Below are 144179 nucleotides of genomic sequence, written 5' to 3' on the forward strand. Positions count from 1 at the left end.
GTAGCTAGAGAACCATGCAACAGTATCAGAGGAGAAGTTGAGGTTATGTAGTTTATGCAGCAGAAGAGAGTGTGAGACAGTGTTGAAAGCTTTTGAGAGGTCCAAGAATAGGCAGGAAATAAGTTTATTTTCATCCATGGCTATAGAGACTGTGTTGAGGAAGGATAATAGAGCTGTAGTGGTGCTATGTTTGGGTCTGAAGCCATGTTGAGAGGGTGTACGCAGATTTTCCTGTATTAGATACTGCATAACTTGTTTATGAATACATTTTTCTAGTACTTTAAAGAGAGGGGAGAGGATAGTGATAGGTCTAAAGTTGGAAATATCAGAGGAGTTACCTCCTTTGTGTATAGGTAGTGTGTAGCATTGTTTCCAGATGGAAGGGACTTTAGATTTAGAGATAGAGTGATTAATTAGGATAGATACAGGGAGAGCAAGAGAGTCAGCTGCTAGTAGAAGAAAAGTGGAAGGAATATTGTCAGCTGATGCTGAGCATGGTTTTAATTTAGGGAGTAGATTTTTGATGTAGCTAGTAGGTACAGGTTTGAGGGAGAAGGTATTTGAGGAGATAGTATTAGGAGTAGGTTCAGAAAAGTTGGAAATGTTAATAGTAGAGGAGTTTGGGTTAGGGTTCAGTAGCTTAGATATTGGATCAATAAAATAGGTATTGAATAAAGTGGCAGTTTCTTCAGATGTCTTGTCTGGGCATGGATTGGGGGAGCTAAGATTATCGGGATGTAATATTTGGTTAATAGAGTTCCAGAATTTTTTACAGTTAGATTTTAGAGCTGTGGGAGGTTTGTTATAGAAGTCCTTTTTATCTTTGTTTATGCGTTTTTTTGTCAGATTTCTGAGTTCTTTATATTTTTGTAAGTCTGCAGAGAGCTTAGTTTATGACCATTTTTTCCATAATTTGTCTCTAGTTATCATATGGGTATGAGTGGCTTTTGAAAGCCACGGAGATATGGTGGACTTAATTCGGACTTTGCAATGGGGTGCAAGTGAGTCTAAGATGCTAAGGAAGGTAGAGTTGAAAGCTAGGACTGCTTCTTCTAGTGGGAGTTGGGTAAGGAATTTCCAGTTTACTTTAGAGAGGAGGGCATTAAAGGTTTCTGGATGGAAGTTAGAGAGTTTATGACAAGTGATAAATTTAGGTTTTGAGAAGTGGGGAGTGAACCTAAGCACTTTTATAGGGCAGTGATCGCTCAGGGTGTTTGTTATGGTTTCAGGGTTATGATATTTGGAAGGATTAGATACAAGTACCCAATCAATTAGAGTACTAGATGTGTGAGAGTTGTTTGTATGGGTAGGTTGGGAGATTAGCTGTGTAAAGCCATATAAATTAATATGAGTATTAGAGTCTGGATTACTGAGAGCTAACCAGTTAATGTTGACATCTCCAAGGAGGATAGTTTCACTGGGGATGTGTTGTGAAAAGTATGAAAGAATATTTTTCAGCAGAGGAATGTTATCTCCTGGAGCAATATAGATGGCTACTACTGTGACAGTGGTGTGGTCATTTATTTTAAGGTTAGCTGTAAGTAGTTCAGCAGGAGAAAAGTATGGGATAGGTTTCATAATACTTGCAATGGTGAGGTGGCTGGAGTAGAGGATGGCAATGCCACCACTTTTTTATTTTGGCAATCTATGCAGAGTATATTATAACCAGGGGGGAGAATGTCTTTATCAGAGGTTTGGGATTTTACTCAAGTCTCTGTTAGGGTGATGACATTAGGGGTGTGGAAGGCTATCCAGGCATGGATTTCACTAACTTTGTTTAGAATACTATGGGGCATTCACAGAGTAAAAGGAAATATGTTTGTTTGGAGAGGATGAGTTTATTAAGTTGGGAGAGGTAGAGTTATGCATGGTGGGTGATGGATAGGCCCAGGATTTGGATGTATGTCTCCTGATAGAAGCAGGGCATAAAGTTGATAAAGTTTGAAATTAAATGGGTTGTAAGTCAAATACTTAGTCTTGGTTTTAGATGCTAGAGAGTGAGGAGGAGGAAGTTTGATTTTAGGCAGAGGGATGTTCATGGAAAAGATAGAGGAGGAGATTGCAATAGAGTACTGCAAAGATTAGAAGCAGTTAGTATGGAGATTAGTGGGATCTCTATGGACAGGTGGTCATGGAGTAGTACAAGATGTAAAAATGAGAAGGAGAAGTAATGGAGGCAAGAGGAAATGGAGAGGTTTGCAAAATCCATGGCCTAAGGTGGGGAAGTAGGATTGGGATGGAGTAAGGAGTGGATACGGGACTAGGAAAAGTAAGTTGTTGGACATGTTAGAGAGTTGAAGTAAAAGTTAAGTGAAACAACCTGTAGGGGACTAGGAGATATATAGAAAGAAGGAGGATTTGCAGCAGACTAAACTATGAAGTGATAAGTGGGGGAGGGTAAGGTGTTTAGAATGTTATAGCAGACATGAAGGGGTGGAGTTAGGGGAGGAAGGGATTAGGTGGTTAGTTATAAAGGAAATGATATGGGGTGGGTGGGAATGGGGGTGGGAAGAGAGCGAAGTGAGCCCAAGCATAGTGAGGGTGAATGGGGCAGGCTTGGCCAAGAAGAGTCACCACAAGTAACAATCAGCAGGGCAGGAGGGAAAGAATAAGGACCACACAGTAAGAGTCAGCAGGTAAGTAGAAAAGGTGGGAAGGTTTAGACAGAGAAGGAAGAGATGTAATAGTGAGGTATACACAGATATTTACAGTAAGATAAAACAGTTAAAAGGAAACCACAAACAGAAAAACAAAAACAGTATTGCTAACTAAGAGAGAGTTGATACTAAGGCAGTGACTAACTTATAGATGGCAGACACAACTTATGGAGAGAGACAGAGGCAAGGTTTATAAACAGGTGAGTATGGGGGGCTCTCAGTGGTATGCAGGTACCCTGTACAGTAAACAAGGTAAGACTATTTTGTGGTTTGAGCTTAGAACAGACTTTTAGTGCAAACTGGCTATACAATAGAGCACAGGTGTAATTCCAGGAGTTGGAGCAGTATCAGTAAAAGTAGATGTAGTCTTGAGGGAATACACATTGCTTTAAAACCTAGGGAAAACAGGAGGGGAGAGAGTGTGTCGAATATAAAAGCTTAGGGAAAAAATAAAAACAACAGAGGTACTATATACGCAACTACTGATAACAGCTAGAGAGGACTTAGTTGAGATAAAATATGAAAAATACAGAAAAAAAATAAAATAAAGTACATATAATATTAACTTTACAGATTTGAGCAGTAACAATGTGAGATAAAAGTTCAGTAACTTACCTCTGCTATAACACTTTCACATAAACAATGATAAAAAAATATTAGCCATGATGTCTTAGTGTAAAAACAACTGACAATAAAAATGTCTGCTGTAGTTCATGTAGTAAAATATGTGCCATTTTGTAGTTGAAATAATCAAACTAACTGAGATATGAGAATATAGCTAAACAAAAGTTCTATACTTTAACTCTTGAATTCTACAAGCCAGGTTAAGGAGTTAAAACAATTGGCAGTCTCACAGCAATAGAACTTAGAACTAAACAAAGAAAGCTATACTTCACATCCATAAGACTGCAACTAAAAGTACTTGACATAGAGGACATGCCACAAAGCAGTCATTGTACAAGTTAAATGCCCAATAATGCAATACCTAGATTCTACAAATCAACTGTCACCAGTTAACACTGCTAAAGAAATTCAAACTGCACTCTACAGATATATGGCAGAAGTGTATAAAAAAGCAATTGCTACACAAGTAGAAATATATCCAAAAGCAGATAAAAACAACATGTATCCATTTATGTACAGCCTTTCACTTGTGTGACATGAGACAATAACTCAGCCAAGCCATGACTTCACAAATATTTGAAAAGGTGCTTACCAAAGTCCCACAAATAAGTTGCAACAGTATACAAAGCTCTTCCGGGTGAAATAAATGCAGTCTACATGCTGAGTACAAGTGAAAAGCTGTCTCTATGTCCAAAGACAAATAGAACATGCACAGACTCATTCTCTGAGAGATAGTTCTTAAATTACTATCGAACATTTCTGCTGGGTTATCTCAGATTGCATCATTCTTGTCACCTCTGCATTTAGTTCCCAGGCTAACAGGAAATTAAAATATAACACCTCTGTGTTAAAATAGTTATGTTTTAGAAGTTTTGCCTAAAACTGGAAGTCATAAAACTGTTAAACACTTTTACCTTGAAAATATGTAATTATTTCCATTTCCAGACAATAGAAAAAATTTCTAGTTGCAGACATTATGTCTCCAAGCTGAGATAGACACCATCATAAACAATTCAACTTATTTTATTAGAGTTTTGTTCTTTTCCAGTAGGGTGCACTGTGGTTACATTTTTGAAGCTCAGCACATAACATACAGTTTACTTACATTTGTGAGACAAGCATACAAATCATGTTGCTATTCACAAATAACATAGACTTATTTACAAAATTCCAGCTAGCTGGGCTGGCAGCCTTCACATTAGCCATCAGTGGTTAGCCAACCATTTGTCAGAAATTTACAAGTTTGTGTGAAAATGACCAAGACTTTGGGCAAGCATCTTGACAGTTCGCAAATATCTGTATAGATGAGAGGTATGATGCCTACAGGAAACATATACTACAGCAGGTTTGCATTGTTGTCTGTCATTGTGGAACACTGGTGTGGCTGGACTGTCCTGATATAGTCATTGCAACAGCACACTGCTATTTGTCTGACAGTGGCTGTATACCATATTAGTGGGAGTTTGCCCATAGGGGACTCACCACAGTAGACTGCAGTGATGGGTATAGGACTATACAGCAGATTCTGTCACAGCATACAGGGACATACCCCAGTATTGTTACTACCTTGGTGATAACCACACATGTAGTGTGTTGCCAGACTGTGATATATGATGTGTGAGGGAGCAGTGGATAGTGCAGGCCATTATGGGTGTGCTGGATATGTACATAGTGTATATCCATGTATCTGGTCCTGTTATGTGTTTCCCTCTTGTTGTCTTTCAGGAACCATGCACCACAGGAGACACACACCCTACTCAACTGCAGAGAATAATATTATAGTAGATGGACTGAGACACCGCCATCAGATTTTGCTGTCCAGGGGTAGGCACAATCAGGAACAGCAGACAGCACTGTGGGTAGACCATGTGTGGGCTGTCATTCAGAATGGCCAACTGGACAGGACCTTTGAGCAGGTCTGACACTGGGCCGCAGAGATGATGTATGCTGCCTGATAAAGGACACCTGCTATTGGCAGGGATCATGCCACCACCAGTGAAGAGCCTGTGATGGAACAACTACTCTTGGCCACAGCGGAATTCCTGGCAAACCTAGAAACAACCAACAGCTTCCAGGCATCCATCACACCATTCATCATGGAGGTGGGTGTCACAGTGCCCACAGGACAGGAGCTTACTGTGTTCACCAGTGTAATACTGTATCACTCATTGTGGGAGGCTGTACATACCAGTACATGGATGTCAGGTCTATCTGCATTTGGGGTGGGGTTGTGTTTGATGCTCAGCTGTGCTCACATACTCAAAATGTCAGCGATATAGCCATTATCACAGTAGTTACTGTACATGTGGATATATGCACAAATTACCTTGTTGTGCTGCAACAGTTGGTGGTGCTGACAATACCTCTCTCTCACCTTTTCATAGGTCTGTCATGTGTGGCCCATGTCCATGGTCCTGTACCTAGCAAGTGCGATACTGTTGTTTTAAGGATCATATATTCCCTAAGAAAGTTAAGGGCTGCCATTTTACCCTATGCACAACTGTTGTGCTTAGCCAGAGTAGGATATTTGTATGTTCCATTCTGGAACAGTTAACTACAATGCATAGAGTGGGTAATCACAGGTGTGCAATTGTACAAACAATAACATGTTTGCACTTATAGTTATGAGCAACTATGTAGCCTGCTATACATGGGGCAAGTACTCCAAGATGCCTCTTCAAACAGAACAGGGAGATGGTACATACCCAAGGCAGTGATACTACTACTACTGGCATATCATTCGCAATATAGGTGTACTGGGTTTTATGTTTAGTTCTATCACATACACTGTCATATTGCATACCTTACAGTTGTATGATACTGGCAACGTTAACTGGATATAGCTGGGGTGCGTGTTATAACAGGCCTGACTTGTCTGTGTATGTTACTGTGAGTTTGTTGTACATCACATAGGAGCAGAAATGTGAAGGTGTGGGATTTGTAATGCACTTTTGGATCCTCATCTGTATGAGTCTGTGTGGATTATCATACATAATAGTTAAGGTAGTAATGTACTGCTGTTGTTTTCCTTCTCACAGGTGACTGGGGGGGGTTGGAGCCTGTCCCACTCACAACCTGATGTCAGTGTGTCATCGGATGCTGATGCTGATGATGATGATGGTGGTCATAGTGAGGCACAGGCAGGGTTGTCGGTGGCTGAATCTGTCCCAGAGGTTGACATCCCTCTTCTGCCCCCACTGTCACTGCACACAGTAAGTATGCTCACACATATCAGTCCCCATAGGCCACAAATATTGGACAGTCAGAGGGTAGCTACATTGAACAGGGCAGTGTGACAACTATGGCATAAGTGGGTGTAGACACTGGAAATAGCAAGAGAGCTGGTGAGGTCCCAAACTGGCAGATTGACAGGGGTGCTCATAAGGGGACTGCTGTCCACCCACCACCTGTTGCAGGTGTCACTTTACAGGTCACTTGCCACATGTTTTGGACCATCATGGAAGCACAGGCATGTTTTGAATGCAATACCAGATGGATGCTTTGGGTTATGAGTGTAGCACAGTCTGACATGTGTGACTGCCTCCACCACATTGAGCACACCTGGGATCTGTGCACTGCTTTAGTGGATAGATGGTGGGCTGAGACAGTGTCTGTTGTTGACTGCACAAAGTCTGTGCTAGAATATCTGGTTGGACATATAGATGAAGGTTAGCAACACCACCTGCAGGGAGTCCACTTGGCCGTGCACAGTCAAACTCCCATACTGGCAGTACCTACAGCATTACAGAGGGAAGTATACTGCCTACACCATGATGGAACAGGCTATGGACACATGGTCCTTGGCATTCCCAAGGGGGACACAGCCCCAGCATTTTGCAGTCATTGTCAGGTACAAGCACAGCATCTGACCTTGGGCATGGTGGTGCCAGTGCTACTTCTGGCAGAGCAAGTTCACATGTTTGGGGCTGGAGATGGTGAGCTGTCCACTCTACCATGTACAGTCCATAGCTGTTCAACATACACACATGTAGGGCTACCATTGGGCTTGACTATGTACATGCACACACTCAAACAGCACCGTCACATGCAGGTCACCAACAGACACACATGGCACACCTCCATGGCCCATCTAACCCACACCTCTTCCTGACTCACACACATGCCGTCATCTGTTTAGCACAGCCTATGCCTCTGGCACCCCCACACCACACTCTGTGCATGTGATGATACCTGTGCCACATCCCTGCCATCTGTTCCATCGATGCAGGGAAATGCAAATATGTCTGTGATGCACTGGGTGGCTATATTACTTTACATCTACTTGTGTAGTGCAATATTGTTTTGCCATGGCACTTGTGGGCCACTACAGGTATTGTATGCTGGCATGTGTCATGACTACACATCAAACTTTGTGTATCTTTGTTGCATGATGTTAGACTGGCAGTAGTGTTGCAGAATGACAGGTGTGTCATGCACCTGTGTATGTGTCTGTTCCAGGAGTCTGAGGGGTTAAACAATTAACATATGGTGGCAATGCAGTGCCACATATGATGTCAGCAAGGTAAGGCAGTATATGTGCATGACTCCCTAGGTGTATACATGTATAACAGTGCATCAGGGACAATGGGGGCAGTGAGCGTAATCATGTATTCATACTTTGTGACAAGGTCTGCTACCCTCGATCCGTGTCACCTGGGTTTACTGAACATACAAATCTAGAAGATGGTGGACATCAGTTATGCTTATGTGGAGGAAAGCAATTTAGAGGCCAGCAGCTAGTCACATTCTGATAAATGCATAACCATTACATGGAGATAACTCATATGGGCATGTCTGTAGAGCTGTAAGTGGATATATTTATACACACACACAATGTTGGCCGATGTGAGATTACATCCTCTACCTATCTACAATTACACACTACAGCTTGCAGTATTGTTGCATGCACCACAGAGTTTATTTAATCTTAGACTGTCAGCCAGAACTCTTAAGGTGGATGACAACAACAGGCCTTGCAAAGGAGGCCAATGCAGAAGCCAGCTGCTAGTCACAGGGCCTTAAAATAAATAAACATTGCACAGAGATAGGCCAGGTGGGCATGTCTGCAGTGCTGCAAGGGGATACACACACACACACACACACACACACACACACACACACACACACACGTGGCTGATGTGAGATTAGAACCACTACCGATCTACGATTACACACTACAGCTCACAGTACTTATAGCACACACCACGTTATGTCTGTTGTATATGTGGATGCAGGCACAGTACTTGTGGAGTATGCAAAGTGGCCATGTGTTAGACACCATGTGTGTCCTGCAGCGTGATACTACCTGGTACTGTTATTGTATCAAGTATCCTAGGAGTGGGATACCTGGTAATATCCCTGCTATGTGTGTACAGTTACCGGTATGGCTATATGTGGCTGTTTTCAGTTTGATAGGTGGACATGTGGCCAGGGACAATGTGGCCTGTCCAAGGCATGCATTGCAACCATTGTACATTACACCACTTGCTCAACTGTGTCTGTCTACAGGGTGACATTCCGCAGGCACAGGGGTCTGTGGTTGAGTGGATTATGTACTGCTGCGGACTGGTCTGGTTCCATTGGACAACTGTTGTGATGTGCAAATGCAGAGAACCCCTGCATTCCAGGGTATGTGGGGATATTCATACATCCCCACACATATCTATATAAATATGTATAACAGGGATGTTTCCTTTACTGTTGTGTGTGCACGTTATGTAAATGTGCTCTGTAGATATATGTTGAGAGTCTATGTATCACTGTACTTTAGATAAGTATATATATATATATATATATATATATATATATATATATATATATATATATATATATATATATATATCTTGTTATCATATATATAGGTTCATAGGTAGATACTAGACTATCAGCCCTAGGGCCTATACAAGCCTAGCCAAAAAGGTATCCTGGCTTTCACCACCCAAGAAAATTATTTTCCTGTGCCCCTGCCAAGCAGTGCCACAGAGGTGATCCCCAGGGTGAATTTCCTATTTCCCAGCCAATCATCAAGATTTTTCTTGAAGAGTGTTAATGAGGAACTTTGTTTGATATAGATAGGTAGTTTGTTCCAGAGTATTTGAAGTCCCTGGGACAGGAATCTATCCCTCCAGCATGTTCTGTTTATTGTGGTGACAAGGTTTAGGTCCCTAGAGCATGTAGTTCAGAGGGATTGGGATTTTTTTAAGTGGAGCATGTCCAACAGCTCTGGGTTTGACATAGCTTTGTATGTTAGGCAGGGATCACCTCTGAGTAGACGATATGCGATGGAGTAAAGCTGGAGTTTTTTGAGATGTTCTGCGTAGGGCATCTGTTTGAGCCCAGTAATCTTCTTTGTGAGGTATTTCTGTGGCCTTTCCAATTGTTGTAGATGTCTTGTGAGGTAAATACCAAAAGGGGCGTTGTACTCTATAATGGGTCTAATGAGTGACGAGTAGATGGGAACAATGACCTCTTTTTTCCTGGATGAGAAACCTTTTGTGATGAGGTGTGCCATGTAGAAGAATTTCCTGACTACTGTGGCAATGTGATTATCAAAGGAGAGACTACTGTCCACGTGTGTCCCAAGGTCTCTTGTCGCACTTTCGGTGTTAAGTAGACTACCATCTATGTGGTAGCTCATGGGTGCAGAGTTTTTACCAAAAGGGATGACAATGCACTTTTTGGCATTGAGCTTGAGGCCATGGCTTTGACACCAGGCATCTGTCTCAGTGAGGCCCTTTTGTAGGATGTCCACATTGTTAGGAGTTTTAATTATGGCTCCTAGTTTGCAATCATCTGCAAACTTCATTAGACAAAGACCTTCTCTGTTAGCCTGTACTTCAGAAAAGCAAATACCAAACAGGAGAGGACCCATGACTGAACCCTGTGGTACTCCACTTGTCACTGGTCTGAAGTCGGATTTGGAGTCTGCTACTTTCGCAGTGTGGGTTCTGTCAGTGAACCAGTTGGCAACCCATCTTGTGACATAGGGATTTACACCTAGCTTAGTAAGTTTATTTATAATTCCGGAGTGGGGGATGGTGTCAAAAGCCTTGATGAGATCTAGGCAGGCTGTGTGAACTACCTTACCCTTGTCTACAGCTTCGGTGACTGCTTCAAAGAAGTCAATCAGATTTAAGAGACATGATCTGCCTTTTACAAACCCAAACTGGTAGGTTCCAGAGTTTGGAGATTACAAATGTCTTTCTTTATAAGTTCCATGATGATATGTTCCATGGCCTTACAGACCAGGCTCGTTAGGTTAATGGGATGGTAGTTCCTGGGGTTCATTGTGGCTCCTCCTTTGTGGAGTGGGATAACTGTTGCTGTGTGCCATTTAGTGGGCACAAAGCCTGAGGTGAGGGTATGACTGAACATGGTGCTTAGGTGGGGTGCCAGTTCATTCTGTAGTTCATGTAGAATGCAGCCTTGGATATTGTCAGGTCCCATGGATGTTGTGTTCTTGACTTTGGGGAGTGTGGTTTTTACCTGTGCAGCTGTGATTACAGGAACTTTGCAATCTTCTGGTATAGAGATGGACCCTTTAGGAGGTGAGGGAGGTAAAGTTAGCACTGAACCTATCGGTAAGGATGTTGGCAATATCAGTTGGTTCTGTATATTTAGTGCCATTGTGCTGTAACTCAGAGCAGATCTGAGTGTTGCCATTGAGATTCTTGACATAGCTATAGAATGCTTTGTGGTTGTCATTAGAATCAGTGGCGATTTTGTTTTCATAACCAGCTTTGGAGGATTTTATGAGAGATCTCAGCTTCTTACTGAGGCTGACCAGGGAGTTCTTCCAGTCATGGGATTTTACTCTTTTTTGCAACAGTTTCTTTCTTCTGTTGTAGAGTTTGTTTATGGCAGGGGACCACCAGATTGGCTTCCTTTTTTGGAGGATAGCATCTTGGTTCTGTTAGGGATAGCATGATCCATGCACTCGTATAAGTGCTTATAAAGTGCATTTGTGTAGGATTCAGCAGTCGTACCTCTATTGTCCATCTGCATGGGTGTTGTGAAGTTTGCCACTTCTGTCTTAAGAAGTGTGAAGTTGGCTTTGGAGAATTTTTTTTATGGTGGTTTCCCTAATGGGGGTGGGGTGGGATGTGGATGCCTAGGCTGATTAGCTTGTGGAAATTAGTGGAAAAGCATTGAAGATTGTTGTAAATAAATAATGACAGACATTTTGAGTTTCAGACTTCATACACATCAGAAGATTTCTGCTAATGCCAAGATTTGTTATTCTATCAACTTTCTACTTTTGTAAGAGCAATATGTAAAATGTGTCCCTATTTGTGAGCCTTTGTCCCACTTTCATTCATGGATTTAGCCAGATTTTTTGCTCTAAGAGGTTGAGAGGTATGATGTGACTGGGGTACATGATGTAACACAACACACATGGTGACAGTCTACATACCTCTCCCTGTACATGTTTTGCAGAATGTCCAGCATTTCCCTCCTTATGTCTGCTCTGTTCCTTATACATTTGTGGTTTTCTGGAACTATACTGTAAAATGCAGTCAATGAATTGTTGTAACTACTGAGACATTTAACTAATGGCCTTTACATCCTGCAGCTAATCTGACCTTTTGCAAGCTGCTGTTATACTAGCCACCTTTAGGTTACTCAGAGCATGTATAATGTCTGTTTGTAGGTTTGCCCTTTTTCCTCCCATTCACTCTGGCTTTGTCCAACTTTCTTGCATTAGCAGACTAAGGGGTCATGACATTCTGTGGGAATACCACCATACGACTACCTCAAATGCAAAAGATGTGTCTACTGGCAGATTCAAACCATCAGCACCATCACTCATGCTAATGTCCCTAGCTTACTGAGCCACACAGGCTGCCAGACAGGGATGTGTCATTCATCACACAATCAACAGCATACAGACATACATTGTCACCTCTTGGTTACATGCGACATAGGATGTGTGGCCAGGTTCTATATCACAGTCCTGGAATTGGGTAGTCTGCTGATATATCATTGCAGATATACTGCTACAGCAGTTGTATGGGTACTTAACTGATGAGTTGGGAAGGGGGAAGACCTGCCCATGATCTGCTAACATACACAGTCATGCAACTGTTCTGTGATCCCACTCTTGGCATCTCTCTTGAGTAACGTAGTGGGGTTTCCAGCCATGTGGCCTAGTGAATATTATGGGGCACATACTATTGGACAGAGTACCTGTTGTCCCAAGTGGCTGCTAGATCTCTGCAAGTAGCCCAGTAGCCCACTATATTCCATTGCATACATGTGGCAGGTCGATACATATGCTACCATATTCTAGTACCCCTTACAAGTGGTGATTAGCTGTGTGACTTACCTTGCGAATGCAGCAGTTGACAGACCTGTCATTCAGGGTTGAATCTGTCTGATGCATGCAGTCTACAGCCAATACATGGTGAGGTACAGGTTGTGTGGGCTGGCTGGCATCATTTTTACTAACATGTATGTGAGTCAGAGTAAGGCGTCAATCTCAGGTCCCTAGGTTGTCAGTGCATGTGCTATGAATTGTCTCTTGGCCAAGGCCAGGGCATACTGTGCACTCCTATGTCTGCCTACAGGGACAACCTCAGGGTTTTCCTCCTCAGATTCCCCCTGTGGGTGTGGCTGTGGGGACCTAAGCACTAGTGGGAGGGCTATGTATCCCTTCCCTTTGTTGATCCTGCTGCAGCTGTTTCCACAGGATCATATTATGTAGCATGGCACATACTGTGAACATATATGCACATGTGGCTGAAGAGCACTGCAGGATTCTACCAGATATATCAAGGCACCAGAACCATGATTTCAGTAGCCCAAACACATGCTGTATGATATTCTTAGTTTGTGCCTGTGCCTCATTATGGCATTCTTCGGTGGGTGGATGGGTGTGCATTTGTGATGGGTGTCATCATTCATGGTTCCAGTGGGTAGCCAACATCCCCCAGTAAATGGCCATGTGGGATGTCCCCCCTAGCAAACATCTGGTACAACTGTGATGCATACCCAATGTGGGAGTCATGATAAATGCCAGGGCTGCCAGCACACACATTCATGATTATGCCCTGGACATTGCACATGACCTGGCAGTTAATGGAGTGGTACCTCTTGCAGTTGACGTAGATTCTACCCTCCTCACTGGGTGGTTCCCTGATGTGTACATGAGTATAAACTATGGAACCCAGTACCACTGGGTAGTGTGCTACACAGTAGAAGTGTTGCATATTGCTGGCCTCACCTCAGGGATGTGGGGAAAATAAATGTGCTCACTGGCATGTAGTAGTATGGCGTCCAGGAACTGGAAGACTAGCCAGGATGTTGATGCCTATGAGAACCCCACTGACAAATAGGCACAGCTGTGATCCAATGAACTTAAAAGGATGTGGACACACCCCCTTTTGATGTCAGCTACCTCTTCTTTGGACACCAACATGGTTCTCTGCCTACACGGATGGGATCTGCGGACACGGATACCCATTTGTGCTCTTTAGTAACCCCAGCTCATTACATAGAGATCTGTGCATACAAACTGAGAAATACACAGTTGCAGGCCCTGCCTCATTAGCAAGCACATCAGTCTGCCATTGTATATACTCCACGCAGGGTCTTAATAATGCATTACTGTCACATACTACTAATATTTATTTTTGCACTTTTTACATTTTTTTTCTTAACAGCATGTTTGCTTTGCACACTGCAGTGCACCGGGCAAACATAATCTGATTATTAAAAAAAATAAATTTTACATTATTTTCCATTAGGTTTTGGACACACAGTGGATAGTTTTGCATATATCTGTGTCTGCTATGCTATTTCTTTCCTTATTCCTGCACTTTTACAGCCCCTGTTCTCTGTTTAACATCCTGTACACAGAATGTTCCCCTGTACATTTTGAACACCAACACAGGGTCTGCAGGACTGCTTATCTGCCTGCTGGATCACTTTACTACCCTCATTTGCATGCAGTTCACCTGCTTATGAGGCGATTTGCATGCCACAGACACTTCCGTGTTGATGCACTCATGCATGCCCCTCAGCTCTTTTCCTGGATCACAAACCTGCTTACTTTCATGTAAACAGTGTTCCACTATGCCTACATGGAAAATTAGTCCATGTAGGCTTTATTAAATTCCCCCCAGTATGTAAGAAATGACCATAGGAATAAAAAAAACAGAAATGATATTGAGGCATTTGACAGAGATTACATATACAATATATAGCCAAGGCATGATGATGAATAAATAAAACATTAAACAATATTTACAAAAATGCATACATTCTTAATGCTTAACTACACAATGTAAACTTCCTTATAAATGCATCATTGTATGTAAACATATTTCACAGCTCACAGCACTGTTACTACCAATGGAGTAGGAATCAATTTCTGATTGTGCATGGCTATACAAAAAGAAGGTTTTGGGGATAATTACATTTGCACCAATCTTATTGTCCTTCAGTAAAATCAAACAGACTATTGCATCCAAAATGCCAACATCACGTGCATGGGGTACCCATTAAAGTCTGCAGACATATTCCCATGTTATCCCTATAGTAAAGTTGCTGATACATCCTTAATAAAACAGTTATAATTTTTTTTTATAAAGAAGCAGACCACGTACATTAGAAATGCTGGAGAAAGAATTACATCATGGTGCTTAAGCCATCACATGTCACAAGAATGTACAAACATCAAGAATACCCTTTAACCAAGTAAATTCAGGAGGCATAACAACTGGTTTCACATGACCAAGGATGACTGTCTTGTTAAGAGACTTGGTGTTAGTCACACAATTTGCAAGTGGAAATTGAAGGAAGCAATCCCAGAAATATAGGATGAAGCTCTACGCAACTCACACTCTTAAAATACTGAGGTAACTGCCAGACAGGTCAGAGCAATATTATATCAAGGACTCCTTCTCTGTGACCTGGCCAAGACTTCACCTTTTAAGGACTGTGTGTGTGTGTGTGTGTGTGTGTGTGTGTGTGTGTGTGTGTGTGTGTGTGTGTGTGTGTGTGTGTGTGTGTGTGTGTGCGTGTGTGCGTGTGCGTGTGTGCGTGTGTGCGTGTGTGTGTGTGTGTAGATCAGTTATTTTATTAAAAATTGTATATGTAATGTAGTGTCTGAAGTGAGACTGATCACAGGAGCAAATCTCATATCTTAAAAACTAAACAGCTTTTACGTAATGCAGGCATTTCTTTTTGCTAGTTTTGAAAAATAGTGTTGCATGCTGTGCAGTACTGTACTTCATCAATGCAATATGTGTTTTAAAATAACATGTATATTACTTTTCAGATGGAAGTGTGTATGTGAGTATGGCATGGCACATTAAATACTAAATTGGAACTGTCATGGGACCTTATTCACACTTCTGGCAAATTACCCTAGGAGAAATCTTTTAGTGCCATTAGTTTAAACCTAGTAAACTGAAGATATCAATTCTATCAAGAGACCCAAAGTCTAAGCCTGACAACAGACTATAGCAGTGAGTTTTGAATTACCCAAGATGCTACATAGATAATAGGTCAGGAAAAGGAGCCATCTCCCACTGAGCTTGATAAACGTTCATATGCTACAGCATGTGGCAGAACATTAATGCTCATTAAATGAATCACGCTCATCTGCACGTGTCTGTCAAGTGAGGAAGCAGACAGTCATGTCATCGTCATAATTTCAGAATACTATTTTCTGTAAATCAGGAGAAATTTAACAATTTAATAGAAGTTAATAAAGGTATAGGGGTACTGTTTCATTTCTTGGCTCTAATAAAATGACATTGATTTGCTATTAAAAAGAGAGGCCTTTTATAGCCTTCCATTGTCAAAACACATTAGCAAACCCCACTATTAATATAAACACTAAAGACAAAATAAGACTTGTACTTTGTGATGTACATATTTAGCATATTACTGTATCTACTTTTCAAGGTAACATTTATACCCATCATAGCATTTTACAGTGTGGCACCACCACACTAACTGAACACATTAACAATAGCTTTAATTGAATAGTATAAAAGATACTGAACCAGATTATTGTTAGAGATAATGTTGCAAATCCATTGTGTCTAAAACAAGTGGTGTCTCTCTCAAAGTGCTTGGCCCTGACAGCCCAAAACTTTATTTTAAACAAAGATCGATGATCTAATACCTATACAGACACAACCTTTAATGCTCAAAAATGTCTAAATGCAATAAAAATTAACAGTAAAAAACATGAAGAGAATTTAGACATACATGCACGCATACATATATATAGAGATAAGCAGATAAATATATGCACACATACACATACAGATATATGTAACTAAATATTGCTTGTGTTTTACTGAATGTATGTTTCTCTGACAAGTGCAGGGGTGTGATTTAATGTCGACAGTACAGATGGCCGAATTGTAGATATGTCAGTGGTATGGAATGTCAATACATGTAAGTGGGGTTGGAGGGACACCATGTGCATGTGTGTGTCTGTGTGTGGGTGTGTGTGTGTGTGTGTGTGTGTGTGTGTGTGTGTGTGTGTGTGTGTGTGTGTGTGTGTGTGTGTGTGCATGTTAGTTAAGGCTGAGGATGAGTGAAGGATGGGTATTGTGTGTTTGTGTGAGAGTTTATATATTTTAGGGTAAGGATAAGGGTTAGATTAGGGGATAGATGTAGTGTTGTTTGTGTGGGTTTGTGAATGTTTGTGTGTCTGAGTCTGTCTTGTATAGTGGCAGTGTTATGAGAAGGTTTTAATGATGTTAAGGTGTAGGATTAGGGTTGGGGTAAGGGGCAGTGTTCTTTTACTGAGATACTGCGGGGGGGGTGGAGCCCCCTGCCCTCTTTAACAATGAGAGTTAACCCTTCTCCTAACACTCAGACTAGAAGCATCATAGAGCATGTGTTTGGCATACTGAACTCATGGTTCCACCATCTAAACACATCAGAGGGTGCCCTGCAGAATAACCCAGGTACCTGCACAGAAATTCTCACAGTCTGTGTCATGTTGAACAATATCATCATGAGGAAACAGCTGCAACAGGGACAGCAATGGCCAGGACTCCACATTCCTGGACCAAAGGCAGGGCCAGCACCACCAGCATATGCAGATGAGGATTCTGAGGGAGAACGTCTAGCTGCAGAGGTAACTGCAGACATAGGCATGCACAATATACCCTTGCCCTGGCTAAGAGTTAAAGGAAAGCATGCATATTCACAATCTAAGACCCAAAGGTTAGTGTACACACTCAGCAGCTAAGAGGAAATGATTGCACACACTTTCACCAGCAAAAGAATACATATAACAACCTAAACAAATACAAATATTAAAAGTGATGTCATTAGATGGCCGCAAATTTTACTAACCCATGTAATGTCTATGTACGGACAGCATTAGACAAAGACAACCTCAAAGCATATGATTGGTAACTGCAGTAATGTCAAGGCTAGTGTGGAACCTGTATTATACAAACAAATGTGTAAGAAGAAACTACCTACATACTGTTAGTCATAAATATACTCAATGAGAACCTGTGTGAGGTGTCAACCAATATCATTGTTGGCTTATAGAAATGATATCTGCAATATACAGATGTGCATTGTATACAATAACTGGCATCAGGTCAATCACTTACCCACTGTTCACAAAGCAGCCAACATGGCAATTATATTAACATTTTCACAAGTAGAGCTATAAGCAGGAATGCAATAGTATCAATGGTCTGAATGCATGAATTACAATATTAAATAAAAAAAGCCTTCTGAAATGAAAATTTACAGAAACAGCCACAATCCAATTATGTAATAAATATGCATATAATCAACATACTGAGAAAGACTCTCTCACCTATCCACTTTGTGCATAAGACATATATGCAACCCTAAGTCAATCCTAAGTGAATAAAGGGCATGGCACATCATCATGTGCACAGGGGCAGTAGGCCAAGGCTGACACCAAAGTAGTGAGTGCGTGTGAGTAAGAAACACAGAACATTCAGTAAAGTAGGAAATATATCAGGGCCACTAACAACAGATGCAGCCCAATCAACACTAAGGTTTTCTTATCTTGAATGTGTGGGTCAGTATGGGCAGTTTTTGTGAAATGTGTGTGTGTCTGCAATGAATACAATCAAGATCTGTGCTAGCACTATTTTCTGCCATGTTGGACAGGCAAGAGCTATGTATGGTAGAGTTGTCAGTTCAGTGTCTTCATTCCCAATTATGCAAACTGCCACTGTTATGAATTGTACTGCCACCTCCACATCCCCAGTTTGAGGTAGAGCTGCTAACTGAATGTGAGCAATTTCTGCTTAATGAGGTCTCTTCATGACTACATCCAGGATTATGATCCCATGTCCTCCCATGTCCAGATATGGGCATTGCAATCACTGAAAGAGAAGTGAAAGTAGCGCCACTTTGGGAGTGGGATTTGGCATGGTCACGTCAGTTGACACCAGATGGTGTTGTGGTTCTATGGACATTTCAATGCCAGCCCTCCCCAGCTGACATTCCATCATATACATTAACTGATCAGCATGTCACTCGTCCTATACAATAAGTCACCCACATGGTTGAGGCAGTCATGCATGTTAGAAGACACCACATTAAGGACTCACACAATGTCTTCTGAGGCCTTGGTGGAACATGCCTGTGCCTGCATGATGACCCAACACATATGTCTGGTGGCACATAATGATGCAACAGCACCAGGACAAAGGTGAACAGTGAGCCTCTTCCAAGCACCTCTAGCAACCTTCCTGTGTGGTGCCATGCACTCAAGATGGCTAGAGGCAGAATCAACCAGCTCTGCAACTGGAATAACCACACTACCCTGATCAACTATGTCAGCCTCAACCTGTCCTATAAATGAGGGCTCAGTGAAATGATTATGCGTAGGCATACTGACTGAGTCTGAAATAAGGCCAGTGGATGTGTGAGCCACAATCTCAGTGTCAGACTGAACCTCTGTACCCCCCCGACTGTGCATCTGTATCACCATCATCATCACAGGCTACCAATACTCTGACATCTGGTAGTATAAGGTCTACCTGCCACTGTCAGAATCAACTGTGCTAATAATAAATAAACACAAGAAGGAAAGAAATAGTAAGTGGAAATAATATAATCCAACATTTGTTCTACACACTCACATTAAACAAGTTCCGATGTCAAAGGAATAAAATACTTTTTACTCTCTCCTCAGAATTGCATCTAAGTAATGGTTATTACTAATCAAACAAATGTTGTGCTTACCATCTGCAGGTGGTCTTTCATATGATAATTCTGATGTCCCTGGCAATGAAAAAAGGCTAATAAGCATCACAATGTAAATGATACAAGGACTAGGGAATAATGCAATGCCTATCTTCCCCTTAAGAAATATCTCAGAATCAATCAAATTGACCATTCCCTCTCAACACAATCTCTGTTGTACTCTTCTCTTTTCTAAGGCACATGTCTCACTGTTTACAGATATAAAAGTAGTAATATCTCTATATATCTCTGATCTCTAGAATTGCATGAAATGCCTTATATATAGCATACCTGGAATTTCTTCTTGAGACTGGTGTCTACATCAGCACCAACTTCAAGGATTTTGTGTGAACTCTCTGATGAGCTGCCTGGATCTCTGGCAGTGGAGAAGAAATGCTCATTTTCTAGTGAGTGTTTGTGCCATAGCAGGACCCCCAATAGCCACGTGCTGCTGTAGCTGGCCTTCTGGGTACCGCTGTAATCATTTCAGTGACACAGTGCAGCACCTGATTATAGTTTCTGACATGGTCACCCATTGTATTTATGTCAGCGATCACCTGATGCCATATGTTTTTTTTTCTGGCAGACATATCACCTCTGTCAAGCATGAGGGATCCATGGAGATGTAAGGCTTCTGCATCATCGAATGGTGGTTTGCATGGAACACATGGTCTGGTTGACACAATCCTGTATGACATGAAGCAGAAAAAAAAACAGAAATTCCAACTGCCTAGACATTTTTCTTTGGTCTATTCAGTGATATGGAAGCTACCACAGGACATTTGAAAAGTCTAACACCTCCATTAGCTACACATGCACAACCCTTGAAGTTGACAATAAACACAATACAGTCATCTGCAGTAACTGGTGAAATTCCAAGAAGAAATGATAACACAGTACTGTGATATAACCATACTAACTTGTAAAGCACAGCAACAAAAACAAACAGCAGTGAATGAAAAAATGCATACATAGCACAATTCTTTTTTCTATTGCATATTGAAATACATTCAAAATATAAACATGTAAACAGTTTATGAAAAAGACAAACATACCTTTTGAAACAATGCAACAATTTGTAGAACAATCTCCTCCAAGAAACTAACAGTAATGGTCTGTCACTCTCCAATCAGTCTCCCTCCTTCCATTCCAAAGCTGCACTACTACCTTTATATAGTGTAGATTCATCCCTTCCCTCTGAGCACTGTGAATATGCAAATGAGGTGTGAAAATATTAGCATTCTTGAATACTAGAAAAATCATTTGGTGTTGGGGATGTAAACATGGTGTAGATAGCTACATGATCACATGCACATGACCTAGGAATGCAGGGAGGAGCAATGACAATTGTTAGCTGCTAATGGCTTGCAAGTGTTACTGATTGCTCTAACTACAACAAGCAGTACTGAACAGCCTCTTCTCTCTGAAGTGTGTGTATCATGCAGAGGGGACTTAAAATAAAAAGTGTAACCTTGACAGATATGAAAACAACCTTAACAGCACTGATATTCTTGTACTAAAAGCACACTCTCCATCCTCTGCTTAAAATCTGTCCAAAATAATGATCAACTGTATTACACATTGAAACAAAGATGTAAATAAATGCATATGACATTGCATTTCTGTAGTTAAGTTGTGAGGATGGGAAGATGCTCGGAAAATAAAGGAAAGAGATAGCAGTGTTGGTAACCTTACATTAATGTAGTGTGGGCTATTATTAGCTTAAAGTATTTATCACTATATCACATTGATCTAGACATGTTCAAGCAAATGAGAGAGGAACATTTTCTGACCCTGTGTTGGCGGCAAAGCGGGATAAGAAACACAACTGAGTATATGTTGTTATTGCACTGATTTTAGGGTTCAAATCCACTTAGTGTGCTGTCTGACAGAGTTAATGTGTATTTTCTGAGCATATGATCAGGTTGCAATACACACACAGATCTAGAGAACTTCACAATACTGCATTTTTGTTATTATTCCCTGATATTTGTTACTCCTGACAATTTTTTGTGTGTTTGTTCTGCATGTGTGTGTCTTGGCAAAGCACCCTTTGGTCTGGCACTGTTTTGAAGCAGTGAACAAGACTCCACTGCCCAAGGTACAAACTAAGAAATTTAATTTGGCATGCCATCAGTTGCACATTTTAGTGGCACAAATGTGCTTTGCTACAGCACTCTGAACAGCAGTAAGAGAAGAAATTATACACTGCATCTAAGTATAATTGTAGCACATGGGTTAAATGAAATGATTTTAAAGAAACAGGAAAGAGGATGCAGGGTTTAAGCCACATGCTGCTTGTTATGTTTGCAGCAGATGTGAAAATGCAGCTTGTGTTTTGTTGTGTGGAATATAAATTGTTATACATGGGATATTTTTGCTTGTCTAATTTCAGTACTGTTTAGCAGGGCACAAACAGTGCTCACAGTTGAAAGAAAGCGTGAACAATTTAATTTTTGTAATCTTCGTTAATGCAAATATTCTTGGCACCTCTGCATGGTATTACTAGTAAGTCAGTGATGTGCACATGATGTATACATATTTTTGTGGTAAAAGCTGTAAATTCAGTGACTTTGTACCCATAACAGAATTGCTCTCCAGTTCAAATCCATAGTGTGTGAAGAGGATGTGAAAATTATTACTCAAGATTTATGACTTACTTCCATTAGAACGTCATACATTTTTTTCTTGTCTTGTGCACTTGCTCACTGTGGAGCAGCAAGCAATCAAGCTTACCTGCTTAAAGAAAAGAGTGAATAATTTTGTTTGGGTAGCCAAATCAGATGTAGAAAAGGTGCTTCATTATACTGCTAATGCGATGCCACATCGAGCTCTGACATATGAAACTGAGACAGGAGACAGCGATGACAGTTCTGAGCATGAAGACTAGATTCACTATTCTCGGGATTGATGGGATTGATCATCTGATGCCCCCTACGTATCCCCAGTCATGGCATCCACTATCTTTTTGTGCCCACCTCTATTCTTGTCTGTTTTGTTTGTCCTGTATATCTGCACCTGCTTCTTCTCCTAATTTTCCTATCTGACCATCATATTCTTAAGCCCCTTCCCCAGCATTCTTCTCTCTTTGAAAGTAAAAAAAAATAAAAACTGGGTACCTCTCCTGCTAAAAAATATACACAGCTCTCCACTACACCTATGTGTCTTTTTGACACACTTGATTTGGTCCATTTCATGTTACAACATTAATCTGTTGTCACCTACCTTTGGTGTGGCAACAGTCCAAATCCAGCAAATTCTGTCTACACTTCCACATGTATATTGTGAGGAAGTGGATAAATATAGTTCTGTCCACTACCTTCCAACAAATTAATCTATTCCTTCCCCTGTGTCCTCCCCTCTGCTTGACCTCCCCTTTCCATTTCAGCACTTTCCTGTCAATCCAGTTTTCACACATTTAATCTGGTCAAAAAACAGAATCACATACAACACATATGGCCAGAAATGTTGTTAATATTAGTACCATTCATTAAGATTTACATACCATCATCATAACCTGATGATCCACAAATGATTCATTGTCCATTTTTGTTGCACAAGTGTGTGTGTCTCATCTACACAACAAAGGTACATCTCACTCTCAGTTCTGCAATATACATTAATGAAAGCATAGGTGACATAACTCAACAGTATGTATTTATTACTGATCATAGGATTGCACATGCTCCTTCATATCAACAGATATGGAGTTACACAAAACCTTCACATCACAGTATCTTCTCTGACATAGAATGAGAAGCTAATCCTACCTACACTGCACTGTCACAAAGTAAAAGCAGACTTCTGTGGTGGGTCTTGCATTATGTACTGTATACTGTAGGTTGTCTTAATAGAGAGGTAGGGGGTTCAACTCTCATAGCAGTCCACTTATGTGTGTGTCGAGAGTCATGTAAATATGACCTTAACTATTGCTGGCCTCAATAAAGTAGTAGCCTGGAATAAATTTTACACCACAGGGTGAGTCCACATCAATGTCATACCCTTCTCCTAACATAATTTTCTCTGCAACATAATGCTGATGTCATCCTCTATAAAGTGCACTCTCACACTGTAAAAGTCAGGCTTATGCAGTGATGCTTGCATTAAGTACTGTATCCTCCAGATTGTATAACTAGATAGGTAGGGGGTCCTAATCTCCCAACAATCAACTGCTAAGTGCAAAAGTTGTTTCATAGCATCACTGGGGGATTAATTCAATAGCTGTGCTCATTTTTACATTTACATCATCACATCAATTCCACATCCCCTTTTCACTCTGTCCATAAATACAACACATTGATGACATCATTATTTCAATAACACACTCTCACACCACTAAAGTCAGACCTCTTCTGTGATGCATACATATAATACACAGGTGTGTAGAGTATGTCAGTTGTTAGGTAGGGAGTTCAAATAAAACAGTGATGCTCTCCTGACTATGTCAGAATGTAAAAGGATGCAGGAATGTCTGACATCTCTTAGTATTTACAATTTCACATAGCTATAAAAGTCATTTTCCACACTCATCTCCTTTGCTTGACACATCTGATTTCCAAGATGCAATGTGGCTCACATGCAGTCAAACTTCTCTTGTGGCATGTGCATATAACACACTTGCGCATAGATTGTTTAAGTACATAGGTAGGTTGGTCAAATACAGGAATGACTGTCATCTGTGAGTGTGTGTTTCTTCCTCTTGCTGGGCAGAACAGGCTGAAAATACATATATGAGGTATATCTATACAGTGTGCTTGTGCTGTACAACCACTTTTTAGCTGTAACATGAAGGTAATACACAATGGTGATGTCATCCATTGAAATGTGCAGTGTCGCAGCTGTCAAATAAATCTGTAGTTGCGCTTGTGTTTCAGCAAACCATCAGTAGCCTGTGATGTTAGCTATTTAGTTCAAATTCCGATGTCCCTGCTTACAGTCAGTGTGCATGTTGTTAGCAGTGTTGTCACGCACATGTCCTACGTTCATGTGTAGAGGTTGTTTACATTTACAAGAGTTTATTCTACATTTCTTTTCAAAAAGCTGTATTGAAGACTGATGCTGTCATTTGAATAGATTGTCATTCCATGACAGTTGTAGTGAGACACCTCCTCAGGACTGAGGACATGAGACAACATAATGTATATTGTTGCCTAAGTAAGGCATGTGTTGCAATACAGGATTATATCCACATTGTACATAACTTCTGTTCTACCATCACAATAAAAACAGCAGGTGGCTACAGGTGTGTTTGGGTATACCTAGCATCAGGCAATGTCTAACACACAGCAAAATTCTTTCTAAGTAATTACAGGGATACCTATTCCTTGATTCATACATAATGTAATGCTTTCACATAACCACACTTATGACAATGAACGATGCACTTATACCATTGCACATTCATTGATCCCGCTATGGTGGATATATTTTCAACACTAAGACAAGTGTTCCAAACCAGCAGTGAGTGACTGTAAGCATTTGTATCCTTAAAGGGCAACTACAAAGTTTGCAAATGCCGAACGAAAAAAGATTTGAATGTGCAATGAGTGAATGCACAGTGACATTCGCTCATTGCACATTCGACATTGTAGGGTGGATTGCACTATAGTGGGGTTCAGAAAATGGTCCCTTTCCCCACTATAGTGTGATCTCGGAGTTAGAATATTACAGTAGGAGGGTGTAGGGGGGGTGCAAAAAAAATGAAAACTCCAGCAATGCTAGGGTCATTTGCATATATCCCATGTGCCTCTGATATAAGAGGTTTGGGAAGTCACTCAGTGGAAGTTCTAGCTTTGCTGGAGTTTTCATTTTGTTTTTACTGATTGATTTTTCAGTCACCTTCTCTCTTATTGTTTTAGTTTGTTGTTTGGGATATTTTTGCAGTTATAAAAGAAAAAATGGAAGGTACGGGAAACAATTCAAACAAAAACCAGTAAACAGTACTAAATTCCCCGATTACAGGAAACCGATGAAGGCAGTCTCACAATGTTGAAAGAACAATAAGTCTCAAAATGTCGGAAATAATCCTCTCGCAAGACTCTGCAGTCGGTAATAGAAAGAAATTTATTTAAATACACAAACACAGTGCAAGTCGATTAAGCGCTTTCATTTCCTGACTGGAAACTTCATCAGAATGAATGTTATTGCTACACAAGGGCTTTTATACATCTTCTTATTGGTTAATTCAATAATTGATAATTTAAAACAATTAATAACAAATAATGTTGCCTTAAAGTTTGAAGTTTAAAATAGGTTACAAAAGAGTTAAAAAAAGAGTTAAAATAACACATAAATACACTTGTATACTTTTGTTGGTGTATATATGTAACTCTAAGTATATATATATAGTTAACAATAAAAGTCATGTTAGTTTGTGAAGTGGTACAGTAAGTAGTTTTTTCATGAAAAAAATACATATATTTATATAGTTCATGAAAAAAATATATATATATATCCATAAGTTTAAACTATGTATTTCTTATATATACGTTGATTTGCGTGGTAAAGTTAAAAAAGCTTTACAAAAATTTTCATGTGTAATCTCATATAAAAATCTTATATAAAATCTCATATATAAATTCATGTAGAACCCATGTAAAATCTCATAGTATATCTCATGTAGAACATTTCATGAAACAGTGATAAATTAAAAATATGTATAATTATGTAAATATAATTGAATAACTGAATTGATGAAATAAAATATTGGAAAAATAAGTATGTAGTGTATACATAGTAGTAGTATTGTGTAATAAGGATATTATAAAAGTGTTTGTTTATACTTAGTATCTTGTTTTTAATTATTATTTATTTTATTTTTTATTTTTTATTTTTTGTTTTTACCCTGTTAGCCCTCAGTTTAAGGGCTGGTAATAATGACACATGGTCATTCATCCCTGGGGGTGTGTTAGAATCCAAACGGAGTTGCCAGATCAATTCTCTATAATGAAGTTGTGTTTCCCAATCTCCTCCTCTACTGTTCTTAGGTATCATTTCTAATATCCAAAACTTAAAGTTAGATCCCAAGCAAGTAAGTGTGTGTCTATATAGATCATTTGTTTCCCTTTTTCTGTTTATATCATACATGTGCTCTTATATTCTTTGTCTCAGATGTCTCTCTGTCTTACCTACATAGTATCCCCAACATGAGGTACAGTAGGCTAAATATACTACCCCACTAGTGTAACAAGTGAAGTGGTGTTTACTTTTAAATGTCGTAGGGATAGAAGGTAGCGTTAGTTCCTCTGTATTTGTAATAAATGTACATTGGGAGCATCTCCCACAATGAAAAATACCCTTTTTATTTTTATCTTTGTCCTGTTCATTCATTTCATACAAGTTTTTTAAGTTGGGACCTCTCCTAAAACTGTAAGTAATCTGTCTATTAAAAATTTCCAGTCTATTAGGCATAGTTTTAAAAATATCCCATGTCTTATTTATAAGTTTTCTTATTGAATATGTATTAACACTATAAGTCATGACAAAAAAAGGCATATTTTGATACGCTGTGGTGTTTGGGGTACTAGTCCCAATATTTTTGCAGTTACCCTAATGATAATGGACATCAGCTGGTATAACAGCCCTGTGTTTCTTATGCTTAGTCAAGCACTCTGCTTGTGCTGTGCTGATGAGATCATAACAAGGCCGAAATATGCATATCCACAGCTAGTGGGGTTTGGCTTTATTGGCCTGAAATTGTCCATTAAAATGACAAAACAAGTCATGGGCATTCAGAATCGCCAATTAGCTGAAACACCTGATGTTCATAACGGTCATTTGCATATATCCCATATGCCTCTGATACAAGATGTTTGGGAGGTCATTCAGTGGAATTTCTAGCTTTGCTGGAGTTTTCAAAGAAACCAGAGGTGGTATCAATATCCCCTCTGTCTCCCCCTGCCTTTTCCCATATGTTTCTGAATATTTCTGCTATGTAATTCCTTTTGGGATCCAGTAAAGGGATTGTTTGCGATTGGCTTTCCAATCTCTTGGCTCTCTTCTTTAAAGTGGTTTCTGAAAGAGAAGCTCCTTCATAAACATAAGAGGAAGTTTCATGCACTACATTATCAGAGTAAATGCCTTCATTATTATCAACTCTTCCAGTCTTTGCTGGCTTGGGATAAGCAATGTCAGTATCATATTCATTTTCATCTCTTATTGAATTTGATGCACTTACACTCCCTTCACATATCTTGTAATCCTCATCATACGTTACAAACAAGGCATCGTTAGCAATAGAATTAAGTACCTTTATTTCCTTGTTCAACTTAAAAAAGCTTCATTTTGTTGTTACCAATAATAAGTTCCATCATTTTGTAGCCTGCAAAATTAAAAATTTTGATCGGCTCCTTATAGAGAACCAAATTAGCTGTGAGGCTGTTGGGGTACATCCATATTCTTAAACCTTTGGGAGCCTGTCTTCTATGTATGCATTCATGAAGATAATAGTTCTATAGCTGTACATTTTTCATTTTGTGGAGTTTTTGTTCAAAAGTACTCAACTGGGATTTCAAAGTGCTAGATACCACACTGTTCTTGATAGTTGTTGTAAACAAATCAGTGGAGCTCAACCAATGATCTATATTAAAGGTTTCACCCTCTGAAGCCCGCAAATCACTCCCCCTAATGTTACATTGCTTGTCAGGCAAAGAAACAGATGACCTAACACCATTCTCAAGTAAAGCAGCATGCTCATTGTTAAAAATGCCAGTTCTACCAACCTGATTCGACCCCTTTTGTGTCAGTGTAATATATTTAGCCATCTGCTGAATTAAATAAGTCAATTCACCTGGTAGAATACAATCCTGGGTGAATTTGGTGTCAGCTGTATCAGCTGTGTGAGCTGTGTAAACTCAATAGAATATAATGCTGAGGGCCACAAACATCAAAAACTGAGAACCCAAAAAAACAACAAATACATGTATAAATAATACCGAAGGAAAAAAATACTAAAGGTCCTTGATCATACTGTTACCAAAGTTATATTTATTCCAAACACTAAGCACTTTCATTCCCTATTCAGGAACTTCATTACAGTAATCATTATTACTATCACACCAAATTTAAAAAAACAGTCAGCCAATCAGCAAATAAAATCTTCAATAATTAATCAGCTATTGAAAAAAATCGACAACATATCCACTATAAATATAAATAACCACTTCATAATACCTACAAAAACTATTAAATAACATAATGGCATTCAAACTTATCAAACCAGAAATCAATAAGTTAAGGCTCTCATCTTCAAAACACTTGTTATAGAAATAACATCATTCAAACCATGACTGTTGCTAGCATTTAATTGTAACTTCCAGGCCATTTCATTGTAGTTCAACAAATTATTGGTGTCACCCTGTTTTGTCTTTGTTGTTTATAATCAATAATAAACAACTCAAATTTCTTAAAGTTGGAACACATCGTTGAATGTCTAAATAATGCATTAGTATTTTTGCATTTTTTAATATCATACAGATGTTCACATATCCTGTCCTTAAGCTTGCTATTAGTTTTTCCAACATAGAAACCTGAGCAAGAAATGCATGTCACAATATATATAGCATTTTTTTAATCACAATTCAGGGACATGGAAAAGTTTTGTCAATGCCATTGACCTTAACATACGGTCGCTCATTAATAAAGTGTACATTTGTTATAGAACGTTTCTTTCAATGACTCATTAAATATTCATGATTTTATTTGCTGATTAGTTGATCATCTTTTTAAATTCATTGTGATGATAATATTGGATAGTCTGATGAAGTTCCTGAATAGAGAATGAAAGCATTTAGTGTCTGGAACAAATATAACTTCAGTGACAGTACAATCAAGGATCTTTGGTGCTTTTTTTTCCTTCAGTGTTATTTACACAGAAAAAAAGCAAGCATGCACACACATATTAATATTTCTGATTCCCCTACTTCAAAACTGATGCTATGTCACTGCCATTATTTGAAATGGTATATAAATACCCCAGTCAAGATAGGCTTAATCTGCAAATACATCATCAGCAAACAATAACATTTGAGAATCTGTCAGCTTTATTTTATAAACATTCATGTCATGTCTTGTAGCCAGCAAAGATAATATCTCAGGATACAATGCAAAAAGTACAGATGATATCAGGCAGCCTTGTAAAGTTCCTCGAAATACTTTCAAGTTTGCTGATATATCAGCATGTATTGTAACTATACCCTTTGTTTAAGAAATAACCTTTAGCACTTCAATTCTAATGTAAAACTTTATTCTAATAAAACCTTCCTTGAATAATACAATTTTACCTTATCAAATGTCTTTTCTGTATAAAGACTTACCACAACTAGTGGTTTACATGATGGCTATGTAATCCTCATCAGTAAAGCAGTCCTTAAAATATTATTGAACACCTGTTTTCCACTAACAAAGTGACATCAATCACTGCCTACCAATCTTCAACATTCATCTATTTTTTCATCCATCCATCATTCATCCATTTTTGCCAAAATTGTCATAAATAATTTGTAATCGTGATTTTACATTAATATTAACCTATGTATGCTGACAAACTAGGATTTATACCTTCCTTTGGTATCACTCTCATCACAGCCTCCTGCCATAATACAGGAATCGGTTTATCTTTAATATTACATTTTAAAGCTGCACTATTCTAGCTAATACCCTTGAAAATTCAAAAATTAATTTGGAAGACCATCACTTCCTGTTATCTAACTTATTTCCTGATTCTTAGACTTTTTTTAACTCCACTAGACTGATAGGTTATTTTATTACCCTAGGTTTCCTCTTTGTGAGTGTTGGGAATCTGAGATCTTATAAAAAGTCTGTTTTAGGTTCCCATTCACTCATATCATTGTCACTTTATACAACTGTACATAACAAAGCTGAAATGTTCTGTTACCCAACACACCTTCTAACTCTTGCTTTACTTTTATCATTTTACCCCACACATATGTACATAGGGTGGTGTGATCTCCCTGGTGGAGACTGTAGAAACCACCACTCATGTTGCAAAGGGATAGACATGGCCACTTAGAAGGAATGCCCCTTGCAGAAGTCCTGGGATGTCCTCCAAAGATGACAATGTTCTCACCTTTCCCTAGGACTTAACTAAGTGTACGTAACACAGGACTGGGAGAAAACAAGGAAAAATGCAAACCACTTTTGATGGCTATCTAACTGATAGCCCCTCTCATTTGACCTCCAGTCTGGTGATATGGAACAAATGGGCTAGTGGGTCATTTGGCTGGGAGGAATCTGATGATTGACAGAAAGTGTTGGTAAAGAGCCCCCCTAAAAAAACATACTACCCATAAAAAAAACATTTTCCCTGCCTGCCCCTAATTTATTTATAACTGTTCTAGAGTCACTTTTGAGTTGTATACCACCTTACCACTGTCTTACTTGTAATCTTTGTCCACATTCTGTTACTGACCTGTAAGACCAAGCATAGTCTTCACTAAGCCCTTACACTAATCAATAAATGCTTTTGTTTACAAAACAAGTAGGCAACTCCATTGTTTCTCCACATTGGAGGGCAGTACAGTTCACATGTTACATTCTAACAATGCATGCTCTAAAAACAAAACTAGGTGCACTTTGATTTCCTTAGCTAAAAATGCATTCAGTCATTATATGCATTTTACCTGTCTATGATCTTGGTACCTGAAAGAATAATATGTATATTGTACAGAGTATAACTTTATCTCAGAAAATGGTTTAAGCCCCATAACTTTAATATATAAACTTACATTCTCCACATCCAAGGAATAAATGACATTCTAGGACCTCCCCTCACCTTTTTCATTGCTACTACACCATTACAGTCTCTCATTTGGACTTAAACTGCCTTCCTGGAATGCTGTCATTGTCTTTATATCCCTCTATATTCTTTGTGTGGTCCCAGATGGCATCTAAACACTATATATTGTTATTATAGTAGAAGGGAAAACCCTTCACACCAACATGAAAACCATCACCATCAGCATCTGTTAACAGATTACCATGTGTAAGAGGGCAGTAATTTAAATATATATTCTTGCCCGTTTTCTTTGTTCTTCAAAAATAAAAGGATGCTGCTAATCCCTAGTATCTTCTAAATGTGCCCTGGGATTTGTTAACAATTATATAGACTTTGTACGAAGCTTGCGCAATTGAAGCAAATTAGTGCAATGAGCAGCAGCGCTCTTTGAATATGCATGCTGCTCATCATGCTCACTCAGTTCTGCACACCATTTCATGGCCGGCAACAATGTTGGTGGCCATAAAATGGTGCTGGAAGCATGGGCACACAATGTAAAGGAAAATACTTGGCTGAGGCAAACATATTATGCAAGCACGCATGGGCAGCTTACATGAAGTAAAGGCACATGACTTTTAAGCATGTAGATGCAGGGTCATGCTATTTGAATAATTTGCACAGAGTACAATGTGAACAGTGCAGGAATAATAATGGTGGGGGGGTAAATGGAAAAAATGTACTCAGTTAATGCATTACAACTTTTTACCCATGACCATAACTTAAAAATGGATATCCTAACAATGGATGTGAGAGGAACACAATGCAAAATTGTAAGAAAAGATATAAATGTGATATTAATGCTGGTAACATGCCAAGATGAGATAATAGCAAGAATAGTGGATGCATTATGGGCCATTTGTGTACAGTGCAATTATCAAATATGACATATAAATACAGGGAATGTATGTGTGACAACTAACTGTATTGCTGTATCTTCCACTTCATGTCATTTAAATAAGGCATGAGCTGTACAGCAGCTGTGTCATGCACAGCCGAAAGAGACACATTTTAACATTTGTCATTGGATAGCCATAGACAAGCATGAATTTTATATACATGTGCATCATAAACAGTAATATAATAGCAATTAAAATACACAAGTCACAAATGACAGCACATATCTGATGACAGTGTGCAGCACTTCAAGGTCTCCATTTGCAAATTAATCACATATAATACAGGACTAGACTGGGCATGGTCAGAAAGCATTACAGCAAACACTGCCATAACAGTATGAAAACAACACACATATATTATTTGCTTTAATAATGAATAAGAAAAAATTGAGAATAATAACTTCATGTAGTGCTGTTTGTGCAATGTCAATAGAAGTCATAGAATACTACCCTTGGCTGGAAATGTACAGCAAGCTAAGTAAATCCACCAACTACAGACATGTGTATGAATCCCATGTACCACAGTGAAAGTCTTAATAAAGCAGTGAGACTCCACCTACGTGAAGTCATAACATCACATGATCGTGTTGCAATGTGTATGAGATAAAAGAGCTGAGGGAGATTTCTCCCACTGTAATTGTACACATTATAACACTTGTGGATGTCATTCGTGCATAACAGCATTAAGACAGGCAATGTTTACAGTCAGCCTTTCTGAATTTTGAACACCTGACTGTGTGTCGACAGAAGCTACATGGTATTGGAAAGAATTAATGCACCACAGTGCTACTAGTTCTACAAGGGTGAGATATTTTGGTCTTTGAAGCCATGACATCATTTTACTGCTACAGGGGAAGATATTTACCTGTCATTTCTTTAAAATATGCATGTTTCTCACACAATTTTGCCTGCTGCTAGTTATACCCAGACACATGAAATGCATAATGCATTCATCACTGTGACAGGAGAATGGCAATCAGGAACAATCTGTGGATAATCCCAAATTTGAACACATGCCTTACTAAGGCACAAGCATGCAGAACAAGTCTCGTCCTAATGCTACAGGAAAAGCCTTAGTAGTTCTCATGGGAAAGATAAATGTTATCCCATGGCATCATTAGTATCAAAGAAAGCATATCTGTGTTAAAAAGGAGCAGAACACATTGTAATAGGAATCCCCACCCATACATATACACAGCAGATAGCTGGCTAAGAGCATTGTTACCTACCTGAACATTTACAAACATAGTGACACAGGTGAGTCTAAGGAGTAATATCTGGATTTGAACAGACTACCTAAAATCACAATGTACAAAGCACTGCCTGAATTGCACATGCCACATGAAATGTTCTTTTACAATTGTGACAGTGCCCATTTGAATGGATGACATTACCATTCTTTCTTAATGTATGAAGGCCATTGAAGTGCACAGTAACACTTCACAGCTACACATACTACATGTATTGCAAGCTTATTCTACACAGCATGCTAGACAAACACCCACAGACAATAGTCCATCATTGCTGGATTCAAACCTCCTTCCTATGTACTTACACAGTCTAGGGAGCACAATATCAACAGCCAGCTCCACAGGGTAACTCCTATGACCACTTTAATGAAGTTCTTTTTTGATAGCATGGTGTAAGCATTGTGTTTCCAAAATGTTTATTGCCTGGGTATCATACAAATCTAAAAACAACCAAAAAAAGTCAGATAAGCTAGTGAAGATAGCTCTAATAAAGACGTATATCAAACTAAGTAAAAAAAAAAAGGGCGATCACCACTATAAAATAAAAACAAAAATATTTTTAATGTGCACAAAACTCCAAAGGTAAGCGTTTTCACAATCAGAAGACTGCTTCTTGAGACCTAAAAACAAGTGCTTCACCCACATCAATTTAAAATCCTAAACAACCAAAGAGCTTCAAACATTATTGCCCAATCAAAAGTTAGTAAAACACATATTTAACATTTCGCACTAATAACAAAACAAGGTAACTATCCATAAACACAAAAACTAGTAATAAAATATATAAATATTTATATTTTCACAAAAATATATCAAAGAATACATATATATATATATATATATATATATATATATATATATATATATATATATATATATACATATATTAAAATTACACTTCAGTGTGGGAGTGGTTGAGCCTTCAATGTAGCTTTTAAAAAGACATGCTCATTAATGCCAGGAAACGTATCCCATTAAGATAAATAAACTAGCTATGTTCTCTCATTTTGGTCAAATTCCTGAAATCACCACCTCTAATATTCGGACTAAGAATCTCTATAGCAAAAAATTTAAAACTGTATCTCTGACCTAAATCAGAGGCATGTTGTGCTAAGGCATTATTTGCTTTCTTATTCCTAATGTCATTCACATATTCTAAAATTTTGTCTTTAAAAAGCCTGTTCGTTTTCCCTACATAGAACACAAAACACTCGATGCAAAAAGCAAAATAAATTAAATTCTTTTTAGTACAGTCAGCATAAAATTATGTCTCTATTAAAGTCTTGTGTTGGATATGTAAAAATGCATCCTGTATGGATAAACTTTCATGCTTTGCATCTCCTGCATGGGGAAAGTCCCTTCACACTGAGATGGTAGTGTATAATTCCTTCTCATATTTTCATAACAGAGTTGTCTCTTCAATGACATGTTATTCCTAAAACTAAAGTTAGGTCTATCATTAACCAGTTGATTTAATTTGGCATCTACACATAAAATTGCCCAGTTTTTCTTAATGATATCACAAATTGTAGTAACATTACTTTAATAAGTTAAGTTCAATCTAACAATCTTAACAATCCTATTAGTTAGCTTTGGTGTCACATTATCTGACCTTCTAGGGTCATCAGAAAAATATGGTCTCCCTACAGTCTGTCTTTCAGATCATAACTTAACAATATAATCATATAATTCTTTCTCATCATAGCCCCTATCAAGAAAATTACTCTTTATATCTTATAGTGCTTGCTCTAGGGCCATATCATCATTACGTAACCTCATGAACCTTAGCATTTGTCCCTTCACCACATTTCTAGGTATATGACAGGGGTGCATATTTGTCATATGTAACAACAAATTCTTTTTGCACTTCTTTTTAAACACTCCTATCCTAAAATTCCAGATCAAATCCTTCGTAATTGTCATATCTAAAAAGTCAATAGAGTCACTAGAGTGTACATAACTACATTTAAAAAAATACATTGTGGAATGCAAATACTCAATTAACCTTTGCAACAAATCAAACAATCCATTCCACAACATAAAGACATCATCCACAGGTTGCTTATAACAAATGATGCGTTCACAAAAAAATCATTATTCTGTAGTACACAATCAAATTCCCATTGTGCAAGTACTAGGTTGGCATAGCTGTTGGCACACGTTGTGCCCATCGCTACGCCAACCTTTTGCGGAAAGAACTCTTCATTAAATGTAAGGACATTGTTATCCAAGATGAAATCCAACAATGAACAAATTATCTCAATTCTACTACTGGGGATTATGTTACCTCTCAAGAAAAGTGATCTAACATTGTCAATGCCCCATTCATTGGGGATTACTGTAAAGGACGAGGCTATATCAAGAGTCACAAAAATTAAGTTCTCCTCTTTCTCCAGAGTATGAGTCACAAGAAACAACTCATTCAAAAACTCTTGGTATCTTTAACCACTGTCTCTACTGTATCTACAAATGGTCATATTTTTTTCTATATGAAGATTGATAGAGGTTCCATCACCCATCCCAGGCTTGAAACAATTGGACACATAGGCTATCACTGTGTACTTCAGGTAGTCTGTAGAGGCTAGGTCACAAAGGGTGTTCTACAGTAAAATACTTAAACAATTCATCAGTAATCATATTAGTCATAAGCATGTCATAAAGATAAAAAGCTAGTCTCTCTACAATACCAGAAACTTGTGTTCTTAAAAGGGGAACAAAAGTATCTGAATCACTCAGTTTTTATACATCCGAACTAAATAAAATATGTTATCTATTATGACAATGCCACCCCTTAATCTGATGGACAGATCTCAATTGATGACATCTCTTTCAATTGTTGTAACGCTAGTTGTTCACCCAGAGTTAAATTATAAAAAAGCTTTATTCTGTTTAGTATTCAGTGCTTGCCAGATCTCTTTCTCACATACTGCAGTAAACGTTTCTAAAAATGGATGAATATTAGGAACAAATTTACTTGGTTTCTGAAAAGTAATACATTCATTACTATGTTCTGAGAATTACAATTGTAAGGATACATTTCTTGCAAACAACTTCAAATCTGTAATAACATTAGCAAGGTCAGATTTCTGTGTGGGGATATAGGATCATCCTTTATTCAACAGCTTATATTGATCTAACATTAAAGGAACAGAGGATAAATTCACCACTAACTCAGTGAGGCTGTTGCAAGTAATTACCTTCAGCTGATTGTCTGTTGGTTGTTGTATCTGTTGGACCATCCTCTCCTTGACCGACTCCTCAATCTCCTTTGTCTGAAGTCCCTGGCTATGGGGAGCAGCTCCAATAAAGAAAAAGGAGACTGGTTCTCACCTGATGCAGCATTCAAAGTATCAGTGTACCATCAATCATCCTGCTCAATGTTGGTACTTTCTGTTATATACTTCCTGATGTAGCATCAACACTTAAAGTAACACTAACGCTTCTTACAGGAGCCTCGGCTGATTTCACATACCTATCTTGCTTCAGCCAAGATAAAACTTGGCCTTTGTTAAAGTCATTCAAGTCTCACTGCAGTTTTTTTTTTCAGTTGTACAGCCTACAGCCTTCTCTTGTAGTTTAACACATTTACAGCACATCAATCTTATCTTTAATAATGTCAGCTGTAAAGTTGCTATATATCAAAGCTTGCAAAGATTTGATATCCTCAAGGAGTGGATATTCTATTGGCATAAAATACTCTACCAACAGCTGCATGTAATCAAAACCAAGTTGCAAGTTCATAGCTTGTCAACACTTAAGTAAATTAGGACAGGTATCACCATAGGTCGACATTTTAAGAATAAGCAGACCTCTCTGAATTACTTTATGGTGGAGTGCTGCTTCTAAATGGAGCATCTGCCATTGTGCTTGCATAAATTTATACATCTTATTCTCCAAATATCTGACGTACATCTGAAAGTCTTTGTTTACGTCAATATCTTCCACATGAGTAGTAACCATATTCTCCGTAGAACAATCAAACAGTGGATTCACTTCTAATAGTAGGAGCAGTACAACCAATCTATTTTATTAACCCAAGAAAGATTATAATCTAATTCAAGAGCCATTCCTTCAGCCATGTCCAGCCAATGTAGACCACACAACAGTCTAAAAACAACTAAAAAGTCAGCAAGGTGATTTATTTATTTATTTAACATTTGTTGACCAGGAAAGTTCAACTAGGACAGAGCCTATTTTCAATGAAAGCCCAGTGAGAAATGCTCCAGACGCATGTCTTTGGAATTATCAGTCAAGCATTCTTGCCAGTTCATTCCAGGATGATTGCACACTTGTCTGTCTCATTCCTGCACAATGTGCATTGATGATACAAGCAGACACTTCCTTAATAGGACAGTGCACTGCAGAATAACTGATGGATTATGTGTGAATAAGTTAGCCAACATTGTAACAGAGCTGCAAGTGTAACCACTGGTGTGCAGACATACATTAACAGTCTGATTTAATTGAGTCAACATCGCTCTGAAATCCAGATAACTTGTCAAAATGCAATACAGACAAAAAATTACAACAAATAATTATTTGTTGTGATTTTTTACTCTCTGCCTGAGGCACAGCACTGCCAAGTTCAATTACACTGCTAAAGGCAAAGTATTAGTGCATGCATAATCATCTCTTGATTTGTTGAGCATGAATGGGAATTAGTAATAGTCTATGGTGCTCTGTTAAAACTTTCGCACAAAGAAGCATCATGCACATACAACATTGTGTGAATCTGGTGGAATAAAGAACATATATGTATTATGGTCATGTTTCAGTTGTCATAATTTACAGATTTGTCATGATGGTTGCAGTTAGTCAATCCTTATATGTATGCTCCAGGTGTATTATGAAACACATGAGAGCTCAAGCATGTTATTTCTGGTGGAAACATGGCTTATAAAAACAGCTGTGAATCAAACAGGTTTATTGGATGACACTTCAGTGGTGGAAAGTTGGTGACAGGAATTCACACTACAGGCATACTAACAGATTTGTTCATGTTTCTTTTCTGCACATATTTTTGTTGTTACTATTTGTTTTTAAGCATAATTCTTCATGCAAGATCTGTATAACAGAGGCTTCTATAGACAAAAACACATTAGTATAGCAGCAAGATAATGGTGTTTAAAAAAAATTACACTCACAGGAGTCATACAAAAGATTCAAAGACATTCTAGCATACAATTGAATTTGAACCTTGACATTATTGCAAGAAATGTCTGAGTATTGCCTAAACTTACCACATAGGGACTCCTACTTCACAAAGTTCCCATGTGACAACAGATTGCAGTAAAGGAGAATGTATGTATTGCTTTTCATTACCCTCATCAAAATTGTAAGTTGCACATTGAACTGTTCAGTTGGTTGCAAACTAGATTAACCTGACTAAACTTAGCTAAGCATAGAAGGATGAAGGGTACCACAGTAATGTGGCCAAAGGTAAAAACCAAAAGATCTTGCCAAAAGCTGTGTACTTTCATTTAGCTTCAGTTGCATTTGGTACTTGGTTCCAGAAATTGTACAACTGCAGCGGAGAAAGAAGAATGACATACAGGGAGAAGATACATAGGGTGAAAGGGAGACAGGGAGCACATAGCATATGACAGTAGAAAGAGAATGTTGGCTCAAAACAATATGTAGATAACAGCAATACATAAAAATGGTGTACTAAAAACAGTTAGTACTACTTAGGTGGATTAGAACCCTTGAAAGTATGCACAAATCTGTCTATAGATCTGAGCATCATCTCATCATAGCACAAAGGAATTCCAGAGCGCATCCTTTAAAATACAATTGAAGGACAGTGGAAAATCTACTGAAGCAGAAGGGATGGACAGAGAGAGACAGACAGACAGAGAGACAGACACAATGAGAGAGACAGATGGAGAGAGGAATAGCAACACTATTTTTGTGGGAAATGTAGGACCATCTGTATGGTGTGTTACTGTTAATGATTTCCTCATTATTAAACTGTCACACTCTGTAAATAATATGCTTATTACAGGGAACAAGTAGGTGTAGGTGAGGGCAGTCAACATTAAGACATAAGCAGGATAAGGGGGGTTTACTAAGTCTCCCTGTCAGGGCTACAATGTTTTTGCAGATTATATCTTACTGAAATATTCAAATGGTATATTTATGAAATTCTGTAAATGGAGAGACATACAAACATTTGCAGTTTATTATATGATAGGAATATAAAATATCATGAAATAATAATTTGACATACAGCCGTAATCAAACCCATGACACTATGCAGAAACATCAGTCTGCAGACATGGGAATTATGTCAACATGCCACATAGGAACTTCTAGTTCATTACATCCAGCAGCCTAAGAACTGCTACAGTAACTGTTTCACAGTAGTACAGTTATTTGCCTTTACCATGTATTCCCATGGAGCAAAGTATTTAAGCACATTTTCATGAAAGTAACTAGACTACTGTGGCTGAAATTAAAATCTTCAGCTTTTACCATAAGAAGAGGAAAAGCATTCACCATCATTCACCATTGTTGTGTGATGCCAGTCTTTGGGTAAATGCTGAGAAAAAAAGTGAAGGCTATTCCATAGGCCATTTCTGGCCATGTGTGTTGTATGTGTTTCTATTTTTTACCAGATTAAATGTGTGAAAAAGGGATAATACATCAGTGGTGGAGAATACAGGGATTAGCAGGAGGATGGTTGGAGAGCAACATAGTTATTCACTTCTTCAGAGTATAAATGGATTATTGTGTACACAATTTCATGACTTTGGAAACTTACCACACCAGGGATGTGTGACAACAACAGAATAATGTTGTACAGCCAATTAGATGAAATCAGGTGTGGCAAGATGATGGAATAAGTAGACTACTAAGTACAGGGAGTGATTTTTTTGTGGGACAGGTGTCCATTTTTATTTGTATTTATGTATGTATGTATTTATTTATTTATTTGTTTATTTATTTATGGAGAGCAAGGAATGTTGGGGAAGGTGTTCAGAAATGAGAGGGTCAGGTATGGAGGGGACATTAGGTAGCAGGCACTGACATACAGGGCATACAAAACAGACAGGGATGGTGATAGACAAAAAGTGTTGGGTGCCCCTAAGATTGGGGATTGGTAGGGAACCTTGGGGGCACATTCACATCCAGCCTGAGAACAGTGAGAATCTAGTCCTGACCCTCATAACTGCCATCGCCATCTTCTGTGTCAGTTGCCCGAGTGAGTGACAGATGTGGCATCATTTTAGCAATATATGATACAGGATCTTTTCAACCCTGCTGATTCAGGCACTGAGGCACCTCTCCATTATGCCCTCCACCAGCTCTGTCAACTCCTGTCAGGTAACAAAATCACCATCTCCACTACTACTGCTCTCAGAGGGTACCACCAGACCAGAAGCCAGGGCAGAATTACTTGATGTAGGTAGAGCAGGTATGGCAGGTGTTGTAGGGGCAATGCTGATATTTTTGTGACCCAGATGTGCTGAGTGTCTGTGTTGTCTGTGGTGGTGCTGCCACAGCCATCTGTGGAGGGATGGAGGATCAAACCATAGGGGTCAGTCAACCACCATGTGCAGATGATCAGTTTGTTTTCATCAGTAATGCTTAAAAAAGGAGAGAAGAAAATGGTGGGGAGACAAAACGTGAGAGAAAATTAGGTCAATAACATATCACATTACTTAATTATTTCTGTACAAAAAAAATATGAGAAATACATAACTACACCTTAGCCACATTCAGATATAATAGGAAGGCATGACTGTGTCCTAAAATCAATTTAGCATAATGATATGATTTGAGTAATAGAATCATGTATTGTACTATGCCATGTCAGATATCTGCTTTGTAACTGCATTTGCAAATATTAAATGAATGCCATACTGTACTGAAGTTAAAATATCTTATAAATATTATCCTGTAAAAAATCAAATATCTCTTTGTGAGCATTGAACCCACACACAATTAATATAATGTACTCAATGACTAGTGCGAGTGTGCTGAGCAGATGGAAAGAGTACTTTGAGGGGCTGATGAATGAAGAGAATGAGAGAAAGAGACGGTTGGATGATGTGGGGATAGTGAATCAGGAAGTGAAACAGATTAGCAAGGAGGAAATAAGGACAGCTATGAAGAGAATGAAGAATGGAAAGGGTGTTGGCCCAGATAACATACCAGTGGAAGCATGGAGGCGCTTAGGAGAAATGGCAGTGGAGTTTTTAACCAGATTGTTTAATGAAATCTTGGAAAGTCAGAGGATGTCTGAGGAGTGGAGAAAAAGTGTTTTGGTACCTTTTTTTAAGAATAAGGGTGATGTACAGAGCTGTAGTAACTACAGAGGGATAACAATTAAGCTGTAGTAACTACAGAGGGATAAAAATTGATCAGTCACAGATTGAAGTTATGGGAAAGAGTAGTGGAAGCTAAGTTAAGAAGAGAGGTGATGATTAGTGATCAGCAGTATGGTTTCATGCCGGGAAAGAGAACTACAGATGCGATGTTTGCTCTGAGAGTGTTGATGGAGAAATATAGAGAAGGTCAGAAGGAGTTGCATTATGTCTTTGTGGTCTTAGAGAAAGCATATCACAGAGTGCCTAGAGAGGAGTTGTGGTATTGTACGAGGACATCAGGAGTGGCAGAGAAGTATGTAAGAGTGGTACAGGATATGTACATGGGTAGTGTGACAGTGGTGAGGTCTGCAGTGGGAGTGATGGATGTGTTTAAGGTGGAGGTGGGATTACATCAAGGATCAGCTCTGAGCCCTTTCTTATTTGCAGTGGTGATGGACAGGTTGACAGACGAGATCAGACAGGAGTCCCTGTGGACTATGATGTTTGCAGATGACATTGTGACCTTTAGTGAGAGTAGAGACTAGGATGAGGAGACCCTGGAGAGGTGGAGATATGCTCTAGAGAAGAGAGAAATGAAGGTCAGTAGGACTAAGGCAGAATATATGTGTGTGAATGAGAGGGAGGATAGAGGAATGGTGAGGATGCAGGGAGTAGAGTTGGTGAAGGTGGATGAGTTTAAGTACTTGGGATCAACAATTCAGAGTAATGGTGAGTGTGGAAGAGAGGTGAAGAAGAGAGTACAGGCAGGGTGGAATGGGTGGAGAAGAATGTCAGGAGCAATTTGTGAAAAACGGGTACCAGTAAGAGTGAAAGGGAAGGTCTACAAGAGGATAGTGAGACCAACTATGTTAAATGGGTTGGAGACGGTGTCATTGACAAAAAAGCAAGAGTCAGAGCTGGATGTGGCAGAGTAAAAGATGTTAAGATTTGCACTGGGTGTGATGAGGATGGACAGGATTAGGAATCACTATATTAGAGGGTCATCTCAGGTTGGACGGTTTGGAGACAAAGCCAGAGAGGCATTATTGTGTTGGTTTGGACATGTGCTGAGGAGAGATGCTGGGTATATTGGGAAAAGGATGCTAAGGATGGAGCTGCCACGTAAGAGGAAAAGAGGAAGGCTTAAGATTAGGTTTATGGATGTGATGAGAGAGGACATGCAGGTGGTTGGTGTGACAGACCAAGATGCAGAGGGCAGGAAAAAATAGAAACAGATGATCTACTGTGATGACCCCTAACAGCAACAGCTGAAAGATAAGAAAAAGAAGACTCATTGACTACTGCAGTAAACCAAGAGCTATTGGATCAGGCATGTATGCTTGATATAAAAGTTAAGGTATGCCTGCTCAAGATGATATACAGTGGTGGACTAAAAAAATTGCTGTGCCTTGCAGTCAGAGCAGGGGCACACCTACTTCATGCCTCTCTGAGGTGAGTTAGTCTCTCTCAATGAGCATCATTATTTCAGTATATCTACACACCTGTAGGGTGTTTGTAGTCATAAAATCATCCACTTGTTGGCTAAGGAAGTCCCTCTTCTGATTCATCATGTCACTGTGGTGGTGACACATTGCTCCTCAGTGCATGGGATGTCAGTCACTCTGGAGACAGCCTCGGCCAAGACCTGGTATACTCCCCCTACAGTAGCCTTTGACAGTAGTGCTTCATGAGGAGTGCCAGAAAAATCCTTAATTCCTCAACACCATGCCTTTGTTTCCTAAATGGCACACCATCTCTACCTTCCCCAGCCAGGTTTGCATCAGTCAAGCCAGAAATATGAGCCTGAATTGGTACCCAATTCAGATTTCATGTGTAGCAGATAGCTTGTGTGCAAAGCTACACAGCCTTGCCAACTGCATTTGAGCTATCAGAAGCACAGCAATGACTTGCCAAACACATTGACACTGGGTATATCAAGAAGCACAGAAGGTGTTAAAAATGACATTGAAATTTGGCCATGACCAAAGCTCAAAATCCTGAGACATTTTACACTGTCAAACTCTGATACGGTATATGGTGCTGGTTATAATCATGGTTTGTTTGAGGGAAAATGTTATGACTTGTGACACATTGGCATGTTGAGAGTTAGACACTGGTAAGACTGAGTAGTACCACATGGGAATCAAACCCAAGAGGAAATAAAGGATAAAATGTTAAACTTTGCTGACTGTCAATGTCACAGGATAACTTACTTATTAACATGCTAATTACAGGTACACTAATTTAAGACTGTACACATAGGTTCATAGGTTCATAGGTTCATAGGTTCATACTAGGCTATCTGCCCAAGGGCATTTATAAGCCTAGCCCATAGTTATGTGGCTTTCGCCACCCCTTTAGTTTGAATAAAAACTATGCCTATCATTTTGCTGTGCCTCTGTCAAGCAGTGACGCTGAAGTAATCCCTGGGGTATATCTGCAATCTCCCATCCATTGGTCAAGATTCCTCTTGAACAAGACCAGAGAGGTGCTCTGCCTCACATGTACCGGGATTTTGTTCCACAGCATAGGGAGTCTCTGGGTGATGAATCTGTCCCTCCAGCACGTTCTATTTATAACCGTGTCAAGGTTTAAGTCTCCGCCCTTGTGGTTCTGAGGGATCTAGATTTTTTGAGGTGAAGCATATTCATCAAATCTGGGTTTGACATGGCCTTATATGTCAGGCACAGGTCACCTCTGAGCAAGCGGTATGAGACTGAATAGAGCTGGAGTTCTTTCAGTTGGGCAGCATAAGACATATTTTTGAGACCCTTTATCCTTTTGGTGAGGAACTTTTGGGGCCTTTCAAGCTGCAGCAGGTGTCTGGTCAGATACATTCGAACGGGCATTGTACTCAATCATAGGTCTAATAAGTGATGAGTACAGGGGACGATGACCTCCCTTGATCTAGATGTGAATCCCTTCATGATCAGGTGGGTGATATAGAAGGTTTTCCTAACTACTTTAGCAACATGAGTGTCAAACGAAGGCTACTGTCAACCTGGGTCCCCAGATCTCTGATGACTTTTTCTGTGCTCAGTGGATTGCCACCTATATGGTAGCTAGGGGTAGCCTTGTTTTTCCCAAAGGGTATGACTATGCATTTTTGGCGTTTAACTTCAGGCCATGGCTCTGGCACCAGTTATCCATTTCTGTGAGGCCCTTCTGGAGGATATCTGTGTCAGATGTGTTTTCGACTATGGCTTCAGTTTGCAGTCATCTGCAAACTTTGTCAGCCATAACCCTCCTGTGTTTGCTTGTACTTCAGAAAAGTAGATGCCGAACAAGAGTGGACCCAGGACTGAGCCCTGTGGGACACCACTTGTGACAGGCTTTGAGTCTGACATGGCTCCAGCAACTCTGACCCTGTGGGTTCTGTCACTTAGCCAGTTTGCAACCCATCTTGTGATGTATGGGTTTACATTCAAGCTGATGAGTTTTTCGATGATACCTGAGTGGGGTATTGTGTCGAAGGCCTTTGCCAGGTCGAGGTAGGCTGTATGGACTGCCTTTCCCTCATCAATGGCCTTGGTGACTGTCTCGAAAAAGTCAACCAAGTTTAAGAGGCAGGATCTGCCTTTGACAAAGCCAAACTGAGTTGGATCCAAAGTCTGCAAGTTCCCTATGTCTTTATTTATGAGTTCCATTATGATCCTCTCCATGGCTTTGCAGATAAGGCTTGTCAAGCTAATGGGGCGGTAATTTCCAGGGTCTGTGGAGGCACCGCCCTTATGAAGTGGGACCACAGTCGCCGTGCGCCACTCCTTGGGTACGTATCCTGAGGTGATTAAGAGATGCCTGTATGTCTGTGACTTGACTTAGTAATGGGACCGCATTTCTATGCAAAAGGTATTAATTGTAAATACATCTCGGAGGCATGCAGTTGCATAATCTAAGACAAGGCTGGTTAGATTACATACATACTTCATAACACATACTGTCATAAACACATAGTTATGATATGAGATAACTTAATAATCACAACAAAAATATTGTGCATATCATACCTCTGTATGCACATTCTACACTGAATATCATCAGTGTCATGTTTTACATAATTTATGCACATTATATTGGGCATCTATAGCAAGCAGTAATGACACATTACTTGAAAGAAACAATTTTTTGGTAATGATGTGCATTTACTGTGGCATTCCTGAGCATAATGTGGTGGCAAATTACTTTCTGATGCTCTCTGTAAACGTATCTGCCAACTGGAATCAAACCCTACATTAGCTGTCTGTGGTCTTTGTGATCACTGCATTTACACCTTCTGCCACAGGGAAAGTTATCTGACAGTTTGAATTTATTCATTGATTGCTATCCAGAGTGCCAATGGCCATGCATCACTGGCAGGTTTGTTTGCAATAAAGAAGGCAACCTAAACTAAATTTATCACTTTTTTCTCTAGGCAGTGAACTCTGTTTGCATGCTGCATAGTGGATAGCAAATGCAAAAGGCATTAGAGAGAAAAAAATAAAAAAATAAAAAATAAAAAATGACAGAGAAAATAAGCCAAAAGGAAAACTTAATTCAAGCATATAGTATACCTAGCAATGCCCAGAGGAAGAAGTGCATTACCATTACAGTGACACATTCATCCTTCTCAAATCTCCTTAACACCTCTGAACTTTAATTTCTGGAACACATTATCATGAATATGTTAAAGGGGATATACAAAAGCTCTCATGATGTTAGCAAGACTGGGAATACTTGATTTTCAAACAGTGGCACAATGATGCCACAACATGTGTGCAAATATGTATTCAGTCCCCTGCCTCTTTAAAATTATCACATTATTGTCTTTGAACCTGGCATCAATTGTTTTGTTTCTCTAAGATCACTGTACTTACCCATTGTGCCACAAGAAAAGTTACCTGACAGGTTGAATGTATTCACTGAGTGCTATCCAGCTGATGGCTGCACACTATCACCAAGCTTGTTTGCACTACAGAAGACATCTTAAATTAAATTTTCACTTTTTTCTTAGGCAGTGAACTGTGTTTGCATGCTGCCAAGTGGAGCACAAATGAAAAAGGCATTAGAAAAAAATATGACTGAGGAAAAAAAGCTGACAGTACAATGAATTCAATCAATGGGTATACCTAGCAATGACCAGAGGAAGAAGAGCATTCAGGTGATACATTCATCCTTCTCACATCTCCTTGCAACATCAGAAATGCAATCTCTGTCACACATTTTCAGACTTGTAGTTAATACCAAATAATGTGAAAAGGGACAGACAACAGCTTACATGTTGTTAGCAATACTGAGAATAGCTGATTTCTGAACAACATAATGATTTGACAAAATGTGAGTTAAAGTGCAGTCAGACTCCCCTCTGTAAAATTATTAGTTAATTGGATTTGAAACCTGCATCAGCTGTCCATTTTTTCTAAACTCACTGCTCTTACACCTTGTGTCACAAAGCAAGTCACCTGACAGCTGCATTTTCTTCACTGAGTACTATCCACGGTGCTTGTGGCCCCGTAATGCCACCAGGCTTGTCTGCATTACATAAGGCAGCCTAAATTATTATATTTTTTCCCCTCAGGAAGTGAAGTATAGTTCAATGCTACAGACTGCTGACAGTCCAGGTTGTGTAATACCAAACAGTGTGCAAACAATGATGAAAAAATACAAAGTACTGAAATAGGACAAACATTATAAAACAAGTTTTTACTTTTGATATTTCATCAAAGTTGCTGTTTTTCAACATGAACATTTGACCAAAATGTGTTTTTTCTTGTAACAAAGTCATTCTATATTACAGAGCTTATAAACAAAGGAATTGTATCTAATTCTAGGATGTCATTGTCCCCCTTTACTCAGCCATCATTAGGCCAATCATTGAATGCAATGCCTCATTTGACATATATCTGTCCAGGCACATGCAACAAATGGAACTCCCACAGGTATTCCTTACTAAAAGAATGCAATGCCTAAGCAACATGTTCTAAATGGACCGAATCTAAGCTCTTTCACTATACTCAGCATCCCACAGACTGCTAAGAGTTGGCCTGTGTCTGTCATACAAGGCATTCTACAATTCATTGCTGATGGATTTATTGCATAGCAGCAAGTCAAATTCATCAGATATATTCAATCTATGGATCTAAACCTTTTCTTCAGCATCAACAGAACACTTTGGAGGGACAGGTATTTTTCCCAGAGGATACTGCTGCTGTGGAACAAACTCTCCAGCCACATAAAACAAAATTCATCCCTGTCCATTTCAAGTGCAACTCAGATCTATAAATGGGAAACAGAAAACTTACACCAAGACTACCCCTGTAAAACTAATGGACAGAGGCAGCTCCTAAGTGCTTTATCCCATGCATGAGTCCCCTCAAATTATCTATGGTATGATCCAAGTTTTTCTTATTAGGGTTAATATATAATTATCAACCATGGGATAGTAAGGTACACCTATAACCAAAAAGGGAAATTGGCAAGGATTAAAATGGCCCACAAGGACAGCTAGCCTAGTACTTAACTATGAAGCTTTGCACAGGTTCTCATTAAACACCATTGTTCACACAAACAACACAATCTGTGGATTAGACATCAGAACAGCAGGGTATTTCAAGACACAGTTCAGATTTTTATCAGTATGCACCACACAAAACATATACTGTGAAGATGACAAAGAGGTTAGCTATACTCAATATTTGACATAGCATCTATTAGCATAATAGGTCCAATGGCAACAATTCCTGACCATTGCCCTGAGCACTTTGCAGTTAGATGTATGCATGGCTATGATACTGGTAAGAGTGAAGCTAAATCTTACCTCACAAAATATAAAAAAGTTGTTAACACTGCACCTCTTTGCTTTTCTTTGTTTTATGAACATCATTCACATATCTACACTTCCCTAACAAGACTGCTGTGTACTTTGCCTTACAGCTGATATTTGTTTCAGTGAGGAATGCACTTCCTTAGAATTGCAAAAACAATTCTATTCAGAGGCAGAAACTTTTCTCAGAATCAATTCATACACATATTAGGAACATTGCTCTGCTATGTCAGTCAATGGTAGTCACGACATCTCTTGTAAGTCTGTTCTCCCTGTCACACTCTGATTGATGCTACAGACAGACTAATCATTTACACTTGCAAGCAATTAGCAGGTGACACTTCTCGGTGCTCATCTTTGCAGAGGTAGGGAATGTGCATGCAATTGTGTAGGTTCTTACACCATGTTTATCATCCCTGCACTTAGTGCAGATTATGGAATTCATGAATGCTAATGGATTCACAGTATTGAGAGGGCTGAAGATGTACTAAATAAAGGTAATCATGGAGGTAATGAACTTGTGTCATAGTAGGGGAGACTGTTTGGATCCAGAGAAGTCAATATTGCTATTTGCTTTGCAAACTGTTTTCTATTTTCACAACTGACCTGCTGCAAATGTAGGCTGCTGTTATGAACGCATTTATGTATGTGAACCTATATTTATGGTTTGCATTTCACAATACAAGTATTGCTGTACTGTTTGCATTATTCTGAATAGATGTTGGCATGGGCATGTATATCAGTTATTTCTTGACCATGCAGTATTTTTTTACCTAATGATGATAGTTTAATTGGATTTTGTAATATTGAAAGCTGACCAGTTTGTGCAGAAGACTGCTGTATTAATTATTACCAGGTTCATAGGTTCTGGCATTAGTAGCATTGACAATGTTGTTATGGCTTGGATGTCTACCTGGTTGATTTCCACGGAAGTGTATATCAGACCAAAAAAATGTTAATTTTTTTTTTAATGCTGCAGTGTACTATAGAATGACAGAAATGTTATACCTGCTATAAACTTTAGGGAAACTATATTAAGTTGTGTGTACTGATAAAAAGCCTTATGTTGTTGTGTATTTTGTAAACAATAGACAGATACATTTGTATTTTTTTTGTGTTTAACCATCTTTCATTTTTGTATGATGTATTCTTTCTTATTATCTTTCCTGTCATAAAAGGCTATAGTACCCAAAACATCTGCACCCTGTAAACCGCCATATACAGATGCACAGAATGATGCAATCATTCAAGCCCTACATCACCATGGGTCATTCCTCTTAGAGAGATGAAAAAGTGGCAAGAGCTCCCATGACCATATCTTACAGCTAATGATGAATGCCATGAATGCAGTGGAGGCCATGGATGTACATATTCCAAAATAAGAGAAAGGACGAGTAACATGATTACAGCAGCCAGACATTGTGCAGCTCCAGTTGCCCATGAATGTATGGCTATAGGCAATAGTCCTCCTACCAAGACACCACTGACTGAAACTCAGCAGTTCCCCCTGACTTTCAGAGATCCCGACAGCTCAACACAGGACTCACACGGTTAAATTATTGCTGAAATTGAATTCATCCTCAAGTATTAATGCTGAAATTGAATTCATCCTCAAGTCTTGGTGAGTACCTTCGTGATGTGGACCCTGTTTTTCACAAAATCTCACCAAGATGACACTGATATATAGACTGTATTTATATAGCATATATCATGGACAGAAGTAGGTTAAAAATTTAAAAAGATAGCTGGGTCCACAAGACCCAGGACAAAAAGTGCCCAATCCTGGTAGGGACACTGATGCCAGGACTGGAAAAGATGACCGTGTAGAATCCTCAAAATACAGAAACTTTCCTACAATGGGGCCAGGCCAGACCCAGGGGAAGGATGCCCCCCCTGTTGTAGAAGGAAGTAGTAGTCCACAAAAATCACAAAAACTGATAGGCCAAAGAAGAGCCATAAAGACAATAAAGTGGACTGTTGAGGATAACAAAGAAATTATATATTGTTACTATTTTGCAAAAAGCGGAAATTTCCAGACACAAGACAATCGTATTTAGATATGTTACCAATACATGTAACCCCATGCGAATTGTAGAAGAAGTCATTACTGGGCACATTGCAGGTGCTGCGAAGAGCACTTCTGGCTGACATCAAGGATTGAAACAATACTGATTTCATGAACTTTAATCGTACTTTGACTTAGGAATGGGGTCCATTCCCATCATGGTGTTAGAAACCCAAAAGACTTGGAGAAATTAAAAAAGTGAGAATTCTTAAATTTGGGGCTAATATGAAAGAAAATGCAAATGTGTCTGCTGCAGAAATACCACATTTGCTAGTTAATTAAATTTTTATTGTATGCATATATGTATGTCATATATATATATATATATATATATATATATATATATATATATATATATAAATATATATATATATATATATATATATATATATATATATATATATATATACACACACACACACATATATATATATATATATATATATATATATATATATATATATATATATATATATATATATATATATAGTGTGGTTTGGATATGTGCATAATATCAACCTGGAATCTGAAAATATGTGTAGAAACAGTTAGTGTTAACAAACATTTTCTCCACAGGTATACCAGTTAAGAGGTGTATACTGCAGGTAAAACCAGTTCATGTATAAAGATAATGACAGCCATATCACTATCCAAACTAAGGCAATATTGTAGTGTACTAATACTTGTAAGGTACAGATAACAGCACTGACTAGGAAAGTAATGTGAACTACAAGAATATACTAGTTGTTAATTGACATCTTTCTCTCCCCCCACCATATCTCCAACAACAAACTAAATACCCACCTCAGGTGGTATGTTATGACTTCACTGTTATGTTGGGACATATGTCCTATTGGTTGTTAATTATTTAAATCTGTTTCTATGCATGTGCTATGTTGAAATACTCCAACAGTGGTGGCATGGTGCCATCAATGTGCCTGCATGCTGTTGTTATTACCACTGTGGTCCCATATATGCATGTGTTCCATTTGCTATGCAACTGTTCTGTATCTGGTGTCTGGGTTAATGAAAATATCTATGCATGCTGTTATACCTAACCCTGGAATGTGTTGACAATTACTAACCCACATATGTTAATAGACCATAAACACCATAGTACGTATGGGAATGCGGGTCCCAGCGGACCCACCTGTCCCACCTCAGCTGGCCATGGCACTGAGCACCAGCAGGTCTGGGGCCAATCCCGGGACCTCCTCGTCCATTGGTCCTGCACCACCTTCGGGTGGAACCGCCTCAGTGGATGGGGCTAACCCCCCCAGGAGCGGGCGTGGATAGGAAGCTGTCACCTGTCACCAGGTCCAGGTCGTGGGGTGTGAGAGCTCAATCAGCAGTTTGGAGATCTTCTACGCCAGCTTGAGGGCCGTGTGTCATGACTAGAGGGTCAGCCTGGCTCTCCAACTCAGTGTCCAGCACAGCCACCTTCGGGGCTGTGAAGGTGCAGTAGTGACTGCCCATGGGTGGGGATCTCAGTCCCACTTTTTCCACTAGCCCAGGACCCTGGACACCATAGCCAAAGTGATTTACCACTAAGTCATACCAGATACACATAACTCTGATGTTTTCAAAAACATATCATCCAGCCACGTCATTCAACAGCACAGGAAATGTATTTAAACATGTAGATGTATGTGTGTGTGTGTGTGTGTGTGTGTGTGTGTGTGTGTGTGTGTGTGTGTGTGTGTGTGTGTGTGTGTACATATATTTATATCTAAATAGATATGTAGAAGGTGCACACAATATGGAACAGCCAATATGCCTATAGTTACCACCTTACCAACTAGACACTGGATGAGCCACCCATACAAATGAGAATTGCTGCCTGTGACATATACCCACAGAGAGGTCAAAGGATATAACACCACACACAGGTTTGCATACATGGGAAAGCTTTATTTGTGTACTATTACAGTTGTATATGCCATGTCATATAGCTGTTTAGACACTGACATCCATATAAACAGAGTAATGCAACTTTATACTAATACAGTAGTCTGGAAAGGTATACATATGTTGCTGTCCAGGCCGAGGCCTTCAAGTAGTACAATAGTAAAGACAGACTGGGCCACAGGATACCAAACAATCAACAGTAAGTAATACAGATGTATAGTCCAGCAGCCTCTATCTACACTCCGTACACAATCCCTAGGGGTAAAGACCTCAGCTACCACAATGGGATGTATCTGTTACATATCAAGGCATAACTGACACCATCACAATCACACTGACAAACAGAACAGTCTGTATGGCAGGAGGCAATAGGCCTGCATTTACCCAAGGTGAATTGTATGGCAATGTGCATCCAGATATCTTAAGGCAGCTTACCCCTGATACCCTCACATGTTCTAACACCCTGGCGTCTGGAGTGCATAAGGGCACACATGTATTGTGCAGGTGAAGCCCACACATATAGGGACACAACAGCAGTGGAGTGATGGCAGGAATGGCAGCATGACATACTCACAGCCCACTACATAACAACCCCTGACAGCATGTCATGTGTACAAAGCCTGGTATGTAGGTGGAAGACAGAGGCTGGAACACAGGCCCATATGTGTAAAACTGTTGTCATACACTAACCAAGTCACTGGTGTTACAGGATAGTCTGCAACATACCCTTAGTCAGGAATATGAAGGTAGAAACATAAATGGATGTAGCCATGTACTGATAGCATTCAACACACACACTGCCAGTAATATATCTGATACAAGACATGTGTGGTGGATAGACAAAACATAATAGGCACACCTCTGGCCATCAAGAGGATAGGCCCACAGTTGAGAGCTATGCAGACAGACTGCATTCCAAGTTAAACTAGTATGTACACACAAACCCTGTAACACTGGTGCTATACAATGCATACAACACTACTCACACTCTGTCTATATTTCTGGAACCTCCTACAAATATGTAGCTGGCCTGAGTGTGCAGGTTCTCCTGTGAGAGGTATTTCTACCTGCTGTCTGTAACAGTGCTGCCCACACACGGGAAGGACGTCCATCATACAGGAAAGGTAACAGGACCACGCCCACAAGATGTAGGGATTTATAGTAGTTGGTTGCCATGACAGTGGTAATTGGAAGTACTACACAGCATGCTGCATGCAGGTAGCAAATAGAGGACACTGATTAGTGCAGACACAATTATCAGATCATGTGCATCACCGACAAATTCCATGCTGCAATCTATGCAAAGCAGCTCATTCCATTTACTGGAGAGAGACTAAGAGTTAGAGAAAGAGAGAGAGAGTGTGCGTATAAGGCATTCTCAGAACAGGTATGTGAAGTATATATGTATACAATTGGCCATAGTACTTGATCCATAATAATGGGATAGATGATGTGGAATGATTTATATGTGCATTCAGGTGTTGTAATGATGTTCAGCTGAACAACTGCTAAGGACAATAGAGTCCGTCCCTGTGGGTAGTGGGCCATACCCATCAACCATGCAGAGCAGCACTGACTAATAAGATGTAAGCCATCATAGTGTGTGTTGTGTAATGGGAAGTATGTATATTATGTGGCCAATAGCTGGTAGTGGAAGTAATGCCATTATGATGGACACGTGGGTTCCACAGCCCACCTCTTGCAGGATACTCAGGTTAACCTATATTGTAGCATGCAGGAATGCCATAGGTGTGTAATAGGGTTACCTAAAATCTGGCCCTATACATACCCTCCTAATGTCAGGCTGTGTCCATATGTGGCACCTGTCTGTGTTGTAGCAAGGCAGAACAGTGCAGCTGTGCAAGAAGGTGTTCTGAGATTGTGGACTTCATGTCTGAATGTACCCCACATATAGATATGCATATGTGTACACACACACACACACACACACACACACATATATATATATATATATATATATATATATATATATATATATATGTATATATATATATATATATATATATATATATATATAAACATATATATATATATCTACATGTATGTCCACAAATATACAGATACCCATGTGTAGACATATATATGACATATATATACAACAACACATTTATCGACACATATATAGATATATACCTGTATGCACATCTATATATATATATATATATATATATATATACAAACACACACACAAACATATATGTATGTAAATACATATCCCCTATATTACTAGTGCTGCATGCTATGTGTGAGGAAACAACACACATAGCAATACACACAGATATCTACAGCTGTCAGTGTGTGCAACATGGATGGGTATCTCACATGTGAACCCCTTGTTGGGATCACATTGCCCTTGCTGTGAAGTATGGCATGGGAATATATGTGGAAGTATGGCAGGTATAGTTGTAGAGGTGGTAAGGGTTGGTAGATATAGAGGACAGCCTACAAGAGTGGTATGTGACACATGTGGTGGGTAAACACCCTGGATGGTGTGTGTGGTCTGTGATGTGGCTGCCCCATGGGCCCCAGTATGGACACAATGGGAACAAGCCTCCCACCCACTGCTACTCACTACAGCAGTCCACATCCTGAAGGTGCCTGGCCTGGAGGCTGAGCAGGAGGAGCATATGGGCCCTGTGAATGTGTACTGGGTGCCTCAAGGTGATGTAGCACATCCACATGTGTCTGTGGAGCCCGTTATGGAACAGACCCTGAACCTGACCTCAGGGGACAGGAACATGTCTGTGTGTGCCCCCGGGGGGGGGTGCAACATCTCCTGGGTTGGTTCCACCTGACAGTATTGTTGGACAAGTACATGAAGAGGCCCCAGGGTGGGTCACAAATGTGCTCTGGCCTAGTAACTTGGGCAGATGAATTTGGAGAGGTGGTTCTACTGGCCAATAGTACATATACATGCTATTGTGTCACTGTTATAGAACATATGTCGGTAGTAATAGTCTGCACAATCCCAGAACATGTCTAACAGCATGCATAGATAGCCGCAATAACACATAATGTCAGATGTGCAGCAAACACATAGCAAGCATACCACAGGCATATATGGAACCATTGTGGCCTTGACAATGCTATGCAGGTGAATAGTCTGTAACAGGCCAGCAATGATAGTGTCCACACAGGGAACATGGCTACAAACACATTGCGCAAAGCATGGTACAGTACAATATCTGCCCCACTGGTAGGTATGCTGTAGCCATACCTATTGAGCTGTGTGTACAGTTTGTTGTCACCGATATGGTGGAGGGAGAGGCAGTGATGTGTATTAAGAACTGTGATAACCTTGCTGGATGACTTGCTCACACCTGTGTCCATCTTTATGTCTTTCAGGCACGGTGTCTCATGGAAGGCTGCCAGTCTACACAGCAGCTGAAAATGAAATCATGCTGAATGGACTCATACAGCACTATGCGATCTTGTTTGGCCAGGCTGCCCATGATCAGCAGGAGTGGACCGCCCTGTGGAACGACCTAGTACACAGGGTCAATGACATCGGACTGCACAACCACAGTTATGAGCAGGTCTGGCATCATTGTTCTGACCTGCTTCGCAATGCCCATTGGCATGCTGCTGCAGTCCAGGGAGATCACCTCACCACAGGGGGGCCATACCATCCATCCCCCCCTGACACTTGTGGAGGAGCTCCTGGCCAGCCTCATGGCACCTGCCCATCCGGCCAGCCACCAACCGCCAGACACCTTTGTGAAGGTGGGTGCCACCCACACACCGACTGAGGAGTGTGCAGGTAAGGCCACAGGTCACATCAGTAGACCACTGTTGCGTATACATCTGCATTGGTACAAGTGGATCATGCATATCTGACATGTCATAGGTATATTTTGTTGCTGCATAGTAGTGATAAACAGATGCCTATATGTGGTAGTATTTTGGAAATGTACTGTTGATGTATTGTAATACTGCACCCACCATGTAGCAATGTCACAGGTGTGGCCACTGACTTGGCATTTCTCACCCTTTTATGTAGGTCCCTTCAGGATGCCACCAAGGCAGCAGCCTGTAGCTGGTGAGTATGGTTTATGTAGATGCTTGCCAATACACTGGGCATGTAATGGTGATGGTATATTCCATGCACACATCTAACACACCTACCCAGAATGCATACTGTACATGTGCACGTATTGTTGCTGTGAAATGCACAACATCACAGGGGTGAACATGATGGGGTATTGGAAGGGTATGTCCAACACCTGCATGATAACTAACATCCTGTCATTGTGGAATGTGTCCACAGGGAGTAACATAATGGTGGGAGACATAGCCTACAGTAGGGACATGTATGGAACAACACCCATGTACAGTGCAACACCAGTGTATATACCTGTAGAACAATGGCAACTGCTGCAGAGATACACTGTGGCATATGGCATGACAGTGGTCCACATTATCAGTTGGGACCAGGCTGTAACATGTGGTGTTCAGTGTATGGGACACTGCAAAGTGCCACACATGTGTAAGGCTTACTTGTCATGCATCTGCAAAAAAGGCTAAAGGAGGGGTGGTTTCAGCATGACACACCAGTGCTCTGCAGCAGGGATCCTAAGGATGCTAAGAATGGCTATATTGGCACATAGTCAGGTTCAGAACCTGTGGCAAACGTAACCCTACCCCCACAGCAATAGTGACTGCAGTGTGTGAACACCAAGGGATGTGCACATGAGTAGACCTTGCAATCATGCAGATTAGGGTGACATGTACAGGGCAGACTGAACATACACTTGAAAATGCAGATGGCCCACACTGGTATACCCTTGCCAGGAGTAGTGACTGCTGTAGTACACACAACAAGAGGTGCGATGAACTATCATGATAAGGGTGTGCACACATATGCCCACACGATGTATATGCATCGTGGTCAGCATCCACAAACCTAACACATTCTGTAGACACTGCATGTGAAAGTACAAAACATATGTCACATATCTGGCTCATGTACTGTGAAGATATGCGGTGATGTGGTCCCATGGTAGATCAAGGATGGGTGCATAATATCAATAATGGTGTGTACACCCCCCCATAGCCAAGGTATGCTCTGATAGTTGTCAGTGTAAGAGTATTGGATTGGTCATACATGGTCCACTGATGGTGAGAGCTGTAAATCAGCCATCAGAGATTCACAAATGACATCTGTCCACATATCATCTCAGGTATGTGTTGCTGGAAAACATAGGGGCTGTGAGTATTAAAGCTGACATAACCGACACAGTAGTATACATTTAGCAATGGGCTGTACACCCGTGAGGTGTGGTGCACAGTACATGACAGGGTGCAGAACAAATACACAGCAGTACTGTATACATGGTCGCAGTGGTAACCAGGGGAAGGGGCATGACCTAATGACACACCACATGAATCACACATATGTATACTGTTGTAGCATGAATTGGCTATAGCTGCACTGCATGCTGTTGGGTACCATATGTTATTCATTTGACAGATGGGTAATAGGAAGACTGTGTGTACTATCATTGTGCAACCTCAACTGTATGTGTGTGGGTGTGTGCGTCCTGGTGGGTAGTTTGTCTGTAGAGTCTTTCTGGTGAAGTGGAGGGAGGTTGATGCATGTAGGATGCATGTGTGCATGTGTGTGTGTGTTTGTGTGGCTAGCCATGTATGCACATGTGTGATTGTGGGGTGTTCATACAGCAGTATCTCCCTTTGGGATCGTGCAGTCCATGGACATGGACTGCCACAATACACACCAGGGATACTTGTCATGTATGTAATCACAGGACAGCTGATAGTATAATATGGTCTGTAGCAGGGAATAGGCATTGAGAGGGAAGGTAGACACCAGGTACACCCTTAATATCGCATTCAGCAGAGAGGTCACCTACAACCCATGTATGCAGCACTACAGATGCATTGGGGAAGTACTAGTCAACACCAGGGAGTGCATCCATATATTACAGTTGTCACATGATAGGCTGATTGAGCACCATACCTGGCATGTACTGAGCATTACATACACGACACACCAGTGTGTGATATTATGGAGTGAACATAGTAGCCCACACACATAGGTGCCATGAACACAATGTCTGGACATACACAGGGTGAACACCAAATGACAGCACTGAGACCATCTAAAACCACTACACACAGGTCACGCAGGTAATGTAGTAACAGGTCTTGTGTTGTGATCGCTTGTGTAGGCATTTAGAGGACAGATATGTTAATGAGTGGTATCAATGTGTGTATGTTACCAAGTGTGATGCAGGATGGGGTACACATGGACATGTGCGTGGGACTGTCTGTACAGTCACAGACAGGTAGGTATTATGGTGGTGTGTGTGTGTGTGTGTGTGTGTGTGTGTGTGTGTGTGTGTGTGTGTGTGTGAACTGTTAGGCAATGATGTACAGGTTTTCAAGTGCATTTATTGTTTTCCCGCACAGGTAGTGAGGTGAGTCAGGGTCCCTCCTGTATGCAATCTGATGTTGGTGTCCATACAGACACCTAAGATGATGATAGTACTGTTGAGGCACAGGTGGGGATGTCAGGGGCCGAGACAGCACCATCATTTGACATCCCCCTTTTAACCACCCCAACCCCGCACACAGTTTCAGTGCCTATGCATACCCCATCACAAGTGGCCATATCAGAGGGACAGCTGCTGTTTGGTGGCTGTGCATAGGAAAGTGTGGTAACCATGCCTACTGTGTCTGGTCACAGCAGGCATAGCTGGATATCTGGCAGGGCACCACATAGGCAGATGTCCCAGGCTGCTCGTGGTAGGGCTGCTGGACATCATGCCCCTGGCAGAGGCAACATAGCTGGTACCAGCAGGCACATGTTTCAGGCTGTCATGGAGGTGCAGGCATGTATAAAACATTACACCGGACAGGGGCTGAGGCAGCAGAGGGCTGCTTGCACATCTGCAAGTGACAACACCCATGAACTGGCTGGTGCCATCCGTGCGTTAACTGAGTTCATGATAGATGGTCTGGTGAGATGATGGCCCTCATCGACCGTGGTCTGTCTATGCTTGAACATATGGTGGAAGTGAGGCAACAGCCCTGTGGACGTAGGCCAGCAATGCCAACAACAGGCAGTCAACATGGACATGCTAGTACACCAAGAGGCTCCTATAGTGGTAGTACCAGCCCTGGCACTGCTGGGGCGAGTGCTATCCACTCCACACCACAGCAGGCCATGAGCATGTGGTCCTGCCAAGTCCCAGGAGGGACCTGGTACCAGCAGACATCTGTCATCGTCAGGTGAGAGTAGCACATCGAGGCCGGTACCTGCATGTGCCCATGGAACCACTGGCAGGCACAGTCCACATGTCCATGACTGGAGGCAGTGAACTGCACACCCTGCCAGGTATGGTCTGCAGTTGTCCATATACACCTGTGTAGGGCAGCCACATGGCAGAACTGTATGCATGCATACACACACAATATACAAACACACCTAAGGCAACCCCATACCTACACACACCTCATCACCATGCCCAGTTCACCTCAGTACACCCCCTCACCCACACACATGGTGTCAAATGTATGGCCCACCCTCGGCCTCTGGCAAACCAACACACCCTGTGCATATGATGGTACCTGTGCCACATCCCTGTCATACATACTATCTATGCAGGGACAGGCTACTGTGGTTCTGATGCACACAGTGAAAGTACTACAGTGTACCACAGTACTGCAGTGTAACATGCTGTAAGGAGTAAAGTGTAATGCATATATGTCAGTTAGTGTAGCCTTCCAGCAATGTTGCATTATAGCTGTTAGTAACACTGGTTGATTGTGGTCTCTCTGTCCATCTGTGTTGTAGGTGTACATGTATCAGCATGAGGATGCCCTGTGCATATGATGATACCTGTGCCACATCCCTGTCATCCATGCCATCAATGCAGGGACAGGATAATATGGTTCTGATACACACGGCGACTGTACTACAGTGTACTACAGTACTGCAGTGTAACATGTTGTAAGGAGTAAAGTGTAATGCATATATGTCATTTAGTGTAGCCGTCCAGCAATGATGCATTATAGCTGTTAGTAACACTGGTTGATTGTGGTCTCTATAATGTTATCCATTTGTGTTGTAGGTGTAGATGTATCAGCACAAGGATGGTCTGCAGTCATATTCTACAACAGGGTATAGCACTGTGGTGATACCATGGTTGTGACATATCTGGGGTACAGTTGAACACATGTCACAGGTTAGTATAACAGTTATTACCCATGCCACATGGACAGTTGACCCACTGGGGCATGTATACCCTGCAATGTGATTTAGACCCATCCACATACATGCACACTGTTACTTGGCAACACTGGGACTAGACCCTTACCTAAGTATGTAGTGATACTAAAGTGTGTGGCTTACATTGCACATACCACACAGCATTTAGGGTGAGGTGTGTCCCAGGTTACATGTTACATGCAGAACATCCCAGACATGTACAGTATGCTAATGGGGGATGTAATGGGTGTATATGGATAATACATAGTGTGACATACCTTCATATACACATTAACAGACACATAACAGGCATACACACATCTGAGAGACCAGGGCCTATCACTGCTAACTAACTTGACCATGTGTCCAATGTGTTACAGGTAGCCTGCACACAGCACATGCATAACTGGCCTAAAATGTGGTATCAGTTACCTGTATGGTTGATGGTGACAGTGGTAACCATAACGTGGTACATGGGACATATACTGGGTGTACCTTGGTGTAATGACAGTGTACACAGCACAGACATCCCCCAGTGGATATTGTACTCCCTGACACCCATGATGACACTCTGATATACCCACCATCACACATTGGCCACAGCCGTGATACATCCCATTGCAGATCCCAGCAGTGGTAATGCAGGGATATGCATCTGATGCACGTCACACGCATAGCAGGGTGTTGCATTGTCATGCCTCACTGATGGGCAGCAATAACACTATCTGTACTACTGTGTGGCAATGGGTATTGTAATAGGTATATGTGGCCTTGGAATGCTGTACCCTACAGATTAATGGACATGCACACATAGCCACACATGCCAGAACACAATGGGTATCCCATGCCTATCAATCCATTTGTACAACACTGTTGTGATGATACTGCAAGGCTCGTGTAGCTGGTATGGGGAGGAGCTTAACAGGGTGCATGTAATGTCCGATACAGCAGCAGCCATGACTGGCTATGGCAATGGGTGTTGCAGTGGTTGTGAAGGCCCTCATGGAATTGCCACGTACAGGTGTGCTAACACACAGACACTGCTATACTCAGTCATGCACATGTACACATGTGCCAGTACTGGGGTGCATTGCTGCAGGTATTCATAGCTGTGTACCTAGCTATTGTCCAAGGAGGGATGGGTTGTGTAGGGGTTGTGTGTACAGTGGTATCCTGCCACCTGCCATGTGGCAGCAGGCAATCTATCAACAGACACTACTGTGGTGACCCTCATGGTGAGAGTGACATTCCTCCAGGTGCCTCCTACACATGGCCACTGAGGTGATCATGTTTACATGCATGCAACATGCATTACAATACATGGTTGGTGTCTGTAATGGAGACCTGTACCCAAGCATGCTCTGTTGACTGTGGTAGTGTAGTGGAGGTACCTGTAGCATATGGTGCTTACAGGGTGTTATCTCCAATTTGTGTCAGTTCTTACACAGCTGGGCAGACATGTCAGTGTCACTCAAGCTTATGATGTCTGTACATATCCCAGCTGGAAACCTGCCATCTGCACATCTGTACAGGGACTGACAGTCATCAGCTTGGCAAGTAGCAATGCAGTAGGATGAATGTGATGACAGATTGACATTTGACAATATGTATGCCATACCTACATGTCAGGAGTCCTCGCTATCATGTGCTGTACACACAGTAGTCTACAGTTACATTCCACATGTCGGATCATTACCTAGTAGGGGTTATATACTGTGACACAGCTCACACACCAGGGATACAACAGGGAGGCCTCAGAGTCCAGCTATGCCTGCAGATGTGCCTGTTGTCAGTACTACATTTAGCACTCTACTCTTGCCTGGATAGGCACTGTCAACAGTAGTACCACCATGATACACTACATGTCAATGTAACAGCATATACCCTGGGCTACTACCCCTGTATGTAACACAGTCACATGAATAACAGTAGTGTACAGGCCTCATACATGTCTGTGTCCCACACATGACACTCACACCCCTTGCTACTGTAATGGCAGCACATAGGCGCATGTATTGTACATGGCATTATATACACTTATTACAGATGTCATTACCCTGCTATGTTATCAGATAGGGTGGTGTGAACTGGTTACCAGGGCTAAGCCATGCTTATCAGGTATCAACATTGCTGCAATATAACAGCTGAGCTGATTTGCGCACTGCTATCCAAGCCTACACTGTGTAAGCGCCTGTACATTTACCTGTAGCTTAGCACCGCTTAGCTTCGCACAAATCCAAGCAAACATGCTTAAAGCTGCTCAAAACTGCCTTAACCACTCTGTATCCAACAGCCCTTGTTCTGCCCAGCAACAAAATGAACAGCCCTTGCAGGTCTTGAATGTAGAACCCTGTACACTAAAGTCACAACACTTAACCACAACGCCATGACCACTGTGAAAACAGCTGTTGCTTTTCCACTATATCTGGCAATACACATATTGATTAGTATTTTACAATTGTCTTTACTTCCACAATTGTGCAGTATTTGTTATTAATATGACTGTTACATCACATGTGTTGTTTTATCATAATGTACACATAGCAGATGCATACAGTGAGATACATCTGAGAGTGCATACACAACCGTGAGGCTTACACATGACAGGAATATGGATATATACATATAATCGGTTGATATATGTCTACATGTACATACACATGTATATTCATACATGTCTGTATATACATCTGTATGTTGTTTGTCTTTGGCTTTTTCCAGGTAAGGGGTCGCCACAGCGGAACTCCGGTCCGCTAATGATTGGCAGTAGATTTTTATGAAATGCAGAGGTGCCAGTTCGACGCCCAACCTTCAATGAAGGAATGCCCATTTACGCAAGCATGTCTTTTGAACACTACCCAACCATGGGGAGGACATGCAGACTCCAAATGGAAGGCACTCCCAAGCCAAGCCAAGAATCGAACGGGAGAACCTCTTGCTGTGAGGTAACAATGCTACCGCCGTACCACCGCTGAAACCACATCTGTATAGTACAACATATATATATGGCCATGTGTACATCTCTTCATATGTACACACACACACACACACACACATATATATATATATATATATATATATATATATAGCTATATATCTATGCACATCCTATATGTACAGGTATGCCTATTTATGTAGATATCTATAACTATATGTGCATACAGATCTATTCTGATATACTTATTACTGTCAATATATATGTAGATATCCATAAGTATATGTGCATATGTATCTCTATCTGTATATGTGTAGACATACATTGCTGTGTATATGTATATATCTGAGTGTTTATATGTATATATATATATATATATATATATATATATATATATATATATATATATATATATATATATATATATATATATATATATATATATATATATATATGTACATATACATATCCATCTATGTATGTCGACATGTATATGTGTATATATATATATATACACAGATATATGGATAAGTATATATACATATATGTTCATCTTATGTCCTGCACATGGAGTGGAGCCCTACCTCAGCCCCAGTAGTCCCAACCTCTTAGAGCAAGGGGATGTCAGGTATGTATTGCAGGTATATATGTAGACTATTGTTACTGTGATAAGGGTTGTATTCACAGACATGTTGTGTGTGGGAGGTCACATCTGATTTTTAACATGTGCGCCATTGGCCACAGACAGACATCCTAAGAACATCATAGTACAATACCACTGCTAGCACGGTAATGATCCTGTGGACTATAGCAGAGATATGGCCAATAAATGTGGACAGTCTGATACACTCTGGTCAGTCCAGAAGTATACACAGAACCCCTCAGTGCAAGACATGTGGACCGAGCCTGACAATGTGGATGTTAAAAGCCATGTAGATGGATATATTACGTAAACACTGGAATACATTTGTCCCCATAGGTTATGTATTCACACACACATGTCTGCCCTGACACATACTAACTGCTGGTACAGAGGTGGCATGGCTACATACTACCCACTAGTTAGTGACATACATCTGTACAGCATCCCACTGCTTTGTCCGACATAAATGACTGTTATGGTGGCCTGGCAGCAGTACATCTGGCAAGTATCTGGACATAACATCACACTGGGTAAGTACACTAAGCTGCTAGGCATGTAACAAAGCACTTTGCAGGCTACAGGCAGACTGCCACAACACTGGCCTACATTTCTTATGGGGGAATACACATGTACCTGCGTATATAGCAGGCTCTACAGGCATGTCACAGCACAGAGTAACAGACACCTGTGTGAATATACATAACACAACCAATGTGAACCCAGCTATAGCCACATATGGTAGCCAGTGTAATATTACAGTATATGGACTGTCTGAATTAACACCATCCTCATATGTGCCACTCACACACTAACCCTACATATACTGGGCCACTACACAGTGTGGTCCAATGCCTGTCTGTGGTATGGGACATATGTGTTTGGCACGACAAACATGCATGCTGATAGGGTAACATACAGTGGAGCAGCATGTAACATCACATAGAACAGGACCAAGAACAATGACATCTACCACAGTCTGTACACAGGCCAAGGTACATATTCACAATACATACACTGTCAACAACCGTAAGTACACAGACCTCAGTACTGTACACACAACCACAGAATGCCCAGGCTGTGTCCTCAAAGATAACCCTACTATACATAAAGTGTCACACTCTGATATCTCACTGGCTTGTTATCAGATACGATGTCACTAAATTATGGTGTACAGAACATATGCACCTCTTACCGCATGACATATGTACACAGGTTGACAGAGTTGTGGCTGGGGGCAAAAACACAGGGCCAGTATTGACATGTTGTTGTGGTAACCTCATACATTTACTGTTGTAACAGGGTTTGATGTGACATATGTCCTATGAGGGTTATGAAGTCAGTAACTCTCATGCCTGTCACCATGTACTGTCTACAATCTTCACACTATGCTTCTGCAGTTCACAAATAGGTGCTCTGTGAGTAACACAAGAAATAAAAGGCACCACACACTGCCCAGTCTGCAGATAAATGACCCTATAGATGAGGGTTTTCTCAGAAACATAGCACTGTCATAACAGGTATTAAAACATGTAGACCAGTCATATCCACACACACCCTGTTAAACCAACATTACTCTAAATGCAGAATAGTGACACTTACATTCTCTAGTCATGTCAGGCACATCCCCCTACTGTGTACTGGCCTGTTTCCACAGTGTATGTTGTTAGAGGTAAATCCCCAATCCATCTGTGATGCTGTTTGCCAAACAACAGATCTAGGTCCTGCTCACAGTGAATGTAAAGGCCCAACACCAACATGATGTTCCTAGATATTGGAGTGTGTTTCCATGCAACTGACTATGGGAATGTTACCACAGCTGTTCCACATGCAATCAGCTAGAGGAGGGCTGCAATTCATGTAGAGGCCATCAGCAGGTGATGAGCAACACTTACAAAACACATGCTGCTACTTAAGCAAAGCAGGTGTTCATCTCCACATCCACCACAGAGGGATTGAGAGAGGCAGACAGAGGAAAAGATAGGTCAGGGAGGGCGTGGGAGAGTAAAACTTAAGCATGTGTGTGTCACACACATACCAGTACAGTGTATCAATTCCCTGACTGACTATGTATTGCTATCACATGTCTATGCAGTTATTGGATGCACCACATAGCTTACATGTTGTGGAGCTCTCCAAACGTATATGTGATGGTGAGTGACATCTGCAACAGTGATATGGTAGTGATACAGTAGGTGTAGTACACGTGCCTGTCCACATGAACAGGTGTCAGCATCAACACAGCCACACTCTCTCAGCGACCCACACACATTGACACACTGGCAGGGTCAGGAATACACCTCCTCACTAGCTAATTTGCCACAATACAGTACTGTGCAGGTATCACATGCGCCACAGGGGTTATCCAGAGGTGATATGGGCAAAGGGTATGTGGAGGTATCTGACATCAGACAGCATGCTTCAGTATGCCAATGGGGGATGTAGTGAGTGTGAATGTGGGCAGAAGCATCATACACCACACACACACACACACACACACACACACACACACACACACACACACACACACAGACACAGGGTGCCAGTACTGACATGCATGGGTGCTGTGCTTCATGGGTGTGTAGTTGTTGACTGTGCAAGAAGGCTATACAAGGCTAGGTGATGGGTATACCTTGGTATCAGGTCACATGGCAATGGTCTGCAGTGTGGCACAGGGTGTAGTGTCTGGATTGGCCCACACAGGTGGGTATTGTATTCACCATCCAGTCACCTGGGTAACTATTGTGTGTGGCCATTGCTGTGCATTGCTTGCCATGTATGTGTTTATTATTCCATGACATGGACAGTGTCTGGGATGTACAGATGTCCCACATGCATGTACCGTAACATGTGTAACTGTACCTGAGGTGTCTGACCCATGTTGTGTACACAGATTGTTATCAGATGTACCAGTCCTGGCCTCATGTGGCAGGAAAAGGTAATGGACAGCAGGTTGGCACTGTACCTACATTGATAGCATGTACATGTATTCCCTGGTGTCAGTGGCATCTGTCTATAAAGGGTCTGTGTTTAAGGCATGGTATGTCCTTTATGGGTCACATTTGATGGCACCACAGGTGTTGCAGGTGTCCAGTGGGGAACATAATGAAGGCACACTGTCTGCATGTACGTACCTATTGTACTGGTGGACAGGGTGCCATGCCCTCTGAAGTCCACTGCAATCACACCATGGTTACTATCTGTGGGCAATATGCAGGGTACTACCACCATAGCTGTTGTTGCCTAGGCAAGTGTGTTTGTGTATGAGACATGGGTTGACAGTGTTCTCTGGGTAATACAAGGGTTGCTAACTTTGTTCACCAGGTCGTGATGTCACATTTAGGGGTATGGATTGGCACCCCAGCTTCTCGGCTATTTCACATCTGTTATCCTTGTACAGTGGACATTGTGACATAATAGGACAACCATATAAGACATTTTCAAAACCCGCTCCACAATGAGTCCAGTTGTTACATACTCACGGCCACCTCCACACAGGATACGAATGACAAACACAGACACACACCTGTCATGTCTGGGATTAGAACTCCTACCTAAAAAGTTTATTACACTACAGCACTACGCAGTTATAAAATGTGCCATGGAAATTACTGATGTACTCTTTCCCCAAAAGTGTATTTCACAGTGAATGACATCAGCAGCCTTGACAAAGTAGGGCATTTGATCTGTAGTGAGTGTGACTAGCCTAAAAAGCATTGCTCCCTGCACAGACATAGAAACACACATACAAACATCCACACTTGCCATGTGTGGAAATAGAACCCCTACCAGAGTACTATATCACACAACAGCATTACGCTCTTATAGGACATGCCATAGAGATTACGGGGCTACATCTTTCTCAAAGGTGTATTTCACAATGAATAACATCAGCAGCCTTGCCAAAATAGGGCATTTGATCTGTAGTGAGTGTGACTAGCCTAAAAAGCATTGCTCCCTACACAGACATAGAAACACACAAACACACACACACACACACACACACACACACACACACACACACACACACACACACACATAAACATCCACACTTGCCATGTGTGGGAATAGAACCAGAACCCCTGCCAGAGCACTATATCACACTACAGCATTACACTGTTATAGGGCGCGCCACAGAGATTACTGGGATACATTTTTCTCAAAGGTGTATTTCACAGTGAATGACTTCAGCAGCCTTGCCAAAGCAGGGCATTTGATCTGTAGTGAGTGTGACTAGCCTAAAAAGCATTTCTCCCTACACAGACATGGAAACATACACACAAACATCCACACTTGCCATGTGTGGGAATAGAACCGCTACCAGAGTACTATATCACACTACAGCATTACACCATTATAGGATGTGCCACAGAGATTACTGGGCTACATCTTTCTTAAAGGTGTACTTCACAGTGAATGACATCAGTAGCCTTGCCAAAGTAGGGCATTTGATCCCTAGTGAGTGTGACTAGCCTAAAAAGCATTGCTCCCTACACAGACATAGAAACACACACACAAACATCCACACTTGCCATGTGTGGGAATAGATGCCCTACCAGAGTACCATATCACACTACAGCATTATGCTGTTATAGGATGTGCCACAGAGATTACTGGGCTGCACCCTTCACAAAGGTGCAATTCACAGTGAATGACATCAGCAGCCTTGCTAGAGCAGGACATTTGAATTGTAGTGAGTGTGACTAGCCTAAAAAGCATTGCTCTCTACACAGACAGACAGACACACACACACACACACACACACACACACACACACACACACACACACACACACACACACACACACACACACACAAACTCCATGTCTGAGATTAGAACTCCTACATAACTAATTTATCACACTACAGCAGTATGCAGTTATAGGATGCGCCATGGAGATTACTGGGCTATACATTTCCCAAAGGTGTATTTCACAGTGAATGACATCAGCAGCCTTGCCAAAGAAGGACATTTGAATTGTAGTGAGTGTGACTAGCCTAAAAAGGCATTGATCCTTACACAGACAGAGACACACACATAACCAGTTGCTATGTCGGGGACTAGAACTCCTTCCTGACTAGTTTATCACACTAAAGCATTGCACAGTATTAGGATGCAACACAGAGATTACTGGGCTACACCTTTCCCAAAGGTGCATTTCACAGTGAATGACATCAGCAGCCTTGCCAAATTAGGGCATTTGATCTGTAGTGAGTGTGACTAGTCTAAAAAGTATTGCTCCCTACACAGACAGAGACACACACACACACACACACACACACACACACACACACACACACACACACACACACACACACACATTAGTTGCCATGTCTGGGATTAGAGCACCTACCTAACTAGGGAATCACACTACAGCATTACGGAGTTATAGGACACACCACAGAGATTACTGGACTACACCTTTTCCAAAGGTGTATTTCACAGTGAATGACATCAGCAGCCTTGCCAAAGCAGGACATTTCAATTGCAGTGAACGTGACTAGCGTAAAATGCATTGCTCCCTACACAGACAGAGACACACACACACAAACATACACAGTTGCCATGTCTGGCATTAGAACTCCTACCTAACTAGTTTATCACACTATGGCATTACACAGTATTAGACTGTGCCACAGAGATTATTGGGCTACGCCATTCCCAAAGGTGTATTTTAAAGTGGGTGACATCAGCAGGTTTGTCATAGTAGGGCTATGGGGAGGGCAGTGTGTGTGCATGAGCCATAACCCATTCACCTAGAGGTTGACACATCACATGCAGGCACATGCAGGGTTATATTCCACAGGTACGTGTATACAGCTGCTAGATGACTGCTGCCTTGTACAGTCATGTTGCACAACTAGTACTTGCACCACATAGTATATAATGCTAATGGATACCAGTGGCTAATTTCTACAGTGAGTGACATTTACACATCATGTGGTTGTAGCCATTTCGCTGTGTGCTGGGTGGGACGGGCCTCATGATGGATGGCTCTTTGTCACAGTCGCTATCTTCCACACATCTGTGTATGTCTACTTTTGGCTTATTATAGTGTGTTGTCCTTGGATATATATCTGTACTCCTAGCCACTGTGTGTGCAAAGCATGACTGATGCATACTGGGGAGTGAATGCACTAACATCTGCAACAGTCAAATATGTATGGTCCACTGTTGTTTGCAGACATGGGCTTCATTTGTTTGTGTGAACATACCCAGTATGACCTTTCAGCATGTTGTTGTCTGACATTGCCTTCATTTTTCTAATTGTGTGAGCATGCCCAGTATGCCCTTCTGTATTGAATGTGTGGATCCATTCCAGGTCATTTGTACTCCAGTGCAGACCTTTGTGTTGTACACTTACAGGTAGCAAACTGTTTCTGCAGGGTATCCGTACATCATTTGGCAATATGGGGACAAACTGTGCAAGGGATAGTGTGTACTGTAGGTGACTATGTCTGTGCTGCTTCTGCTACATGGTACTGGTATTAGCAGAGATATTCAGACATGTGTACTGTTATACACTGTTTATGTCCTCAAGTACTGCCAGGAGGACATTCTTGCTCACAGTTATGTCCTGGGGAACAAGGGTGAATGCAGCTGTGTGTATTGTGGGCAGACGCCTACATATTCATGGTAAGTTATGCCGTTCTGGAGGGGGAGCTGCAGGCACTTGCTGCTGGGTCTGTGCATCCAGTTCAGCACCTTGGTACAGTGCTGGCAGAGGATCCCATGCTTGTACATCCATCGACATGACAGTATGCCTTAACTTGCTGTGGCAATACCTCACAGCTGTACAGATTCACACAGGTTACCCAGAGACAGGGGCCATGAGTCAGGACATTACCCCTATTGTGGTGTATGGGCAGGTTTGTAGCCACCCATTTATGTGTTTGTAGCCAGGGATAGTGTGTACACACAGCTGTGTGTCGGACCTTGCACATTCCATGCTGCCCATGCTCCCACCCCCTCTATTATTCTATCCTCTGCCATACATTATGCATACAATCTCTAATACTTTCCCTAAAGTTTTCACCTCATCACAGCTGTATTTCAGTGTTGGTCCACAGTTCATGCAGTGGGATGGTGGACATGTTACTGAGGTTTGTCCACATGGCCTTGCATATGGCTTATGTGGAGTGTGTTATGTTGCTATGTGGGTGTCCATAACATAACATGCATTGGCAGTATGTGTGAGACACAGGCCTTTGGCAGAGGCCTGTAGGCCATTTGGTGGTGATGCAGGACAGCTGTGGCAGGCCATTGCATTCTGTCAGTCCTACAGTCCCAGACCGCCATACAGTATATTCCCATGGGGTGACAGGGTAGGTGTGCTAGGTGTTCATGCCAATACTTTCTATCAGTACTGGTCAGGTGGTGTGGATGCTGGCAGGGTGCTACCTACAGCTAGGGACACAACTGCATGGGACACCTGCACTGCATGGTACATTCTGTCACTATTGCCATATACAGGTGGGGGTCATATTGTACCCATTCCCAACAGCAGGGATACAACCAGAGAGGTACCTGTGGGTGGTGTTTGTGTGAGCTGGGGGCATGAGTGCTATGGACACTACTTGCATCTGATGCACAGATATGCATGGGGTATTCCAGTTATGGTGGCATGTGCAGGTCCATCAGCTGTTTCCCAATACATCAGTCCTACAACCTTTGTGATCTGCAAGTGTTCGGGCAGCCTAGACCGGTATTCCCTACTACAGGACCAGATAATGTGATGCTTACCTGTATGTACAATTCCAAGGGTGTGTCCATTTCACAGTTACACATTATATACTGTATGTCTGGGGTACTTTCCCCCTGTGTATTGTTTGTATATCTAGCCCAACAGCCATGCTATGTCAATCTTTCAGATGGTGACACATATCACCACCATACATTTACAATGGCTTACTGCTAGCATGTGTTATACTGGTGGAAATTGTCTTTGGCACTGCAGTTGTGAGGACTTGGCCCTGTCATCAGCAGTAGTGGGCAATGGCCACCAGGTCATACCTCAACATGCATACATACTAACCACTCTCACACAATATGAAACACACACTGACCTGACACACACATACCTGCATATTGTACAAATGCTACAATCTATCCTGCTACCTTGGCCACCTCTGGGCATCCGTGCTCCACTGGTATTATACCTACACATACATGTTACTACATTTCTACATAGGATTGGGGGGGCACACCTGCCTGTTACTACATGTCTAAGTAGGGTTGGGGGCACACCTGACTGTTTCTACATTTCTACACAGGATGGAGGGCACACCTGACTGTTACTACATGTCTATGTAGGATTGTGGGGCACAACTGACTATTACTACTGTCTACATATGCTATGGGGGGCCACACCTGACTGTTTCTGCATTGCTACACAGGATTGGGGAGCACACCTGACTGTTACTACATGTCTACATAGGATTGGGGAGGGGCACACCTGACTGTTAGTACATTTCTACTTAGGATTGGGGGACACACCTGACTGTTACGACATGTCTACATAGGCTATGGGGGGCACACCTGAATGTTTCTACATTGCTACATGGGATTGGGGGGCACACCTGACTGTTACTACATGTCTACATAGGATTGGGGGGCACACCTAACTGTTACTACATGTCTAAATAGGCTATGGGGGGCACACCTGATTGTTTCTACATTGCTACACAGGACTGGGGGTGTACACCTGACACTTGTACGCATTTGCTATGACTGTACTGGTATGTCAGGTACTCCATTTCATTCTGTTTTCTAACCTATCATGCTGACTAGAGGCATGTCAGTGTACTACAGGCCCTACTTTTGATTGACCTACATATTAGTTTCTGACTTTCTACCCCTCAGAACTAAAATCCCACTGCTTGAACCAATGTGGTCTGTCTGTGTAGGCCTGGGGGGGAGGCTACCCATAGGCATCATTCAGTGGCCATAGCACAGCCACTGTTTGTGTTTGTCTACACTTGTCCTGCTGGCTGTGACTGCTGTTGGGTATGTGAACCTCCCTGACTGGCATGTGTGTGTCATATGGACACACATGTGGCCCAGCACATTTCCTGCAGTGGGTTTTGTCAACATGTGTAGTACTGGCTACTATGGTGACACCCGTATTTGTTACAGATCTCTTGCTGCCACTATAGGTGTCTACTATCTGCTGGCAGCCTATTCAGCCACCTAATTCCCTTGCATGCTCACATCCATACCATAGATACAAGTAGCTACACATGCTACTCCAATCAGCAATCAGTAAGGGGAGTGACTTATCTTGTGGGTGTACCAGTATTGAGGATGGTGCTGGGGGCTGCCTATGTCAGATGCGCATAGTACACTCCCTATACATTGTTGAGCACAGGCAGTCATGTTTGGCATCCCTTTTACTGTATGTGTGAGTCAGAGAGAGTTGTCATTCCCTGGGTCCCTACAGTGTCAGTGTATTTGCTATGCATTGCCTCTTTGCCAAGGCCATGGCATACTGGGCATGCCTCCATCTGACTATTGGGGCAGGCTCAGGTTGTTCCTCCTCCGAGTCACTTTGCACCTGTGCAGGCCTTGGCATTGGTGGGGGGCTGTGTGGCCCTGCCCTGTGCTGTTCCTGCTGCAGCTGATTCCACAGGATCATATTGTATAGCATGGCACATATGATAACAATTTGGGTACATGTAGCTGGTGAGTACTGCAAGACTCCACCAGATGTGTCCAGGCACTGGAACTGTGACTTGAGCATCCCAAACACATGCTCTATTATGATTCTGGTCTGTGCATGTGCCTCATTATGGCATTCTTGTTTGGGTGTGTGTGCATTTCTGATGGGTGTCATCAGTCATGGCTCCAGTGCATAACCAGCATCTCCCACTAGGTGACCGTAAGGGATGTCCCCATTGGCAAATCTCTGGTACAGCTGCATCAAATGCCAGATGTGAGAATCATGATAGCTTCCAAGGCAGCCAGCACACACATTCATTATAATGCCCTGGGCATTGCACACGACCTGGCAGATGATGGAGGGGAAGCTCTTGCGGTTGATGTAGACTCTACCCCACTCACCAGGTGGTGCTTTGTTGCATATATGTGTGCAGTCTATAGCACCCACCACCTCATGGTATTCTGCTATTTGGTGGAAGAGATGCCTATTGCTGGACAGCACCTCACGGGTGTTGAGGAAATATACATGCTCACTGGCATGTGCTGACATGGCATCCAGGAATGGGTGGAATACTCTGGATGCTGATGCCTGTCAGATCCCCGTGATATACCCAGTTGGGCTTTGGTAGGTACCTCTGTCTAGTATTCATAGGCCTACACATACCTTGGTATCCACTGGGATGGGTTCCCCTCTGTTAGTTCTGTGTGTCAGGCATGGCTGGAACAGCTCAGCAATTTGCTGTAGTAGGTCCCTGTCCACCCTATAGTGCTCCACTATCTCCAGCTCATGTAGCCCCTGGTAGGTTACCCTGGGTCTGTACACCCTTCTCCATCTCCTAACTGTGGGTTGGTCAACAGCATTCTCATCCTCACCACCCTCTGCCTCTTCCACATGTTTATGTCTGCTAGCTGCTGCACCCCCTATCATTCTGTTGTTTTTGTTTGTTAAAATTTCCCCACTTGTATACCCCAGTGGTGTAGAGTGTGGGAAAAAACAGAGGGAAAGGTGTTTGCATAGTTTATAGTAGTGTTCTGGGCTGGGCTGGTCTGCTGCCTGTGTAATTGGCTGATTCTGATACATTTCACCTGCCAGCTATGCTAGTTCTCCTAGATTACCTTCCTACTGCTGTTTTCCCTTCCCATTGCCTTCCTGTTTAAGCCTGGGGGTGTGCCGTGCAAACACAGTGCTCAAATGTGCACAGAGCTGCTATTTCCTGGTTTACTTTTTTATTTTTCCTTTAAAACCCGGTGCGTGGTGCACACACCCACTTAGGCAATATACAAAGTGCTAGGCAGCCTCAGACACGCACCCTTGCTTAGCTCTGCTAAGCTAGGAGCAAAGCCGAGCTACAGGGTTCCAATCCTTGTACAATATGCCTGACACACCCCCTATGATATCAGCTAACACCTAGGCTTGCACCAAGCTATTCCTGCTCTTACACTGTTGGGCGATGACTAGTATGCAGGGGAAATCTGGGATTCAGTATCATTCCCCTCATTTGCATAGGATTGCCTGCTGATGCATAGTTACATGTCCCACATTGAGCCTTCCCCCTTAGCAACCACTATTCACTGGCCATGTTGTCTTCTGCCTGCCACTGTGTATAATGGCAAAATAGTGATTTTGGTTAGAATGCTTATTTTATTTATTTTTTTCTTATTTTCCGGCCGATCCCATTTGCACGCCGCTCCCCTACTCTTAAACAGCTGAGATCAGCTAAAAAAAATAAAAGTTGATTTTTTTTTTATTTTTGCAAATGTTTTCCATGCCAATGGCCTTATAGTTTGCCATTGTCATGCTTTCTACATGATATCCACCCTTTATTTGGAGCTGTCATGGCTCCATTTTGTAATTTGCAGAAATGTAATCTGTTACTGGCGGAGTACATGTCTGCAGATTACACTAGTCCTGCATTCAAAATATTTAACCCTAGGTCCTGAACATGTACCCAAACTAGTGGCTTCCCCTGCTACTGGCAGATTCTGTTGGAGCAGTCTGTGCTGCCCACCATGGGTTCCTTTAGTCCCATGAGCAGTACTGGGAGGTCCCTTTCCTGTGCAGGAATGCCCTCCTTGCTAGGTATAGGTCTCCCTTCTTCCACAACTCATCTGAAGTAGCACATTGTCTATCAGCTAACTAGATCCTTATGTCCTCAGGCAAAGTGCTAAGGGCTTGTTCCCTCACCAAAAGGTCTGCCAGCCCTTCAAAAGTGGTGACCTGACATCCACTCACCCACCTATGAAAATAAGTGCTCAGTTCAGCAACATATTCACACACACTTTCATCTGCCTTGCGTCTATGCTCGCAAAATTTTTTCCTATAAGTTTTAGGTGTTAGCTTAAAGCATTCTAACAAGCAATGCTTAACAACAGTGTAATTAAAACAGTCAATGTCAGACATTTTAGACAACACAGTTACAGCTTTACCATGGAGTAAGGGGGTCAGGAACTGTACCCGGAGCCTTTGGTCTACATCATACTGTTTACATTCCCTCTCAAACATATGAATGAAACTATCAAAATTATCCCCTCTTTAAACTGCAGAAGAAATTTACTGACCTTTTGTGCTTCTGGGGTCCAGTTACTCCCTTCCCCATTACCTCCATGACTCTGGTGAAGAGTCTGCATCTCCCACTCATGCTGCCTCTGCCTCTCTTTTTCCTCAGCTTCCAGATGTAGCAGTTTCTCATTCTTTTTAGTGGGTCTATATCATATGAGCGAATCACACAAATTGCGAACGCTCAAAATATCGAACGTACCGGACCTCAAACTTCCTATTGTGGGGGGCTGTGCCCCCCAAAACACCTGTTAAATATATATTCCAACTCCAAGATCGCACTACAGTGAGGAAAGGGCAAATATCCCATTCTTCACTGTACCGTAATATCAGAAAAAGCACTTTAAGGTCCAGTACGTTTGATATTATGAGCGTTTGCAATTTGTGCAATTTGCTCATATGATATAGACCCTTCTCAGCTGCAGACATCTCAGTCTCACAGCTGCTTCTATTTCCAAATGCCTGGTCTCCAACTCAAGTCTCTTTAGCTCCAGATGGATTTTTAAGTCCTCTGCAGAAAGGTTGAGCTGTCCATTATCTGAGTGTGGTACGGCTCCATTGCCAGTCTGATCATCCTCCTGGTTGTTGTTTTCTGATGCAGCTGTGACCAAAGCTACAATCATGTCTGCTTTAGTCAGGTTTCCATGCACCAGTCCCCTAGCCTGGCACATCTCAGCCAGTTGGCTCCTTGTCAGCTTTCCATACTCCTCTTCTGACTTGCTGCCTGCTCACCCTGACTAACTAAGCTAACAAAAGAAATAAAACAATTGTGATCTGAACTCTGAGTCTTCACTGCGTGGCTGATTTAGAGTACAAAACACCTTTGGAGATCACTGTACACAAGCTAGAGAAATTCACTCTACCCACACCACTACAAGCCAATTAGTATTTGCCAGCCAATTAATATGTAGTGTGGATATCCCACCACTGCCAAACAATTAATATGTGGTGCCCGTGCCCTGGCCAACAATCAAGGAGCCTCAATCCTCACCACTAACATAAGTGAGGGGCATCCATATAGAGAAAGGATAATAAATACACACACAGTAAAGTACAATTTCCCTTAAGAGCAAACAGAGATCACAGTCAGTTTGGGGCTGGTTTCTTCCTTTCTCTTCAGGTCCCCAATAACACTCCCCACTGGCACAGTTATAGGGTCCAGATTTCTGCCTAGTGGGCAAGCTAAAACCTCCAGCACCCTCTCTGTCTAACCAGTGCTTCGTGTCCCTGCCCAAGTAGCTGACACACACACACACTTTGAGATAAATGTTATATACAACCACACAGACACTCCTGGGGAAGGCTGGCACAGGTTCTCCAGCTGTGCCCCTTTTCTGCTCAGGCTAAAAGGTAGTACCAGCTGCCACCACCCACTAATATCAGCTACTCAAAGGCGGTTCTGAAAGGGTGTCCAATTATAACTGTGCAATATTATTATCCAAATGGTAAGTATGACTGAACAGTCAAGGCTTATTAGAGTGACTTGGTACAGTATCACTATATACATGCAATGTACTCTACAGCATAAATTAACTCTGCATAAAACAGCCACAGTTAAAAGGTTTAAACATATTTAATAATAAATAATAAAAACACAAGACAATACTTCTTACTATGCAGTGCTAGTCAAGAATTCAGGGATCACAGCGAAATACTTAAAATAATATCGTAGAAAAGTTCTGACATCACAGAAAAACACTTAGTCTAATCTTTCTAATTCCCAGCTATTTAAAGAAAAAACAGTTCTAAATAACTTATATCTAGAGCAAGTCAGTGTTGGTGATGTTGGATGTTCTCAAGACAAAATGTTCTGAGCTCTCTGATTCTCTCTCTTTAAATTGATAACACAGAGCTGCTTCACATGACATCATTCTTCACACTTCTCTGGTGTTCCCAGGCTAACAGAAACTACATTTACATTCTTTACACATGGTCAGAAACCAGAGCAATAAAGGACATTTATACATGCAAATTCTAGCCATTAACTCTGGTCTTAAAACAAAAGGCAGGATGCCTCCCTCTAGACATATCAGCTCTGAATTTTAAAATCAAAGACAGTTATAAAATGCTTGGCTTAGCTTTTTTACAGCAGAGTGCACTGCTGTTACATTTTTGCAGTTCAATATCCAATGCAGTCTTTTCGCATTTAAGAGAACAGGCCTGTGGTTTACATTAATATTTAAAAATGACAGAATTATCTACAAAATTCTATCTGGCTAGGCTGGCAGCCTTCACCTAGCTTCACAGTGATGCAAAGCTGTTTGGGACTTCATGCACCTCTTTTTACTTCAGTATAAAGTTGGTTGTTGATAACATTAGGAAATACGCAGGGTTACAAATTTGGTTGTGATAATACACAAGTACCAAAAATAGTAGTTTATATACAAACATAAATAATGAAGCATTGTGGATTCAGTCTTTCATGATGTCATGTCAGGAGTTTTGAATTGCAAGAAAATGGTTAATGGATGGTGCTGGTCGACAAAGTTAATTGCAAAAATAACTCACTTTTTGCATAAAACATTGTAAAATTTAATTATATGATAAGGAGATCACTTCAGTCACTAAGACTTAGTCATTTACAATTGCTATAGAAACTGTGAGAATGCACTTTAAGATTAGAAGTCTGATGTCTTATCAAAACTTGCTGTAGTTGCTTATTATTTCCATTAATGCTCTCTCAACTCCAAGCAAAAAAGTCCTCCCATACAAATGGGAGAGCAAAGAAAGAAAAGTGTATTCTTTCTAAATTGTAGCAAATGACTTACTGCATTCTAAATACTGCATACACTAAATGCAAAGCAGTATATGCATTCATTTTTAAATGCCGATATTACACTGTAGCACACATGGATAGCTGAAGCTCTTCAGCCCGGAACTCAAATGCAGTTGACATTCAGAAACTGAATGCTGATTGCATCTGAGGCCTGCCTCCTTCACCCCTCCATAGCCTTGATTCTGTGTGAAGCAGTCCTATTCCATTCCACCAATTCTGTTGCATGCTGGACAAACATTCCTGGCTGCTTTCCACTTTCACAAGAATTTCAGTTATTTAGAATATATTTTTTTTCCTTTTTGTTAATCAAGTGAGCCCAATGAGCAAACTGTCCCTTTTCAGGGGCAGCAGCTCATTTGCAGTTCATAGTCTGGTCTGCCAGATCAGCTTATTTCCCTCTTAAGTGAGTATAATGCCATATTTCTCCTAAACTAAGTATCCATTCTTTTTAAACGAACTCCCCTTGCCTTTACTTAATATTTTGTGAAACCACATCATGTCACTTTTGCTGCCTCCTTTCTTCCAATATAACCACATTTTAATGTTTCTCATCTTCACCTATATGCCATCCCTTCAATTCCCATATGACATAATTCTAACTTTTCTCTATATATCCACAATCAATCTAATTTATTTTGCTATATATGGCCTCCAGAAGTGAGCATAGCATTCCAAGTATGGCCTAATCAATATAAGGAAGAAATAACTTACAGGTTCTCATCAACTCACCCCCCCCCCGATAATATATTCCATAATTCATTTTACCATACCTGCCATGCTTTCTTCCTTCTTGATATGATTAATTTATTTTTATAATATCTCCCAAATCTTTTACCGCCTTATTTTCTTGCAATTTTTCATCAGCCATCTATTCATAATTGAAGCTCCTTGATTGTGGTTCCAAAAATAAATTTACTCTTTTTTTGCTAACTCAATGGATAGTTTTCACCTTAGCTTTCAAGATGAACTAATTGTTTTGCAAACTTAAGCTGCAGCAGTCATCAACAATAGTCCATAATGTTAATTACAAGCATATTACTTTTATTTGCTGTACCATCTAACAGATTTGATTAAAAATACCAAATAATACAGATCTTAAGACTGAATGCTATAGCACCCAACCTGCCATTTTCTTCTCCTTAGATTGTCCCTTCTGTTCCCTAATGAGCTTTTCTTAATCTTCCCAATTCTTCATTCATAGCTGAGCTGCATCAAATATTTTACTAAAGAGGTAATATATCACCTTCACTATTTTTTTTCTGTCTGGCTTGTAGGTTACTTATTCTCAGAATTGACTGAAATTAGTTTGGCATAATCTGTTGGTAAAACCATAATGTTAGTCATGCATTAATGCATTCTGATTCTAAAAGTCTTCTGGCCTTTTCCTAAGAAATCACTTCAAAAACATTCCTAAGGCAGAAGCTTACCCATTTGATATATAGGTGCTTAGAAATTTCCCTAATCTTCTCAGGAATCCGATGAACAGCTATTCTTTTCCAACAGCACAGTGACTAAGTGTCAATGAATCCAGCATCACAAAACTAAAAAAATGTGAAAAACATGCCACACACACACACACACACACACACACACACACACACACACACACACACGATAAAACATGAAAAACAGTATGCACAGTACTATGAACTATGTTTTCATTGGAATCCAACCACTGTTACCTCGCTCTCATTCAAGGGACTGTGCCTCTGGTCACCATAAATTTTATAATCAGTTATGATGTCACTGTATTTTAGAAGAAAGGGCCTTCTTCCTATCTCATTGATTTAGTGACTGTCAATTAATAAGTATAACTTCCTACTAGATGCTGTCCTCACACACTTGTCCTGGATGTGTAGGTAATCAGTGCTTCTTCCAAACTAATTGGATTAAACCAAGCACCATCCAGATGAGAAAATATTAAAATGTTTGTACAGAATTCAGACAACACTTCTGAAAGTTTTTCTTGAAATCTGTATGCATTACAGTTCCTATGCTCCCACAGTAATACTGGCCGTCTTTCTTTATCATGGGACCATTAGAATAAGTCTTCTTCTCAGCACAGCAGAAGTCAGGGATATTCCACCATTAAGTTTGGTAGATCTAGTGATTGCTGAAGAATAATTAGTAGTATGGCTGGATGCAGTCAAACATGACCAAATAAGAAATGGTCAGCAAGTTATTCTTAGCAAAGGGGCATTGTGAATAGTGAGGTAGGTATACCAGTTTGAAATAACACTGGAAACATTGCAGCACTCTAGCATCAAACCAATTTTTTTTACTATCTCTTTCCTTTAGGATCGGGCATGCTTTGGACTTGAACATGAAGGGAACAAAAGTCAAAAGCATCCAGCAGGTTGAGGCCCAGGAGCATATATGGAAGCAATGCAAATTATCCCTTAAGGACATGCAGGTGTTTTGGATAAATGGCTATTCAATGAACAAAGACCCTGTATTTATTCCTACAAGTCTTTACTGATGAAATTATGCTTTCAGTCCAATAAAGTCATACTCTACCAGTTGTACGCATGTCATATTCCAGCCAGTATGAATGAATACAAGTGAAGAATTAAGTTAGCTGATGATGGATGGAAATAAGAAGTTGATTATACTTCAATGTGAATTTTATTATTGGTGTGTAAATAAACTTTTATGGTACAGTGTTAATAAAAATTGAGTGCACTGAATATTTGACTTATACCTGCAAATTAAAGCAATCGTGCAAAGCCGTCTCAGTGTATGTTTCTTAGGGAAAGGATAGCTCTGATCAATAGTTAGTCTCTTTCTAACAATTATAAGCACATTAGCCAGAATAAGCACTTTTGTCATAAAACACTGACTTCATAAGACTCTGAGAGTTTGATGAAGTAAATGTTTAGTGATGAAAGCGCTTTGCTGGTTAATAAAGTGTCACTGGAGTTTTAGCCATTGTGGAACAGCATTTTCTGTTTGTTACTTTAAGTAATTTATTTTCCAAGCTGGTGTCTAGTTCAGTTTTCTTATCTTTCTTTAAAGAAGATAGGAGTCAAGGGTTAGGAAGGGTTGAAAAGAAGATGGAGAAGAGTACAGTAGTACACTAGAAGGAGAAGGGGAGCAAGTGAAATACATTCTGTTATGCAGAGTTAAATCAATACAAAAACAAGAAGGAGATGAAGAAGTTGAGACTAGCATGAGCAGTCAGTCAGAAGATAGCTTTCTCTAAATCTGCATGGAATGAGTGGCTGAAAACAATAGTGAGATGGAAAGTGCACCCAATAACTTTGGACCAAGCTATGTAGTGGCTGAACAGATGTTTACAGGAATGGCTGGTTTGGAGAAGTAGAATGTTGGAGATGTCAAAGCACAGAAGCAGGTAACATTTACATATTTTGTGAGTGTGGAAACTTTAGGCAAATTTGAAGGACCTGCATAACATAGTGGTAGAAGATTTTGTGGTAAACAAGTACCTTATATGTGTGAATTCTCCCTCTTAGGAATGGGGCAGAGGGAGAACATGGAAGGAATCTGAGAAAATTCAAATGCTGCTGCTAGGCAGGCAGGTGCTTAGCTTAAAAGCAAAAGGATGGAAGGGTGATCTTAAATATTGGAACAAATAATATAAAAGTGTAGAGCACACTAGAAAACAGGGCAGGAAAACAGAGGGTTAAGAGACAGAGAGATTGATAAACAGTAAGGATACAGTATATGAGTGTAAGAATCAAGTTTGGAACACTGTACAATTAAACGGAGAGCAAAAGTATGGAGGACAACTACTAAGGCAGAAAAGGTGATGGGGAAAAGTATTGTTTGAGTTTTGAATTTTAAGAATGAACATGTCATATTGTATGATATGGTTTGTAGAATGCTGAATAATACCTGTGTTACATTGTATCATATATAATGGTGTGTGTTAAATGATAGTGTGTTAAAATTTTTATAAAAGATAATTTTAATTAAATGATTAAAAACTGCACTGTAGTTCTTGTCACTGTATCATACTTGTCTGTCTGCTGCTTTTTCACAAGAAAAGTTTACTTGCAGCTAGCTAAAGATTCATATTCAGTGAAAATACGGTATTAAAGGTCTTAATGGCCTTTGTGCATTTTAGTAATCACTTTTTAAGTTAAACAGCTGAAAATGGTCTTTGGACTAGTGTACCCTCTCAGTCTGTGTGTGTGTGTGTGTGTGTGTGTGTGTGTGTGTGTGTGTGTGTGTGTGTGTGTGTGTGTGTGTGTGTGTGTGTGTGTGTGTATGTGTGTGTGAGAGAGACAGAGGGAGAGAGGTTGCATGATACCTGCAGTTGTCATTTAGTAAAGATGCAGTAAGATGTGAAATGTAGAAAAGCTGTACTGTGCCAAAGCAAGTATTTTTATTATTTAGAAGAAAAAATGAAATGCTATACAAAATAAACTTGATTTAACTGATTATACAAATGGGAAGCATGAATTTAAATCCCAATTAAAAAGGAAATAAAGAATATGGGTCTCTTTTAAGTTTAAATTTAAGTTAAATATTGCCTTCTAAAACATGCATAGTAGACTCTTTGGACTGAAAGGCCATGTGTGGAATCAATTGCCTGTGAGTTTTCTGCAACTACTAGATACAGATCTTTCAATAAGTGGCTAGTGGTTATTAGTAAGATGTTAGTGGTGTTTTTCTAAATGTCATCTGTCTGTTTAAATCTCTCATTTTATTTATTGTGTGTGTGTGTGTGTGTGTGTGTGTGTGTGTGTGTGTGTGTGTGTGTGTGTGTGTGTGTATGAAAATACTTATTTGCTGTATATTTAATCTTAATTAAATAAAAATCTTGCTGATTTTTATTTAAATAAAGGGTTTATTACTCAATTTCAACAGCTTATGGTTTGCGGTTTATGTATTAGTATACAAGGCTCATTTTTTATTTGTATTTACTGTTGGTGTCAGCTATATGAATAGTGAATGAGTTTGCCACTGCTACTGTATGATCATATTATGGTTTGCTTAGTTTAAGAAGAAAGTAGCAATTGTTTTCTTCATATGACAGACTTGTCTAGCTTGTACCAGTGTGCTACTGAAAGATCGGGAAAGGGGGCAAAGTTGTATGGACACTTGAAAGGTGTATCTACTCCCTTCCTGGGAATCATTGTATGTGTATGTGTCCTTCAGTATTTGCATGTGAGTATGCGCATATTTGTGTGTGTGTGTGTGTGTGTGTGTGTGTGTGTGTGTGTGTGTGTGTGTGTGTGTGTGTGTGTGTGTGTGTGTGTATGTCTGTGTCTGTGTGTGTGTGTGTGTGTGTGTGTGTGTGTGTGTGTGTGTGTGTGTGTGTGTGTGTATGTGTGTGCACTCAAGTAACAATGGAAAAGCACATGGCTAACACCAAGATGGAGAAGTCCTGATAATTTAAACTCTGAAATGCAGTTGCTCAGTATATTTAGATGCAGATGTTGATCATAAACAGAGGCAGGAGTGCACATTTGCCATATGCTTTAAATCCAGTTGCTTTTGTGGATCAAGAGAGCATAATCTCTGACCATCACATATTAAATGGTGGCAGCAAGTGGAACTAATGGTCCTCGTCATCACATATGAATTGGTGGCAGAAGTATGGAATAAAAGGCCATATGGGTTCATATGTTGTGCAAAACAGTTTTGTCACAAAATATTACTGAAGTCTTACAGCAGCATGGAAAATATACAGCAGTACACATTGTATTTTTAAGTATGCAGTAATGCATTTGTTTATTTAAACATATTTATTTATTGATTGAGTGAGTGAGGGGATTTGTTCTCTAGGTAAGTGGGGTGGTGCAGGGACCCTTTCCAGCCACATCCCAGGCCAAAAGATAATCTAATGCTTAACAAATTCTTAGTGACATCAGTGTTAAAATACAGTAGAGTTATGTACTTACACTGGTACAGTTTCACATTGTTCTCATTCACATCCATTCTGAAATAAATGATAAGCTAAACATCAAAGCAATTCAGTAGTTAAATTATTTGCATGAATTTACAAGTGGGCTTTTAATTCTTAAATATATGTAATTATCAATAGTTTTTAAATAATAATATCTGTAGATATAAATCACAGCTGTATTAATGTCAGTTTAAATGTAAAGTTGTGAATAGGGATTGCAATACTATCTATTGTAGAAGATAGTTATTGCAAGAGCACTTAGTAAATATGGCTGGTAATTTTGCATAAGAAGAAAGATACTTGTGGATAATTTACATTAAACTATTTTAGAAGGCAGTTACTATTTGAATTAAATGAAGTAAAGATAATATAAGTAAGTGCAGTTACAAAGGAAGCAAGGATAACAGAATGGGATAGATTGTTTTTCTTCTTAATTTCATATTACACATTAGCAGTAAAACACTGCCATTTGTTAATGTCCATTAGGTACTTTATTGATGTACCATTACATTCTTTGTTGCTACAGGTAGGTTATTTCAATTTGCTGGGACTACCTTTCCAAATCTTTCTCCCATAGAGCTCTTAATAAGGGTTGTTTTTGTCAAGTCCATTGTTTCAATAGTCATTCTCAAGTCATAGAGAAAAGATCTGTTATTTAGTTTATGCCTCAGAGAGGAAGTTTCCATTATGTGATAGATTATGGGTTCTTGCTGTAATAGGCAGTCATTTACTTTCTGCAAGTTAAAGGAGTGATGTTCATTTATTGGTGCTTGAGTGGGAAATATATACAGACTATGTCAATAGCAGTCTGTACCAGCTGAGTGCTATGACTGGAATTTAAGGTTATTATTGGAAGGCTATACTCAACTCTAGGTATTAATACATTTCTTGGTATATCCCATCTGACTTCTGAAGTGATATGATTAAACACAATACAACATGGCTTGGCTGAATTGTTACTTTACCAACTGTTAGTTCAGTGTGTCCCTCGAATGACAGAGTATGATCAAATATTAGCCCCAGATATTTGTACACACTTTCTCTTTCTAACAGGTTTTCAATTGGATTAGTGATTTTAATGATGTCTGTGAGTGTTTACTTCTGCTGGTTTCAAAGAGCATTGTGAGTGTATTCATTTCAATTTAGTTGCTTTATTAAAGACCATCTGTAATTATAATTCAGCAGAGTAGAGGGTTGATTCAGTTCTAAGTAAGAATCCTGTCTGTGTATAATGTAAGTGCTGAGACAGGGGTTATTTCAGAAATGTCATTCATGTTGAAAAAGATTCACTCCCAATAAGTACTCTTGAAGGCCCCTAGTATATAAAGTGAAGTTCCTGAGTATACACCAAATGTTCTTTTTGTAAATTAGTGAAATAGTTTGTTAAGCATTTTATTGCAACCAAAGTTACTTTGTTACATTTTCTATATCAAAAGTTGATGGTCTATGCAGGAAAATGCCCTCTTAATGTCAACATATATGCCTGCTACTATGCATCCTTTACTTATAGCTGTATAAATGAAATCAGTGGTGATACAGATAGTCAAAAGTATGCTCTGCCTTTCACTGGAACCAATTTACTCATGACATAAGAGGTCATATTTACTTATGTACTCCATTATTTGAAAAAAGACTAATTTTTCAAACAACCTTCTGATTGGGGATAAGATACTGAAGATGGGAAATATTGGGGTGTTTTTGGTGAGCTCCTTCTTAAACAAGGTATTATGCCAACATACTTAAGGTTATTTAGAACTTGTACATGTGAACAAGTGGCTTATAGACAGCAGAAGAGGTCATGCAATCTAAGTATTCATGCATTTAATTTGGAGGAGTCCATCCCAAAAAGAAGGTAGAGTTGTAATCAGGAAGTGACTGCTAACTCCATTATCTTACACTGGGGGTTGTTGAGCTACCTTGTATGGTAGTGTGCAGACACCCAGGGAAATCCCCCGATTGGTGCCACATCCCCTCACCAAGTTAGGAATCAAAGACAAAAAATGGTCCTGTGAACTGTAGTGCTCTAGCAATGAGTTATACTTCCTCCTTGCTAAAGTTCCTAATTAATGCATATTCAGATCAAACCATTCAAGTAGCCTTGGTTTCACACTGTGGCTATTTAAATGACTTCTTACACTGTGCTTATGCTTTGCTTCACAAGTGCTACTTCCTTGTGCTGGACAATCAGCACTTTTTTACTGTGTGAATTATACTACCTAACAGCTTTCACCTGGGTATCAATCCCCATCAGCATGAATAGCTATGACTCTGAGAGGATACTCAATGAAGTCTTTACATATTGATTAGGGAGAATAATGTTTGAAGTTGTGGATTGGTTTGACTTTCAGTATCTGTTATTATCTTCCAGATAATTTTTTTGAGAGGATAACAGTGTTCACTTGATTCACAAGAAGGTAGTTTTTGCATATTTTGTTTTTGCCTGAAACATTTTCTTAGTGTGAGAAAAGTGTCAAGATTTCATTAATTGTCTATATTTTTCATCTATGCCAAGCTTTATCTCTTAACTTCATTTCTTATAATATATCAGCAGTTATCCAGGGACAAACTTTACTCTTAATCTTAATTCTTTTGGTTGTTATTGGAATGATTTTGTCCAGTATATTATTCATTATTGCACTGAATATTTCAATAGAGTTAGGTGAAGTTTGTCTGCTAGTATAAACTGGTCCAAGCTACTGAAATCCAATCTATTGAAGTTAATCATCTTTTGTTTGTACTTTGGCATCATCCTTGGTGAAGGTGGAATGATGCTCAGTGCAAGGCAAATATCTGCCTGAGACACTTATTCAGAGAGCTCAACAATGTCTCTGTTTATATATCCAGGGAAGTATGTCTCAAATCATTATTACCATCATGGACTATGAAAGATTCATCCTGGTACCTGTGGTGTAGTGACTTGTGTGATTGTGTAACTTGGCAAATCCTGGCTTCAGATAAGTAATCTTTATCTTCTTCTTGTACCATCTGGTGAGTGGGTCATCTGTGTATCATACAATGGAGTTCCCTATGACAATAGTTCTGTCTAATGTCTTTGCTTGCCTTATGGGCTTCAGTCTTGGTACTCCACTGGGTGTAGGTGTAAGCATGCTGTCTTGCGTTGCTTTTGGTGAGTGCTTTAAAGATTGCTGAGGATAGGCATTCCCTTTTATAGGATTAGGAGGTCTATGAGTTTTGTGAAGATTGCTTTTTAATGCTTCAGCATAACTTGGTCTATGTTTGTGGTGGACTATTTGTGGCAGATGTAGTGGGTGTGTTCTTGATAACCTTGTTTGCATGTGTAATTTTTGCATCCAGTGAAATGTGCTTCTGTCAAATATTGTGTCTGTTTCTTTAAGGATTAAATGGTTGTTTGTAAACATCAGAAAATGTCTACATTGTCTCAGCATACCCATACCTAATCTGGTTATGGTGTCATTTAAAAATTGTATATCCATTGTGGTCTAGGCATGTATTTGGGTGGGCTACTGTAGGTTGTGGATTGGGTTATACAGATGTCTCCTTGGGTAGTCTCTGGAGGCTAGACTAGGTTAGATTGTGCTAAGATTTGATAGTAATAATGTTTAATGTGGAAACTAGATCCTATAAGTTTGCCTCTGCACAATAGCTTTGTTTTAGCCACACTATGTTTCATGTTTCAGTTCTAAGTAAGTTTTATAGATAAAATTTACTTTCTGGTTGATTCAATACAGGGCACTGTTAACACCTTGATGTAAAAACACCATGAATGATTGCTTTTGACTGTAATGATATAACAAAACATCTTAAAAAAACTACCTTGACAAGGTCATTTCAGGTATTATGGACCTTTAGAATGATTTAAAGGCAAAATCAGTAACTAAAGCAAAAATAAAGGAATAGAACTCTAAACAGTTAACTGAATTGCAAAACAATAAAATAAATCTCTTATCTACCAAGGATGAAGCAAGATTAATTCAAGACCCCCTCGGAGTCTGGAAAGGGTGGCAAACAGGTGGGTGCTCTTGAAAAATAAGCAGGAGACAATTTGTAGTAAGGAAGGTTTACTCAAGAGTAATACTGGGCACATAGTATTATGGATATATGGAAATGAATGGGTGGGAAAGTACTTAAACAGGTTACACAAGAGACATAAGCAATGAAAGAAGAAAAGGAGGGACTTTGGAAGTCAGATTACTATAAGCAGTGGAAGTCAGAGACGCAGCCTCTTAAAGCAACAAGAGAAGAGTGGGAAAGTTGGGAAAATTCAAAGTGGAGCTTTAGTCCTGTTTAAAATTTCAGAAACTTTTAGCTTAATGGTTCACTGGGGGCTGGGACAGACTCAAAGAACTGGGGAAAAACAAAAGCAAAGTAAACATAAAGGCACTGGAGTGCAACTTTAAGCAGGTATATAAAGCAATAAACATACTGAACCACACATCCTGGAACAGAATTCACAATACTGCTACTATTGCAATCCAACCATAGTCTAAGACACAAAACTATACAGAAATGTACTAGTATCACTGTAATAAATGATTAAATGAGGCTCAAATCTGGCAATAGATCACAGTCCTGCCACAACGTTGAATGAAGTTACAAGTCTGAAGTCTCAGAGTGGGTTCAAAATACAAAAAGCTAGCCTTTACATGTAATTCCACTCATGGAAATAGAAGTATAGTGTAATGTATTAACAATGCTGAAATCTATCAGTAATGCACCATCTTCTTACAACTGCAAATGAGGCTACAAGACTAAAGTCCCTAAACAAACTAAAAAAATGCAAACAGATAAAGGTTTTGACGAAAACATGGACAAAAGTGGAGAAGTACAAAAAAAGTATCACTACACAGCTCACTTTAAGTGCAACTTAAAATATCTAAGCAGAATTTAAATAAAAGCCTTTTTCTTCTCTTTTGATGAAAAGTTTGTACCTTACATTTTGTGGTTTTCCACACCACTCAGAGTCTTGAGCTAAAGACCTTGACTGGATGTTGCTCTGTGCTAAATTTAACAGACTTACTACAGAGGGATCCAGTCAAAATCAAATTATTTGAATTGATCTAATCAATATCACAACCAGCACTGGAGCTCAAGTCCTGTTGTTATAATTTCAGAAACTTTTATCTAAATGCATCAGTGGGGTCTGTGGCAAACTCAAAGAACAGTGGAAAACCCAGTAACAAGGTAAACAGAAAGGCACTGGAATGCAAATGTAAGTAGGTATATACAACTATAAAATTACTGAAGCAGAATTCACAATACTGCCACCATTAAGCACAAACTACAGCACCAGACTATGCAGAAATGTACCTGTAACACTGTAATAAATAACTAAATGAAGCTCACATCTGGCAGTAGATCACAGTCCTACCACAACTTTGAATGAAACTGCAAGAATGAGGTCCAAGACTGGACTCAAAACTACAAAAGGCTAATTTTTACTTATGGAAATCAAAGTGCAGTATAAGATATAAACAATGTTAAAATATCAGTATAATATATAAACAATGCAAAACAATTTGCAGTAATACACAATCTTCCCACAATTGAAACTGACGTTACAAGACTAAGGTGTCATAACAAACTAAAAAAATACACAAGCACAGGCGGATTATCATGGCATTGTCTCTTGCCTCCACCATTCATATCTATTGGTAAACATCCTCATTCATTTCTTTCAGCACTCTTACCAATTCTACCTGATTCTCAGTGGCAGTACCATGTGCTTGAGCAATGTCATGATACATTTGTTGCTGTGCAGACAATACCTTATATGTCTTGGGAGGGCCTGCTGTGATCACTGTCTTTGTCTGGCAGCCATATGAACAGTTTGTATGGTCAGTATTCAAGTTCCAACATTGGTCTATCCTCTGCCACATATTTAACAGCTGAATCTGATAGAGAGGTTGAGCTTTGTGAGGAATTAACCCATTCTGGTAGTGGCATGTGCCCATGGTTCAGTCCTATTTAACCTGCCTCACACATTCTGGAGTCATCAAAGTGCTGTTGGGAGGGTCCTGCCAGTGTACTTTGCAAGTGTGCCACTGTGTGCCGCTGTCATCAGGTTGTGTCAGGAGTATGAGAGAATTTTAATCATTCATCTGCCTGCTGTGCTATACAACACAGCCTGTCATTAGTATGAACAAATATGTATTTGACTATAGCATGTTTCATTCATCACTTTCAGTAAATCATTGTGCTTTTATTTGTACAGATTAAAATAACTGAACTCTGTATGTACCATGTGATACTTCAGTTTGCAGAGGCTGCATTGTCAGTCCTAAATTATCTGATGGATAGACAATGGGCAGGATTCACGAAGGCTTGCATGGAGTGTAAGAGACGTGTAACACTCCATGCAAGCCTCGCGATCCAGGAACAGCCCGAAACTCTGTGTAAGAGACCAGCTAAAACGTCTCTTACACGGACTGGGCGTGGATATGCTAAATACCTCACTTGCAGCCGAAAGGCATGCAAATGAGGTAGAGTAGCGATCCACAAAACAGAAAGCAGCCCGTGTAAGAGCCGTTTTAGCTGCAGAAATGTACTCAGTTGACAACTGAGTACGTTTCTGCAAAAATCACAATGGAGCCATGTCAGCTCCAAATAAAGGGTGCATATGTGTCAGGCAGCATGCCAATGGCCAAATATGTGGCCATTGGCAAGGTACCCCGATGCAAATATTAAAAAAATATAATTCTTTTTTTTCGGAGATCGACGATATTTAAACACAGCACAGCCCCGCGCAAACGGGCTGCACTGTATAAAACATAAAAATGAAGGTTATAAACCCACAAATGTGGGTTTTATGCAATACATGGAATGACAATGCAGGGACCAGCAGAGCAAAAACAACATGACCACCGTGTAGTGGTTGCTAAGGGGGGGAAGCTCAGTCTAAGACATGTAACTAAGCATTAGTAGGCAATCTGATGTAAATGAGGGTTAGGATACTGAATCCCACAGTCACATAGCAAATGAGCACAGTCTGAGTAGTGTAAGAGATACATAACGGGGAGGAATAGAGTAGGAGATAGGTGACATCACAGGGGGGAATGGCAGAAAGAAATGCAGTTCATTGGACGTCAGTGTTACATGACAGATGACAGACACAGATCATGGAAAGAGGAGTGCCACAAGATAAGCATGGGAAAGTCAAGAAATGGAAGGTGTACACTGTTACTTACACCAAAGTTTCTTGCTGGGCGTGCATGTGCATGTGTGCAAGCCATGAAGCGCGAGTAGGGCAGTGTGCACGTGTATAAGGCAGACTGAGCATGTGGGAGCATGTTGGTAGATTTGTAACACTGTTTGTGCTGGTGTGCACGCGTTTTAGCCCGAATAGGCAGATCCTGAACCGTGTGAGCATGTGTGTGCATGTGTAAGCCACTGTGAGCGTATTTTTGCTGGTATGCACGTTGCTCCCCCCTGAGGAAACATAAAGGAAAAAGGAAGCAACAGAATTAGTAGGAAGCTAGCAGGGAATAGTGCTGGAGCTAGCAGGTGAAAACAATTAGAAGCAGGCAATTACACAGGCAGAATAGTAGCCCAGCCCAGCACTTAAAACTCTGCAAACAGCAGTGCAGGATGTTTCTCTCAAGAGACACTGCAAGACAGGAGTAAGCTATTAGAAGTGAAAACTGAAAAAGCTGAACTCAGAGCAGAAATGCTAGGGGCTGTCATAGCTGTCATAATGAGACATAGGCGACTTGCTGAGGGTGGTGACAATGCAGATGGTGCCAGACAACCCACAGTGAGGAGACGGAGAAGAGTGTACAGGCCCAGGGTCACCTACCACGGGTTACATGAGCTGGAGATAGTAGAGCGCTATAGAGTGGACAGAGAGCTCCTGCAGCAAATAGTCGAGCTGTGCAGGCCACGCCTCACACACAGAACCAACAGACGGGAACCCATCCCAGTGGAAACCAAGGTATGTGTTGGCCTAAGAATACTAGCAACAGGTACCTTCCAGAGACCAACTGGTGATATGATGGGGATATCACAGGCATCAGCCTCCAGGGTACTGCACCAGTTCCTGGATGCCATGTCAGCACATGTCGGTGATCATGTATATTTCCCCAATGCCCGTGAGGTATTGGCCAGCAATATGCGTCTCTTCCAGCAAATAGCGAATACCCTGAGGTAGTGGGTGCAATAGACTGCACGCACATACGCATCAAAGCACCAGCCGGTGAGCGGGGTAGGGCCTACATTAACCGCAAGGGCTTCCCCTCCATCAACTGCCAGGTCGTGTGTGATGCCCTGGGTATAATAATGAAAGTGTGTGCTGGCTGCCCTGGGAGCTACCATGATTCCCACATCTGGCATTTGACGCAGCTGTACCAGACATTTGCCAATGGGGACATCCCACACAGACACCTAGTGGCGGATGCAGGTTATGCACTGGAGCTGTGGCTGATGACACCCATCAGAAACGCACACACACCTGAACAGGAACGCCATAATGAGGCACACGCACAAACACGTAATGTAATAGAGCGTGTGTTTGGGCTGCTCAAGTCATGGTTCCGGTGTCTGGACACATCTGGTGGAGCCTTGCAGTACTCACCAACTACATGTACCCAAATTGTCATGGTATGTGCTATGCTACATAATATGATCTTGCGAAAACAGCTGCAGCAGGACCAGCATAGGGCTGGGCCAAACAGCCCCCCACCATTGCCAAGGCCATCACAGGCAGAGCATGACTCGGAGGAGGAACAACCTGAGCCTGCCCCAGTAGGCAGAAGGAGGTGTGCCCAGTATGCCCTGGTCTTGGCAAAGAGGCAACGCATAGCACATACACTGGCTCAGTAGGAACCTTGGGAATGATACCCACTCTGACTCACTCAGATAATAACAGGGATGCCTAAAATGATATGACCTGCTCACAAACATGTACAGGGAGTGTAATATGTGCATCCGACAGAGGCAGCCCTGCAGCACCACCTGAGGCATGAATGCCATGTGTTAAGTAATGTAACACCATGTACTATATGCACACTTGAGGACCCTGACTAACATCCACCCTCAACAAGCATGAAGCCACAAAATGATGATGGGATGATCAATTGCAATAACTGGCTGAAGTAATGCAGTTAGTGAAAGGGGAGCCAATGTGTTTCAGCCTCGGAAGACATGCTGAGCATGACATGATGCACCACCTGCTAGGGGTGGCGTGCACCTATCAGTCCAGGCCCCATGGATACTGGCAAAGGCTGTCAGTACCCACAGCGTGCCCTGAATAGGTAAGTCTCAAAACACAAACCCACCTTCATAGGTACCACAAAGGATAGGAACCTAGATGTAATGCTACCCAATGCCAGAAGTCTAAACAGCAAGATGCATGCAGTGTAAACACACACAGTATGGAGAATGTTGATATCAGTCCTGTAATAGAAAACTGGGTCAAGGCTCACATCAGCACCCTAACACTACCAGGTTACACCTCATACTGTGCTGTACAGCCTCAAAACATGGAACAAGATACAAAAGGAGGGTGACTAGCAATAATTGTCAAGGATAACCACACCCCCATGTTGGTACCACAACAAGAAGCAGCATGGATTAGCCATGGTCAAATACCAATGGCTAAAACTGCCTACCAGTATATAGCCTGCTGCAGACTGCTGTCCTAACACCAGGAACTGCACCTGGCCTATGTTGGAATACATGAATATATCAAGCCCCCCAAACCACATTATATTGGTTGACTGAAAATACCCAGACATACACTGGGAGCATTATACTAGCACCAACACAGTAGGAGAAAAGTTCCCAGAATCCATAAACCAAAATGCCCAGGAACAACGTACCACTCCCACAAGAGGGGTAAGCATACTGGATGTGATAATCAGCAACATGCGTACTGGATGGCAAGATGAGAAGTGTATCCCTCACTGGTAAGACCAGACCATAGAGTAATCACACCGTCTATACACATCCTGATCACAGTCCCTGGCCAGAAAACCACAGTGAAAAACATGTATAAAGCATAAGTTGCACCCCTCCAAACCGATGTGGAATCCACTAAAGGCCCTGTGCAGGTGCAGAATATGGGACACACCGCAGAACATGTTATACAGGCATTCCATGAACACAGCCAGGAATGCTTGGATTATGCAATCACAAATAACAACAAGACACAATGCCATACACACAGGCATCTGGCATGCTGGACTCCATCCATTACCAAACCATGCAAGAGAATGAGGAAGCTACTACATGATAGAGCAAACATAAAAAGGGAAGTAATCACTGATCAGCAGTATGGCAATAAAATATGTCCACACATACAATCCACTAAGGCCAGCCACAACAAGTAGAAACTGTGAATCCTGAGGCAATGTTACACCTGCCCCAAGTACACAGACAACCCTCAACTTCCCCCAATAAATACAAATATATGTGAGAGATGCAACCATTTATCCAAACCGGAGGCTGAGCTCCCCCAACTCAGTACTGTCAAAACTAGTCAGGAGGAGAAGGTAACCACATACACCACAAACCCAGTCCCACATAGACCTATCACAACTGTAAACCAAACACATAAACACAGAAAAACATTCCCAGAGGCCCTAATTACAAACACACCACACCAACAGAGGCCTCCAAAGCAGACCCCAAGCAACCACAACCTCCAAACAGCACATGCAACACATAGTACAGAAAGCTGGTATGCCAAAGAGTCACAGGCCAGAAGGAGAAACAACATGCCTGATACAGGTGTAATAGGTGTCTGTATAGGCAGACACACTGCTGTCCCACTCACCAGACTGAACAAGGGAAAGGGTACAGTAAGCTGCCTGTAGGCTGCCACAATATGCCACATAACACAAGTACGCAGGTCACCCCAAAGCAAGCAGAAATATGATGCACTCATTGTCCATGCTGGTGTGAATGACCTGAGATGTACCTCCCTGGACTACATGAAAAGAGACATGAATGAGCTCTCTGAGTATGTACTCCAGGCCGGTATGACACTGGCCGTTTGCAGCATCCAACCCTCACCAAGAATGATGCCACAGTACAAACACAGAATGATCAGCTTTAACAGGTGGCACAATTACAGCTGTCAGTCCAAGAGGGTCTAATGTCTGTCTGCTTGAGATGTCATGCATGACAAGCCATGCTGCTGTTCCAGGGATGGCTTGCACCTGTTACCCCTGGGCGTCTGGATACTGGATAAGGCCTTTGCCACCTCCTTAGAGCTGTACGTAGGCAAGGCTGAAAAGACTAACCCACCACCCTAGAAAACATAAGTGGTAAGAAACATAAGGGTAATGCTGACCAATGCCAGATGTGTAAACTGCAATATGCATGCTCCCGAGGCACTTCCCAGTATGGAGAACATCGATGTCTGTGCAGTGACAGAAGCCTGTTGCAAGCCTATGGACAGCACACCAGCACTACCAGGTCATACCACATATCATGCGTTATGGCCCCAACACCTGGACCAAAACATCAAAGGAGGGGGAGTATTCATATGCAGCACAGACACCCATACGGCCAGGTAACTGACAATGCATGAAGCAGCGGAGACCACCCATGTGCACCTAACTGTAGTCAAAACTGCTGTACAGTCTGTAGCATGCGACAGACCACACTCTCACACACAGGAACCCCACCCAGACATCCGGAAGACACTGGACAGTATGAATGTCCCACCAAATACCAAACAAGGTACTCACAAATTACCACATAGGTGGTAAACCATTATGTATGCAAGGAGTAATCAGGGACCTAGGGACACAAGTCGACAGTAACCTGTCATGTGACACTCACAATACCAATGTGGCTAGGAAGACTGTCTATATTGGACACCGTATCATGAAAGGATTCACATCTACATCAACAGAGGTCACTGTGCCCCTGTACTGTTCCCTTATCAGACCCATAATCTAGTACAATGACTCTTATGGGATGTACCGTACCTGACACCTGCAGCGGTTAGAAAGACCTCAAAGGTACCTCACCAAGAGGATAAAGGGTGTCAGATATATGTCATATGCTGCCTGGCTGTAGACACCCCAGCTGAATGCAGTCACAGACTGCCTACACAAAGGCATTGTATGTCTGTTGTACAAGGCCATGTCCAACACAGGAGTAATGGACATGCTCCACCCCAGGAAATCAAAGCCATTGGAGCTGTGAGAGTGACAGATGTCAACCTCAACACATAATGAAATAGGATGTGCTGGAGGGACAGATACATAACCCAGAGGCTCCGCACACCCTGGAACAGGATCCCACTCCATGTTAGGTAGAGCCCCTCACTGACACCCCTCAACAGGAATATTGCCAAGTGGATGGATGATCGTAGATGTACACTGGGAGTCTTCACTGTGTCACGCCCAGACAGAGGCACAGTAAAGAAAATCATAAATGGCCGTAATATTCACATAGGAAGGGGTGGTGAAAGACACACACACTCTGGCTAGGCTTACTAATGCCCTAGGGTGGATAGCCTAGTATGAACCTATGAACCTATGAAGATACAAATTGTACAGGACACTAAAGATAATCACAAGGCTTACTCAACTGATGGTAGGAACCATGCTGGGAATACACAGATATGCTCTGAATCACACAGATATTACAAACAACATACCAAACACACACACATATTGCCAACATACAACCTGACAGATGCAGTGCAAACCCCCCCCCCAGAATGCAAAATATCTATCCCAGCAGACTGCTGGCCCCCTGACATTGCAGATGCTGAGGTAACAGCCATCATCTACAAAGCAAAACACACAGCAGCAAAGGTATGAGATGGTGTCCTGGGCTGAGGCCAACATGGACTCCAAGAAGAATGGAATGCCAAATCACACTACTGCCCAATGTCAGCCTTACCACAGGATATGTACCCAAAGAGCAGTGTACAACAACAGTGGTCCTTCACAACAAAGGTGTTGCCTGAATGGATACTGCAAACTACCACCCCAGGATCCTGACAAGCTTGGTCTGCACAGCTATGGAAAGGATCAGCATGTACCGCAGACATAAAGCTATCGGGGACCTACTGACACCGGACCCTACCCAGTGTGGCTGTCGTAAGTGCAGATCCTGCCCCTAAACATGTTTGACCCATTTGAAACAGTCATTAAGGTCATCGATGAGGGCAATGTGGTCCACACAGCGTAGCTGGACCATGCAAATGCTTCCAGACAATACCCTACGAGTTCAGTATGGATATGTTCACCAGCTTAAATATAAACCCCTATGTCAGTAGAGGGGTTTCAAACCAGACCAAGGACAGAACTGACATGGTCAGACATGCTGTATCCATGTCAGACTACAAAGCAGATATGAGTGGCATCCCACAAGGCTTGGTCCTGGGACCTCCCCCGTTCCGTATATATGTCCCATAGGTACAGGCCAACATGGAAGGACTGTGACTGAACATGTATGCAGAGGAGTACAAACTGCCCACCATATCTGACCCCCAGCTGACACAAGCAACCCACAAAAGGGCCACATAGAAACAGACAACTGGAGCCATAGCCATGTCAGCAAGCCAATTGCAGAAATGTGTATAGACAACCACCGTGGATATACAGTAAGTGCCCACCAATTACCACACAGGTGTTAACCCATTATGTACCTAACATGTAATGAGAGACCTGGGGACACAAGGTGATAGATATCCTGCATTGGACAAACATGTGGCTGTAGTGTTCGCAGAAACATACCATATACCCACCCAATCATGAAGGTTGTCAGATCTAGATAAGGGGAGGTCACTGTGGCTCTGCAGTCATCCTTCATCAGCGTCACAATTGACTACAATAGCCCCTGTGGGATGTACCTCAGCAGACACCTCCATCAACTGTAAAGTCCACAACAGTACCTCACCAGGAGTAGCAAAGAGCATGAACAGATGCCATGTGTTGCCTGATTAAACAAACTGCAGCTCCACACACTGCCATACTGCCCACCCAGAGGCAAGCTGTGCCTGATGTATGAAGCCATGTCCAAGCTGGAATCAATGAACATGCTGCACCTTGTACAATCTGAATGGCAGTGAGCTATGCACATGAGAGACCTGAACCCCAGCACTGACATACATAGGACAAGCTGTACTGAATGATCCATAACACAGAAGCCACCCCCACTCTTGAGTAAACTCCCAGTACAGGTTAGCCAGAGAGTCACCTATCGACATCCCTCAAGAGGAATCCTGATGAGTGGATGGGAGATGCTAGGTTTACCCTGGGTATCACTGTTATGTCAGAGGTAGACGGAGGCACAGTATACTAACCATGACATATGTCATGGCAAACTCCAGTTACAATGTGTGTCGAAGGACAAACACACTCTGTGACTAGCATCAGAAATGGCCTAGGGAACATCACTAGTGTTTGCCAATGTCCACCTATGTTGTGGAATTCACTACCAATGTTGGACAAGCCTGGTGTAGGTAGTCCATATCTGAACATAATGCAACATGGTCATATGTGCACAACTGGACCCTACACAGTCTGTTGTGCTCACTATGAAGATGTCAAGCAGTGATAGGACTAAAGCCCAGGATACAGTCCACCACAGTGAAAGTACTGAACCAGTACACTATACGGTACTACAGTGTTAGGTCATTATGAAAGGATGTTGACAACTGTATGCAAAGTATCCCATGCAATCCCTGCAGGCACAGTATAATCCCTGCTGTGGCAGACACGAAGCAGTTGGCCAGTAAGTACACAACATGACACCCAACACACAACCATAAACGTGAGATATTGTTGAAGTTCACACCCACCCAAATATGTGGTGGACTGCAGAGTTCAACATATGGAAAGCTCACACTGGGCATGCTCGCACACTTTGATAAATGAGGCATATGTCAGACAACATGCCATGGAAAGGCTGAACTGGGCATGCTCACACACTTAGGCCATATCTCTGTTTAGCAGTTGACCACACATATCTGGTATTTGTATGTGTCATTCCAGGAACCAACCACAACACAGCAATCTGCCCAGTGCACACAGTAAATGACTACAGAGACATAAGTGATATAGTGGATCGCCCTCATATTCAAACATTTTCCACAGATACACAAGTTGTTCATAGGAACAGGGAATGCTATGGCAATAAAGACCTGCAAACAGTCTAATAGCAACAAATATTGTGCATCTGACAATTAAACATATGGGTCTAGAGGTCAATACTAGGCTGTTTGCACTAGGGAATACAAGCTTAGCCAGAGTGTGCTTGGCGTCTGCCTCCCCAGTACAGTAGGCTACTGTGCCACTGTAAAGTAGGTCACATAAGGCAATGTGTGAGGCTAGTGAGCTGTGCCTCTGTCAAGCAGGGGCACAGTGGAGATACCAGGGTTTGAATGTGCTAAGCCACATCCATGTTGTTGGTGTGTGCTGGAAGAGGGTTGCTGTGGACCTCTAACAGTAAGTGGGCGTCAATAACAGACTGAGGGGAGCCCTATCTGCGTTGTCTGGACAATTCCACTGTCAACACTGTGTTGTGATGATTATGTGGGATTGAAGTGTCGTGCTGGTACTGTTCACAAATGTCCTCCCTCTGTGGGCTACAGCTCTGCAATGTATTAGCTCACTCTGTCTGTTGGATGGCTCATATATGGCTGGTGTACACCTGATAGGTGTCCTGTTGTGGAGCAGTCATGGGTATATGTGGGATAGCATGATCAATGCAAACCTTACACATGCTCATAGAATGCAATTGTAAAGGATTATGCAGAGTGGCCAGTATAGTCCCCCAGCATGGGTCCTTTGAAGTCGTCCACCCCAGTCTTCACAAGTGTAGAGTCTGCTTGTGCTAAATACAGTTTGTTTGCAGTGACAACCTTGCCTGGGGGTGGGGATGGGATATGGATGTCCAGGGAAAGGTGGGTATGGTCAGATATCAACAATGGCGGTCTACCTCTGGTGTGGAACAGTGAGTACCCATGTTGCAGATGGACAGGTGCAATATGTATTCCCCCATGTGGCTGTGGTGAGTGGTTCTGCCATAGCACATGGACCCACAAATTGTAGTGGCTGTAGGGTAAAGTTTTAGAGGCCTGAGTAGTTCCCACACATAATATGCCTGTACCTGATGTTAACAACTGGAATGGTGTATGTGAACACCTACATATCCCGGCACTGTTCCCAGGGAAGCAAAGTGTGTGCCCTGGATGTGGGAGTGGTGTTCTGGACTGGTTGTGTTGTGTGTTACAGGTCCTGTGGTCACAAAGCATGGTATAGAACATAACCTGCCAGTGCGATGTGCATATCTGACCCTGAAGTAGGTGGCTGCAAATGCATATATATGCAATCCACCACCTGACAGGTAGTACTAGATGTACATACCTCTGTAGAAATAAAGATGTCAGCACCCTATAAATACTGCAGGTACAGAACAGATGCCAGTAATTCGGGTAGCGCGCTCTGCTAATGCATCTCCCTCAAGTGCCATAATATAGTTAGGTAGGAGTTTGAACCATGCAAATGCTCTGTGTGTGTGTGTGTGTATGTGTGTGGGTGGGTGAGCGGGGTTGATGTGTGTGCAAGTCTGTGTGAGGGAAGTGTCCCTTTTGGCAACTGGGAAAACGCTCTACAGGATGCACATTCCCCTATCTAAGCACTGATGATGTCAGCACCCTATAAGTACAGCAGGAGGAGGGAAACCTCTCAAAAATGCGAATAGCGCACTCTGCTAATGCATCTGTCATGAGTGTCATAACATAGTTAGGTAGGGGTTTGAATCCTGCAACTGCCCAGTGTGCGTGGAGTGGGGTTAGTGTGTGTGCAAGTCTGTGTGAGGGAAATGTCCCTTTTGGCAACTGGGAAAACACTCTACAGGATGCACATTCCCCACATCTAATCACTGATGATGTCAGCACCCTATAAGTACAGCAGAAGAAGGAAAACCTCACAGTAATGCGAATAGCGTGCTCCGCTAATGCGTCTATCACGAGTGTCATAACATAGTTAGGTAGGGGTTTAATACCTGCAACTGCCCAGTGTGTGTGGAGGGGGGTTAGTGTGTGTGCAAGTTTGTGTGAAGGAAATGTCCCTTTTGGCAATTGGGAAAACACTCTACAGGATGCACATTCCCCTATCTAAGCACTGATGATGTCAGCACCCTATAAGTACAGCTGGAGAAAGGCCACCTCCCAGTAATCCGAATAGTGCACTCTGCTAATGTGTCTCTCTCAAGTTTCATAACAGAGTTAGGTAGGGGTTTGAAACCGCCAAATGGCAAGTGTGTGTGTTTGGATGAGGGGAGTTTGTGTGTGTGTAATTCTGTATGAAAGACATGTGCTTTTTGGCAATCAGGAGATCACACTACATGATGCACATTACCCTTTCCAAACACTGATGATGTCAGCACCCTATAAGTACAGCCAGAGAAGAGGAACTTCCTAATAATCCGAATAGTGCGCTTCGCTAATGTGTCTCTCTCACGTGTCGTGACATAGTTAGGTAGGGATATGAATCCTGCAAATAGCAAGTGTGTGTGTGTGTGTGTGTGTGTGTGTGTGTGTGTGTGTGTGTGTGTGTGTGTGTGTGTGTGTGTGGGTGTGGGTAGGGGGGGTAGTAGGGTGTGTGTAATTGCAAGTGTGAAAGAACAGATCCTTTTGGCAAATACTACAATACACCAGATGCTGCATATGCCCCCAGTAAACACAGGGCATGTCACCACACTATCAGTACAGCCAAACAGGGCTACTTGCCCAGTAATGCCAATAGTGCGCTCCGCTACTGAGTCTATTACCACTGTCAGAGCACAGATAGGTATGTTTTGGAAACCCACAACTGCCACGTGTGGTTGTGTCACACAATATGACCATGTGTGGGTTGTTGTTCATAACAATGCATGCCATTGCCTAAACCAGCAATGGCAATGCACACATAATGTATGTGTGTGACACATACACATATATACCTGTGACCTTCAGTAGTTACCATGTCTGACACGTGCCTCAAGTGGATAAATGGTATTCGCAATGCATAACAATATGACTGTGTCTTACTGTGCAGGGGCTGCACGCGGTATGTGTCTATACAGTGTGGGTTGTATATGGTATAATACCTACAGCAGGGGATACACATCTGGTCTGGGCCATATAGTCTACATAGAGTCGATGAACAGGTGCTGCATGTTCCCACCTGTTGTGGGAGTGGTAACATGTTGTTCAACTGCTATTCAGTGACTACATGCTGGGAACCTTTCAGCTAGTGTGTTGTAGCTACAGTAATGCTCATGCACAATGTTTGGCTGGATGCAGTCAAGCCATATAAAGACATTTCTTGAGACTGTCATATTGCCAGTGTTGTTAGGGAGGATAGGTGGGTTTCCTGTGTATGGGAGGGTTGTGTGTGCCAGGCTATGAACCAGAAGGCAGTCCAACACACTGTTAGCTGCTCATGGATAGGCTCTGATGCTTTGTGCTGTGCCAACAACCTGGAGGTGTGTGTATCTGTGGTGCCTTGGGATACCACCCCCCTGTCCATGTGTGTTACATGTGTAGGGGATGACAGGCATGGTATGAGGTATAACCTGGCAGTGATGGGTTGCACCTGTGAGCCGTGAATCAGGAATCTGGTACTGCACAGATATTGCAGTTCCCCGTGCTGAGGACAGTGTCCAGTGCATGCATCTTGCGGTGTACACTGCTGGTGTTGTGTAGCATCACTGTTAGTGTCCTATCCTGTGTGATACCCGCGGAGGTGGCTATGTAATCTGTGTCCTGCAGCAAAAGGCACTATGTGTGTATCAAGGGGCTTCGCCAATATACAATGGCCCATGGGTGTCACGTGCAAGCTGCCCCTCGCAAATCATTGTGGCTTCCCTAGCATGTAAGCACATGTTGACAGCCATTGGATACCCTATGAATGACATTGGAGATTGAGCAGAATGTAGACATAGAACACCCTTCCTACATATTGTGGTAGCATACCTGGTGAGGGTATGATGGCAACCAAGATCAGGCTCATACTGGCCCGTTGCCACATGCTGAGAGATCCCTTCTATGTTCCCTATCATGTAGTCCAGGGAGGAATGTCTCAGGTCATCCATAGTGGCATGGTCAATGACTGAGTCATATGTGTCCATGCCTCTGACTGACCTGTATGCATGTGTTTTGTGGTGGACCATAGTGCCCCACAGGCATATCACTGTGACCTTCACCATGTACAGCCTGTTGAGCGGGACCCCACTGCAGCGGCCAAGAGAGGTACCTGACACATCTGTAGCAGGTGTGTTGTGTAGCCCTACAGGCTGTGAGTGTGTGGCACACGGGATGTGTGTGCCATGTGTGGCATGTGCTCTGTTCTGACGTAACATATGCCTGTGTGCCAGCTGCGGAGGTGTGTGATGCTCAGGCAGGATGCTATTCTGAGTCTCCAAGTATGCCCCAGTGTGTTCAGATCGCTGTCAGTGTGGGTCTGTGTCAGACTGGTATTGTAGTCACTGTAGTATGTCATGCCATCTGACAGGGTATGGCAGTACTGGGTTCAGAGTGCTCAGTCCCCAGATTGGCTATGTGGTGGCATCCCACACATGTGTTGTACGTTCCTGGCCAGGGGAGATGGTTGACTGAATACATGTGGCAGCTGTGACATTGCCACATGACTCACATAAACCACAACTGGACCATAGAGGTGATTCTCAGGTTACCTTTGCACATGCTACCATAGTGGTGTGATTGCCATGGTGATTACCAACAGATAGGGCCAATGGGGAACAACATACTGAAGGTGTGTATGTGTGGTTGTACTGCTACTGATTCCATAGCACTGGCATATATGACTGCACACGTGGGTAAATGCCAGGTACGTCATATGCAATGTGTCACAGGCAACGTACATGCGAACAGGACAGACAGTGATGTTCTGTCATGTGGAAACTTGACATACGTATAGTACGCTATGCAGATGTCACTAGAAGTCCACAGAAGCTCTGTAACTCTGCATTGCAGGTGGAAGCAGTGTTCCAGGGAACCCCAAGCGAACATGCATGCAAACAAAGCTACAGTAAGCAGGGCTGGAAGTAGTCCATTGTACAACAAAGAAGGGGTAACACTTACAGTAGGTAACAGTGCAAATATGTAGGCACTATCAACATGTACCCAGGAATGCACAGCTCAGATGTCCATGGTGGAACTGATATTATGTCATAGTTAATTGTGATTTGTATTACATTGGTACTGCACGCATATCAACATGTGCAAACATCCACATTGCATAGTCGTTGTGGGCAACTTTCCACCATTACTGTACATGTCCATCATTGCGTATCACTACTTGCATTAGCTTCTCCCCTGTGCTACCTATGTATGTGGCTATCTGTTGACATCCTTACCACCGGTATGCAATAATGTGCAGCTGTTACACTATGGTACTTACTATGGGTGTAGATAACAATTCAGGACAGTCATACAGTTACTGCATCAGGCATGCTGGGATATACACACAGTCATATCAGCACACTGTACTGTTACCAACATGATACTAGTAATACACTTCTATGTAGTCACCCTGTGCATCAGCAACATGTTTACCTGTTCCTGCACTGATGTTGGAGATTGCAGGAGGTGGCACAGTTTCATCATATGCACAGGGTGTGAATTAGGTATACCTGAGTCTGCCACTGATACCACCAATTGAAATGCGTGTGTATGTGTGTTGGTGAGGGACAGCAGTACAGGGTGGGGCACTGTTGGTGCAGTGTGTGTGTGTGTGTATGTGGTAGCCCTAGGTGTTAACATTTCGCATGTGTGTATGCATGCACACAGTTCCACCTCATGGCTGCCATATACTGGAGTTTGTGGATAGCCACAGACTGCACCTGGCAGGTCATACAGATCAGTGTCTGTGGGCACGTACATGGTACCTGTGCCTGGCAGGGGTGCTACGTACTGTATCCGGTACTAAGTCAGACTGGGTATTGTCATCAGAAGCAGGAGTGTGTTGACTGGACACAGGTCCCTGTTGGGACTGTCCAGAGCCACGTGCACGTGGTCTCCTGGGGCGTTCTGATGACAGCACAGACCCAGCATTGCTGGGGCTGCTGCTGGCACTATGGGGGCGTCCACGGGCCTGTTGTCATCCACGTCGACTGCCAGCTGCTGCTGTTGCTGGCATACGGCCATGTCGACGCCGCAACCGTCCACCATTGCCCTGGCTCATGGACATGTGGTTGTGGAACTACTGTAATATGTCCCCACAACGTCTGTCTATGACATCGGTGAAATTACGGATAGCATCCGCGATGTCACGCATACTGTCAGTCATGGCTGTGCGACATGCTCTCAGCTCCCTCAGACCCTGTCTGGTGTACCTTTCCATACGCGACTGTGCCTGCATGACAGCCCGAAACATAGCTGAGGTTGACAGACCTCTTTGGGCACATCTGCCAGAGGCAGTACGCCCACGGATGCTCCCACGAGAACCCATGGGCAACTGGCTGTGTGGTACCATCGCAGGACCCTGCCCATGGCTGCTGTGTGGGGAAGCATGTGCCACAGATACCACATTACCCTGGTCAATGCCCACTGTATCCTGTCCATCACCTAGGGACAATGGTAACATAGGATGTACTGGCAGGATGACTGTGCGCAATGATGGGGTTGACAGCTGTGTACTGTCAATTGGCTGACCAATGACGGACCCTGACACACCTTCCTGTGCCATTACACATATATCATCATTATCAGTACCTGTGGCACTAGATTCAGGTTCCCTGCTGCAGGACACCAGAGCAGCACCAGAGCCTGTGGGATGAAGACAGGAAACACAGTTTACAATGTCTACACAATGTTACCAGTGATGCACTAATGCACACATGCATACATGCAAACGTGGACACATGCACACATGCACACATGCACACGTGGACACATGGACACATGCACACATGCACACATGCACACATGGACACAGGCACACATGCACACATGCACATGTGGACACAGGCACACATGCACACATGCACACGTGGACACAGGCACACATGCACACATGCACACGTGGACACAGGCACACATGCACACCCCGCAGTATACACACAGAGCACTACTGAGTTACACTAGTATTACTAGCACTATCAGGACTATTATAGGTATTGTTAAAACACACTCACCAGCATGGATGGGCTGCCATTCTGTAACACCAGAGGGAGCTGCAGAAATGAGGAGATTAATGTCAGTGGGCACAACTGTGCCATTGATACTGCATATGATACAGTGCAGTAGTACACCAGTTGCCTTTCACATGTCAGCTGCTGATATTGGCAATATCACACCTGCACAATGACATACTATGTTGACAGCTACATACCACGGACACACCTTACAAATGCATAAACTAACAGTGTACAGAACAGTCAAGTGTACATATGGCATATTACCTATACGCTCCATGTTGTGTTGCTGTGTGGATCCAGCCTCCATCATGATTCAGGTGTGTTGCTGTTGATGTTCCGGGGCTGGAGCCACAACACTTAGGAGTAGCCCCTACCGTCTGGTGAGGGAAGGATGTGTGGCCACCCCACCTCCTGTGGCGACCTGTTGCCTGTGGATATCCGACGCACGCTGATGGACATTTCTGATTAAATCACTGCAGTGATGTCGTACCTGCTCATATGTCCTATTATGCATGCCAATGTCATTTACCCTATGGACAAGGTCTTGCCACAGTGCAGCCCTCTCCTGCTGATTCTGGCTGGTGCGGGAAAACAGTATGTCATAATCCCGCACCAGGCTCTGGTGTATCTCTTCATCTTCTGCAGCAGAGTAGGCAGGATTTTGCTGAAGCGCCATGTCCCTGGAAGAGAACACAAACAGGATATCAGCAGACTATGTCAGCAATATATGGCACACATACTATACATGATACTCAACTGTAGTGATATACTACTACTCCCATATGTAGCATGTGTGTGTCTCTTGGTGGATACACAAGTACATGGCCAGATATCAGTGCTCAGCCAACACCTGTGCAACAATACCTGCCACATTCCATACAACATAGTAGCATGCCCCATCGGTCAGCACACTGAGATAGGTCCAATGCACAACCTCACTCTGGGGGTTCATACCAAGGTACTGTATGTGGAACGCCATCCACTAGTGTGATCTGGACACAAATTACTCGGCCTGGATATACATATCCCACCACCACCACCACCTGCACAGTAGACTACTTTGATATATATGTGATTAGACAGATATTCACTTGTTAGGACTGACATAGTATCCATGCAGCCCACTGGGCCAGTGGAAGCCACAACCCACACTGCTGACCCCTTTGCAAATGCTTCCCACGGACATCCCAAAGAATGCATGGAACATGCACACACATTTCTAACCCAGACCTTATGCACAAAGGTTAAGCATCCTGTCTGGTGGACCCCAGCCAAAGGCAGATTGTATAACGATAAAAGGAGGCTACTGCAGGACAGAGCAGATTCACATAAAGGGAAGGCATCTGTGGTCAGCACTGGTAATAAGCTATGGTCTCTCATGACAACATCCACGGCCTACTCTGGGAGGGAAATGGCCACGAACACTATAGATAACCACAAGGCCTTCTTCAGTTATGTTACACATATGGACCAAACACCTCAGATATGCTCTGAGTTACTACACACCTACTTAACATTCACCGACCACACAGATATTGGCAACATTCTGGCAGACAGGTTCAGTGCACGTATCCCCCTCCTTCTCCCCCACACTTAGAAATACTTATCACAGCTGAATGTAACCTCCCTATTATCTCAGATGTCCAGGTGAGGGCCGCCCTCAGCAAAGCAGAACACACAGCATCAATGTGACCTGATGGTATCCCTGGATGTGTGCTACGTGAACTCCAAGAGGACATACAACCGCATATAAGACTGATATTTAACCTTGGCCATACTACGGGATATGTACCTGAACACTGGCATACAGCAACAGTGGTCCCACTCCACTAAGGAGGCATCTCTACTGACCCTGGGAACTACTGCCCCATAAGCTTAACCAGCCTGGTCTGCAAAGCTATGGAATGATTCAGTATGGGATGCATATACAGTGATATTGGGTACCTGCAGACACTTGTTCCCAGCCAGTTTGCCTTTGTGATGGGCTGATCCTGCCTTTTGAACCTGGTTGACCTTTCAAAACAGTCAGTACAGCCATTGATGAGGGCAACGCAGTCCATACAGCCAACCTGGACTTGCCTAAGGCCTTCAACACAGTACTCCACTCAGACATCATAGACAAGCTCATTAGCTTACATGTTACTACATATGTCACATGATGGGTTGCACACTGGTTGACATACAGAATCCATAATATCGATATTGCAGGAGCCATGTCAGACTCAATGCCAGTCACATGTGGTATCCCACAGGCCTCTGTCCTAGGACCCCTCTTGTTTGGCATTTACTTCTCAGATGTGAAAGCAAACATGTGCGGGTTGTGGATGACAAAGTTCCGAGATGACTGCAAACTAAGCGCCATAGTCATTACACCAGCTGACACACACATCCTACAGACAGGCCTCACTGAAACGGACAACTGGTGCCAGGATCATGGCCTAACACTGAATGACATGTAATGTATAGTCATCCCCTTTGGGTGGAACTACATGCACACAACATATCACATGGACATACCTACAGATACAGACCTATGACACATATGGAGGGTTCACAGTATGTAGACTATTAACTTGTTACTTTACATTACCTGTATTTGTCGCAGCTGGTTGTGTTACCGTTACTACAGCTTCCTGCTGCTGCTAGCCCAGCTTGGTACTGACACTGCTGACAGCTTCAACTTAGTTTGTGTAATGTGTCTTGTTGTTTGTGTTCTTATTTTCTTTTTTTTTTTTTCTTTCTCTCTCTCTCTCTCTCTGTCTGCCTCCAGACAGTGCAATGAAAGTATTGCATGTGTGGAGTGTGAGTACAGGATGCTTTTGTAGGTATCTGCATAAGTCCATGTGATGGCCTCTGCACCAATTGTAAGCCAGCATTTGCTAATTGCATGCAGCCAGTTGTGTACTGATTGCAGTTCTCACTGTGATTTCAGGACAGTGCTATAAAAGGGTATGAGAGATAGGCGTTGCCCTTTCAGATTGTAAGGGCGGGGACCATGCTGGTATGCTGCGGACACTGTTCTGTGAGTGTAAAGATTAGTATCTCTCTCATGATTCAGGCTGTGTTGTAGATTCACATTTCTCCATTCCTCTTCCTGTTTCCTGTAGTAAGTGTGTATGCACACTGACACCTACAACTATATATATATATATATATATATATATATATATATATATATGTAAATATACATACATTTATATATGTACATTAACTGACATTATTACCTACTAGCTACCAACTAGCATGGCTGTTTCTGTTCACACACTACTATTATGGAAATCCACTAGATTTGACAGTAAGTATACATGACATGCTTTGTGTACTACACATCCTATATTCCCTTTACATTCATTCCTACTATTACATGATATATTTATTTTAGCACAATGTTCTTGTATAACAGTCATGGCTTAGTGGTAGGTCATGCAAACTACTGTTTCCAAGGTCCTGGGTTCGGGACTAACAGTGGGATTTTATTTTGCTTTTGAACTGACTACAGGACCTGTCAATCAGAGTGACTAAGGCACTTTTAAGCAGTTGTAACCGGGTTAGCGCTGGTTTACGTGGAGCTCACGCATGAGCACTGGCGTTCAGCTCTGCGCACACCCGCTTACAACCGCTTAACAGTGCTTACTTTGGCGCACACCCGCGCTATTTTCTTTGAAAGAAATTAACATGGGGAGACAGGAAAGTGGTGAAAAAGGGGTCACAAAGAGGGTAAGACAGTAGGGAAACAAGCTTGGGTTTTGCAGGAGGGATGTAGGTAAGGCCCATAGCTGCCCATTTCTTCATTAGCAACAGCTGTGCATATGTATGTAATTTGGTGTGACATTTGAAACCTTCCACCCCTGAGAGAGGTGTCAGGACAACAATAATACTTGTTGTACAGCCAATTGTAATTGATAGTTTCCATGTCCAGCAGACATGTGTGCGGAATGGGCAGCTATGTATGGGGCATAATTTTTTTGTGGGTACAGAGTGCCCTTTTTTTTTTTTTTTTTTCAGGTGAGAGTGGTATGTCAGGTGAAGGAAGTCGGTATAGCTGGGGAGGTAGGTTGGGTAGGTCAACAGACAAGACAAACAAGACGCATACAGGGGCGGTGTATGACACGTGTGGGGGGGTTACACAATTGACTGGGATGGATGTTTGGATATCCAGAGCCCATGAGCCCACAGATGGCAACAGTGGAACTGATATCCCCACCCATGGGCAGTTGCCACTGTTCATTCACTGCCCAGGACGGGGCTGTGCTGGGGGCTGTGTAGGCCGGGCAACAGGCATGCCCGTAAGTTGTGCCACCTGTGCCTCAAGCTGGTGTAGGGGCCCAAGAACAGAGTCCCGGATCTCCCTACGCACCACAGTCCGGACGCTACGGAGGGTGAGTGGTGGTTCTCCTCCGGCCACACTTGCAGAGGGGGGACGGGCCCCATCCCCTGCAGCGGTTCCACCCGCAGGTGGCACAGGGCCACCGGAGGAGGGTCCAGACTGGGCACTAGTGCCAGGTGCACTCGCCAGCTGAGGTGGGAGAGGTGGGTCCGCTGGAACTCGCCTTCCCTGTCGTCCTATGTTTTGCATTATGTCATGACAGTTTGGGTTAGTAACATACAATACCATTCGCAATTAGTTGTAACAGCATGCATTAGTATTCCCATTAAGCAAACACTCAGATATTCACACCATTGAACAGCGAGCATAACACATGCATAATTTGAACAGCAATACACAGTCCAACAACATTAAGGGTTGATTGATGGCAACAGGCCATCAGGTTTGGATGTATGAACAGGGCAGATGCATCAACGTACATGCAAATATTTATGACTCGACAGGACAAATGTCCAGGGGTGTTAATTGTGATTGCACATACCAATTTCACGTGGAATGGATTATATGTGGTTATAGGGTGGGGTGAAGAAAATAGTATTAACACCTTCGAATACCAATACATATGCTGTACATTTCTAATAGCTGCAGATATATACACACTACTGTTCTAACTACAGTTTCCTATATGATAACTACTTCAATTTGGTGATAGGACTGTTACTGCTACATCAATATACATTTTATTGTTATTCATACACGTTCATATCTGGCTTTGTTCAGCTACATCATCCTGCTACATTTGCTTTATATAGCTATAGACAACTGTGGATGTTTGGTATTTCAGACAATCATACTATCTGCATATTGCAGACTGAGAGCAACATATCCAGATTTTGGGATACACATTCCAGCTGCAGCAACATTTTGAACACATTTTGCAGTTTGGTTCTGCTTGTCACATTCATTTCATTCTGTACTGACTGCAGTATACTTTATTCAGGGGTTATTACTACTTTATTGGTGGATTCATAACTCTTTCTCACACTCTCTCACTTGTTTTCATTTTACTATTCAGGATGGTACTTACTTCTAGGCTTTATTGACATGTTTTACTGTAGTTATTACAATCCTTTCCAGCAGTCTCACTTCTGTCATGTTTCAGTATTTCAACAGGGATATATTTCACACATGTGAATTGCTCATCTTCTGCAGCTGTACTTTTCAGCCTGCTGCAGGTTGTGTACTATTATATTACAGGTGGGGCATCTTTATTTCAGACTTTATTTCAGACATTTTCATTTTTCTGTTTGGATTACAGACTGCAACATACTTTTGTAATCAAGCAATACTTGCAAACACTCTTACACTGTTACTTGCACATTTTATTACTTAGTGACGACACTGCACTCTTTTGCTAACTGTCATACTTTTATATTTCTTTACAGTTACTGGGAGAGGATTACTGACCTACCTGGTGGGGCAACCGCACCAGCCTATCACCATAGGCTCTGCGGTTCACAGAACGGACACCTGCAGCTGTAATATAAATGAAGTAATATTGGAATACACATCTCCATAATATCAGCTAGTTTAATTTCTTACATACATAATTAAATGTAACTTACTCAGTAGTGGGGCGTTGGGCATTTGCCGGGCCTCCTGGATCCAAAGGTTCAATTGGTCCTGCTTACGTCTCTTCAGGTCCACATGGTGGTGACGGATCTGCTCACCAGTCCTTGGAAGTCCTGTGGCACTGGTGAGATCATGAGCCAACCGGTCCCACGCCTCAGCCCTATATGCTCCCCACAGGACCTGGCTCTGCATGAGTTGGGCCTCATGATTGTGGACTAGGAGCCAGACCATATATCTGGACTCCTCAATGCCCCACCTCTGTGCTCGAAAGCAACTACCCTCACCTACTCCTGACATTCTGGCTGCAAGTTAGTTCTACAATCGTTTATGCTGTGTATTCCCGCCTATGGGGCTTATATATATGCCGTTTTTCCCGCACTTATCTGTGATTGGCCATTTTGGAATTGTATCAACTTCACAAAACCTGCTTTGTCATGCTCCACTTTCTATTCATTCCCATATATTTGCTATTACTGCATTTCTAAGTATAGCTGTCATGGCGTAGTGGTTCAGTACCTTGACTATGGTGCATGGTATCCTGGGTTTGAACCTGGCCACTGCTTTTTATATTTTATGACTGTCTAGACAGGCTAGGGGGTGTGTCTGTGTAAAGGCAGTTTTGTTACAGCTTGCTCAATGTTGCCCATCGGTTAGCTTGTTGGCGCAGTGCGCAGCTCCGCGCAAACGGGTTACGCTGGTTTACACCTCATTTGGCTGTCAGCATGCATATTATGCTCAGCTCAGCTACAGGCACACAGTTTCAGCGTGTTAAAACACGGCTCCCTTACGGGCACTCATTTTACACCTGTTAAACCACTGCTCTCCTACGGGCAGATGCACTCACCTTGTTAAACTGTAGCTCAGCTATAGGCACATCTGGTATTTTTTATTATTTTGTTATCTCACATTTCTTCAAAATAAATGGCCTATTTCATTACATTTTACATAACATATAATTTTATATGTGTACATATATGTCAGGGACTTGTTTCGTGCTTATTTTACTAAAAATAAAAATTGATGTTGTGGGGGCTCGAACCATGACTGTCTGCTCTTCAGCCGACGTCTCTACCGCTATGCTATTGCTTTTTGGCTTACTTTGCATAGTTAGTTCTTATATGCTTTTCCACTTACTGCTAACTGTGGCTGAGCTACGGGCACGCCCGCGCAAACGAGCGCAATCACGGGCAAACATCTTTACAATTTAAAAAAAATATATAACATGTTCATTTATATATTTTATGTTCATAATCTGTGGGGGCATGTGTTGTGTTGTGTTTATTCACATTTCCATGGACTCTGTCGTGGGTGTTTACTTTGGGCACTTTTACTCTTCTGGGAGCGTGTCCGCTTGCAGGGCTCAGCCTACGGACACACACCCTACTGTCTTCCACGGACCGTGTTAGCCTTACGTGTGATTCAGCATGCCCTCATGCATATGCATGACATGCTGACGTCACACCATTTAACTGCAGCCTCCGTGTAAGCCTTGTTTCTCTTACACGGAGGCTTCGTGAATCCTGCCCATTGAAACGGTTATGTAGTCATGCAATATACTGACAAATAACTATCCTGTTATCCAAGCTAGTACAAGATAATACTGACCTGCTCCAACATTGGTTTGAACGCAGTGTGGGCATAAAACTAAAAACTATGCCTTGGATAACATTCTGATAGGTTCAAGGAAACTATGAAATGTAAACAACTTTCATAAATAAAGTTTATTTACAAAAGTTGTTTACGCTTTATAGTTTCCTTGAACCTATTGGAATGTTATCCAAGGCATAGTTTTTAGTTTTGGCTTGGTTTCCCCTTGGTAAGGATTTGGTTTTGGAATTTATTAGTAACAGTGTGGGCATACCAAACTGCCAGCGTTCATGCCATCTTCAGTAGTACTTATTCCATCATCCTTACCTTACCATTATAATCATCACTGCATAGGATATTGAATACTGCTCATCGGGTATCATTCTGTGCATTCGAAGAATACTCACCAGAGGTCTTATGAGCAATTGCATTCTGCCGTGCTTCACTCCTGGCATGAAACATTGTGTTACTAGTACATTTCCTACACTGTGCCAATGTACAGTTTCTTACCCAATTGTATATATATCTGACAGCACTTAGTCCCTTACTTTAGCACACTTTCCCCTTCAAAGACCACCTTTACCTAATAGGCATTGTCCATAGATCTTAAATGCATTCATGAGGATACAGTTCTCCTCAGATGTGAAGTTATCCCCCCTGTGTCTTGTTACCAGCTGCTGTAACATGTTGACCCTCAGAATACTACTAGCTGAACCCCTGATGTAAATCTAACACTGCTATGTGAATCTGTTCAGTTTTAGTAAATAACAGTGGATTACTTTTGTGAAAGTGTATGCGTGTGTGTGTGTGTGTGTGTGTGTGTGTGTGTGTGTGTGTTTGTGTGTGTGTGTGTGTGTGTGTGTGTGTGTGTGTGTACACTGAGCACTGATGTGTACATTATACTGCCTGAACAACTGCATAACCTTTGGGATTTTACTGCAGTATGTTATGTTGTGGTGGGTTAAGTATGTGGCTTGCATTTAATTATTTTCAATCATGTTTGTGCACAATGGTCCTGTACATTGTTATTGCCAGGTGCCTATAACACTGGTAAACATAAAATAATGCTAACTGTAGCATACAGAAAAAAGAGAACTTGCAGAATGCTATATTGTAATTGCTGAATGAGTGGCAGTTGCTAGTAGCAGTAATAGAATTTTCTATTGTCACTACTGCAGAAGTACTTCCAGTCCTGTTCTAACTGTTATGAAATACTCTATGTTCACCTTTTCATGTCTTTAAATTCATTTTTAATACTCTTTTTTGCTTTTACTTTGGCTTTCCCAATATCTTCACATAAACACTGTAATCAGAGGTGCACAAAATGACAAAGTGCATGACACTCCTACAAAGTTTGGTAAGTTTACAAAGCTCTTATGCAAATTATGTTTTTAGACACACTGCCCAATTAATTGCACTATTGTCCATGTGCAAATGTTACCATTTTTGTAAGCAAGTTCACACAAGCATGGTCGTCCACTAACATGGAAATACATGTGCACCTGTCTGAATCATGCATGAACATAGCCACACTTTTTGCAGCAATGGCCAAATCAAGCAGTTACCTGAGATGCTTATAATCATATTGTATTAGGCATGGTTCACATCATAATAGTCTCACGTTGATAGAATAGCCACTGTTTTGTTTCTTAACTCTGGCTAGAAAAAATGGATTCTGTAAAAGCTCAGTGTGCAAAGGAGATTAAATATTTCTCCATCTCTACGGTACCATATACAAAAAAGGCTGCATTCTGCCCAGGCAGACAATTAATTCCACTGATGTATGGATTGAGCTTGCTGACAAGCTATCCATGCAAGCAGAATCCATAGAAGTGGTGAACAGTGTAGTTATCCTTATGATGACCTGTATAGAAGTCAGTTTTATCAGCTTGCCCAGTGGGTGGCAGAAATTAAAGAGCTACACCTAGAGTAATTCAATAAATAACCATTCATTTGCCTTTCATTATTATAATTCAATAGCTCTAAGATGGTATGTTTCCATAGTGCTGCTGCTATAATGCCAACTTTGCACTATGGCACTGTTGAGTATTTAGCTGAATTCAACAGTGTAATGCAATTGCAATAAGCAATAAGAAGAATACTTTTTTCCTTTTTCACAAAAAAAAATTGTTAGTCTGCTGAACACATCCCAACACTGAACCTTCTGCATACAAATGCACACAGCAAAGTACAGTTTAACAAATATCATAACATTTAATGCCACGTGTTAAGACATTGATGACCCAAAGCAAGCAGTTACTTTTGTGGTGGGAGGAGAAAATTACAGCAACACAAAGAAAGACCTTAGGTTATATCTTAACAGGTATAGTTAAGTAGATTTTATTAGCTGGTTAGGTGGGATATGTGCAGGTGCTAGCCGCATGCGGATATACTCTGATGGTTTACATCTCAAGACATAGCCAGTACCACTAAGTCTCCTGACAGCAGCACACCTTGGCAAAGGACAATAACATACCAGTTTAGCATTACCTTGTTCTTTATACTAAAAGTATTAATGCATGTAGCATGCTAACAGTATCATTTCTCTTTATTTTGCAGCACAGGAGAAAGTATAAGTAAAATACATGCCCTACTACAGAAAGCTAATCCTTCAACCACATATATGATTCTTCTTTCATGAATTAAGTTCTTAGTTAATTTACAATATTTACTCAATTGCATTATGTTACTGATTGCTTTCTTCACAGTTTGTCTCCACCTGCAATTTTTGACTAACCTGGAGCACCTTTGCTACAGTCCTCAGCTCTAACAATGAAGATATTCTCACTGTCAGCATATCTCAAATCTGCATCATTGGGGAGAATTGGTGACTCCTTATAGGCAGCCCTGTATGTAGATGATTGCAAATTAGGAGCTGTCATTGTATCCCACATTGACACAAATGTTCTGCAGGAGGGGCTGACATAGACAAACAACTGGTGTCAGAGCCATGGACTACAACTAAATGCCAAGATATGCATAATAGTATCCTTCAGGAAGCCATCCACCCCTGGTAACTATCATATTGACAACACACCCCTTAGAGTTGACCCAGTAGTCAGAGACCTAGGGACACACATAGATAGTAATCTAGCCTTTGACCATCACTTGTCTACTGTAGTGAGGAAACCATTCAATGTTGTGCAACTTATAAACAAAGGTATGGCATCTGAGTCCAAGGAAGTCATTGTTCCACTGTATTCAGCATTCATCACACCTATCATTGAGTACAATGCCTCTTTGGTATGTACCTAACCAGGTATATCAAAAAGTTGGAATGTCCACAGAGATTCCTCACTAAAAGAATACAGGGCTTAAGTAAAATGTCCTGTGCAGACCACCTCAAGGCCCTATCCCTGTATTCTGTCTCCTACAGGCTTTGGGGGAGAGATATATGCCTGACATACAGGGCATTGGTAGACCTCACTTTGATGGACCTCCTGTATATCTGCAAAACAAACAACACCAGAATTATCCATTCAAAGGACTTAAACCTTGCCTGTGATATAAATAGGACCTGCTGGAGAGACCGCTATGTATTCCAGAGATTACCCCGTCTCTGGAACAGGCTCCCTATCCATGTGAAGCAGAGTTCCTCCCTAATCCAATTCAAGTGCAACTTGGACAATTGGATGGGGAACAGGAAATTCATCCCTGGTTTCGCACCAATGTCTCTAATGGATACAGGCAATCTGTAAATGGTTCATCTCCCAGGCCCTAGTTTGTAAATGTTTCATCTCCCAAGCCCCTGCTTATACTTATCAAGGGTATCAAAACTTGTCAGAGATCTGGGATGCATGCTAGGCTTAAAAAGGCCCCTGTGGTTGTTAGCCTAGTAAACACCTATGAACCTATGAACCTAAAAATGCCACAGCCTCCCTTAATACTATGATGCAGGCTGCTGTTGAGAGGGCTTTGGAGAAGTGGGGGACCCATATGAACTACTTTGACAAGTGCAAGACACACCAGACTGACAAGATCCAAACACTGAGCCTCCAGAGACACCCCTAACATTGTGATATTCCTGCCCAGATGCTCCTGGGCAGGGCTCTCATCAAAGACCTCCAGGCCAGTGTGTTGATTTTGTGGTCTTGTGTCCCCCTTATCCCATTCAACTGTGCACTTACTTTATTGTCTCATACATGCCCACTGTCTTTTACCCAACATCCTACACCATCACCAGTTGTACATCCTCTGTTTGTTTATCTTCCCTTCCCCCACCCAGCCTGTCTTCTTATGTTTTTTGTCAAAACCCTTATCTCTTACTGCCATACCTGCTCTTGATTTCTTGTAGCCTTCCCCCTCTATCCCTATACATTTTAGAAGAAAGGGGTCTATTCCTACTAAAGAAATGTAATACCCACATCTTCCTCTATCATAATGGCCTTTTGTTACTCTACTGTGTTTCCCATGTCTACTTTTTCCTCTGTCCTATTTTAAAATTTTCCTATCCACTTCCGTTCCACACATATAAATAAAATAAACTGTTTCTATCAATGGACACCTGCAGATTAAGGCTGCTGAAAAGTGAGATTATTCACTAGCCAGTGCCAGTCTGACAAGGTATGTTCAGTGTTTCACAGTGAAGCCTCACAATGTAAGAAGAAAGTCACACTTGCTGGTTAACTTCAGAAATTTATGAAGTAATGTCAGACTTCCACATATACATTGGTGCAAGCATTATCTGCTCACTTTCCAGCTCAGCTCACATACTTATATCTCTGCACAGATTACATGAGCAGGTCTTCATAGGTTGCACATATGCTAGTTAGTTAACATTAGCATATTGGAGAAGGGTTGCTATATACATATTCACCTTAAACACTTGTGCAGCACATACCTATGAATACCACCTATAGTGTTCCTTCCAATGGGAGAGGAATAAATTTACTATCCATTTATGACATAAAGTAGTACATCACTATGACAGTAAAGGATGCTGTCTGAGCTCCTAAAGTAGATCAGTTATAATCATTTAGAGCCATGAGTTAAAACAGCCATGAATGTCCAGATCGTTGTAAATTTTCCCCTGGCAAGTAAACAGTCATCCAACAAAACTTAAAAAAACAAACCAAAGTAAATAAAACCCACACAAGTGGGGGGGGTGGATTCACCCCCCCCCAACTAAATATACTAACTTTGAGATCGCACTACAGTGGAGAAAAGGGCAAAGTTCACTACATTGGCCAACTGACTCCTTTCGAAGTGAAAACTTACAACAATCTGGACATTCATGAATGTAGTCTTTCATTGTCTCTCTCTCGCCGTTTTGCAACTCGACATTATGTTAGTTTGTTATTTTGACATATATATATATATATATATAGAGAGAGAGAGAGAGAGAGAGAGAGATATTTGTTGAAAAGCCGTAAAATATACTAATGCCACATAGGTATATAATATATTCATGCATGAGCTGTAAATTAATGTGTTTTAGATGTCATGTTTGGTCCCTGGCCTGTTGAGTAGTTCACAGACAATATGCTGGATTGATTACTAAGATGATTCAGACATCTGTGCTTGTAATACTCATTTTACAGTCAGTGCCATTCAGATGTAAGCAACCCTGTCAATAAACTGGTTAGATTCTGCAGGAGTGTTACAGCAATGCTTACAATGGTATCCATCTTAGGTTAGAAGAGAGCATTATGTAGTATCTCTAGCTTACTATTGATATCATGATGATAATAATGAGATTTGGCTAAGATAATTATAGTAGAAGTGTAAATAGGAGGGTTACTGTATAATATAAAATTGGTGGGAGGAGTTAATGCAACTGCAAAGGTAACTGTGACTGGAAATGCTTGTGTTGGGGTGGGAGGAGAACAAAGAAGACCCCCCATCGAGAAGTACTGATAGCCGATCATCGCACACATGAGCAGTAGCTAGAGAAGACAGGCAGCTCAGCAATGTATTGAAGTTAGTAAAATAAATTTTACAGTACAGTTTAGTGCAATTATATGTAGTTATAATTATATGTAATTATATGTTCTTGCATATATTATTGCAGTAGTCTTGACAGGATATAATGCATCTGTATAAAAATATTTACAAATTAAACAGCTGCAACACATTGCTGTCAGAGCCTGCAAGTACAAATTTAACAATAGCTGCATCAACAAAAGCAGCATAAATAAAACATGCCAGTGCAGTATGCATGGTCCAAGAGATGGGTTCACCTGCAAAAAGTGCTAGATAAAAAACTTGTAGAAAATGTCTGCAGGACAGGGTGGGGTACGATAAACATGTATATTTTTGCAACTCTAATAAAACTAAACATAGGATACGATCAAGGTACCACCCGGTGAAGAGGGTAGAGTCTATGTCAACCACAAGAGCTATCACTCCATCAACTGCCAGGTCATGTGCAATGCCCGGGGCATTATCACGAATGTGTGTACTGGCAGCCCTGGTAGTTATCATGACTCCCACATCTGGCATGCCTCACAGCTGTACCAGGCATTTGCCAGGGAGGACATCCCATATGGCCATCTGGTGGGGGATGTTGGCTATGCACTGGAGCCATGGATGATGACACCTATCAGAAATGCACACACATCCACTGAAGAATGCCATAATGAAGCACACACGCAAACCAGGAACATTGTAGAGCATGTGTTTTGGATCCTCAAGTCACGGATCTGCAGCCTCAACATATCTGGTAGAGCCCTGCAGTACTCTCCAGCCACATGTGCACACATGTTCATAGTATGTGCCATGCTACACAATATGATCCTGCATAAACAGCTGTGGCAGGAACATCACAAGGAAAGGCCACACATCCCTCTACCATTGCCAAGGTCCCCACAGGCACAGAGGAACTTGGAGGAAGAACCCCCTGAGCCTGCTCATGTAGGCAGACAGAGGCATGCCCAGTATGCCCAGGCCTTGGCAAAGAGGCAAAGCATAGCACACACACTGACACTGTAGGGACCGAGGGACTGACACCTCTATCTGACTCACACATGCAGTAAAATGGATGCCACACACATCACACTACCTTTATCTTACCATGTATAGGCTGTGTACTGCATGCATATGACAGAGTCAGCCCTCAAGCACCATCCTTACAACTGCCACAGGCACAAGCTAAGTCAGTATTCTTAACAATAAATGAATGGAGTGGAACGTTGTGGTAGCATAGCTATGGTATCGCTGCATGCATGCAAGGGAACAGGGTGGCCTACTGGGATAGCAGCAGACAACCAACAGATATGTGGGACAACAGGAAATGTGCACCCAATACTGGCTTCCCCAGAGTATGCAGTAGTCCCTTAGGTGACAAATCACACTGCAGTATATGTGGGGGGCAATCTAATGTGGGGGTCCCATACTCACCCCTCAGCCTCACCCAGCAAGTCAGCCTTAGAAAACCATAAAGAAATGTCTGGCAAATGCCCACAAATGGGGACAATGGTGAAATATTCCCATACAGACTTACACAGTGATATCACAGCAGGTCTTGCAGTTGCATTAAGGCTCTGAAGAGTAAGAAGTCTGAAACCCAAATGTCTGCCATTACAATCTAACATGCGGCTTTAGTAATATGCCTGTATTCTACAATATAGGCACAATACTATGCTAAATAGAACCAAAATGTAAAGCCAACATCAGCACAGTCTGTGCAAATGTGTAAAGTTGACAGGTGCCCCCCTCCACACACACTCATGTTCCCATAGAAATGCAGTAACATTAATGTTTGTAAGGTATTATCAGCAGAGCACACATTCCCAGGGCTGTCCCAATCAACTTGATAACTTATTGCATGTCTGCAATATGCAGGGGTCAATGAGGTATGTATATGTGTTGTTAATACTGTCAGTTTGTGGCCTTCACTTACTCCTGGCTGTTGTGTCTTAGTGGCCTAGGTACAGTACTGTGGTTGACAGGGTCCATGTTCCAAGAACTGCAGTGCCAACTATTTTGCATGTCAACTACACCTACGGTAGAAGTTCTACACACTGTCCAGATGTCAATATTTGTTACTGCAGGAAAGTTGGACAGGTCAGGGACAGAGGGCCACACATATGGACAGTACACAGCTCAGAGTAACCTACACAGTGCCTACCATACCTCTCAACTGTACAGACTTTTTGCAGAATGTCCAGAGGTTTGGATCATATTTATTGTCTGTTTATCATGAAATTGTGGTTTTCTGGCAAACCTTTGGCAAATCTCGAAAGACTAAAGTCAGAAAATAATGACAGATTGTAGTTTCAGACTTCATACCCATTAGGAAAATGCATGCTAATGCAAAACCTGTTATGGTATCACCTTGCTAGGTTTATAAGGCCAGTAGTTAACAATGGTCCCTATATTTAGGCCTTTGACCCCAACTCACTTATGGCTTTGTCCAGATGTCAGGCTCTAAAAAGTTGGGAGGTATGGTGTCTAGTAGGACAGCAGGTACCTGAAGGTTAGTGTACTGCCAGGTTACAAAAGGCTGCCACATTACTGTGTCAGCACTGACAACATGTCACTGGCCAACATCCATACCCCTGGAATGACAGGTTGTCGCAAAAGGAGCACAAGTATGCCTTGTGTATATGTTCTGCTTGTCCTAACATTCCATTTGTCTGCCAACTATTTGCAAAACAAGAAAGGGTCATGTCAAAACATCAATGGCAGACAGTGGAGAAGCAGACATCATACCCATAAGAGAAAGCAAGCAAATATCAAACTGGTCTCCCAACTGTCTATGTTTGGCAGAACAGTATTAACACCCTGTCCCCATGTCTGGGCCTTTGTCTGACTGTCATATATGGACCCGTCCAGATGTCACTTTGTGACAGTTTGACAGCTAGGCCAACATGTAGCCTCATAATAACACATAGTAACACAAACCATCTGAGGAACACAGCAAATGTAGTGGGACAATAATGGACAACCTGCTAAACAGGTACACTCAGAGGTGTGAAGTCCATAACCTTGTATGTCATGTTACGGCATTTACTCTGCTCACACCAGAATTACAAATACATAACAGCAGCCACTGTAGGTAAAGCCTGCGACTAGACTACAAAAGGAAAAAGAGACACACATAAGGGGAAGGGGAACCACTGGCCAGACAAATGGAGAATGTGCACACCAGAACAAATTGTACAGTAATATCGGTGCCATGTAGTCTGTGGAGTCAGTAAACATCACCTGCAAATACACAACACACACCCACATAAGTGGAGGTCCGCAATAAAACAAAAACTCAAACAAAGGACACCTCAGAGGCAAAAACACATGAGAACTCTACAAACCTACACACCGCAGGCCATGCATAGTCCACACACTAGGGTCTTGCAAACACTAAGGCCTTACCATACACCCAACATATTACTCATAGAAGACTCCATTGGGAGACACACAGATGTGCCTCTCACCAAGCAGGATAAGGAGAAAGTCACGATCACTTGTTTGTCAGGTGCCATAGTCTACCATATCACACATGCACTCAAGTCACCCCACAACAGGTGCAGTTATCACTCCGGCCTGGTCCATGGCAGTGTGAACAATGTCAGATGTACCACCCTGGACTATAGGAAGACAGACATGATTCAGCATGCTGAATATGTGTCCCATGCAGGTATGTCCCTAACCTTAAGTAGCAGTCTGCTGTCACCCAGAATGATGGCTCAATACAAACAGAAAATGATTGTCAGTAACACTTAGCTCACTTACTGGTGTCATACTAGGGAAATCCACTGCCTGGCAGCCTGGGAACATATGATCGACAGACCACATTGCCTTGCTAGAGATGGCCTGCATCTGTCTCACTTGGCCTTCAGGCCTTTGGCAAAGGACCTTGCCTCCCCCATAGTATCTTTGTAAGGAAAGTCATGGATTCCATACTACCAACATAAAACACTCAACAAAATGCAAATTAAAGCCATGCTGCTAAATGCTAGGAGTCTAAACAGGAAAATGCACTCATTGCAAGCAGTTGTAACCCTGGAAGATGGTGACATTTGTGCAGTCACAGAAATCTGGCCCACAGCCATGGAGAGAAACCCATCTCTACCTGATCACTCATCCCATACCACAGCCAGACCCCAAAATGTGAGTAGCAAAGCCAAAGGAGGTGGATTATAAATATATATTAGACAGACACACACCTCCAGGCTGGTCAAACAGTCTAACACACATGAGACACTCCAAGTGCAGTCAACTGTTGACAAGACCCCTATGCAAATTATATGTATCTACAGGTAAACATATCTGATTCAGGACACCTACCTCACATATCTGGTCCCAGGGGTGGCCCGTACTATTGGACTGCCAGACTGCTGCCCCCCAGCTGTAAAAATAAAGAAATTAAAAGAAAGTAAAAGATAAAAAAATTCAAAATTTGCGGACTTTCGCGCATGTGCACTAGTCCGGACTGCTGCTGGGACAGTCTGGAGCATGCGCAGACTGTTTCAGCAGCAGTCCGGACTGGGAAACATGTAACAGCAGAGATCCCAGAAGTCTATGCAGTTGTAATGTTTAATTCCTTACATATATGATGGTGCAGTGGTAGCATTGTTGCCTCACAGCTGTAGGTTTTCTGGTTTGATTCTTGGCTGGGGTGCCTTCTGTGTGGAGTCTGCATCTTCTCCCTGTGTTTGTGTGGATTTTCTCTGGTGTCCTGCCATTTTACAAAAACGTGTCTGCAGTATTTCTCCCTGGGCCTCTGCTGAAAATTGTTTTTGTTCAGTCAAAAGTAAAATTGACAGGCATTTGAATTTCAGACTTCATATTCTTCAGAAAATACATAGTAACACAACCTAAGTTTATAAGATAAATATTTGAAATTTGTCCTTATTTTGGGACTGTATTACCCCATTATTGGCTTTGTCCAGGTTTTCTGTGCTAAGGTTGACAGCTATGGCAAGAACTGAATTCACTGAATATGTTTGAGGGCTGTATTCCCTCATTACTGGGTTTGTCCAGGTGTTTTGTGCTAAGAGGTTGACAGCTATGGTGAGAACTGAATTCATTAAATGATAGCCATTTAAGTTTCAGTCTTCCGCTCTTTCACAAAGCAGGTGATTTGGCATAGTGGTATATTGCTCTGACTGTTTTGCACAGGGACCTTGGCAGTAAAATGTATGGTGGTAACACAGCATTTTATTCTAGCAACATTCCAAGCTTATACAAGCAATGTTTAATGTGTCCCTGGTTTTTGACCCCCCCCCCCCAATAAATTTGGCTTTTTCCAGATTTCTTGTGCTGCAAAGGAGCTGAGAGCTGCAGGGAAAGAGAAGTTTAGTGCTGCTTATGCTAAGTTGTTAATACCACAACAGGTTGTGTACTTGCTTTTGATGCAGAAGGTTGTTGGTTCTACTCCCACAAGGGGTGAATGCTGCCATACTGAAAAAGTTAAGATACTAACTATGAGCCTGTTATCAGTTTGCCATCCATTTCCTATTGCAATATTACTAGCTTATCATTTTTAATGTGATATAGGCAATTTATTCCTCAGGGGCATCAGACACTTTTCGATGAAACCATGAAATATAAATGTGTTTGTTAGCACCAACCTCTTCATTAGTTACAGATTTATTTAATGTGGAATTATTTAGATGACTTTTTTACTTCTTTAGAGATTGTGCATATTTACTGATAATGGTGGACTGTAGAATTGTGCATATTTACTGATAATGGTGGACTGTAGAAGTTTGAGTAGACTTTTATGATGGAAATGTTCTGAACTGGGCAGTTTTGTCATTATGGGTGCATGCGTTTTGTTTCATAGTTTACTAGAAAAATGTTCAAAACAATAGGAAGGTGTATCAAAGAGCACATGTATGTTTCATATGCAAGGGGCCTATGCTTTGAAAACAGCCCAGAATTAATCTTTATCTGCCACTGGTAAAATGCATTTTCTTTGAATGTACGTTTCAATGATGTTTCAAGGGCAGAGAAGTTTTAATGCTAAGTTTGTTTAGCAGATGTCTTAGTGTTTGTGCTGTAAAATGCAAAATAAAGCTTACAAATGAAGTCCAAATCATCATAGAAGTAAATCAGTATGCACATTAGTGTTTGTGGTGAATGGAGTGAAATAGCCAAGTAATGGATCATTGGAATGGCTGCAGGGGGAGGCTCCATTTGACCATGATTTTGTGAGCGGGAAGGACGGCAAACTTAAAGCTGAACTATACCTCCCAACTGTCCAGATTCTCAAAGAATGAATAGATTTTTGCTTCTTATTTTTGGTTTGTTCCTCATAAAATTTGTGGTTTTCTGACAAATCATTTAGGAATTAAGTCACTAAATAATGACACACTGAGTTTCAGACTTCATAACCTTCAGAAAAATGCATGCTAAAGTAAGACCTGTTGTTCTATCAACTGTCTCAGTTTATACAAGAGCAATTTTTAATACAATTTATATGTTCCCCCAATATATTTGGCCTGGTCCAGATTTATTGCATTAACAGGTTGAGAGGTACATGCAAATAAATTGCTTTATAGAATTAGGCATAGCCAAACCTTTCAACTGTCCCTGATTTTGCCTCAAAATGTTGCTCTTCCCCCTAATAATCCCACCACAAAATAGTGATTTTGGAAGAAAACATGGAGGGTTTACAATTAAGAAATAACTGTAATAATCAGAGTTATAGATTACTTTTATTTCAGAAATGCATGTGAATTATTTTATTTTGTCAGCTGCTCAAGTTAGCAGTACTAATATTAAAGTGTCCCTTCTTTGACAGGTTCCCAGCTGTATTGTGTGGCTATTTTATATTTTTACATCACATTTTTGGTCCTTTTTTCATAAAATTGTGGGTTTTTTTGGCAAATTAGTGACAAAACATTAAAGACTGAAGTTAGAAAATAATGACAGACATTTGAGTTTCAGATTTCATACCATTCAGAAAATTCATACTAATGCAAGATCTATTCTATTATCTTTCTAAGTTTATAAGAGCAATATTTAAAAATTCTCCTTATTTTTGGGCTTTTGTCCCACTTCTTTGTATGGCTTTGTCCAGACTTCTTGCTCTGAGGTTGACAAATGTGTCAGGGCCATCACAGTCAGCCAGAGACATTTCAAATTGTGACATACTTGTTGCACCCCACTCCCCCATGTAGTGACTATGGATGTGTCGAAGCAAGGCAAGGAGTAGTTATGCAGTATAAATGTGCAGAGTATCCCCCCATCCAAGGTAGACACAAGTACAAGAGTGGCTTTTCATATGTCCTTGATTTTTGCAGAATGGTCTGGTTTCTGTCATATTTTTTGTACTGTTGATTTATGCTTATTACTCAAAGTGCCTGTTGCTCTGTGTTTAAGTAGCAATACTTTAATGACCATCAGGTAAGCTTGGCTGAGATTGTAAGATGCAAGTAAGCTTTAATAAGCATACTGTTAAAGAATTGCCAACATTGAAAGCCTTTCTGTTGTTGCCTTGTAGAGAATACTTAACTAGATAATGCATACGCCTTGGGTATTGAAATGCATATGACAGTATTTTTAATAAAGGACAGGATTACATTATTTTAAGAAGCTCATTACACTTGGAGCCTTCCATCATCTCTGCAGGCTTTACCCATAAACTAAACAAAATGCCAATCATGTGGTCCATAACCTGTACAGTAATCCTTTTAAGCAATGTATCTTGAGCTTATTTCTTGTTTGCTTTTCATTTTTTACTTTGATTATGTTTTCCCCATGAAACATGTAGATAGTTGTCAGGCAGCAGGTCTTTTTTTAGATAAGAAACATTTTTACAAGTGGGGGCATCAGAGATTTCTACTTTCAGCATGTTACTTGGTACTTTAATAAAGCTGAATATAAATTATAATTAGAACTGCAGTGCAAGAAGTGGTTTGAGTTGAGTGCTGCTTGTTTTTCTTATACTTGATTTTGACTGGCGTTCCATTAATGTATTTAAAAAGTAATTTATTTTTTCAGGCCTCGCAACCTTTTTGTTTCCATCTAGATATTAAGTAAGCTGTCATGCAGCCAATGCATTGAAATATTTTTATTCTTCTACACTTCATTTTGTCTTGATTGGACTCTCATAATGACGGTTTGGCACCCAGGGCAGTGTATTTAGTTAGTTTTTGTGGTTTTGAGCATAGCCCCTCCCCTTTCTAGTTGGCTACACCCCTCCCCATTGACCCCACCCATTCAGCTTTCTCCTGCAGCCCCCCTTTGATTTGAAGTCACCAGCCACCACTGTCTGGTCCTCTACAAATCTATCAAGATTCCACCCATCACCCTGATCCTGGCTGATGTATATTACCCAAACATTGATTGGGAATTCAACCATGCCAGAACAGAAATGCACAGAGATGCCCCCATCTTATCAATGCTACATCCTTAGGAGAGCCACTTGATACCCCCACAAGATGTGATACCTATGTCAGACTAGGCAGTAACCAACACGATCAACCACTGCAGCATCCCTACTGTAACATCCTCCCTGCCAAGATCTGACAGAAAAGCAGTCACATGTCATATCACCATCTCTCCTGATCCACCTCTAGCCTTGGTAAAAGGAAAATATCCCACAAACTGATCACAACCACCAGAGGGATGGTATAAACAGCTGAACAGCCACCTACCCTACTAGAGGAACAAGCACCAACTTCCGAATGTACACAAAACTAGTATCCCAGCATATAGATAGAGATGCACGGAATCAGGAATACCTGACAGGACTGCATCACTGTCTGCAAGGGAGAACAAACCTGTCCGCAAACATCTGCAATAAAGAACTATATACCAAAAGGATAACATTGCTGTCCAGGAACAAGACAGAGCACGTGCACAATTGGAAGTAATCACCCCTTTGCCTGAACACACAAGTAAGAGCACCAGTGAAATCCACTAAAGGCAATTCCAAGTCCAAATTGCCCACATTTAAGACAGACAATCATAAGGCCTTCTTCACATATGTCTGCATTCCGAAAGGAAGCTCCCAGATCTGTGCAGAACAGGTTGTCAAGGAGACCACATACACAAATGCTGTAGATATAGCCAATCCACTGGCTGACAGATTCAGTGGAAATGTCTCCCCTCTAGCCCCCTATCAGGAAAGCAGGACATCCACAGTACCTGAACACCCAACCCTTATCACTAGGGAGCAGGGCATCACTGCCTTCTCAAAGTCAAGAGGACAGCCACCATGGGACCTGAATACATCTCAGGCTGAAAACTACATGAACCCAGACATGAACTGGCAGCATCATTGCGCACCATACACACCCAAAGCCTGAGTACTGTCTATGTCACAGCCATGTGGTGGACAGCCACTGTCAACCATTTATACCAAGGTGGAGTGTTCACTGATCCATGAAAACAAAGACCTATCAGCATAACTAGCCTGATCCGCAAGGTCATGCAATGGATTATCATGGATTACATTAACAGGATCATTGGCAAAATCCAAATACATTACCCTACAGAGTCTGCCATCTTTAGGGGAGGTATGTCAGTGAACTCTGGATGACTTACTTGAGGCAGCCAACAAAGGCATGGATGAGGGAAAGATGGTGCACTCCAGCCACTGTGACTTGGTCAAAGCCTTACACACCATTCCCCATTTGCCCATAGTGCATGAACTCTGTCAACTAAGCAGCAATCCATATGTTACCAGATAGGTAGCAAACTGGTTCATTGTTAGACCCCACATAATCATAATAGGGGTAGCCAAGTCAAGCAGTACACCCGTAATAAGTGCCATACCCCAGGGATTGGTCTTGGGACCTCTGGTATATGGGATATATGTCCCTGATGTGCAGGCCAAAAACACTGGCCTATGGCTGACCAAGTTGGCAGATGACTGCAAGCTGGGAACAGTCATCAATACCCAAAGTAATGTGGACGTCCTACAAGAGGGTCACACCAAAACAAATGACTGATGTCAGAAACATGGCCTCAAGCTGAATGTCAGCAGATATATCATCATCCCTTTCAGGAAGACTGATGTCCCCACGTAGTATCATATTAACAACAATGTCCTACATACACAATCAGTAGTGAGGCAGTTGACCACCCAGGTTGATAGCAACCTGATGTCTGAGCACCATGTTGCTCCTGTTGTACAGAAAACTTCATAGATGGGACAACTCAAATGAAATGTTATCCCATCCAGTGACAAAGAAGTCATAAGAGCCATGTATGCTAACCTTATGAGGCCAATTATTTTGCTCAATGCCCCCTTCGGCATGTACCTCACAAAGCACATGCAGCAGCCGGAGAGACCACAGAGGTTCCCTACCAGGAGAATGCAGGACCACAAAAATCTACCCTACACAGATAGGCTAACAGCACTGTCCCTCTACTCCATTCTATACAGACTCTGAAAAGGTGACCCCTGTCTGGCATACAAAGCAATCCAGACCCTGCCTTGATGGGACTATTGCACATCTGGAAGACAAGGCCCACTCGATCAACCTGTAGGTGCAGCATTAACCTGGCCTGTAATATCAGTATGGCTTGTTGGTGTGACAGGTATGTGTCCCATACACTCCCCCATCTGCGGAATACACTCCCTGTACACATCAAGCCAAGTGTCGCAATACCTCTAGTGAAATGATACCTGTATAAGTGCATGGGAAACAGAAAATACAGTCCTGTGATTCCACCTGTGTCCCTGCTGGACAGGGCTCTGGGTGCTGACATGTCTTAACATGGGCTACATTCTCATCTGTGTGGGTTATAAGGGCTTCAGGGCTAACAGTCTACTAATGTCATATCAACATAGCAACCAATACACAACTGTCTGTCAGTGGTTCAACACATTACTCTGTACTGCTCTGCCACTGACATACCTGGAAATCACAGTGCTATGTGGAATATACCACACATATAATGGATATTTCTGCTCGGTAGAATGCACTGTGTACCCACACCCATACCTCTCAACCTCTTACAGCAAGACATCTGGACAAGGTCATAAATAAAAGTGGGACAAAGGCCCAATGATAGGCACGTGTTTTAAATATTGCTCTCACAAACTGCAAAAGTTGGTGGAATAATGGGTTTTGCATTAGCAGGAATTGTCTGAAGGTTATGAAGTCTGAAACAGTAATGTCTGTTATTATTTTCTAACTTCAGTCTTTAATTATTTGCAACTAACTTGCCATAAAAACACAAGTTTATGTAGACTGGACGAAACATCTAGACAAACATCTGGACAATCTACAAACACTGTACAGTTAAGAAGTATGGACACCAGGATATGACTTTTCAGGTAAGAAGAATACCACACAAGCAGGAGATCCACAGTCAGTATATCACCAAGATGCTGGACTGTTTACACAGCTTCATCAGTCAATCAGCTGTAGCCACACCTCTCAACTGGATGGATTTGGCAAGGATGTCTATAGTTTGGTTCATAATATTGGTCTGTGCATCATACATCTTGTAGTTCTTTGGTAAAGCACTGTGATGATCTGAAGATTTCTGTTACTAGGTAATGGCACAATACATTTCAGTGTCAGACGTGTGATATGTCAGAAAATGTCTGCTGAAGCAAAGCCTGTAACTCTAGCAACTTCCTGTTTACTTTTGAGAGGTATGGCTGTAGCATACAAAACCCCAGACCAGAGTACAACTATCTCTGAAATGGAGTCCCACTCTTACTATAGAAGGTCATACTGGACATGTTCCTACACTTAGGGAATTACAGCCCATGTCGGAACCCATATCGGACTATATAACTGTATCATGCATAGATGCCTTTGCCTACAGACAGCTATGTACACCTTAACTGTCTATGCACACACCCATCAGACAGGGTTACCCTCAGCTAACTGTAGGTGACCCATATGTGATATATCTGTATCTGTTGCATGTGATACACAGACATATATATATATATATATATATATATATATATATATAGATATAGATATATAGATATATATATATATATATATATATATATATATATATAGGCAACAGATAACAATATGTCAAGCATACACACCTATAGATGTGGCGAGGAGAGATACAGACAGTGACAAAGAGAGAGAGAAACACACAGGGAGACACACACAGAGAGTGAGTCATACACAGGGATACCCCGAATGGCATAGAGTGATGTCCAGCTACTGACAGTGGCATACCGGTCATAACCAGTCACACGTGCCAGCATGAAGGTGAGCTCCATTGTGTAATAGTACTGAGGTGCGGGTTGTAATATTACATCACCTGCCTTTGTGTGTGTGTGTGTGTGTGTGTGTGTGTGTGTGTGTGTGTGTGTGTGTGTGTGTGTGTGTGTGTGTGTGTCTGTAGGTTTAAGTATTAAAAGGCTGTTCCCACTCAGTACACTTCTTATTGCCCAACTTCACAAGATCTGATGATGTCATTTACCTTAGAAGTACCTTTGGACAGCTGCCAGTCCTATAAGCTCTGTGGCACATGCGATAACTGCATAACGCTATAATACAAAAAACAAGATAAATAGGAGTTCTAATCTCAATCCTGGCAAATGTCTGTGTGTGCATTTGTTTCTTTGTATGTGAAACAGTTTTAGGCCATTCCCACCACGTACAGTTGCCAATGCCCTACTTTGGCAGTCCTGCTGATGTCATTCCTCTTAGAAGTACCTTTGGACATCCCACAGCGCTATAAGCTCCATGGTGTGTATAATAACTATGTAACACTATAGTACAAATAACTAGATAAGCAGGGGTTCTCTTCTCAATTCCAGCAATGTGTGTAAAAGTGTTTGTAAGATAAAGTGTTTTGAGGACTTTTCCACCCACAGCACTTCCCAGTGCCCTACTGTAGCAGTCCTGCTGATGACATTCCCCTTAGAAGTACCTTGGGACAGCCCTCAGCCCTATAAGCTCTGTGGCATGTATAATAAATATATAACAGTACAGTGCAAATAACTAGATAGATAGGGGTTCTATTCTCAGTTCCAGCAAATGTGCGTGTAAAAGTGTTTGTAAGTGTGTATGTTGCAGGATAAAGCATTTTGATTACTTTCCCACCCACAACACTTCACAGTGCCCTACTTTAGCAGTCCTGCTGATGTCATTCCCCTTAGAAGTACCTTTGGACAGCCCTCAGAGGACCTGTGCATATCTGGTGGTGACCTGCCTGTGAGAATGATGTGTGAGTGTTTGTATGCACACAATCAAGCCATATGGTTGCCCTACACAGGGCTATGTTGGACAGCCGTGGACTGTACATGGCAGGATGTGCAGTTCTCGGTCTCCCACCAGAGAAATGGGAACTGGTTCTTCCAGGAGTCGCACTGGCACCATCAGGCCAAAGCCAGATGCAGTACTACTCCCCGATGGTGACTGCTGTCTTCTGGATCCACATCCCTGATGGGACTGGCCAGGACCATGTGTCCATGGCCTGCTCTGGTGTGGTGTGGACAGCACCATCTCATCAGTAGGGCTGGTGGTACTGCCATTATGGGAGTGTGAATGTGCATGGCCACGTGGGCTCTCAGCTGATCTTGTTGCTGACCTACATCCATGTGGTCAATGCCGTAGTCCCACCACAATGCTAAAGCACAGACATTGCACGGTTGAGCAGTGACAATGTCTCACCCCACCATCTATCCATGAGATCAGCAAAATGACGTACAGCATCACAAATGTCGTGGAGGTTGTCACGCATGGCAGGAAATGCTGCCTTCATGACCCTGAACATCTGTCTGGTATTATGGTCAGTATGCACCTGTGCCTCCATGACAGACTGCAAAATGCATCTGGTGACACCTGCTGTGACACTTGCAACAGGGACTTGATGGGCAACAGTCCTCCATCGAGCACCCCTGTCCATCTGCCTGTGTGTGACCTTGCCTGCTGTATGGCTATGGCTAGTGTCTACACTCACATTTGCCATAGTCACCACACTAGCCTGTTCCATGCCACCACCCTCCAACTGTCCATTATCTGGGGACAGGGTATGTATGGGCATACTGACTGTGTGCAGGGACATTGTGGGTGAAAGTGGGATACCAACCAATGGTACAGAATCAGCCCACAACAATCCCACCTGTACCACACTATGACCACCATAATCATCAGAGTCCACTAAGACACTGACATCAGGTTGTGAGGGGGAGAGACACCAACCCCCATGTTCACCTGTGAGGGTAAGATAACATATGTAAATTAATACCCTGCAGTATAATGTTTGCTGATACACACACACACACACACACACACACACACACACACACACACACACACACACACACACACACACAAACACACACACATACACACACACATGTGCATGCACACACACACACACACACACACACACACACACACACACACACACACACACACACACACACACACACAAACACACACTCCTGTTAAAGGCTGGCACAGCTTTGCTACCTATGGGCCCTTCAGCCCTGACTTTACTGTAGTTCTGACTGCCACAATCCATCTCTTTAACAGCAAATGTAAGACCCTCAACAAAGGGTGACAAATCCTACTGTGTGATGGGCCTATTAGCAAAATGGTAAGTGTGACCAAGACAAAGGCTAATGGAGTGAGCTATACAGTGTCACCAAGTGCATATGCAAGTACTGTAAGAGCTGACTTACTGCTATACAGACCAGACACAAAGACAAGTTTTAATGATATGCGATAATAACTAATGAAGGAACAAGAAAATACTCTAAAATGCAGTAACTACATAGTTCAGACTCACGGGAATTCATTTCAGACAATATTGCAGGACAGTCTGCAATAAATACAGGAAACATGTAAAGTACTAGGTGCATAGGTTCATGTGATGATGCTAGGCTATTGGGCTGGATGCCCTCATAAGCCTAGCCCAGACTTTTCCCCACGTCTCTTCAAAGTCAGCACCTGTTTCCCCTGTCCAGCTAGGACACATGCAGGATTCTAGGGGTGTCTTTTCTGTTTCCCATGCAGTCATCCAGCTTCTTCTTCAAGAGGGCTACAGAGGTACTCTGCTAGACATGGGGGAGGGAGTGTATTTTACAGACAGCGTATTGTGTGGGACACTAATCTATCCTGCCAACAAGTACTATTCATGTCACAGACCAGGTGAGGGCCTTGTGTGCAGGTTGCATGAGTGGGGTTTGTCTTACAGATATGCAGAAATGCCATCAAGGCTGGTTTGGAAATGGCCTTGTATGCCAGACACAGATCTGTATGAGACTGAGTAGAGGGGCAGGGCTTTCAGCCTATCTGTATAGGATAGGTGTCTCAGACCCTGAATTTTCCATGTCAGGAACCTCTGTGGTCTCTGGAACTGCTGCATTTGCTTGGCAAAGTACATGCCAAAGGAGCCATTGTACTTGGTAATGGGTCTAATAAGGGTGGAGTACAAGGATGTTGTGGCCTCCTGGTTCCTGGATGATATTCCCTTATTTGTGAGGTGAGCCATGTAGACAGCCCTTTGTACAATGGTGCCAACGTGATGGGAAACTGTCAAGTTGCTATCAACCTTGATGCACAAGTGCTTCACACCTGATTGCATGCTCAGTACATTGTTATTACTGTCATAATTAGTGTGGATGACATCTATCACAACAGGGAAAATGATGCATCTCCTGGCATTCAGTTTGAGGCATACTTCTGGCACCAGTCATTAATTTGGGTTAGGGTCTTTTGGAGGATGCTCACATCAGTAGGGAATGTAAGACAGTGGGCAGCTTGCAGTCATCTGTAAGCCTGGCCAGCCACAGACCACTGCTTTTGTCTTGAACCTCAAAAATTTATATCTCAAACAGTAGAGGCCCCCAAACTGATCCTTGGGGTACACCGTTCTTTAAGGGTCTACTACTAGAGGTGGCTTCCACTACTTTGACTGAGTGGGTACTATCATTGAGCCAGTTAGCTACCCATCTGGTAACATACAGGTTGATGCCTAGCTGTGTAGGCTTATGTATCATGGCTGACTGAGGATTATTGTCAGAGGTTTGGGCTAGGTGAAGGTAGGCAGTGTGCACAATCTTCCCCTCATCCTTGTGTTTGTTGACCACTTCAAAGAAGTCAGCCAGGTATAACAGACCTGATCTCCCTTTGACAATACCACACTGTGTGGGCTCAAGCATTTTGAGGTTGCCGATGTCCCTGTTGATACTTCCTTCAATGCCCTTGTAGATCAGGCTAATTAGGCTGATGTGCATATGATTGGCTGGGTCAGTGCATTGCTCCACCAGTGGCTGTCCTCTGTGCAGATGAGATGAAACTGGTGCTCAGGCTTGGTTGACTACAGTGTGTAATGGAGCTGAGAGCTCATGCCTGAGTTCATGTAGGATGCAGCCAGGGATGGTATCAGGTCCCATGGAGACTTCAGTTTGTTGCCTTTGAGAGGGCATTATGGACCTGCTTCCTGATGATGAGGGGAGGGGGGCAGGTGCTATGCATGTCCATGTGTACTGATGGGGGGACAGGGGGATGTTGTTTTCACTTAACCTGTCTGCAACAGGTTGGCTATATCTATGCCGTATGTTCATGTGGTGTTATTGACCGCCACTACAGAGCAGATTTGGGTGTTGCCTCTGAGATTGCAGACATATGTGAGGAAGGCCTTGTGATTGGCCTTGGTGGATGTGTCCAATTTGTACTCAAAGTTAGCCTTAGGGTAATTCACCTGTGCCCTTATTTGCTTGCTCAGACAAAGGTGACATTGCTTCCAAGTTGGCACCTGTTCCTTCTTGGCCCTGTCAAGCAATTATTTCCACTTATTATGGAATTTGTGTATTGTTGCTGTCTACCACAGAGGTTTACTCTACCTTGAAGGATATTATTTTGTCCTGTCAGGTATTGCTGAGTCCATACAGCTATGTAGGTGCTCATATAGTATTGTGGTCTAGGCTTGGACACTACTGCTAGTTCCAACTGACAGGGTGGTGGCTGTAAAGCTACTTATACCTGCTCTGAGGAGATTTATAGTCAGTTATGGAAAATTATTTTTGTTTGATCCTGACCGGGGGGGGCATGGGAAGATTATGACCGCAAAAGTGATGGCTATTTGGTCAGATCTTACCAAGGAGGATGACACTGTAGGAGTGCTACAGTGGCTACTCAAGTTGGTTCGGACCAGGTACAGGATATTTCCACCTGTTGTAGGGGTGTTGACCAGCTGATCCAATGCATTGGCATTGACAAAGCCGAGGAATCTCTGTGCATTCATGTTCAGGTAGAATAGATCATGCACACTATGTTTGGGTAGCTAAAGTCACCCAGGAGCAGAGTAGGGGGTTGAATCTTGACAGATTCAAGTAGGTCCAGATAGGTGTAGTGGGTGTCCTGAGTCATGGTTGGAGGTCTGCAGCTAGCTATGATTTGAATAGGTGTTTTGTCAACAGTTAACTGCACTTGGGATGTCTCCCATGCATCATACTGTTTGACCAGCCTGGAGGTGTGTATGTGTATGATAAAGTTTAAAACTCCACCCCCTTTGGCTTTGCAGCCCTCCATTTGGGGTCTGAAAGTACGGTAGGATGAGTGACCTGGCAAGGTTAGTGTGCTCTCCACAGCTTCAGACAGCACAAATGTCAGCATCCTCCAGGACAAGGTATGCTTGCAATGACATTTGTTTCATGCTAATACTCCTAGCAGTTAGCAGCATTACCTTTACATTTCATTTATTATAGGCTTTCATGCTGGTAATGTTCTACTCATGACTTTGCCTACAAAAGGCAGTATGGGAAATGCAAGTGCCTTTGCCAGAAGTCTAAATCCCAGGGGAGACAGATGAAGGCCATTTCTGGCAAACCATTGTAGTCTGTCAATCATATACTGTCATGTGACTGAGACAGCAAAGATTCCAGGCTCTTAATGTGATTGCATCTCTTACGTATTGTGTTCCTAGGTGGTAGTAACACACAGTTGTCTGCGTACATAAGGCAGTGGCTACACTGTCAGGATGCCTATATCAACTGGACTAGCATGAGAAAGTACAGGATATTGTCCGTCCATGGTTATCAGCATCTGTGGAAGAGAGGTCAGGGATTGTGGAGTGGGTACTATCTAAGGATAGCACCTATAGGTGGGAGTATGGCTGGATAACATCAAGACAGTACCTGCAGGTGAGGGCCTCACTCACATAGGTGTGCAGGTAAGGGAAAGACATGCAACTGGGATACCCCTCAAAGTGCTAAAACTTCACAAAGGCACAAAGCCATGCACATGCTGGGTTTAAATACCACAACAACGACAGTAAAATAGGAACACTGAGAGTGACCGATCAACCATTGTCCTTGAGTTCTTAGCTCAACATCCTATGGTAGACTAGTGCCAGCCAGTTCACCTACTCCCAATAAGTGCAGGCAGGCCCTGTACAACACTAGATGGCATAGCAGAAAACACAAGAATCACACACAGACGTGACTGCAACAAAGCCTGTAACCAGACTATGCCAAAGATATTAAAATCTTTTTAGGTCAGTGTAATACATGTGAAATAATATACACTTAAAAATGACAATTGCAAACAAGAGCAAATGAATTTCAATGAATTAACCATTTAACCAATAGTAAAGCTCAGAATAGAGCCCTGTTCCAGCACTCTTCAGTCACACAACTTCTAACTGCACACCCTTGCCACTATGGTGCAGGGGAACCCCCTCCAAAAGAGATGGCCTGGATTACTGTTCAGGTTATAGTAACAAAGCTATATTCAGTAGGTCAGGATGAAGTGAATGCTACAGCAAGCAAGGTGTACCAATGTCAGACAAATACAGTTCAAATGAGCAGTCACAATGAGCCTTTAACCAGCAAGTTGTAGCTCAGAAGGGCATAATGTAGTCTCACCTCCCACAACAGTGCAGGCCACAAACCTACTTTATGTAAAACAACTGGCCTGAAGCCCATGTGCTTAAACACATAGCCTTAGCATAACAGAATTACATCAGGCTACTGACAAGCAGTAATACATGAAGCAGAATAAGTGCAACTGAGTCATTGTAACAACAGGCAGCGACAGCAAATTGAGGTAATACTGTCAGAATAGACAGAAATACAGTAACATGTTTTTTATTGATAGGTTACGTGGGAAGGGGTGAAACACGATAATGTCTTGTTGAGAAACAAAGGGGTGGGGTGTGGTGTGGGGCAGGCCCTCCATAATGATATCTGTCTACTCAGTAGGATAAGCTGATAAGATACATCTGGGATGTGTATTCAAGATGAGATGTGCAGTAGGTCACATGCCAACAGATAGTTGAACAAAAAAAGGGAGAACCCTTACAATTCCAACAGAACAGGAAACTTGTGACAAAACAAATGCAATACTGCAATATGATACAAAATATGCATGACCAATGCTTAACTAAACAGCTTCAAATCAACATTAAATGCAGAGATGACTGATATTCAGAGCACTGCACAACACAGAAACACTTCAGCTAACTACAGATATTTGTAATTAAGAGAGCAATGCTATGCCTCAGCTACGCATACTACTTAACTGATGCTGTTCACATGTTTCAAAGAAATTCTTTGGTAACCTTTGTTAACAGACCCTAGCCAAGAACTGTGAAAAGTACATCAGAACAGAATACGTATAACCAAACAAATGTAATACTACTATAACATACAAAATACAAGTCATCAAAGTTAAAAATACTCTGCTTCTAATCTACATTACATGCAGAGATGACTGATACTCAGAGCAATGCAGACCACACAAACATCAGACAGATACACATATTGCCATATATATGTAAATGATGTCACATTTGCCTAGTTCCTATACAACATGCAAAGCTGTTTGTGTGTGACAGGTCTGGAAGTAATAATCCACATTAATGTTGGATTATGTCATATTACATCAGTGTTTCTCACCTGCCTTCATTTCACAGGCTAACAGCACAAGCTAACAGCAAATATCATACTTCTCTGCACCAGTTGTACATGTCTGTCTGATGTGTGTGTAGCACTAGAAGTCATAACACAGTTAAACACTCTTCCAGTTTCAACTTAGTAATTATAAACAATCTAGTAATTATTTATGTTTGAATGCAATACAACAACCTGTAGGTGTAGACATTTATGTCTGTTTGGTGCACTGGAACTAAGATAACACATTTGTAAAACAAGTACAGCCTATTTACTTGATGTTTTGAAACTCATGTCTGTATGTTTGAGGCTTCCAGCTTCTACTATTAATACATATATGTCCACAGGTAATACCTGATATATATTTCTTTTCTTTGTCAGTATGGCAGACAGTGTTTACACTCTTGCAGCTCAGTCATACCTCTCAACCTGTTAGAGAAATATATCTGGACAAAAGTACACATCAATGGGGGCAAAGGCCAGAAAATAGTGGCACTTTATAAATCTAACTGTAACACACTTAGTTGCTAGCAAAGTCGGTTTCGCATTCACAGAAATACTCTGAAGGATATGACATCTGACATTTAAATGTATGCTATTATGACTTCAGTCTTTACTGGGTTGCCAGTGATTTGCCAGACAAAACACAACTGTATGAGGCATTGACTAGAAATATGAGCCAAACATGGGGTCAGTCTGCAAAACTCTGGACAGTTGAAAGGTATGGGCTCAGTATATAACATACAGTTCAACACACACTACTGCACCAGTTGTTTACTATGCACATACCCTATATAGATCTCTTACATTTGTAAGACAAGCATATGTATCATAGTAGCATTCACAGGTCACATATGAATATTTGCAGCAACCCAGGTAGCTGGCCTAGGAGTGTCACAGTCAGTACTGGACAACAGACATTCCAGCAGTAGTCATATGTGAGCTGACCTTTGCTGGGGTGACTCAGGGCCAGAGCTGTGATCTATGTCACTGCAGACAGAGCCAGCAGGAATGGCCATAGGTGCTGGACAGCAACATGTGAGTAGAGCAAGTCTTGTTGAGACCTATTGTTTAACTTCCTATTTCACATTATTGCATCCCCCCTTCTTCATTCCATTACATGCTTAATTGATTGACATGCCTGTTATTGTACTGAAGGGTTTTCTCAGAATAATGGAAATGTTTAGGTTTGTGTAATCACAGTCTGTCTTTGTGTAGAAAGGTTCAGACCTGTTTTGCATAGGCAGCAGCTGGCTTTTGTAGGTAATGCTCATGAGCAGGTGATGGCCTGCGCACCAGTTGGTGTCTCCCACTTGTTAATTGCATCCAGAACAACTTTGTTGTCTTTCCATTAGCCAATGCCATAGCAACACAGTGTTATAATTAAGTCCTTCATGTGGGCCTTGCCCCTTTTCCTTGCCTGTGAGGAGGACATTATGGATTGTTGGGGGCTGCAGCTTCACAGAAAGTAGGTGGAAATACCTCTTAGAACAAGAAATGTGGAGAAAGCCCAACAAAATGGGGGACAAAGTTCAAGAATTAGGTACAGATTGTAAGTATTGCTGTTATACACTTAGAAGGTTGCTAGATTAACAGGGTTTGTCTGAACATGCATTTTCTGCTTGATATGACTTCTGGCAGTAATATGTCTATGACATACCTCTCAACTGTCCAGATTTCCACACAATGTCCAGAGGCTTGCCTCTTAAGTTTGGTCTGTTCCTCAGGCAATTTCTGTTTTTGAGAAATCAGTAGGATAATGTGAGGATTGAAGTCACTAAATGTTGACATCCATTTGTGTTTTAGGCTTCATATCCTTCAGAAAAGTTATGTTACAATAAACCATGTAACACCAACAACTGTTTCAGTTTGTAACACCGTTATGTAAAATATGTTCCTATTTTCGGCCCCCTGTCCCCCAAGTATGTCAGGCTTTGCCCAGATGTCTTGCAGTAAGAGGTTCTGAGGTATGGTATGTCATTATTTAGTGACTTCAATCCTGATATCATCCCAGTGATTTAGCAGACTCCCAGAAGTGTTATAAGGCAGTGGCCATAAATATGGTCCCACATCCTGGAGATTCTGTGTAAATCTGTATAGCTGAGAGTTATGTATGTCTGGCCATTGTTACGAGACTGTCAAGACTGTGTATCAGTGTAATGTGTAAATGTTTGTTGGGCTGTGTAGGGAGAGGGGAAGATGTGAGCATCATAGATCCTTTTCTATCTGACTGTACATGCTGCTACAGCCGCTGGTGGTCTATCAGCTGCATATGTTTGTAAGGGCAGACTGAGAAATGTCCTGTAACACCTCAGGATTCCCAGTACACTGTGAGATGGGGGAATATATGTAGGTGTAGTGCGTGACTGGCAATCAGGATATGTTTGTTCAAACAGTCGTTATACTCTAGAGTTCAGTTAGGGTACTGGTATGTTGTTGTGACTGTGGTGCAAATGGTTGTGGGTGGACAATCTCTCACCAATGTCTGATTTTCCTTACCATTACATCCCTGTAGTGCATAATATAGTGGCAAATGTATGAGTAATTCCCCAGAGCTGATTTGGGGTGGTGTTGTGTTGGTCTGACTGTAGTTCAGAAGGTGCTGGGTAATATGGTTGGCAGCTCTCACTGTTTTTTTCCTTTCTGTTACATGATTGCAGTCATATTTCTCTACTGTCCAGATTTCTATAGACTGTCCAGATGTGTAGCTCATATTTTTGGTCTGTTCCCCATAACCTTTACGAGTTTCTGACAAATCACTGAAATGATGTGAGCACTGACATCACTAAATGATGACAATCATTTGTGTTTCAGATCTGAAATCTATCAGAAAACCTACATTAAAACAAACCATGATACTCTAGCAAACTTCTAAGCTTATAACAACCATATTTCAAATATGTCACTATTATTTGGCTTTTATTCCCCCCCCCCACTTTGTCAGGCTTTTTGCAGATGTCTTGTAGTAAGAGGCTGAATATGTATACACATATATGTATGTATGTATGTATATATATATATATATATATATATATATATATATATATATATATATATTGTAATATCGAATGGAACGAATGTCAAATGGCCGAAATAGCGAAAGTGCCATTCAAATAACTTGGTTTTGTGGGGGGCTGCACCCCCCACACCCCCACTAATTATATATACCAACTCCGAGACCACACTACAGTGAGGAAAGGGGAAAATTCCAGATCTTCACTGCACCCCAATCCCACAAACCAGAACTCGATGAATGGCACTTTCGATATTTCGGCCGTTCGACATTCGTTCCATTCGATATTATAATATAGACCCTATATATATATATATATATGTATATATATATACACACACTCACACACACACACACACACACACACACACACACACACACACACACACACACACACACACATACACACATGTATATAATGGTACTAATTACACAGGATTTTCCCTAATGTTGGATGACCATCCTAAATTATATATTTACTGAAGCATTTCAAATTCTCGAGGCTCATGAAGAGTAGTGGTAATTGCTGTGACTGGAGTGCACAGGATCTTAAATTTAAGACTTGCCAGGGATGTGAATTTTTCTCCTTATGTT

This window comes from Protopterus annectens, chromosome 8.part1 (genome assembly GCF_019279795.1).
Source record: "Protopterus annectens isolate FY-2018-M chromosome 8.part1, PAN1.0, whole genome shotgun sequence".
In the NCBI taxonomy this organism is placed as follows: domain Eukaryota; kingdom Metazoa; phylum Chordata; order Ceratodontiformes; family Protopteridae; genus Protopterus; species Protopterus annectens.